Raw genomic sequence first — 132,838 nt, forward strand, 5'->3', positions numbered from 1 at the left:
TAATACATTGCGATGAAAAAAACCTTTGCATGTAAAGAAAATGGAGATCTATAATTAGTACTAAAATAATTTTTTAGTATCATCGTGATTCTCAAGAATCTAACTCAATAGGTACTCATGGTTCTAGGGACAAGGAAAAACTAGAAAAGTATGATGGTTTTAGGAGTGATTTTTTGCTCACAGCCCAACAATCAGTTGGCATATATGACATACATAATGTAAGCAATAGAGAAAATTTATATCTTGTGCCCTACATCCTCTATCCCAAATTTTAATTTTAAGATTTCAAATTTAAAAAAAGATTGTGGGGCCCTCATGAATTATCATATTTGCAATCGAACATCACTACCTTCTACAATTCATCAAAATAAACTTATGTCAAAGTATTAAAAATGGATGACTAATGAGCAGCTAAATGTAAAATTAAAATTCAAAGGTGAAAAAAAAAACAAAATTGTCGTGGAATTTCATTACCTATAACATCTTGGTATTGGATAATGTTTTTGAATGCCACAAAATGATCTAATCAAGAAATATCATTTTTTGATGGCAGCATTGGTTACATCATTTGCAGTTATGCCCCATATGTCAACCGATTGTTAGGCGATGAACCGGGTTTGTATTAGAGTAGGGAACCGAGACCTTAATTTCAATCAGGCTAACTGACATCCCTTATTCTCATCTACTTTTCAAAAATCCGTTAAAACATGGAAGAACAACCGCCCCGCAACGTCATTATTCTCCCACAACACCTTCATTTATGGCACCATGATCAAAGCTTTAAGTTCAAACTTCAAACTCATAAGCTGATTCCCGCCATTTTCCGTTATAATTGACATGTTGAATTTTGGTCTAAGTACAAAGAACTACACATTCCTTCCATTAATCAAAGCCAAAACTCTCCTCCTCCTCCCCCATTCGAAGCTAATTGGTCTTTTGGTTCATACACATGCAGTGGAATTTCGATTTCGCGATGACCCCATTTGTCTCGAGTGATCTAAAAGGGATGTGGTTTCGTGGATATCGATGATTGATGGGTATAGGAAGGTGGGAAAGGTACGCTCTAACACTATTCGAGGAAATGTTTGAAAGTAAATTCCCAATTATACTTTGTTGCGGCTCTCAATGACTGTCGAACGTGTCACGTATTCAAAGGCGTGCCCATGATTTCTTTGGGATGGTCAGTTGGTCGCAATTTCAATGATAAAAGTTATAAGGGTAAGACCAGTCATTTCCCAATCATTTTCTTAGAACAATGTTGTGGACATTAATCAAATATTCAAGTTATACCTTCTCTTGGGTTTATTCTTTTGGACAAACTCTATATACTATTTTTGCAATCTTGTCATTTTTCACAATAGAAGACGAAAACATGAATCTCTTGGTTTTTATTGGTTATACCGAACAATTTCCAAACATATAAACAAATTAATAGCATCCACATTCCATAAATCTCTTGAAAACCCATTGATCATCTCCTCTATAATAACGTCGTACCAAAGTTAGACACACAAATACAAACTGAAGTTCAAACGAAAACGAACCCATTAACACCTCTGCTAATATAAACAAGAAACTGTGCTAAATGTTCTTCCATTCGTCAACAACAACCATGTTTATGCTTCTAATCCTCTCCTCATTTCTTAACCAAACTTCTTTAAGTTACGAAGATAGACACATAAATACAAACTGAAGTTCAAACGGTAGCTAACCTGTTAACACCTCTATTAATATAAACAAAAAACCGTGCTAAATGTTCTTCCATTCATCAACAACCACCATGTTTATGCTTCTAATCCTCTCTTCATTTCTTAACCTAGCTTCTTCGAGTTCTGTTGATCCTATTAACTTTGCTTTCCCTTCTTTTAATCCTGAGAGTTGTAGCGAAGCTGGAGACCTTATATGTTTGGGTTCTGCTGTAGCTAGTAATGGGTATCTGGATGTCACTCCTGTACCTCAAGAACCCAATAGCACCACCACACCTTTGTCGTCGGTGAATAATGTTGGTCGGGTTCTTTATAAGCGCCCCGTGCTTGCATGGCCTGCAACGATCTCTACATCCTTTACTGTTAGGATATCTAAGAGTCCCAATTCAATGGGTTCTGGTGAAGGAATGGCTTTTGTTATGGCTCAAGATAATGGTCCTTCTCCTGCTAACAGCTCTGGCGCGTTCTTGGGTCTCCTCAATCGCACCACTGAAGGTAAAAAAGAATATATATATATATTCAACGTGTTTTGTCCTATAAGAGTTAGAAGTTTTGGAATGAGCACATTTTTTGTGAGGATGATCTTTATAGTGAGGAGATCATCCTCACAAAAAAATCAGTCAATTCCGAAACTTCTATCCCCATCAAAAGGGGTTTACAAAAAATGAATGGTCCACGATTTTTCAACTTGTAAACTAGGGTTAAAAGTTTCAGAATGGACTGATCTTTGTGAGGATGATCTCATCACCATAGAGATCATCCTCACAAAAAAGCAGCTCATTCTGAAACTTCTAACCCATGTATGACAAAACACGTTGGCTATTTACTTGACTATTGATCTTGCCGCTGGGTGAGGGGTTCAAGGGACATAAGTAAAAACAATCATTTTTCAAAATATGGGTTATAAATTTTGAATTAAGCTGATTTTTTGTAAGGATGATCTCTATGATGAGAAGCTCATCCTCACAAAAAATCAGCCCAATCTGAAACTTCTAAATCCATCAAAAGTGGTTTAATGGGGTTAGAAGGTTCAGACTCATCATAGAGATCATCCTCACAAAAAATCAGCTCAATCCGAAACTACTAACCCATATTTTGAAACATGTTACTTACATATGTTGTTACTTATGTCCCTTGAATGCTCCCTATATATATATATATATATAATTCTTCTTGGTTTTTAATTTTTAATGTGTAATCATTTGATATATTGGGAGATCTAAAAGCCCAACTCCAAGTTGTACTTTGGTGGGGATACCCTTTCTTTATGCTTAAAATATTGCAAGGTATAAAACTTCATGAATTTAGGTCTTTGGATACGTTTTGAAAATTTTATGTGTAAAAGAATAATTTATCTATTTTGTTAATATTTTTATTTACGAGAAAGAATAATTTATTTGTATGTATTTACAGATTTAAATTTAAATTTACCTTTATAACCCTACACAAAATAAATAGAACCACAAACATACATAATTTTATATGAAATTACCAAAATACCCTTATGATAACCTTTGAAAATTAATTATTATCTTGTTAAGCCGTCATGAGAATGCCATTGCAAATGTCAATTTTCTTCTTCTTTGTAATTTAAAGTAAAACAGTGATCATTTACACTATTTAAATCAAAGAGGTTTACAAGTAAATTTATACTCTTTTTATTTCCTGACAACCTACATCTTTTCATCAAAAAATTATTCACAAAAATGGAAATTCTGCATTCTTTAAATGTAATATTTAAAAAAATAAAAAATACATCCATTTGTGTAAAACACACATTTTTCAATGTAGGTAGCATCATCCATCAACTAGGTGTGGAGCTAGACACTTTCTACAATAACGAGTTCGACCCTGATGATAACCATATTGGAATTGACACAAAGAGCATCAAATCTGTTGCTACTGTTAGCCTTAACAGCATCGGTGTCGACCTCAAATTTGGAAAAGAAATCAAGGTTAGGATCGATTACGATGGCTGGGGAAAGAAACTCCAAATCTCTGCATCATATGTTGGAGACCCTTTAGTGAGTGTTCTCAACCATTCACTCAAAATGTCAAAAACAGTTCCAAGCTTAGTTTACGTGGGATTCACGGGCTCAACAGGATTCGTCTCAGAGACCCACCAAATCCTTAATTGGGTTTTCACTTCGGTCCCATTGCCGGGTTACACTCTTAAAGATGGCCATGGAAAAAGTTACCAAATTAAGAAGATTTTGACCTTAATTTTCCCGATAGTCATCGGGGTATCAGTGTTGGTAGTATGCATTTATCTTCTAGTAAAAGCGCGTAGGCAGAAAAGTTTGAAGAACTTGAAGAAGGATGGTATAGAAAGTCGGTCTAGGACTGCTGCCAATGCTCCCAAATTATTTACTTTGAAGGCACTTTCAAAGGCTACAAACGGATTCAGCAAAGAAAACTTGTTGGGGACGGGAGGATTTGGGAGTGTTTATCGAGGCATCATTGTTGCTGATCCTCCCTTGACTATAGCTGTCAAAAAGATATCGGCAACTTCACAACAAGGTTTGTTCAATAACTTGACTTTTGTTTCATATTATGAAAAAATATTTTATACTCTCATGTGGTAATAAATATTTTGCTTATAAATGTTTACTAGGTGAACGGGAATACTTGGCAGAAATATGCACCATAGGGCGTCTAAGGCACAGGAACATCGTACAACTTCAAGGTTGGTGCCATGAGCACAACCATCTCCTCCTTGTCTATGAATTCATGCCCAATGGTAGCCTTGATCGCTTCATCGGCAAGGATGCTTTGGATTGGAAAACTAGGTATAAGATCTTAACAGGGTTGGCTTCAGCATTATTGTACCTCCATGAAGAGTGTGGTAGCACTGTTGTTCATCGTGATGTGAAGCCAAACAATGTGATGTTGGATTCTGACTATAATGCTCATCTTGGTGACTTTGGGCTTGCTAGGCTACTTCAAAATGAAGCTTCGGTGACGACAATGCTAGCCGGTACACCTGGGTACCTAGCCCCGGAGTGTAGTTATACTGGGAAGGCGACACCAGAGTCTGATGCCTTTAGCTTTGGAATTGTTGTACTCGAAGTTATATGTGGGAGAAGAGCTATGTGTGGTTTCGAAAACAATTTAGTTGATTTTGTATGGGGCTTATATGGGAAGGGTGAGTTGTTAAAGGGCGTAGATGAAAAGCTCAAGCTTAACTTCGACGAGGAAGAAGTGAAGCGTGCTTTGGCCATTGGGCTTGCGTGTTCGCATCCAGACCCGATGTTTAGGCCAAGGATGCGAAAGGTGGTTCAAGTGTTTAGGAACCCAAATGAGCCTTTATTGGATTTACCTGATTCTCGACCTAGTGCAATTTATATACCTATGCACTCTTCTTCTTCACTTACAAGTGGGTTAGGCTCGAGTGATGCTTCTGGCTCACGCTCGTCCAGTACATTGCCAGATGAAGCGAGCATTCACTATGAGGGGTGATCATTATCACTTGCTAATGGTTTAAGGGATCTCACCATGATATCGAACCTTCTTTGGTGGTAAAGTGTTTTCTTTCTTTCTTTCATTTCTTCTCGAATGTATCATATTAATGCGATATTATAGTTGTAAATGAGGGTTATCATTAGAGGGGGATGTTTATGACCTCCAATGCACGAATTGCATGTTTGTAACCTCCAAAACTGTGATTTTTTCCCCATAAATAATCTTAGAAACAAATCTGTTGTGATTTTAGTAGCAAAAAAAGTATGGATTCTGTTGTCATTATCATTGTATAATGATATTTTTGGAAATATTACAAAAATTCAAAAAGCTATTTACAAATAATCATTGTTTAATGATACTTTCATTGGACGGTGATTTACATATGAATTGGGGTATTGCTAGCAAAAGTTGATGTGGCAATAGATTCTTCAATAATTATCTTTATTAATTTATTATCTATTTAAAGTATATTTTTGAAACTAAGTATCTACTAATCCACATTGTATTAAGAAATAAATTATTTACATATAGATAAATTGAGATGAACTAACTTATGAGTCAACTCTGTATCACTGGGGGACCTGTTTATAAAAGTGATTTTATATTAACACACCAATATTTACTTATAACACCCCATTCTATATGTAAACGATGCCTGGAATTGGATCACCAGACTTCTTTCTTTTGTCAACCCACTGTATGTTTCAAAAAACCGTTAAAACATTGAAGAACTACAACCCTCGTAACGGCATTATTCTCCAACTGAAGAAATGCAAGAATCTAAACCAATTCAAACAAATCCATGCTCACCTCCTCAAATCCCAACTTCTTCAATCCCCCGTTTCTGTTGGCCACCTCTTATCGCTCGCCACAATCTCCCGCGATGCCAATCTCTTCGCCCACGCCCTCTTAATCTTTCGACATCTCCCTCACCGCAATACCTTCATATACAACAACATGATCAGAGGTCACGTTCAAACCCATTCACCGATTCCCGCCATTTTTTGTTATCTTGACATGTTAAATTTTGGTCTAACTGCAAATAACTACACTTTCCCTCCATTAATCAAAGCCTGCACTCTTCTCTTCCTTCCTTATTCGAAGCTAATTGGTCGTTTGGTTCATACCCATATCGTGAAATTTGGATTTCGTGATGACCCATTTGTCCTAAGTGCTCTAATTGAATTCTACTCTTCAATTCTTGATATGGGAACTGCAAGGAGACTGTTTGATGGAATTTTTAGAAGGGATGTGGTTTTGTGGACAGCGATGATAGATGGGTATGGGAAGGTGGGAGACGTTGTGAACGCTCGAATATTGTTTGATGAAATGCTTGAAAGAAATGTGATCTCATGGAGTGCAATGATGGCTGCCTACTCACGGGTTAGCGACTTTAAGGAGGTCCTCTGCCTCTTTAGACAGATGCAAGAGGAAGGAATAAAACCTAATGAGTCGGTTCTCGTGAGCACCCTCACTGCTTGCGCACATCTTGGAGCACTCGCGCAAGGGTTGTGGGTCCATTCTTATGCGAAACAACACAATCTTGACTCAAATCCAATCTTAGCCACTGCGATAGCGGATATGTATGCCAAATGTGGTTGCATAGAAGCATCATTATCAGTTTTTGAGGGGATTCCAAACAAGGATGCCGGTGCATGGAATGTTATAATCTCCGGTGTCGCAATGAATGGTGACGCAAGGAAATCACTTGCGCTCTTCAATAGGATGGGCGTGCATGGGACACAACCCAATGAGGCCACCTTTGTTGCCATTTTGACCGCGTGCACCCATGCGGGATTGGTTGATGAGGGCTTTAAATTGTTCGATCAAATGGGTTCAGTTTATCAAATTAAGCCTCGACTGGAGCATTATGCATGTGTGGTCGATCTCTTGGCTCGAGCGGGTATGTTAGAGGAAGCTGAGAAGTTTATAGAGGAAAAGATGGGAGGATTTGGTGAAGGGGATGCTAACGTGTGGGGGGCTCTATTGGGTGCTTGTAGAACTTATGGAAATGTTAAAGTAGGGAACAGAGTTTGGAAAAAGCTTTCTAATTTGAGAGTAACTGATTGTGGAACTTATGTGATCCTATATAACATCTACAAAGAAGCTGGTTGGGAATCTGAAGCCAAGAGAGTTAGAAGCTCGCTCAAAGAGTTGGGGTTGAAGAAGAAACCTGGTTGTAGTTCGATAGAGGTCGATGGCGTGGTCGTTGAATTCATTGCAGGTGATCTTTCTAGTCCACAAACGATAGAAATAATTGACATTCTTAATTCTTTGTCTAAGGTTGTGAATTTGGAGGGTTTTTTATGCTAATGGGTCTTGTTGAATAATATTATTGAATTATTTCTGCCAAAAGATGAAGAGATAAGTTCAACCTATGCATGTAAGAAGCCAGTTTTGATTGTTTATTAGACCCATTACAGTAATGAAGATACTTGACATGGAATGAAGTTCAAATTCTTTTTCTTTGATCGAGAGTTGTATTAATAATAAAAAATATATATATTAGCCATTTAAACCTGGGATCGTTTTTGTTCAAATGTTCGATACTAGTATATTTGTATGGAGAAACACTAAGAACTCATTTGGACCTCTAACACCACCTTTTTCTTTTGTACACACATTATAACAGAGAGAAGTAGGACAGTGAAACAAATTAAACACATGAAGATACTCAAAATCAATACTAATTTGAAGTTCAACTTCATTTTTTTTCCCTTAAAAAAAGAAAAAAAGAAAAAAGAGAGAGAGAGAGAAGAAGAAGAAGAAGAAGCTATATTGGACACAACTTCATGTCACTTGGTTTAAACCCGAGATTGTTATTTTATGGTCTTGGTATATTTGTATTGAGAAACTCTAAGAAGCTATATTGGACACAACTTCATGTCACTTGGTTTAAACCCGAGATCGTTATTTTACGATCTTGGTATATTTGTATTGAGAAACTCTAAGAACTCTCATTTGCACCTCTTACTGTTTTTGAAACAAGTTACACTAATGAAGAGTCTTGAGAAGAATACTGGTATGAAGTTCAGCTTCTTTTTCTCTAACCAAAAGTTATATTGGAGATATGCCTCAATGTTTTGGTGAATATTTGAAATAACCTCATCTTTTCCTGCTGGCGTCAGTCTTCTCTTATAGACTAAATAAAAATGACCTAAATATCATCTTATTAAATTTGTAACCAAAAACCCCACCCATCATTTTTCTTCCAAAGAGCTTCAACCTCTATGGTAGATTATTTTTAATCTATTAACCTTATCTTCAATCCATCATTTCAACCTTGTAGAAATTAAACCCTTGATATTTCTATTCAAAATTTCATAATCTTCTACTTAAAAAAAATCCTATCTTGTTCTTAAGGTTTCTAAAGCCAATGTATATGGAATCTTAAGGTAACATTGTTTTTTTTTTCTAGGTTGAAGAGTAGGATTATAGACTTTATCCAAGAGGTTGAAGATGACTTATTTTGGGGGAAAAAAAATTTGAAGCTTTTTTAAACTTATAAGTTGAATACGAGGACATTTAACTAAGTCATTTTTCATTAGTCTATAAGAAAAGACCGAGGTCAAGGGAGGTATGTTATCAGTTTGAAAGCTTAGGTAATTCAAATATTCACCAAAACGTGGAAGTTACTTGTAAATCACCCGCGTCTTCTTGTTCACGTTGTCGTAAAAGTAGAATTTGCAAGTGCACTTGGTGTCAATGGTATTCGAGTAGCTATCTCTAATTGAACAGTTTTGCCCTTGAGAAAGCAACACTCATAGCTTAAAGTTCGCAATAAACTCGATAGTACTTAAAAGATTTTCAAACATATATAGATTTATTGTAAGATAACACAAATTAGAGTAAATCAAGGAAAGATGAAGTAAATTTTACGTTCTTATTGGCATGAGTGATCACCAATTATTAAAAAGAAAAGGTTTCAGGTTAATAGTTGATCCACTTAGAAAAGAAAAAGGCACTAAAGGAAGAGTTGCAATTATTCTAACATCAAAAAAAAAAAAAAAAAAACCTTTAGAATTTCTGGTCAAAGTTTTAGTCTATTTCACTGTCATTGAATTGAAAAATGGGTATGGGTTTGCTGTCCTACCACTTGACCAGGGAAATCAGGACCAATTGAATTATTTTATCATACAAGTCATCGTCATTTTCTGCATCTTATCACAATTGGTATGGTTTGTAAAGAGTATTATAATGTTTGTGCCTTGTATGATGTTGGTTGTATTGTATTGGCACATTAATGGATTGTGAACCAGGAATGATTTTGCGTATTCTCTATTTCTTTGGTATTTTTTTTCTTTCAATCTCACGACTTTTGTCGTAAGGGTAATATTGTCTTTTGAATGGACTATAATTTTACAACTAACTTGAAATTGTATTTTTATGAAAATGACTTTTTGTTTTGCGAGAGAAAGATTGTAACTCTGATTTTATGAAAATAGGAGAAGCATCATTGTTGCCCATGGATGTAGGTAACTTGTTGAATACAATATCCTATGATTGGGATTTATGAGTATCTTGATAATATTATATTATATATATATATATAAGGGGCATGTTTGGCACCCTATTATTCACCTTGTGTTTTGTCCTACGTGGGCTAGAAGTTTTGAAATGGGCTGATTTTTTGTGAGGAGATCATTCTCACCAAAAATCAGCCCTCTTTGAAACTTAACTTTATCAAAAGTGATTTACAAAAATCGAACGATCCGTGATTCTTCAATTTGTAAACTAGGGTTAGAAGCTTCGGAATGAATTGATTTTTGATGAGAATGATCTTTTCATAATAGAGACCATCCTCACAAAAAATCAGCTCATTTGAAACTTCCAACGCATGTTTTGAAAAATGTTTGGCTCTCTTTAAGGCCTCTGAATGCTCTTATATATATATAGGGTCAGGATCAAAGGGCCATATGAAAAAATATATGTAAAAACAATGTAACATTAATAAATTTTCAAAATATGGGTTAGAAGTTTCAGATTGAACTCATTTTTTGTGAGGATGATCTCTATGATGGAAGATCATCTGAAAAAAAAACAGTCCAATCTGAAACTTCTTACCCCATTAAAAATGATTTAGAATGGGGACCGTCGATTTTTTTCTAATTTTTATCAATAATTTGTAAGTCACTTTTGATGGATTTAGAAATTTCGAATTAAGCTGATTTTTTGTGGGGATGATCTTCTCATCATAGTGACCATCCTCGCAAAAAATCACTCACGCCAAAACCTCTAACCCATATTTTGAAAAACCATTGTTTTTCTCTTTCCCTTGAACCGCACCCATATATATATATATATATATATATATATATATATATATATATATAAAATGTTCGCACCCTACTATTTGCCTTATGTTTTTGTCCTACATGGTTAGAAGTTTTGGAATGGATTGATTTCTATGGTGAGAAGATTATCCTCACCAAAAATCAATCCATTCCAAAACTTTTAACCCATGTAGGACAAAACACATAAGGCAAAACGTATATATATATTTTAAGAGTACTTATTTGGGGATAAATCTCAACTGTTGAATATTAAGTTTTACGTCTCAACTGTTGAATATTAAGTTTACATGATCAGGATCATGTGTTTTTACAAGAGTCATCCTAGCTTTGACCCATTATATATAACAAAAAAAAAAAATTCATCAAATTTTCAATCAGATTGAATTCTTCTTCGAGTTGAATTGACTAAGTTGATGAGTTCACTTGATAATTTTTCGTATTAAATGATGAGTTGGTTCCATCAAGTTTGGTGGCCGAGTCAACTTAAGTTACGCCATAATTTTAATACACGAAATAAGAGGGAGCGTCTAGCCTTAAGTTGACTTTTCTACCTTCCCAACCGCGTCGAAGTACTAAACCTGTGCCAAGTATCTCGCAAAAGATTTTCCTTTTTGTTTTTTTTTTTTCCGTAGATGGACACAAAATGTTCACCACCACTAAACATACATGTATCCGAACAAAAATAAAAAAATATTTGGAGAAAATAACTACTTGACCATATATGTCTTCCCACGTTTCAGTGTATTATTGGTCGTTGGACAAAAAAAATCCCAACTGGACCCTAGAGGATCCCTTTACCTAGTCTCCCCATGTTAATAAAACAAAATTGGTTTAATTTTCCAACACTCTGCCCACTTCCCACTTAATTGGTATTTTTGAAAATCTCCACCACCAACTTCAATGAAAACTACCCTTTTTGCCCTTTATGCATCATTATATAATTTTTATTTTTATTTTCATTCTTTTAGAAGGTTTATTTGTAGTTTAAAGGCATTTTCTCGTTAAGCATAAGAAATTAATTTATAGAATAAAGCACAAAATACAAGCACGGAGAAATTGGAATTCTTGAGAAATTGATTCTCATCATGAAATTTCTTATTATTTGGAGAATTGTACTATTTAAATAGTTATATTTTTCTTAGTAAAAAAAAATGATTAGTAGATTCTCTATCATAATATCTTATTTTTCATAAATAACAAAATTTAAACCCCTACAAAGAATAATTAATTTACGTCAAAAATAAAAAATCCGATTGACTTGGCCAACATTTTCAAATTATTGTATGAATCGTCTCGGATATTAGACCAATTAATGCAATTAAAGGACGATTCACATTGATTCTCTCGACCATCGATCTCCTAGACCAGGAAGATGTGACTGAGTCATCTTGGTCTTTTAAAACAAATACAAGGGGCATACTAGGAATAATAAGTCGTATTGTGGAAAACTATGTTTAGTTTTGCTAATTAAGCAGCGTAAGTATCAAGAAGATTCACGTTATACTGATGGTCAACCGTACACATGCAGCCCATGTGAACATCATCTTCAAACATCAATTTCCGCCCGGACTTCAACTTATGGTCCAACTAACTTCGCTATATACATCTCTCTCTCAATTTATAGGATATCTAAAAACACAGCCAAAGATACTAAAACTTTAGGCTTTGTTTGGATCTGACAGGATTTGTGCTTTTTTAAAAATCGTAAGAGCAAAAGCAGTGGAAGTGCAGTTGAAATTTACCATTTTAGTAAGATTTTTATTTTTTATTTTTTATTTTTGTGTGTGTGTGTGTGTGTTGAAAATAGCTTTTTGAACATATTGTCAATTATATTATATATTTTTTCATTAATTTATATTTTAAGGTATTTTAGTCATTAAACAAATAAATAAGAGCAACTCCAACTCGCGTCTTTAAATTTTTGCTCATAATTGATATTCTCTAAATTTAGAGAAGATGCTCTCCTCCAAACCAATTTGAACTCCGATTGATTTTTTCTCTTAAACACTATTCATTCTTTAAAATACCATTTATTCACTTGAAAAAGTTGAAAACAAAAAGGGATAAAAATGGATTTTAAAAAATATTTCACGAAAAGAGAAGGTTAAAATTTATTTATGAGAAAAATGGATAAAATTGGTATTTGAAAAATATTAATAATATATGAATAGTGATTTAAAAACAGAGTCTCTAAATTTAAAATCATGAATAGTAATTTAGAGGGACTATCAGAGATTTTAGAGACCGACTGGAGTTAGGTTTGAACGTCACTCTCTCTAAATTAGAGATTTAGAGACCAGTTGTAGTTGCTTTGAGGCATAAATATTTGAAAATCAAGAAACTTTAAATTTTCATCAATCCTCTACAATTGCCAAAAGTGGGGAAGTGGATACGAGTCATTTTTTGTTTCTAACCATTCTCAGTTTTCTATAAAAGTGGAAAGTGTTTCTCAAGTTTTCACCAACAATTAAAAAATTGCTTCTCAATTCTAAAATTACGAAAATATACTTTTCAAATGCAAGTCCAATTAGGTACTTAAACATTAATTGTTGACTCATTAACTAAACATAAACCTTTTCTTTGTGTATAAATTTTCCAATGGAATGAGCCTAATTTGTTTGACTACTAGACCTTTTCATCGACGAATTAGCTTTAACTTCTTCACAAATGAACGATTATTTCTAATGTTTAGGCATGCTTGATTGATGGATTTTTTTTCTTACGATGTTGACCATTCTAAACTAGGTCCACATACACGATGGTACATCATACAAACACCCTCACATGATATAATGGTATTGGACAAACATGGGGACCTTCACTAGTTGTGACAATGGATGCCCACCAACCTAATATTCCAGATGAATTAGAAATTGTGGATCGTCAATTTTTTTATCAAAAATTTGTAAACTACTTTTGATGGATTTACAAATTTTAGATTAAGATAATTTTTTGTAAAGATGATCTCCTCATCATAGAGATCATCCTTAAAAAAAAAAATTCAATTCAATCCGAAACTTTTAAGTCATATAGGACAACATTGGTTGTTGAACACCACCTAATAATATACATAATAGTTCTAAAGATGCTAAATCTAAGTATGAATCTCCTATAATCTCGATAAGAACATAGTTCTTTTAGAGATTGATATTTTTTAATCTGTATGGTTCTTCTCCATTTCCACCGTATGTTTAAGACATTGTTTGAAATTAGTAATTTTCAATAAAATAATTACTAAAACAAGATGAGTTTTTGAGGATTTCTATCAAACAAAGGACTAAGATGATAAGATATTCCTTATAGATTTTTTTCAAATAGTTTGAATGTTTAATCATCTACATTTTCCACCCATCTTAACCATTGCACTATTGCAACAAAATTCTTCGATCTTTTTTTTTTCAAAATTAGGAAAAAATTTTACAACAAGGAAATTAATCAAAGAATCACTGAATTATAATTATTTTCTTATCAACTAAATCAACCCTAACCTTCCCCTATCTCCATCTCTCAAAACCCTAATTTCGACTTTCATTTTTATGATTCTTTCTCCAATTATACCGAACTCATGATCTTTTAGATTGCAAAATTCCAAAAAACAAAAATGGTTTTTCTTTCCTAAAGTCAAGTAAACCTAACTTTCTAGGAGCCCCAACTTGAGAAAAAAACTATGGATTTATTCTATTTGGACAATTCCATTTTAGCTTACCTAACCTTCAAGACAATTTATTAGAGTCGTAGATGCTATTTTCTCGCGACACGAGTAAAAATATCTACGGTTATGTGCGCTTCTCCACGTAAGAAATGTAAAAAACGCAGTAAATCCAATGTCACTCCAGCATTGGTGAATTTATTACCCACACGTTTCAACTCCCCTTCCGCTTTCCCCAACAACTCGTCTTCCCTCTCTCTCTCTCTCTCTCTATTTCAGACACAAAAGAAACTGAAAACTCTTCTTCTCAGAAAGAAATAAAACCTTATCGTTATCCTTCGCCCTCCATCGCCTTAACCTACGCACACCATCCTCTTCTTCTACATCTCTTTCTCTGAATTAGGGTTAGGGTTTAGAATAATGGGGAAGGAGGGTTCACAGAGCGAGAGCGTTGTGAAGAAGATCCTGCTATCGTACGCCTATGTTGGAATATGGATCTTCTTAAGCTTCACTGTTATCGTTTACAACAAGTTCATTTTAGACAAAAAGATGTACAATTGGCCTTTCCCCATATCCCTCACTATGATCCACATGTCCTTCTGTTCTTCCTTAGCTTTCCTCCTTGTTCGAGTCTTCCATATTGTAGAACCAGTCACCATGTCACGTGATCTCTACATCTCATCTGTCCTCCCCATCGGAGCACTCTACTCCCTAAGTCTCTGGTTCTCAAACTCCGCCTACATCTACCTCTCTGTCTCCTTCATTCAAATGCTTAAAGCCCTAATGCCCGTAGCCGTCTACTCGATTGGAATTCTCTTCAAGAAAGAAACTTTCAAGACGAATTCGATGCTTAATATGTTATCGATCACTTTCGGAGTCGCGATCGCTGCTTATGGTGAAGCTCGATTTGATTCTTGGGGTGTAATTCTTCAACTTGGGGCTGTTGCCTTCGAAGCGACCCGATTGGTTTTGATTCAGATCTTGCTTACTTCGAAAGGTATAACGCTTAATCCGATTACATCGTTGTATTATGTGGCACCATGTTGTTTGGCATTCTTGTTTGTTCCATGGATTATTGTCGAATTCCCTGTGTTGAAGGCGTCTTCAAGTTTTAATTTTGATTGGTTAATTTTCGGATCGAATTCGTTCTGTGCTTTTGCGTTGAATCTCGCGGTATTTTTATTGGTGGGGAAGACATCGGCTTTGACTATGAATGTTGCTGGAGTTGTTAAGGATTGGTTGTTGATCGCCTTCTCGTGGAAGGTGATTAGGGATACAGTGACTTTGATCAATTTGATTGGGTACGGGCTCGCGTTCTTGGGCGTCACGTATTATAATTACTTGAAGTATCAAGCACTTATGGCTAAAGAGGCACAGAAGAAGGTCCAGCAGGCCGACGAGGAGACGGGGAAGCTGTTGGAGGAGAGAGAAGGGACAGGGTCTGTGAAGAAGTTGGATTCGCCAGCGTAATTTCAGAGTTGATTTAGAAAAAAATAGAATTTTAATTTAGGGAAATTGATAAAAGGGAAAAAGGAGAGAATAAGGAGTTTGAATTGTAAGCGTTTCGAATGGATTTACAGGCAGAATTTCAATTTGGGTAATGCCATTATAGTTTGTTAATCCATCGTTGGAAATCGGATTATAGTTATTTTGCTTATATCAGTTATATTTATGTTGAGTAAGAGAAAGAATCTTGGAGATCCCATGTTTTTTTTTTTTTACTATTTTGATTATTATTATGCACTTGTAGGAACCCTTCCTTTTATGTGAAATTAATACTTAATTGTATCGAGCTGTGGTTTGTTCTACTTGAATAAATTATCTTCTCTTCTTACATTGTAAATGTGATAAGCTTGGAGGAAAGAATACCCCTTTCGTCAAATCTAATCAAAGCAATGGTAGATTTTTTTTCTCTGGTCTTGGATGTGCTTGGGCTTGTTCTTTGGTGTCTCTTCTTCACTTTGCCATGTGTTGGGACATTTGGAAAGAAAGAAATCAGCAGGTTTTCAAAGGAATTTCGGCTTCTTTTGAGAACATCATTGTGTCTATTAAAGGCTTTTGTTTTTCTGAAGTAAAGCCTTAGAGGAGTTTTCTTTGACGACTTTATGGGGAGATGGGATTGGGTTTATAGATTGCAATAGTAGGGGCTGGGTTCTCTATTTTTGGTTGGTTGTCCTTCCTCTTGTACTATTTGTTGGTCACCTGACCACTTTTAATACAAGTTGCTTTTACCGATTAAAAAAATGGTAGATTTTTTATTTCTGATGGCTTTGTGAAATTCATCTTCTATATATGATTGGATTTTTTTACTTGAAGTGTATATTAGGTTAATTTTGGGTTGTTTTGGATTATACTTAGTTCTCATTTTCTTTTCCATATAAAATGACTTTGAATACCATCATATCCTTCCTTTAGAGTGCGTTTCATGTGTCTTTTGCTTATAGAATTAGTTGGTGAGATGGCCAATAGAGTCCTAACTGTTCTACTAGCTTTTGGATCTTTTTTAACCCAATTGGTATGCAAATTTGACTTTCAGAGAATTAGAAAGTCATCTTCTTTTTTATGCCTTTAACCTAACTTTTGAATCTTTTTTTTTTCTTTTTTCCAACGACTTTATGAAATTCTTCTTTTGTGTATGAATTGATTTTTTCCCTTAAGTGTCTATTAGGTTGATTTGCATTAGTTATCATCCTCTTTTCCGTATAGAATGACTTTGAATACCTTCAGATCCTTTATGTCTCTTTGCTTATAGTACTAGTTGGTGACATACATGCCCAATAAAGTCCTAATTGTTCTACTAGCATTTGAATATTTTTTAACCTAATTTGTGTGCAAATTTGACTTTCAGAGAATCTTTAAGAACCCATTTGGATACACATAAAAAGTAACTTTTTTAACTTTAGAAAGTTATAATGTTAAAAAGTTTGTTTGGGTTCATTTTAGAAAACTGTTTTTAAAAGTAAAAAAATCACAACTTTTTAAAAAGCAAAAAGAAATTACTTTCCACTTTCTAAAAGTAACTTTCTATCCAAACAAGACCTAAAGGGTTACAATTTGGCTTTCAAGGAACGCGAAAAAAAAGGTTAAGTAATGGCTTTGAAGTGAATGATCAAAAATTGAGTGACAGAGCTTTTGTTAAAATGACCATTTACACAGCAAACTCTGGAAAAAGATCTTGTTGCTTATATTTGATGATGATGAAAATTATACATTCATCTTAGCCTCTTGTGCTAGGGAAAGGCAATGAAGTTAAACTAGGACACAACTTAGATGCATTTTGTTTTCATCTTAAGTGCTATCTACTGCAAGCTTAGGCACATAAACCCAACATACAAGGGAAGGAAATTCACTCTAAAAGAGATGAATCAATTGAGTTTCTGCAGATACATCCATAAGAAGTCCAAGTTCAACAATCTTTTACAAGGAAAAGAAAATTCAGGATAGTACTTATCCAATTTAACCAAATTAAGAAATTGACATAAAATTTGGTTCACGAACAAGTTTGATGGTTCATCTCCCAAGTACACCAGTTTGGTGCTAGTCATTGCCATTGAACAAGATATCGTAGGTATGATCCTTGCCCCCTGCTAGTCTCATGAACATCAATCACACAAGCAACCTTGTCCTAGGCTACTCTTTGATTCGGAAATTTTGTAGTAATATGTCCTGTTGATTAGCATATGGACTAACACCATGGCTCTTTAATAACTTCTAAACATTGAAAATCCAATAGATGCACTTCAGAGATTCTTGACTATTTTATATGCCCAATCTTCTTCTTCAGCTTGTCGTCGGTGCCATCCGGATTTTTTTTTCTCTCAATATATGCAAATAAATGATAACATAATCATCAACCAGTGGTACCCCTCAACTTTGATGTTTGTTCACAGAATTATGCTATTTCTTGTTGTTTTCTTTTATATTTGTGCCTTACATGATCATGGATTTCGTCGATTCATTTGATAAAGCCTCATCATCATTGTCACTGTGATGAACATATTAACATTGTTAACTTAATAATGCTCAATTAGTTTCACAAAGAGCACTAAAAGTGGAGTCATGAATTTAACATCTTGGTCATAACTGATTAAGTGCGCACTATGAGAAGCATCTTTCTTTTTGTTGGTGGGAATGAGAATAAAGCAACACATCTTGGAATATCGATTTACAACAATAAAAATGAAATCCACGAATCTAAGTTTTGTGTTGAAAACTAAAGACGAAATCTTCAGAATATTTTTTCGGTGTGTTTGATAGCATGGAAAATGGGAAAATGGAACCATGAAAAACGTGATTCCATTTTGGTTGCACTTGGAAAAATGATAGGTGGGGACGGTGGCTGCGGAGGTGGTGGTGGTGGAGAGAGAGAGAGAGAGGGTAATCGGGGTCTACATCGACACTGATGGTGATGGTAGACAGTGCCAGTGGTCGTGGTGGAGAAGAAGAAGAAGAAGAAAGAGTTAAGGTTTTGATTTAGGATTGAGATTTTGGGGGATAAATTTTATTTTTCCATGGGTATCGAAAAAAGTGAAATCCTCACTTACTTGATTTTTGGAAGATGGTGAAAATTCATAATCATTTTCCATGGGAAAGTCCAATCAAGCACACGGAAAATGACTTTCCCACCTATATTTCATGTGCAATCGAACATATCCTTAAATCTCTCAAGGTTGAGAATAGCCAAAAGATTGAAGATGAGGGCTTCATGTTCGTTTTACATTAGTCTATACTAGAAAATTGAGGTCAAGAGTTATGTCATCAATTTAAAAACATAGGTATCTCAAATATTCACCAAATCTAAATTCACTTTAAATAAAGTGGATTTGATCCGTGACCTCAAAATTGCGATGTTACATGTCAACCAAATGGGGCATGAGTCCAAACCCTACCAAAATGTTTTTCAATCATGCTTTTAAATCGTTTGACGTTGATATGACTCGCTCAAGTCATCTTGATATTGTTTCTCGTAGGCATTTTTCTTCGTCTTTACAAATCTTTAAAAAAGAATTGTCCCATCCGAGATGACTTTGACTGATAAGGTGGGGGATTAGAATCTTCAAAACCGTGCTTCGAAATTTGTCTGAATGCAATTATGCAAGCACCTCTTACCATAGAAAAAAAAAAATCAAATAACCTCGGACGGACGTAAAAGAAGATAATCAACTGAAAATCAATGGGTTTTGACTTGAGGTTGAAGATGAGATCATTTCTTATTAGTCTCTCATAGAAGGTCATGGTTAAGAGATATCTCGTTAGGTTGAAAATGCACGTGGCATTTCAAATATTCAACAAAACTTGGAGGTGTCTAATTCTTTGGTGTATATTTCATATGAATTGGGGTGCTCTTGAAAAAAGGTTACATGGTAATAGAATCTCTAAAATAACACTAATAAATGGTTTTTTAAAATGATAAAAAACCAATATTTTAAAAATTGGACTGGTCATTGATCCATATGATCGATTGGGTTGTTCAAAGCGGTTCAACTGGTTGGATACAAAAATAAAATATTAAGTAAGTATTTATTTATTTTTTAAATTGGGTAACTTCAACTTCAAAAACATAATACAATGCCACGAGATGTCGATTAGAAGATTTTAAAAACTTTTATCAAAAAATGAAAATAAAATTGTAAAGAAAAATCTTCACCATTAAATTTAGATTTGAAATTGAAATTTAAGAGTTTAATAGTGGTCCAATTTCAAAGCATGAATCAAGTCAAAAAAACAATATTTTATTTTATTTATTTTAAACCAGGTCTAAGCATGAATTTTAGAGGGTTATAGTATATCTTTTCTTACTGAATAATCCATTTGGGCCCACTAATTAAAATCTTACTCAGTTTATCATTTTCCATTAGTTTATATGATAAGACCTTAGATTAAGGGGGCATAAAATGAATTTCAAAACACAAGGGGCATTCCAAATATTCACCAAATTGTGAAGGGGTACTTAAAAAACACCAAAAAATTGAACCGGTCGGGTCACTGGTTAAACCGATAGACTCAAGTGGGCCAATTGGGGTTTTTGAAAATGGGTTTTTTCGGTTGACTCAACTGGTATAAGTTAACAGGTCTGGTTCAACCCAGTCCAGTTCGGTTTTTAAAACACTGATAAAACCACTCCAAATAACAAAGGGAACCTCTATTAACACACCAAGTTTTACTTATAATTTAATTTTCAAAGGATTGGTGTGTTATTCGTAAAAGTTGGTGTGCCGATAGAACCTATAGGCGCATCAATTTCCCTTTTTAATTACAATACACCAATCCTTTTGAAATTAAATGATTTTCTACATATAGGTTAATGTGTTATAAGTAAAATTTGGTGTCCTAAAGAAGCTCTCGTAACTTATCAATTTACATTATGTGTGTGTGTGTTTTTTTTTTCTCTTCTAAAGATTGCTTAAATTCTTGTAAAATTACTCTTGTGTGAATTTGATACACTATTTAGGTTTGCTGACCGAAGAACATTGGCTCACCTCTCTCTCCCATCGCTTGGATTTTTTGAAAATCTGTTTTAGAAGTCTCCTCATGTTTACCCGCCAACATAGATTTCAAATCCTTTATAGCGGAACAAAGCAACGGTCGATTAATCTTATAAGCTACTACTTCTCATCCAAACACGAGCTCCACTCGCTCGACAAAATTCCTCACTCAAACATTGTCTCAATAAACCGTTCCATTCTCTCCTGTTTGCACAAAAACCTTGCTCTCGAATCCCTTGAAATCCTCAAAAAACAGATTCTATGGGGTGGTACCAACGCCATTGATGAAGTCACCGTCGCCCTCGCTCTCAAAGCTTGCCGTGGAGAGATAAAACCTGGTTCCCAAATCCATGCCTTCGCAATCTTTTCTGGGTTCGATTCGTATCTCACTGTTTCGAATTCTCTCATGAGCTTATATTGTAAATCTGGAAAATTCAATTGTGCATTTGAAATCTTTGAAAATTTAATTAACCCAGACATCGTTTCTTGGAACACCATCCTTTCAGGATTCCAAAGAAGCAAAGATGCGGTAGAATTCTCTATTCGAATGCATCTTAATGAGGTTGTCTTTGATGCCGTCACATATACTACTGTTCTCACCTTTTGTTCGGACGTTCAAGGGCTTCTTCGCCTTGGAATTCAACTTCACTCTCTCATACTAAAATCTGGATTTGATTTGGAAACTTATGTCGGGAATGCACTCATAACAATGTATTCGAGGTGGGGTCGATTAGAAGACTCTATGAAAGTGTTTGCTCAAATGCCTAATAAAGATTTGGTCTCTTGGAATTCGATGCTTTCGGGCTACACCCAAGATGGGAATTATGGATTAGAAGCGATTCGGGTATTTGTGGAAATGGTGAGAGAAGGAGTGAAGCTTGATCATGTATCGTTCGCAAGTGTGGTTGCAGCTTGTGGCCACGAAAGAACCTTGGAACTTGGGAGACAAATACACAGTTTAATTTTAAGATTGGGGTATGGGACCCATGTCTCGGTTTGTAATGTTTTGATTTCAATGTACTCGAAGTGTGAGATCACCGACCATGCAAATATGGTCTTTGAGAGTATGATTGAATGTAACGTGATCTCATGGACGACCATGATATCTATAAATGAAGAAAATGCAATTTCTCTCTTTAATGAGATGAGACTTGATGGAGTTCACCCAAATGAAGTCACGTTCATTGGATTAATTCGTGCTATATCGACGAACAATTTGGTGAAAGAAGGCCACGTGATTCATGGGTTTTGTACAAAATCTGGGTTTTTATCTGAATTGAATGTTTCTAATAGTTTTATCACCATGTATGGTAAGTTTGAGTCCATGAAAGAGTCAAAGAAGGTCTTTGATGAGATAAATTACAGAGAGATTATTTCATGGAATGCTTTAATTTCTGGTTATGCCCAAAATGGTTTATGTCAAGAAGCTCTCCAGACATTTTGGTCAGCAATACTGGAATCTCAGCCAAACCAATTCACCTTCGGCAGCATTTTGAGTGCAGTGGGATCTGCCGAACCCATTTCATTGAAGCACGGCCAACGGTGCCACTCTTGCATTATCAAGCTTGGTTTAAACACTGACCCGATCGTCTCGGGTGCCTTGCTTGACATGTATGCAAAGCGAGGAAGCATTGATGAGTCTCGATGGGTGTTTGAAGAGACACCTTATAAAAGCCTAGTTGCATGGACAGCAATAATTTCGGCCCATTCAAGACACGGGGATTATGAATCCGTGATGGGTTTGTTTAATAAGATGGTAAAAGAAGGTATAAAGCCAGATTCGATTACATTCCTTGCGGTACTAACGGCTTGCAGCCGAAAGGGAATGGTAGACATGGGTCTCATGGTTTTTAACTTGATGATTAAGGACCACAAAATTGAACCATCACAAGAGCATTACTCGTGTTTGGTCGATATATTGGGGAGAGCGGGACGGCTTGAAGAAGCGGAGGAGATTATGGGTGGTATGGTGGCGAAACCAGGTTTGTCTATGATGCAAAGCTTGCTTGGGGCATGTAAGATGTATGGGAATGTGGAGATGGGGATGAGAGTGGGTGAGGCATTGATGGAGTTGGAGCCAATGGAGTCAGGATCGTATGTGTTGATGTCTAACATGTATGCAGAGAAGGGGGAGTGGGATAAGGTTGCAAAGATAAGGAAAGAGATGAGAGAGAAGGGAGTCAAAAAGGAGATTGGGTTTAGTTGGGTTGATGTGGGTGATGTTGATGGTTCCATGTATATGTATGGTTTCTCCTCAGGTGATAAGTCTCATCCACAATCTGAGAAAATATATTGTATGGTACATTATTTAAGGTCAGAAATGAGATTTTTGGAGAGAGAGAGAGAGAGAGGGAGAGCATAATCTCTTAAAGATACAAATTCATTGAGGGTTGTGTTATTATTATTTTTCATTAATTAAATTAGAAAAGAAAAATAATTAAATTGCAACAATAGGAAGTTCTGTTCTTTAAAATGGTAAAGGGTGTGGCGTGGGCGGCAGGATTCGAACCTGCGCGGGCAAAGCCCACATGATTTCTAGTCATGCCCGATAACCACTCCGGCACGCCCACTACATGTACATGGGCAGCCAAAAGTATGTATTTACTATTATGAGACCAAGTTTTCTGGATCAACCATTCCGATTCAAATCAGACAAGTCAAAGGCTTTCTTTCGATAAGCTGGAGAGCTGGCTTCGATGCCACGACCTCAAAGTTGCATTGCAAGGGTCAACCAACAGTGCAATGGGTCCAAGGCAGAACAAGTCAAAGACTTACTTTCAAATTATTTGTATCATGGTTTCAAAACTCATCCGAGACGTATCACCTAAGTCGTCTCGGTATCAAGCATGGACGAGATGGGTGGACAAGTCAATATATCATTTTTCTCATTATTGAATGTGATGTCTCAAACATATCAGAAAACTCGTCCGAGATTACTCAATCTCGTTCACGGACGAGACGTTAAAACGAGTTTTTAAACCATGAATTTTATACATTTAAAAAGTATTTGGTAAGGGTGTCAACGGGTACCCAATTACTCGATGTACCCAAAACCGATTAATCAGTTTTGGGTCCACTATGAGAGATCCAATTAATTTTGGGGTCGGTTGAGTAGTCATTTATGGATTCATTAAGAATCAGGTCTCCATCAGATGTTCATTGGGTAAACGGGTAAATATGATATATATTTTTTAATCATTTAAGAGAATGTTTATATTTATTATTTAGTAGTGTAATTAATTAATAGTAATGATTAATTATGTTGAGATGTTCAATATTCTTTTTGTTTCAGAGAAATGTTCAATATTCAATACAATCTCAAACAAGTAACTTAATTCTTAAATCTCAATTCTTTCTATTTTCTAAACTTCTGTTCATATTTCCTTCTCTCATTCTCATGTTTCAAATTAATAACAAAACTGCACTCATAGACTTACAGGTTGGATTTTTCTCATATTTAATCATTTTAATGATTAACACAAGTAATTCAAAGTTCAAACATTACAAAAACGAATAGAAGAGTATGACTAGCCTTTCTAATGTCCTTCGGCTCACCTTGCGACATCAAAGAACATGATCTGACGATTCAAAGTTGTAGACGACAAAATTTCTATGAACTTTGAAGAAGAAAAAAACATTCAAATTTGTTTATTTTTCACTGTTGAATTTTTAAAAAGTTAGGTGGAAGTTCAGCAACCGTCCATTCACAAAATATTGGATATGAGTTTTTGGATGAAATTTAGACGATTGTGGTGTTGGATCGCTAATGTGGCTATCCATTTGAGTAAAACGACCCTTAGAAATTAAGCAAATTATTATTATTTTTATCTTAATGGGTACTGAATGAGTATCGAGTATTTGTTGGGTCAGTTCTGGTCCTAGGATCTCATACCCAAAATCGAAATGGATGTTTCAATTCCACTTCTATGTAAACATGGAACTGATCCAAATCTGACCCATTGACACCCCTAGTATTTAGTGGTGCCAGCACACAATTATTTTTTGATTAACACATAATTCTATCCAATTGATCTGGGATTTTTAATGTTAGCTAAACCTCATAAATGTATGAAATTTACCCATTATTTTGAAGAGTATTTACCTACCCTAGTATCATGTGCATCTAACTACCCTTCCCTTGTACAAAAGGTATCATTAAAAAGTTCCCATTTGCATTTTTTAAAATTTTAAACTTATAAATATTTTTTCCTCAACGCCAAATTAAATTAGATGGGCTCAACAAGGGGTTGCCCCAACTTCCTATCATCGGTAAAATAGCTTATCGTATCGGGTACAGATCTCATCCTATTTTCACATTTGTAAAAGCCATGCAGGCAATAAGAAGGTGCTAACTGGGTGAGTTGGTAGAGTCGCTTAGAGCAACTTCAACGCAAATAGCAATAATGGCCAGGAAGAATTGATAGGCATTGGAGAAGCATTTTGCCTATTCAAGGGATTTGCATTCTAACCCTACTAATCAAAACAGCTCTCTACAAATCATCTATAGTAGTAAAATGATTCTAACCTGTCATCATTTTTTTTTATCACCAATAGGTAGAGAGAGAATCTCAGTCCCTTCTTTTGCCTCTTCCCTTTTTTCTCTCTCCAAAAAATTTCAAAATAACTCTCTGGACATGGAGTGCGTTGGAGTTCCTTCTTTGGACTCTGACTAAGCAAAACAGCAACTGGAAGGGAATGCCTAGCCCGGATTCTATTGAGGCTCTCTCAACCAGAGCTTTCTTTTCTCATATCTAGGCGTGGTTTGAGCTTCCTGTAGTGAGGTCATCGATTGTAAGGTGGATAACGTATAAGGGCTGGAATAAAAACCAGAGAGCGGACCATTTTGGATAGACAATCCAAGTCAAGAGTGGAGTTACGGGAACAAACATCTGATGGAAAGCAACTTTCACGTTCTGTTCAGAGAGCACTTTTTTCATTGAGAATTCCTCATTCCCTTTCGTGTTAATTCGCCAGCGACGAATTTACAACTTGTGGGGCTCTATCTATTCCATCTCTCGAGCCCCAAAGAAACCCCCCCTCCCTCGAGTGCGTTGGAGTGAGTTGCTCTAAATGGCGAACCTCAGACCAAATCAACACTTTCACAAGGAAAAAAAAAATTAAATTAAAAGCCATAGAGGCAATAAAGAGGACCAATGAAGGCCTGATTTAACATATCAATCCCTCAACAAGCACCTTAATAAACAATAATCATTGAGAGTTCCTTCTAAATTCCTTCTTCTAAATTGTGAAACGGCAGGTTTTAGAGTGAAATTGACTGAGATTTTAAATAGTAGTGCAACTTGGACAGGCCTAAACTTAGATGGGTATGCTCAATCTCAACCAAACATTGGGTCTGGGTGGCTTTCTTGTATGGAGAAAAACTATCGACGAACTACTAAGAAACAAATGGAGCAGTCTCAAATCTCAACCCTCCTACATTTCTCTAGTGATTGCCAAAACAAAAATTCCTTCCCCAGTCCTCACAGACACGGCAAGGTCAACCAAAAACTCTGTATCACTCACGAAAGTTTTTCCAACTTCAACAAAACCAAATCCAACCATAGATCAGCTTCTACCGTCTACTCTACAAAGGCACCAATCAACATGCTAAAAGAAAATCTATGAGCTAGGTCAGGTGACAAGTTAGACAAACCACAGATGAGTATTCAATTATTTCATGAAAAAGGTAGGAATTTCTCAAGGAACAAGAGAGGAAAGCATATAAAGGGGCATATTCAAAGATGCGCATTGAAACAAATTGCAGTCCCAAATCAGGTGATTACATCTATAGTCTGATGATATCTGTAGAGAAATTTACAAAGAGAGTACTCTAGTGGTAAACCTTTGCAGAAGCTAATGCTCACTTGAAGGATAGCCCCTTAACCGGAGCATCCCTATGAACACCTATTAACCACAGATAACCCTGAGTACTCTTTAGTTCACCAAAAGACTGTCAGACTAGAGAAAGGCCCTATACATAAAAGACCAATATTATCAGCCCATTTTATGGAGATAGCAGATTGACCAAACGATCTAACCTATTGATCAACCAAGAAACATAATTTAAACAATCTAAACATCCAAGTATGCTGGATCATACACCAAAGAAAACGAGAACATATGTTACCATATATATGGGGAATGAATACTGATTTTTTTTGAACAAATTAGCAGTCAACCAAAATGAAAAGGGATTGCAATATAAAATTTACACAGACAATTATAACCTTTAGAGACTTGTTGCACATGTATAAACCAGCAGATACTTTTTGTCTCCAAAAGCATTGACCGGATTTGAAAATAAACCACTTCTAAAATAGGAAATTGGCCGTTTCTTGATAATCTCTTCAATCTAAACAACAGATTCCACAGCAGGGTATCTTAAAAGAGAAAAGTTGAAACAATGATATTGCTTGAAACAATCTGCAAAAAAGTGAAACCATGAACACTCAAAACACACAAATGTTGGTGATATATTTATGTATTTGGACAAACTAAGTGTTAGAAAGAATGTTTCACAATTGGCAGCTAAGAAAGCCCATTGCAAAGATTAAGTTTTCCAATAAGTTAAATAGAAAGGAAAAAAAATACAGCATATAAGAAACTTTCTTAAGATGTGAAATAAGTAATATATTTTGTTTGATTGATAATGAAAGAATTAATTTGTCAAAAACTATTTGGATGCCATCCACAGAATTTGAAAAGACACCAAATCTTCGTGCACCATGACGGAAAAAAAAAAACAAGATTTAGTGAGAAATTAACAATGTTAACCTTTATAATTCTAGAAATATACAAGTCAAACTGCATATACCTTGAAGGAAAAAAATCAAGACATTCGTTACCAACCCTAGTAAATAAATACAAGTGCATGAATGCATCATATGATAGCATGCAGAAAACTACCTATTTAATTATATTATTGTTTCTCACACACATTTCTAGTCCCAAGTAGAGATTAATGAGGTCATGAAGGTTGACAGTCGATATTAAAACTTTTCCATATCTTATCAAGACTTGATCCTTTGTTTCATTTTTTAATGGAGTGACGTGATTCAACAGCCGATCCCAAACTGCTGGGGCAAAGCTTTGACTAGAGGATGATGACGACGAAAATGATGATCTATATTCTTTTATTACCTATTAAAAAAAGAGTCATCTTTTATTGTTAAACTTCATACGTAGATTTTTCATCTTCACATATTATCATACCAAATCCCACTGATTCAATAAATGTTCAGCCCACACCATCATTATTGTCCTGCACAAGCCAAAAGAGGCATTCTCTTCTCCTTCTCCATGCTGTAATGGAGGAAAGTTCCATACTTGTAGATTTTCATTTTCAATGATGCTTAGAAGTTAGAACAACTTCTAGACCTCCTTTAAAAGTGTATTTTTACGGGCCTGGTAGATGTCTCAGTGACATCAACTCAAGGAAATTTTGAGGGGGCCTTCATGTTGCACCCTAACACTAAATTGAGCTTTATGTACATGAGTTAAGTCTTTAAATTAGATCCAGTAGAAGTCTGGAAATCAACAAGTCCATCAATAACTTACAAGGTTCCAAATAACCATTTCGAGATTATTATACATATAAATCTACAAGAATTTGAACCAAAATGCACAAACATGCTTCAATAGGAAGTCTATAGACCCTTGATAGGAAATATAATAATATTTGAAAGATATGGAGAAATAAGAAGTTAGACCAAACCTTGAGTTGAAACGTCAAGCCCGTGCCTTGAATTGCTTTAGCATGTCACAATGTGGTGTCTCATGTATGAAACCCCATTGGTATCGCTGCAATTCGACGCGGCAATTTTGTGCTAGAATTGATGAGTAATCTCTCTCAACTTCTTGTTCGAGCGCCACACGCTGCGAGCTATTAGGAGGGTACTCTTGCTCAAATTTCATTGTCTTAACATAATAGTTGACACCTCTCTGAGTAGAGAACTCGTGCTCGTATGCATAAGATCTCGAAAGAGCATAAATGGGTTCCGACGATGGTAGAAAATTCAACAGGATCACGAGAATAACAGGTATTAACTGAATAATAGTTCGGAGATTATAATTATTTGATCCATGATCACCAGTTCGAACACTCGGTCCCATACCTGTTCCAAAATTAAACCCGCGAAACTGGGTAGTCGTTCCAGGACTGCCTCCAAAGAAAAAATTCCTGAAAATCTCCTCTGCATTGATATCGGCCTCATAGAAACCTTGTGGAGCTCTCCTCTCTGCACGTCTTTCATAAACAACTTCCTCTGATCCAACAAGATCGTACCTTTTCTTGCTCTCTTCATCACTCAGGCACTGAAATGCTTTTGAAACAGCCTTAAATGCTTCCTCTGAACCAGGCGCCTTGTTTTTATCAGGATGAACTTTCAAAGACAGCTTTCGATATGCCTTTCTGACTTCTTCGACACAGCAACTTTTTTCCAATCCCAAAATCTCATAATAATCCTTTTGCCTCCTAATCTGTCTAACAATTGAGATCTGCTCTTCGGTGTAATTTGGAGTAGACGAAGAAGAAGATCCACTTGAAGCAGCTCTGTGTCTAACGGAAGGATTACTAGCCGGTTTTGGTGAGGCAGAATCTGGAGGAGGACCAACGGATTCTCTTTCTAGGGTTTGTAAGAGATCTTCGATTGGGAGAGTTGGATCAAGGCGACGCGCTTTCGTGATAAATTTTAGGGCACGAATGCGATCGCCGATTTCTATGGCTTCTCGTCCGATTTTCAAGCATTTTAAAGCGTCATCTTTGTTTCCTTCCATCTCTAGAGGATTCGAACACTAACAGCAACTGATGAACGGAAGGAAACCCTAGCAGAACTAGGTATTGGAGGTGAAAAAGGGAAATTCGAAATATAGCTAGATTTTGTTCATCGAATCGTTCAAAATTTGACCTAAAATCGCTAACAAACCAATATTTCGAGAGAATTAGGAGGAGAAAAAAAAATTAACCTAAATTTCAGGATACTTTAAATCAATATCGCTCGATCGATTTAGATTAAATTAATTAAGGAAAAAAAAAAAAGAGTACAGATCATGAAGAAAAATCTTACAGGAAAAAAGATCGAACTTGAGAGGTTAGGTGAGATTCCTTCTATGAATTTCTTCCTCTCTTCACGAATCGCAATCGATCTATTTATGATCTGTTTTGTTTCTTCTTCGAAGAGTTTCTGTGTCATATCTGCTCATGCCTCACGGTTCTGGTGGTTTGGATCGGTACTCGCAAACTACTGAGTCAACACGATCCCGACTAGCACGACATTCAACGGTTAGGATTTTATGCGTATCTACGTATGTATCCTAATCAAATCTGTCTCTGGGATAATTGCAAGATCAAGACCGGCTCCCGCTCATGGTCATAAAATTCTCCGAATTTTTATAATATTTTGTATGATCTTCAAAATTTTATTGATTTTTATATAATTTTTTTTTTGAATTAATCGAATTGAACCCCAACCGAATCTGAACTTTGTTACTATGGTCCCCACTTCAAATTTTTAGTAGAACCCTACCGTTTAGATAATACGTGGTATCTTCATGGAAGTTCACAAAATATTAACAAAAAAGAAGGGGTGTTGAATAAACATAAAAACCTACTTGGGTTGATGTCGCGTCTTCGAGTTGGACTCAATTGTCTTGCCTATTAATGGGAAAAGAACATCGGAGATACTTGAATTCAAACCCCTTGACCACCCACGGGGATTTGTCTCGACTGGCATGTTATGTGTGATTTGTGAGAGTATAATATGTACCCAAGGGATATAGGCGAGATATGGTGCTTTAAGAGGTCAGTTGTCTTCTTTTTTATAGTTGGGTCTATGGGTCTGGATACCCTGTCATCAAATATAAACATATACTACACACACATTTTGAGTATTTGGTGAATTTGTCGCTTTAGAAAACAACAAGTGACATGCTCGTTGCTTGAAGATTATGTTGTTAATCGTTCGTCATTTATTGTCACAAATTTTAAGAATAAATCAAAATTATATTTAAAATTTTAAAATTATAAGTATATCTTTTTTTTTAAAAAGGTTAATGGGGTTACGGCAAACCCAAACTAGCTACACTCATAGGTATAACCGACCGCTTCTATTTCGATCAAGGATATTATAAAAAGGTTCAGGGATGGTACTATTATCTGATTTCTTCCTTCTCAAACTAGTGAGGTAGGAAGCAAGAAAATCCATAGTACTATTAGTTTCTTTCAAGACATGACTGAAGGAGACCTCTTGGAGCTCTCTAACTAACCTTGGGATTTTGTGGGCGATGTACTCTTTTATCTCCAACGGGTACTCCAACTACCTAGAAGAATCTGGATTGCAAATCGTTTGAATGAATTGCAATCGTCGTTGATTTAAAAAGAAAAAGAAAAAGAAGTTAAAAGAGGTGAGAAACGGTATATATTAAGTACTTGAGAACTTTTTCTCAAAGAGATGGCGCATTTAGAAAAAAGAACAAAATGGGTTTACTTGTTTGGAGTGTTATGCTATTGTCCAAGTATTGGAACCCCTATGTCAATGGATAGTCAATTCCCTAAATCCAATTATTTATAATAATTTATTTTAAATGTAATGTAATACATATAGGGTGTGTTCGGGTCACGTATAAGTGACAATTATTTTTACATTTCTCGAATGCCATCAATTTTACAAGATATGGGTAGTTGTGCAAAAATAAATGCCTGTTTTAGATATCCCCCAGACACATCCCATATATATATAAACCCCATATTTAATCCATTAAAATTTTTTCCTAATATTTTAACAACAAAACATAGATCAATGTTATTTTAGGTGAAATTCCCAAAAAGAAATAAAAATATTTTGAAATCCCCACTTCAGCACACTAGTGATTTAATACTTAATCTAACATGTATATTAAATTAAAATACCCCATGTCAAGATTTGGAATTTTTTTGAGAACTCTAATCATGATTCACTTTTAATTATGATTTTTTTCATGAATGGATTTTCATCATTTAACTCTTCCAAGTCGAACCAAAACTACAAAATATAATAGGTGAAAAATTCACAAGTACCCCACTCCCCACAGCTAAATGGGAAAATTTGGTATCCTCTTCTTTTGTTTTTTTTTTTTTATGACAAGGATTCTAAACCTGTATGCTTGACTAGTAGGGGCGAGACAACTGACCTCTTAGAGCATCATATCTTTGATTAAATCTCTCGAGTACATGCAATACCCACAAATAACACATACAAAGTAAGCACGGATAACTCAAGTCAAAGGGGGAGCCAGAAATTTTTTGTAGTGGAGGCAAACTATAGTTGATGGTAGAATGGAAGGGTTTGAAGAGGAATAGTTTTGGGGAGAAATTGAGTGATTTTTTGTTAGAAGTTGTGGAAAAAGATATTTAGGTCATTTTCAATTAGTCCTATGAGAGAAGGCTTAGTTAAGAAGTGATTTCATCTTCAAAAAATTGAAGGGGAAGAAGCAAAAAATTGGAAGGAGGTGAGGGCATAGGGGCAAATGGGGAGGGAGTGGGGGAAAATAAAGCATGTAATTAGTTGAAAATAAGGGGTATCTAAAAGTTTTGTGAGGGAAAGTGTCCCTACAACTTCCTAACTAGCTTCGCTCCTGACTCAAGTCCCTTATGGGTGGCTAATGAGAAGGTTTGAACTCAAGACTTCTTCCTTTTTAGAGGGATGCATTGACTACTGCGTCCAACGTTCATTGGTTAAAATTTGGGTATCCTAACATTGTCTAATGATACGATGACTAAACAGGCTAAGCGGGCTTATATCCCTAGGCACAACCTTTTCAATAATCAAGTTAAATGGGTCAACACGATTCTTACCCAAACACAATTAAGTTTAATCCAATTGTGTCGTATTTGACTCATATTCGTGGGGTCATGTTAAGACTAATTGCCACCTCTACTACATATCCAACTAATCAATTGGATATACGCCCTCCACATTTTGGTGAATATCTGAGTTATCCCTGTATTTTAAAACTGATGAAATGCCCTTTTGACTTCGGTCTTTTCTATTGCCTAATAAAATGATCTAAATGCCCTTTTCTTTAAACTGTATGAGATCCAATTGTACATGCCATCTAGCTTAGTTGACAGTCTATAGGAGATGATAACATCGACCTAGATCCGATTCTCACCAGCACTATTAGGTTATTAATCTAATTTAAACAGGCTAGCCCACGAAAAAGTTAGGAAGGAAAAAAAAAAAAAGCTTTCAAATGACTAGTTTTTTACTGATTTTTTTAAGAAAACATTTTCTCTTAAACATAAACATCCTTTTTTTAAAAGATTACTATTTTTTTTTTTGATAATCATGTATCCCTTAAACAGCAGACTGTATCTGGATTTTGTCCAGTCCATAAACCATGGTCTTGTCCAAAGACTAATCTCGGGGTACGTGCAACACTCACGCATCACACGCACTGGATAAGTGAGGCTGCACCCTTCTAGGTGGCCCTTGAGGAATTAATGCTCATTGTTAATTATGAAGATTCTTCAAATCAAGAAATATTTTGTTTCCCTTTATTCCAATATCACAAATACTGTGACATAAAATGCTAGTTATTCCCATTTATAATAATCATTTTATTTTCATGATTAAAATTATAAAATTAAAGATACAAAGCATCATATTAAACAGAAATGGGAACCTCAATCTTCATTCCATGGTCACAGGTTTCAGGTATATAGTGCAAATGAAATAGCTAGTTCCTGTCAACCCAATATGATCAAGTCCAGTGTCGTAGATCTTCCCCCACCCCACCCCACCCCACGCGGATGTATTGCAATTGTCATAGTCTTCTTGGCTCACTTCCACCACGTTGTAGAAGGTCGGATCGTAATTGAATACTAAAAACCAAGAAAATATATGAATTAGCTTAATTTATCGAATAATAATGATGATTAAAATAGTAATTCGTATCAACGGACTGTATTTTATCGAGATTGATATAAATTGTGACCTGGTGTTACTTTTAACATATTTTTACCTACACTCTTTGAATGGACCTACAAATATTTACAAGGGAAAAAAAATAAAATAGTTATTATTTTATCAAAAGTGCCAAGAGTCGTGTTGGAGTAACATTAAAATTGACATCGATTCTCGCATTGCTGATGTGGGGGTGCACACATAACAATAGATGCTTTTTACTTGTATCTTGATGAAAAATATCTATGGTTCTATGCATACATTCACGTCAGTAATGTGAGAATTGATATCGATTTTAATGTTACTTCAGCATTTTCCTAATCAAAATTATTAATCAATCATATTTTCTTAACATTATTAAAAAAACTTCATATTTTTCATAAAAAAACCTAATAATTGTTTTAAAAGTCGTAAATACCTCTCTTTCTTATTATATTTGTATCTCCTATTATAAGACAAAAGAAGGGGATTTATGTCATTCAAAACAGATACATTTGCGGAGACGTAGAAAAGTTTTACTAAGGAAAATGCTAGCCTCACAACCGGATGAGGTTCCCCATCAACATGACCACTGGATGGTAGGGTTTCCCAAGAAAAATACATCCCTAGGAAAAAGTTTCTAATCCTAAGAAAATTGGAACTAATCTCGAGGAACTCTATTTTTCTTCAAATCCAAACAGTGAAGTTGATGGTTGAGACTAGAAAATTCCTTTTATAAATGAGTCGTGATTTTTTGACTCGAGTATTTTCACAGGGTCTAACAAGGAAAGGGTATAAAACCGTTGATCGATTTTTTTCCGGATACACAAGAAACCAATCAATGGTTCTGTGCCCTTGCCAATGCTCGAGTCAAAAAGTCATTAGCCTTTATCGCTGTGTTTGGATTGAGGAAAATGGAAAGAAAAGAAACTCATTAAAAAAAAGAAAAGAAACTCTACATCTCTCCATCTTGTTTGGTTTAACAATAGAAAAACTTAAGTTTAGAGAGAAAAAAAAGGGTAAGAGTTGTAATCATAGTTTCAAAACTCGTCTAAGATCGAGACGTATCGTCTAAGTTAACTTAGTATCAGGGTTGAACAATACAAATGCATAAATCACTTTTTTGACCGAGATTTAATATCTCATGTTCAATTTTTTTATTTTTTGAAAGAGACGTCTCAAACGTATCAAAAAAGCTCGTCTAAGACGACTCGATATTTGGCTTGGATGAGACGAGATGCGAAACTGAGTTTTAAATCCATGGCTGTAATTTCTAATGCTTTTTTTAGTCACGAGCATTTCATTTCCCTCGATTTCTTTTTGAGAAAAAAGAGAAAGGAAAAATTGTCATGTTTTTCTCTTTATTACTTTTCTTTTCTCCTCACTTGACACTACTAACATGAGACATGGAGAGAAACTCACAATTTTTCTTTTTCTTTTCTTTCCTTTCCATTTCCCCCAATCCAAACACAAGGTATAAATTGAAAAATGCTAACCCAAACAGACGAGTAGAGCCCATCAACATGACCGTTGTAATGTTATGGATTCCAAAGAGAAACGTATCCCTAGGATCAATATCTAGGAAATCTGCTTTTTTATTATTTATTTATTTATTCCTCTAATCACAAAGGTCGTATTATTGGAGAGAAAAAAATATAATAAACTCTCCAAACCTAAATTGCTTTCCCTTTGTCCAAGACTTAATCGCAACGTTCCATCCTTGAGCACCACCAACCACGAACTCGGTTGCTTGAGATATCTCAAATTGGAAACTAAAGCAGTGGATGAGAAGGAGTACGGTAACAGTAGGGACGACAACACTGAATCTTTCCCGAGCCATCTGTCTCTCAAGAAAAACCAACGATGAAGAAGAAGTAATACAGATAAGAAGGAGGATTTGGTTTTTGATTTTTGTTTTTGTAAAGTTTTGGTATTACACAGGCTTTTAAAGTGAGATATTAAGATAAAGTTTATAGCAAAGAATTTGGTAAGTTGGTGATAACATGCAGGCCGCGTTGCCTTGATATCTGTGTCAAGATCTCTATAGCCGGTTCACAACGTAAATTTATTTCCTTTTTAACAACATTTTAGGGTATTTTAGAAACACCCTTCGGTAAAATTGGTGATATTAGGTATTTTCTTGCAAAATGCAAGATTAGACTTACCCCTTTAAATGTAAGTCAATATTACGATATCTTGATGATTTAATAGTGAAATTTTTATTTTTTTTCAAAATACTCTTTAAATATTTAAGTTATTAAATCAAAATTTTACTATCAAATCATCAGGAAAAAACAATGTTGACTTACGATTAGTAGGGTAAATCCAATATTACCAATTTTATAAGGGGTCTTTCTAAAATGCCAACAAATTTATATTGTTTATGATAGGGGTGCAACTCCATTTGATTTGTAGCTAAATTAAAACTAAACCAACATAAGTCAGTTCCACTAAATAAAATCGAGAACTGAACATAAATGCCAATAGAACCAAACCAAACTTCAGTTTAGTTCCATGGGTTGCCAATATTCTATGAACTTGGTTGGAAATGACATATTTTTAATTAAAAATAATATATATATATATATATATATATATATATATATATATATATATAAAATAAATCATTAATTTATTCCTAAAGAAGTCGTTAATCTATGTCCTAACTCCTAAAATAATTCACATAACTGAATAAATTTATTTATTTTATTTTATAAGGTTTGGTTCTATACAAGCCTTAATTCAAAATCAAACCAAAATGATCGATTCTCCATTTTTTAAATCCAAAATCAAATCACAACTTATTCCAAATCAAACCGAACAACCGAACCAACCCAAAGCTATCGGTTTGGTTCGATTCTTGATTTGAACCATACCAAGATGCACCACAAGTTTATGTATCTAAAAGAATAGCTGATGTATTTTTGTAATCGTGGGCAGGTAAACTAGGATGGAGTGAGGGCTATAGTCCCACTAACTTTTGGAAAAAAATTATTAGGCCCTACACACTTTGATCATTATCCACAATTTTTTATTTTTTTTAAAGATAAACCCCCTACACTTTGATGGTTAGCACTATCCATAGATCGGGTCAAATACAAAATACGACCCCTTTCAAATCAGCAACTCTGAATATGGATTAAGGATTTGGATTCCAATAAGGACTTGATTTGATAACTTATCCATTTGATTTTTGGATCAAGCATATATATCCGATCCGACATGAACTCGCTCCAGTAATGTTTTTATAAAAGATGTATATTTGTATTATATATTTTATTTATATGAATAATTTATATTATATTTGTATACTTTTATCAAATTAAGTAATTTGATTAGGAACAATGGAAAAATATAGATCGGGCTGGAAACAACATGTATTATATCGGATTGGGTCTAATGCTTAAAATGACAAATTCAATCAAGTTTAGACGAGTTTACCATTGGATAGATCTTTCTAAAATACCTGTAAATATACAACCTGGGTTGCCGACATTTGTGACTATCTTTGTAGATTATGGCCCACGTTAGAGAATTATTTATTTATTTTTTAAAGAAATTTTTACTATCTAACACAATAAACAATATGAATTATAGATATGATCCTAGGGATTTGGCTAGAAAACTGATAGATTTTGGTCATGAGGAATTTTTTATTTATCTCTCCATCTCAGCTGTCGCTTAGAGATTAGAAAAATGTTCTTAATAGTGGGTAGCGTGGACTAGGGCTATCAATTTATCGGATCAGATTCATAATCTGATGACTTTAATTCGATCTAGTAACTTCTAGTAAGGATGAAGGATTTGGGTTCTGATGAGAAATCAATTTGTTAACTTATCAGTTCAATGTTAGTTCCACTATATCCCGATTCGATCTGGAGTTGATCTGATAATATGTTTGAAAATATATAAAAGATGCATATTTGTATTATATATTTTATTTAGACATATAATGTATATTATACTGTGCATACTTCTATCAAAATTGAATTGGATTAGGAATGATCAAAAAATATTGATAAAATTTGGAATAACATGTAATACTTAAAATGATAAAATTCATTTGTGTTTGGACGAGCCCACCACTTGATAGATCTTCATCAAATACTTGAAATACTTACATAACAATAGGAAAATATAATCTTAATGAAAACATTACTCTTGATTCAAGCATTTGTTTCATGCATTTCAAGTATTCCATGAAGATCTATTCCGTGACAAGTTCATCGCCTTGAAAATTAGTAAGCTACAAGCTTGTTGCTTATAAAAAATCTTCAAGTGTTGAGTTCGTGAAAAACCCAAAATGAATGTATGATAATAACAAAACTGACATTCAAATCAAAAGTTATTTTCTAATTAAGATTATCCTACTCCAATCTTAATCAAAATATAATTTTTTATTCGAGTGTTTGTTTCACAATTATTATGTATGCACTCGTTTGCCCATGCCTGTAGCACAAGCATTCTCTTTGAAGTGAATGGAGGTAAAAGTAAAAAAATAATAAAGTTGGAGAGATATTATTAAAATTATTTAAGGTTAAGGGGGGTACAAGAGAAAAAATAATAAAGTTTGAGATGTATTATCAAGAAAGGAGGAGAAGGAAAGACAATAAAATAAGTTAAAGAGGTAAAAGAAAGGTAGTAAGTAAGAGGTATATTATTGAAACATGAGTAAAAGAGAAAGTATACTAATTAGAAAGATATTATTAAAATGAAAGAGGAGATAAAAGACAATAAAATTTAAGGGGTGAAGATGAAACATAATAAAGTGGACTCCACTCTAAAATTATAATTGGAGGAGACATTTATCCCCCACAAATTTTTAGTTAGAGTGGTGACCACAATTATGTTTTATTATACAAATGAAAATTTATATTGTATCAAGTCTTTTTATTTTAAAAAAGAAGCACGTAATTCTTGATTTTTAAATCAACAAGAAAATAAGTACCACGTATGTACATTTCACTCTCAAATATACTAGTAGGACTTATGCATGATCAATTTTTATTATAATTATTTAAAAAATTTATTTCATGTTTATCATTTAATATACACTACAGGAAAAATTAGCTATAGGGACGACTTTTAGTTACGGTCATATTTTGACCGTCGTTGTAGAGTCATCTAAAACCCAACCCAGTCAGTCACTCTCGTCTCAGATGGAAGCACTGGCTCTCACCCTTGACATCAACACTGATCTCTCCGTCTCACTCTCACCCTCAAAAATCAACGCTGATGTCTTCGACTCTCATCCTCAAACTCGACATTGACGCTGATCTCTCGATCTCTCTCGACATCGACGCTGATCTCTCGATCTCTCTCGACATCGACGCTGATCTCTTGATCTCTCTCTCATCCTCAAACTTGACATCGATGCTGATCTCTCGATCTCTCTCTCATCCTCAAACTCGACATCGACGTTGATCTCTCTGTGACGCTGATCTCTCGATCTCTCTCTCATCTCAAACTCGACATCGATGCTGATTTCTCGATCTCTCTCTCATCTCAAACTCCTCACTGATCTCTATAGGTTGAGCTCTCTCTCTCTCTCTCTCTGTACAATCATAATTTTTATAGTGTTGATTCAAATTTTGGTTCGATTGCAAACCAAAATCCCAATTTCCATACTTTTAATTTAATTTTTGATTCAGTTTCAAACCAAAACCCTAATTTCTCATTTTTATAGCTAAGATTTTAATCATAGAAAGTGGTACTTTTGATTATGGTGTAGCAATCTAACCTTAAACTCTTGATTTCATTTTCTAGGTTTTTAACATGGAGAGGGGATCAACTCAGTTGAGTTTCAGCACCGAAATACAGGTTTTTAAAGATTTTATTCATTGTACTTCAGATCTGATTTCAATCGCTTTTGGGACGAAATCAGATTTCAGTTGAGTTTATGGTTAAATTTTTTTTTTCTTTCCCGAAATGCAATGTGCAGCTGCTTTTTATTATTTTTTGTTTATGGTAAATCTATTTACTTGAATTTGTTAGATCATTGTCATTTCTCGAAATAGTAGATTCACCTTTCTAGCTTGTAGACCAATGTAAAGCATTATAATTCTAATATCTGTTATTTCTGATGCTTTTGATTTCAATTCTACTGAAACTTATTTATGTCTGTTTTGCTTTTTAGTGTAAGAATTTTCTAAGTTCTTGAAGTAATTTAAGAGTTGAAAATTTATTTTTCACATCTTTCGAATAAGTTCCTGATTGTAAGGCATGTGTGTTCATAAATTTTCTTACTATCGCCATCCACATCATTCTCAGCCTTCCTTTAGAGAATTTTTTGCACCAAAGGGCTTCTCATTGATGTTATTATTAGTCTTCTTTGCATATGATCAGACCTATCTTAACTGACTCTATTAGGTTTTATTCTAATTTTTCCCTGGTTTAACCACTCATCCAGCTCAACTTTTTTCATGTAAGTTGGTTTTTGAATTTTTTCAATGAGATGGACAACAACAATGTGTCTGGGTTGCAAGGTATGTTACTTGATGATGGTCAACTGTTTATTCAGTTTCAAGTTCACAACTAATTAAAATCAGAACTCATAATGTGCTAATAGTTACTAATGGATTAATGCAGAGCAAGATACTATTGATATTGAAAAACCAAACAAACCTTCAGAAGCATCAGTCACCTCGACTAATGCAGACAACATAGAAGCTGAAAACGAACCAATTTCTTCACCCAAAGAGGAGAATTTTCATGGAAAGCATGAAGGTCAGTAATTTATTTTGTTGAAAATTGCAATTAGTTTCTATTTTAAATCAATTAGAAATCTAATTTCAGTTCTAGAGTAAACTTGTTTGTATGTCTCTCTATTTTGTTTATCTATTTATAAATGGGCTCCAAAATTATACCACATGGCAAAAAGAGAACAAGGAGTTGGATAAAATTACCAACTCCAGGAATTGAGGTTTCCCACTCTGTCTATAAAAAAAGAAAAGGCTTGTCTTCCAAAAAATATCAATTTCCTGTGTAAATGTAATGGCTCTTCTCCTCCTAATTCCACAAGTAATTGCTGGTGTTCTTATTGCCCTAATCTTTTTCTACAATATATGGAGAAAGAGTACTAAGCGTCCTAAACCTAAGGGTATTGAAGCCCCAGAACTGGCTGGTGCTTGGCCATTTATAGGTCACCTTCATTTGTTACAAGGTTAAGACTCATTTGCCTGAGCACTAGGAGCCATGGCTAATAAATATGGTCCAGCCTTCACCTCGGGCTTGGCGTTCATTGCATTGTCATTGTGAGTAATTCGGAGCTCATTAAGGAATGCTTTACCACCAATGATCGCATTCGAATAATGTCATGGAAAGGTAAATAGCTTCAATTATGCAGTAATTGGAACATCACCTTTGGTCCATATTGGCTTGAGATATGCAAACTTGTCACACTAGAACTTTTATACAGCTGACGCCTTGAGATGTTCAAGCATGTGCCGGCCACGTAGGTTGACACAAGCATTAAAGAATTGTACTCACAATGGGTGAAGAACGAGGGTCAACCGATCAAGGTTGAGATGAAGAAGTGGTTCGAGGATTTTACTTTGAATGTGATCACCATGTTGATGGCTGGGAAGAAATGTTTAGGTAGTGCAGAAGCCCGAGATGGTGTACAAAGGGCTATTACAGAATGTATGTACCTCTCGGGGGGTGTTTGTTGTGTCAGATGCAGTTCCATGTGTCCAATGGCTGGACTTTCAAGAGTATATAAGAACAATGAAGCGTGTCGCCAAGGAAATGGATAATCTTCTTGGAAGTTGGTTAGAAGAACACCAACACTTCCAAATCCCCTTTAGACCTTGAAAAATGCACATGGAATCCAGTTCAATCAATATAGCTTTCCTATGAAGTAGAATTTCACTTTTAACTGCATCGATCGATGGAGATCTTGAACTTTAATCTGATCGATCTGGATCCGTAGAAATTCAACAGATTTTACTTCATTTAATCGAATCAGCATAACTTCAACTAATTTTTCTCTCTTTTTAGCATTTCTGTCTAACATTCTGCTTCTTTTGCAGTAATTGCACAGGGAATCAATGCTGGCGATATCAAGAAACTTCAAGATGCTGGGATCTACACCTGCAATGGCTTGATGATGCACACGAAAAAGGTGAAAAAGAGTTCTGAGTTTGATGTCGGAATTTCAGTGAAAATTTTAGCCAGATTTTTAAGCATTAAGATCTTTCTGCAGAACTTAACTGGTATAAAGGGATTATCGGAGGCGAAGGTCGATAAGATCTGTGAAGCGGCCTAAAAAATAGTGGTTAGAGCTCAAAACTCTCCAAAACTATAAGCTAAATTTGCGATTCTTTTCAGTTCTGTATGCATCTGCATTACTGTCTTAACTAATTTTCATTTTCCCCCAGAATTTTGGTTACATAACTGGAAGCGATGCCCTGCTCAGAGTAAGATCAAAATCTCTGTAGGTTTTGAAATTGAAAAATACTAACATGTGCGTTGAGGCGAAACTGGAGCCAGACGAGTTGAGCCGATGTATGAGATTTGAACATTTATCTTCTTTTTCATGCCGCGCTTTTATGTAGATGGACGCGTCATCCATGATTTTGACGATGCATCGCTCCTCTGAATCCAGTTTTGTTCTTGAAATAAAGGAGCAATTTAGCAAAATTAATATAACTATAAAAATTCATGTCCTGAAGGATCAAAAGCTAAAGTGTGGTTTTGACTATAGAGAAAGTCGGTGGTTCGAAGAACAACAGGAAGCCAGGCCCTTGATGAACTCTTAGGTGGTAATTTTTAAATGAACTTTATAATTTGAGGAAAATTTTCTGTCATTGTTAGGGTTGAATCATCTTTTATATTTTTTGTTGATTTATTTCTTTGTAATGCGGCTGTATTTTTGAAGGTGGGATCGAGACTATGTCGATTACAGAAGCTTTTGGGGAATTCCGGTAAGAAACATTGAAGTTTTATTTTCCCGCCAAATGTTGTTTATGACCCTTAATTTGATCTTGTTCATAACTTAAACCTTTTTCAAATTATTTGTCGTTTTCACACGTCAGATCGGGGAAAACTCAGCTCGCGCATACTTTATGCATCTCCACACAGGTTCCATACTGGCCCAACTCGTACTATATTTCACATGGTGTTGTTTTTAAAATTATTTATAATTTTATATTTATAATTGCAATCTGTTTTAAAATAACTATTAATAGTAATAATAATAATAATCAGATCCTTTCATATCCAATAAACATAGATGGAGATTTGGATGCCAATAAGATTGCAATCCAATGGATTATTGGATCGGTCATGGATCAACCATGTCTTGATCTGATTGAGTCTCGATCGGATAAAATGCAAGAAATATATCAATTCCATAAATGAAACTTTATTTAAAGTTTGTATCCCAAATGGAGTTTGACCTGTTCTAGAAGTGGTCCAATTTCTATAGGATTTGGTTTGGATCTTAATATTAAGATCCAATAAAAACCCTATCAACAAGAGTCTGGATCCAATGCTTATCAGATCGGCTGCAGGTCAGATCTGATTCTCATTGACTTGGTCCCAAATCTAGCTCTACTTGCTTTCACCCACCTTGTCATTCCAATTTCTCTATGAAAACTTCTATGATTTGAAATGATACTAATACTCTTGTGCATTTTAACAGTACATTATCCTCGATTTACCAATTAGTTACAGTAGATTTTTAGGAGCAGTGTTGATCCACCTCTACGTGAAACATTAAACATAAACTGCTCCAATTGTTTTTTCCAATATTGTATGATGGTAGTTTACCTTTCTTCTCAAAACATATTGCAGCTTCCCAATAGCATGCGCGGAGGGAACGGAAAAGTGGCTTATATTGACACCGAAGGAACTTTGTATCCTTTTTTCTCTATATCTATTGTTAATTTTTTATCCGGGCAGGTCTCATTGGCGCGGTGCATGCTGAGCTGAAAAACTAAAAATTACTCGGTCAAAATTTAAAATTGAACTCCATTTTCGGATGCGGTCCACAAAGATTGTGTTTTTTTACTATTATTATATGCTTTGGAAGTCTTTAACCATGCAACTTACAGTCGACCAGATCGCATTGTGCCAATTGCTGAGAGGTTTGGCATGGACGCTGGAGCTGTCCTGGACAATGTAAGGAAGACAGCACTTTTCCTGTTTTCTATATTCTTTATATTAAGAAATACATTTAAGGGATCAGAACCATTCAATTACTGGGCTTCCTTAGATATCTTAGTTGAGAATCCCATTGTACGATATAATCACATTGTCTGTAGGATCAACTATATAATGATAATGACATTGTTTTACAACTATTCATTTGATGAGATTGCGAAAAAACAATTGATCATGATCCACTCATCGTGTTCGAACTCCTAAGAATTTAAAGTCACAAATCTTTGCACACACACCACAAAGATGTACGTAATATGGATGTAAAACCATTAACGATGTTTGTTGCTTGTGAATGCTTAAAGATCATCTATGCTCGTGCTTACACTTACGAGCACCAGTACAACCTGCTCCTTGGACTGGCTGCCAAAATGTCTGAAGGACCTTTCAGACTACTGGTGAGTCACTACTTGTATTATTTTCGTAAGAGGCCTCCATCTAACATTTAAAAAAAAATACAGATTTCCTAGAGACATGTATCTTTGCATCTGCAGATTGTTGATTCAGTCATCGCCCTCTTTCGAGTGGATTTCCCTGGACGAGGCGAACTTGCAGAGCGCCAAGTTAGTTCATCAATATATTTTTCTGAATTTTATGAAATTCATGACATGTCTTGTCTATTTGCTGACTCGCACACAAATTTGCAGCAAAAGCTGGCGCAGATGCTCTCTCGTCTAACAAAGATAGCTGAGGAGTTCAATGTTGCAGTCTACATGACCAACCAAGGTAACTAACATTCGCCACCCTGAACAATCTTCTTAAATTTCAAGTTGGAACTTGGAAGTTGATCCTAATGCTTAAGAAGATCTGTTTGTAGTTGTACACCAATCTAACCAAGATTAACATATAGAATTTACAGTTAACCCATTATGACTCTGATGTATAATTCATACTAGAAGAATTAGGATACCCATTTGTAGAATCTGAAAGTATGAGGATGGCCCGGTTTGTATTTATACAAATCCCATTTCTACCTTCATTGTGGTGCCATAACTACTTTCCCACCTTGAAGATCATACTATTAAACATTGCAAACTTGGTTAACTGATGGAGATGTTTGATGGCAAAAACTGTTAAGGTATATGCTATTAAACATTGCAAACTTTCTTCCTTCACTTTGATTTTTCCATGTTTTTTTAATCTCTCTTTGGGAGATTTCTAGAAAAAAAAAAAAAGAAGAGTAAGAGAGAGAAAGAATGGGGAGAGGTAAGGTTTAGTTGAAGCGGATCGAAAACAAGATCAATCGACAAGTTACGTTTTCAAAACGAAAGCTCATGAGACCTCAGTTCTTTGCGTGCTGATGTTTCTTTGATTGTCTTTTCAAGTAAAGGAAAGCTCTATGACTACTCCACTGATTCCGGGTAACAACTTCTCAAGTTCTTTCAATTTTTTCTTATTTGTATCTTATAAGCAGTCTGTGAGAATTTCTGGACTTCATTTGAGCTAAATTTATTAATATTTGAAAGTTTCATGTATCTTCATCTTTAACTCTATGTATCTCTCTCTTTTTTGTACTATTTTTTAGGGATTTATTGATAAATAAATGTTTCTACAGAAAAGAACAATATTTTATGTGTGTGTGTGCGTTCGTGTTTGTGTGTTTGTGCGCATGTGTGTATGTGTGCTCGTGTTTGTGTGTTTGTGCGCATGTGTGTATGTGTGCGCACTTGTGTGTGTGTGAGTTGGAGTGTATGTGTATGTGTGCGCCCGTGTGTGTATGTTTGTGCGTGTGTGTATGTGTGTGTGCACGTGAGTTGGATTCTGTGAGAATTTATATTAGTCTGCAAGAGTAACCCTATGAGCTCTAGTAGAGTGGGTATTTGAGTCTTTTTATATTGATAGTTGGGGTCGAGGTCATCTATTTCAAAACATAGGGGCATCTCCAATATTCAGCAATACATGAGGGGGTTGGTATAAAATTAAATTTTTTTTTTTCAAAAGCTTCTATAGCGACGGCCAGGCCAAAACCGTAGCTGAAGGATAAATATTTTTTTTAAAAAAAGACTACCCTGTAGCGACGGCCAATAGCGGCTGTCGCTATAAGTCATATATCTAACGACGTTTCTGTGTTCGCCGTCGATATAACATTTAGCGATGGGACTATTAGCGACGACTACCGACGGCCCCATTGGCTGTTGCTAGATGCTTTTGCGACGGTATTTTGGACCTATAGAGACGGTCGCGACCGTCGCTATAGCCCTATTTTACTGTAGTGATATTATCAACTATTTTTTTTATTATTAATATTAACTAATATGACCTTGGTGATAGTAAGGTTCAATGTAGAAGTGGTAACATTTTTGGCCTTCCAAAGTTTGGAGGAGTATAGGTAAAGATGTTGCCAAAATTGGTTATAGATTTTTTTTTTAAACTTTAGGCTTTGCACTTGCATGATTAAGTGGGGAAATCTTTAAGAATGTAGTTGCCAATGAAAACGCAATTTCTAGGTGTACGATCAGAAAAAAAGAAGGGTATTTATGTCTTTTAAAGATACATTTGTGAGAAAACGATTTTCCCATCTTAACAGAAATAAATAATAAAAAATCCAAGAAATTGATTTTTTTTAAATTAATTTTCTTTTCGAGCAGTCAAACCCTTTCAAATAGTTTTTAAGAAACATATATTTCGTAATCAATTTTCAAAGAAATTGATTTTCTTATGAAACATTTTATCCAAAATCATATAAATTCTCATGGTTGAATCATGAATGTGTAACTAGTACTTATTTTTGAGATCTACAACTTGGAAGATTACTAATTATTGCTCATTTTTAGAATTTGAAGAAAGACATGCTTGGCTTTCTCTTTATTCCCTTATCCAATATGATGACATCTGAAAACTAATTTTCACAACAAGAGCCCTTTTATTTGCTTATTGAAAATTAAATATATTTATCTAGAACAAATGATCATCATATTAAGCACTCGCATAAGCCGCATAAGCCTCAATCTTCATTCCACGATCACAGTGTCCGGGTATACCACAAAGGAAATAGCTAAGACCCTCAATCAATACAAAACGATCATTTCCACTAGTGTAGGTCTTGGACCCCTTCGACGCCTTGCAACTATCGTAATCAACTTTGTTCACCTTTATCACGTTGTGGAATGTCGAATTGTATTTGAATACTGAGATCAAATAGTATATACGAATTAGAATAAAATCAAATAATAATTATAATAAATATCAAGACATGTGTAAATCTTAGAAATTGGATTTCGTGCTTTCATTGTCGGGATTGTATTTTATCTCATTAATCATCATCAAAATAATCGGGCTACCCCAAGTGGCACACTCAATCGACTCTCTTGACATGGCAAATTCGAAGATTTTCTCGGGATACACATTTTTATGGGGAAATTCAATTTTGTATCTCGAGATGTATACATCTACGATTCTTGAATTTCTCATATCAAAATAATCGATTGAGTGTGCCACGTGAAATAGTAGATTATCATGATTCTAATAAGAGTTATGATAATCTGACTAGCTCACGTGACATACTCAATCAATTACCTGACGTGACAAGTTTGAAAATCGAGATATGTGCTCTTTGGAATACTCGGTTCCCTCAAATATGAGTATCAATTATAAAAAAAAATACTCTCTAAAGGACATAAATACCCTTCCATCTTTCAATATTTTTTTATCTATTATTATCAATAAAGAAGGGTATTTTTATCTTTAAAGATACAAACTACGTACCAAGCACATCCCCAGCCGCAAATTCCCTTCCATTGGACCAAGTATCAACTCCAAAGCTCCAACCTTTATCGTCCCCAACAACAAACTCGGTTGCCTCAGAAATCTCAAAATGGAAACTGAAGCTGAGGAGGAGAAGGAGGACTGTAACAGTAGGGACGACCGCACCGCCTCTTACCTGAGCCATATCTCTCTAGAAACACTAACAATAAATTTAAAAAAAAGAAAAGAAATGAAGAGTAGAGAGATGATACAAAGATGATGGGAAGCTTCGGTATTTATAGAGAGGCTTTTGAGGTGATTGGTAGGTTTGGTAAAAACATGTAGTAGGTGAGCCTTCAAATCTGTGTAAATCCATAAACTGCATGCTTGACATTTTTTTTTTGAAAATCCTAAACTGACTTGTTTTTGGATAATGCATTCAACACTTTCTGACGTGGCAGTGGGTACAAAATCATAGATGCTTTTCCTCGAGATACAGTTGAAAAGATATATGGTTCTGTGTACACCACCACATCAGCACTGTGATATAACACAGTGTCGTATGAAGTCAGTGTAGAACAGCTTAGATTTTATGCGTTTTTAGGAAACTTTTAGTATCTTAAAGAACGGCCAAGATTTGAAAACATTCCCTAGGGATTGATCACAATAACCCATTTTTGGTAATGGATTATCACTTGGATTGATTTGGAAAGTTCATGAAAATTGGTAAAATAAAATTGATTTGTTTTTGGGATTATACAAATGATGTTTTCGAGGTGGTTCAAATCCATCATCTTCAACCTCACTAAAAATTCCATCTTGTTCTTAATATTTAAAAGTTAATAAAGATCTTTGAAATTTTTTCTTTAATTTCAAGAGTTTGCCCTTACGACTGCATATTCAAAATAATAACGAGTCCAAAGTATTTGACATTTATTTTTAAGCTTTGTGCTCTAATTCACTACTTTATACTCGGGGGTGAAACTTTGTCTAGTTCAAATGGAAAATCAAACTAAATCGATGGCTTTGGTGCTTTGTTCGGTTCAAATCAAAAGTTATGTTTCAATTAATAGATCTTCAAGTGTCGTGATCGTGAAATACCCCAAATGAACGTATAACAATAACAAAACAGACATTCAAATCAAAAGTTTTGTTCTAGTGAAGATCATCCTACTCCAATCTTAATCAGAACATAATTTTTTATTTGAGTGTTTGTTTTGTGACTATTATATATGCACTAGAGTTTGCTCATACCTATGACACGAGTATTTTCTTTGAGGTTAAGAGGGTAAAAAATGAAAAAAAGGAATAAAGCTGAAGAGGCATTATTAAAAATCTTTGAGGTTAAAAGGGTAAAAAATGAAAAAAGGAATAAAGTTGGAAAGACATTATTAAAAATCTTTGAGGTTAAGAGGGTAAAAGAGGAAAAATAATAAAATTGAATATGTATTAATAAGAAAGGGAGAGAAAATGAAAGACATTAAGGAGGATTAAAGAGGTAAAAAAGGAAAGATAGTAAAATTAGAGGTATATTATTGGAAAAAAAGGTAAAAGCGGAAAGATAATAATTGAAAAGATTAGGGCTGTCAACGGATAGATATCCGATCGGATAGTGCTATATTCGAATTCGAATCCGAAAAAAAATAATACTATCCGAATTCGAATTGGAATCCGAAAAATATATCTGATATCCGATCCGATAAAAAATCCTACAAAAGTTCGTCTTCTTCAATTTGTCGGAGTACACACAGTCGAAACCCACAAATTTTATCCGAAAAATCACTCTGACTCGTTCAGATCGGAGAGAGAGAGAGAGAGAGAGAGAGAGAATGTACATGGATGCTCGTCGGGAGGAGAAGACGTGTCGGAGTTCGCACAGTCGAAACCCACAATTTCTTCGAAAAAACACTCCGATTGATTCAGATCGGAGAGAGAGAGAGAGAGATGGCCGTTGGCCGGAGAAGACAGTGGTTTCGATTGTAACAACTGTTTATCTGGTTCTTCACAACTGTTCGTCTGGTTTTTCATGTTTGAAGGTTTGAGATAAGATAAAGTTAAAAAAATAAAATTTTGTTGTAAAACACGAATACATAACACAATATATATACATATATAAGTTTTGTTGTAAAACATAAATACATAATATATATATTTTTATCGGAGTGGATATCATCGAATCAGATATCGCATTATCCGAATTCGTATTTGAAACTTATTTGAATGTTAAACTGACATCTGAATCCGAATCCGAATCCGATATCCGAAAATTTCGAATTCGAATTCGGATTTCGGCCATCCATTGACACCCCTAGAAAAGATATTATTAAAAGGGAGTACGCATTTGGTATTAAAAGGGAGTACACATTTGCTAATGAACAGATGATATGACACCCTGTGTATTGAAAATTACCTAAAATGGAAACTTAAACAGTTCAAAAAATTTCTCCCTAAATTTTCTCTCCACCAATCAATCACACTTGTGTTCGCAATACATATGGCGTCGTGCCATTGATTCATCATCTTAGCACAAAAATTTGTTAACCACAAATGTGTACTCATTAAAAAGGGATAGAAGATAAAAAACAATAAAATTGAAGACGTGCAAATAAAAGATAATAAAGTGGACTCTATTCCAAAATTATAGTTGGAGAGGACATTTATACCCCACAAATTTTTAGTTGGAGTGGTACCCACAATTATATTTTATTATACAAATGAAAATTCATATTGTATCAAGTCTTTTTATTTTGAAAAAAGAAGCATGTAACTCGTGATTTTTAAATCAACAAGAAAATAGGTACCACGTATGTGCAATGCACTCTCAATTATACTAGTAGGATTTTTGCATGATTAATTTTTATTATAATTATTTAAAAAATTATATCATATTTATCATTTAATATATTATCAGCTATTTTTTATTATTTATATTAACTAATATAACCTTGGTAATAGTAAGGTTAAATGTAGAAGTCGTAACATTTTTGGCCTTCTAAAGTTTGAAGGAGTATAGGTAAAGATGTTGCCAAAATTGGATATATATATATATATATATATATATGGGTCCATTCAGCACCCACTCATTTACCCAACATGTTTTGTCCTACATGGGTTAGAAGTTTTGGAATGGCTGATTTTTGGTGAGGATGATCTCTATGGTGAGAAGATCATCCTCACCCAAAAATCAGCCCATTCCAAAATTTCTAACCCCATGTTTACAAGTTGAAAAATAATGGACCATCCATTTTTTATAAATCATTTTTGATGGGGTTAGAAGTTTTGGAATGGGCTGATTTTTGGTGAGGATGATCTCCTCACCATAGTGATCATTCTCACCAAAACTCAGCCAATTCCTAAATTTCTAACCCATGAAGGACAAAACATGTTGGACAAATTGTTGGGTAAATGGTTGGGTGCTGAACATTTCCCTATATATATATATGGGGACGGTTCGAGGGACGTTTGTAAAACAGTGTTAGAAAACAATGTTTTCAAGTCGTTGGATTTAGCGTCACAAATAGCTTAGATTTCATCAGTCAAACAGCTGGAACCTAAATACTCTTTTGTAAAAGAGTTTATATATTTTCACAAAGTTCTCTCCATTTTTCATCTTATTAAAATTAAGGTTCTCTCTTCAGAACTAACACACACAAACGGCTTGATAAATGCTTCGAACACCTTTGAAGCATTTGTCCAGAAAACAGTGGCCCTCCTGGTGTCCCCGACATCACAGGTGCCGACATGTTCGGCGTTCTGTTCTCAAGTTCCAGCATCCTTAATTTCTCCTTTCAACGATAAAAAAATAGTTTTTTTTTTTTGTTTTTTTTTCAAATAATTTTTTTTTTCATTTTTGAGAGATAGAGAGAAGGAGAGGAGAGGAGAGCAGGAAAAGTTAAAAAAGGAGGATTACAATTACATGATGTGTTGGTTTTTGAAAAGGTGGTTCTATGTCTGAATCTCAGCCAGAGCTCTCTTTAGATTAGAAATACAAGAGAATTAAACAAAACAAAACAAAAATTTGGTGGATTTTTTCTAAGAGAAGAGTGGAACAAAAATAGGTAAATTTACATGATTGGAAGGTTTTTATAAATGTTTTGCTAAGGAATATGAATAAAGAACCAAGCCAGTTTAATCACTCAATTATCCTTGAAAATGCCTTTAAAAGAAAAGATTTTTTATTTTTATTTTTCTTGGGATATAGAAAATGTGCTCAAAGGATAGAAAAAATTGGGTTATTTAATTTCATAAAAATATGTAAAACAAAGTGGGGATTTTAAGAGAATAAAAATTAGATATAGAGATTATAAAATCACTCCTTGAATGAAGATATGAGTTGGAGAATTGAGAAAACCATGAAGGAGAAAAGGTGAAGAGATGTTCGAAGGTGTTCGAAGCATTTGTCAAGCCGTTTGCGTGTGTTAGTTTTGAAGAGAGAACAGCTGGACTTAATTTTAATAAGGTGAAAAATGGAGAGAGCTTTGTGAAAATATATAAACTCTTTTACAAAAGAGTGTTTGGGTCCAGCTGTTTGACAGATGAAATCTAAGCCGTTTTTGACGTTAAATCCAACGACTTGGAAACATTGTTTTCTAACACTGTTTTACAAATATATATATATATATATTTTAAACTTTTGGGTTTGCAATTGCATGATTAAGTGGGAAAATCTTCAAGAATGTAGTTGCCAATGAAACACAATTTCCAAGTGCACGATCAGAAAAAAATAAGGGTATTTATGTCTTTTAAAGAGACATTTGTGAAGAAATAATTTTCCCATCTTGACATAAATAAAAAATAAAATACCCAAGAAATTGATTTTTTGAATTAATTTTCTTTTCGAGCAGTCAAATCCTTTCAATTTTTTTTTTTTTTTTTAAATTTAAGAAGACATATATTTCGTAATCAATTTTCAAAGAAATTGATTTTCTTATGAAACATTTTATCCAAAATCATATAAATTCTTATGGTTGAATCATGAATGTGTAACTAGTACTCATTTTTGAGATCTACAACTTAGAAGATTACTAATTATTGCTCATTTTTAGAATTCGAAGAAAGACATGCTTGGCTTTCTCTTTATTCCCTTATCCAATGTGATGACATCTGAAAACTAATTTTCACAATAAGAGCCATTTTATTTGCTTATTGAAAATTAAATATATTTATTGAGAACAAATGATCATCATATTAAGCACTCGCATAAGGCGCATAAGCTGCAATCTTCATTCCACGATCACAATGTCCAGGTATACCACAAAGGAAATAGCTAGTTCCCTCACCCAATACAATATGATCAATTCCACTAGTGTAGGTCTTGGACCCCTTCGACGCCTTGCAACCATTGTAATCATCTTCGCTCACCTTTATCACGTTGTGGAACGTCGAATTGTATTTGAATACTGAGTTCAAATAGTATATATGAATTAGAATAAAATCAAATAATAATTATAATAAATATCCAGATATGTGTAAATCCCAATAATTGGATTTCGTGTTTTCATTGTGGGGATCCTATTTTATCTCATTAATCATAGTCAAAACATGACCCTAATAATAAGAGTCAGTGATAATCGGACTACCCCAAGTGGACTACCCCAAGTGGCACACTCAAATCAACTCTCTTGACATGACAAGTTCAAGGATTTCCTCGGGATACACATTTTCATGGGAAAATGCAATTTTTTTATCTCGAAATGTATAGATCTACGATTCTTGAACTTGTCACGTGACAAGTTGAGGAAGCGAGATCTATGCTCCACTCGGTTCCCTCAAGTATGAGTATCAATTATCAAAGAAAATGCTCTCTAAAGGACATAAATACCCTTCCATCTTTCTCTATTTTTTTTTATCTATTATTATTAATAAAGAAGGGTATTTTTATCTTTTAAAGATACAAACTACGTACCAAGCACATCCCCAGCCAAAAATTCCTTTCCATTGGTCCAAGTAGTAACTCCAAAGCTCCAACCTTTATCGTCCCCAACAACAAACTCGGTTGCCTCAGAAATCTCAAAATGGAAACTGAAGCTGAGGAGGAGAAGGAGGACTGTAACAGTAGGGACGACCGCACCGCCTCTTACCTGAGCCATATCTCTCTAGAAACACTAACAATAAATATAAAAAAAGAAAAGAATTGAAGAGTAGAGAGATGATACAGAGATGATGGGAAGCTTCGGTATTTATAGAGAGGCTTTTGAGGTGATTGGTAGGTTTGGTAAAAACATGGAGTAGCTGTGCCTTGAAATCTGTGTAAATCTGTGTAACTCTATAAAATGCATGCACACTTGAGATTTTTGTTTTGAAAATCCTAAACTGACTTCTTCGTGGACAATGCATTCAACACTAGCTGACGTGGTAGTGGGTACAAACCATAGATGTTTTTCCTCGAGATACACTTGAAAGATTCATGGTTATGGAGTGCGATTTTGTTGATGGATGCTTCGATGACCAACTATGACCACAAAATCCTATTGGAGGATTTTGCGTGATTTTTTATTCAACACACTTTTTTATATTTTCTACTAAAGTACTTTATTTATTAACTAATTACACAGACCTCCAAAGAATTCAATACGTAGTGATTTTATATTGAAATATCAAGATTTTAGGGAAACACTTCCCTTATAAACATAGTAAGATTTAATGCTTACTAAGGGTCGTTTAGCTAAGATGGATTACCACATCAACAGTCTAACACCACAGCCCTCTAAGCTTCGTCCAAAAACTTGTCATAATAATAATAATAATAATAATAATAAAATTATTTTGAGTTTGATCTAAGGTTTTGAAAATCACCATATGTATCAAAATTCCTCATAACTCCCAAATTTAAAATTGAAATTCAAAGGTGAAAAATGATTTTTTATTTTTATTTTAAAATTTTGTCCTCTACAATGTTTACTAAGGGTCGTTTGATTAAAATGGATTACCACAGCAGAAGTCCAACACCACAACTCTCTAAGCTTCATCCAAAAACTCATAATAATAATAATAAGAAATTGTTTTGAGCTTAATCTTAAGTTTTGAAAATCATCGTGTGGATCAAAATTCCTCATAACTCTCAAACTTAAAATTGAAATTCAAAGGTGAAAAATGATTTTTTATTTTAGAAAATTTTTTTTTTTTTTTCAAAATTCATAGAATTTTGTTCTCTACAACAATAAAGAATCAGATCATGATTTTGAAAGTCACAGAGTGAGCCCAAGGACCCTTGGTTTCTCCCATTAAAGGAACACCATTAGTACTTAAGCATCACCTGACATTTTCCTAGTATACATCCCTTAGGGAGAATCATTCGTACAAGAAACCCGAATTGCTAGATAGTCCCTAATCTTCGAGTGAGGAAAGCAGTTGGGGAATCACATGGTTGGAAGGTTGTGAAAGTATCTCGACATCAATGTTAATTGTTGAGGACAAAATTCTAAAATAAAATAAAAAAATCATTTTTCACCTTTGAATTTCAATTTTAAGTTTGAGAGTTGTGAGGAATTTTAATACACACGATGATTTTCAAACCTTAGATCAGGCTCAAAACAATTTTATTATAATAATAATAATAATAATAATAATAAATTTTAATTATTTTATTATTATTATTATTATTACAAGTTTTTAGACGAAGCTTAGAGGCTGTGGTGTTGGACTGCTGATGTGGAAATCCATTTTAGCCAAACGACCTTTAGTAAGCATTAAATCTTACTATGTTTGTAAGGAAAGTGTTTCCCTTAAAATCTTGATATTTCAACACAAAATCACCGTGTATTGAGTTCTTTGGAGGTCTATGTAATTAGTTAATAAATGGAATGTTTTTGTATAAATTATAAAAAAGTGTGTTGAATAAAAAGTCGCACAAAATCCTCCAATAGGATTTTGTGGTCATAGTTGGTCACCGAAGCGTCTGTCAACAAAATCCCACTCCATGGTTATGTGTACACCACCGCATCAGCATAGTATATAACACAGTGTCGTATGAAGTCAGTGTAGAACGGCTTAGATTTTATGCGTTTTTAGGAAACTTTTACTATCTTAAAGAACGGCCAAGATTTGAAAACATTCCCTAGGGATTGATCAAAATAACCCATTTTTGGTAATGGATTATCAGTAGGATTGATTTGCACAAGTTCATGAAAATTGGTAAAATAAAATTGATTTGTTTTTGGGATTATACAAATGATGTTTTCAAGGTTATTCAAATCCATCATCTTCAACCTCTCTAAAAATTCTATCTTGTTCTTAATATTTAAAAGTTCATTAAGATCTTTTGAAATTTTTTCTTTAATATCAAGAGTTTGCTTTTACGACTGCATATTCAAAATAATAATGAGTCCAAAGTGTTTAACATTTATTTTTAAGCTTTGTGCTCTAATTCACTACTTTATACTCGGGGTGAAACTTTGTCTAGTTCAAATGGAAAATCAAACTAAACCGATGGCTTTGGTGCTTTGTTTGGCTCAAATCAAAAGTTATGTTTCAATTAATAGATCTTCAAGTGTCGTGTTTGTGAAATACTCAAAATGAACGTATAATAATAACAAAACAAACATTCAAGTCAAAAGTTTTGTTTTAGTTAAGATTATCTTACTCTAATCTTAATCAGAACATAATTTTTTATTTAAGTGTTTGTTTCGTAACTATTATATATGCACTAGAGTTTGCTTGTACTTTGACACAAACATTTTTTTTGAGGTTAAGAGGGTAAAAATAAAAAAAATAATAAAGTTGAAAAAGCATTATTAAAATCTTTGAGGTTAAAGGGGTAAAAGAGGAAAAATAATAAAGTTGAATATGTATTAATAAGAAAGGGGGAGAAAAAGAAAGACATTAAGGAGAATCAAAGAGGTAAAAGAGGAAAGATTGTAAAGTTACATGTGTATTATTAAAAAAAATGGGTTAAAAAAAGAAAGAAAATGATTGAAAAGATATTATTAAAAGGGAATACAAATTTGCTATTAACAAATTTCTATTCTAAGATGATGAACCAATGACATGAGATCACTTGTATTGAAAATTACCTAAAATGGAAATTTTAACTGTTAAAAAATTTCTCCTTAAATTTTCTCTCCACCAACCAATCACACTTGCGTTCGCAATACACATGGTGTCGTGCCATTGATTCATTAGCTTAACACAAAAATTTGTTAACAACAAATATGTACTCATTAAAATTGGATAGAAGATAAATGACAATAAAATTGAAGACGTGAAGATAAAAGATAATAAAGTGGGACCCTACTCCAAAACTATAGTTGGGAGAGGACATTTATCGTCCACCAATTTTTTGTTAGAATGGAACTTACAATTGTGTTTTATTATATAGAATATTCAAGTACTTGAAAATCTATATGGTATCTAGCTTTTGGCTATAAAAAAGAAGCAAGTAGCTTGTGGTTTTTAAATAAACAGAAAATGGGTATCACATATGCACATTCACTCTCAAATTTGCTAGAAGGATTTATGCATGATTAATTTTCATTAAAATTATTTTAAAATTTTATATCATATTATCAGCTATTTTTTTTTTTTAATTTATATTAACTAAAATGACCTTGGTGATAGTAAGGTTCAATGTAGATATGGTAACATTTTTGGCCTTCCAAAGTTTGGAGGAGTATAGGTAAAGATGTAACCAAAAATTGGATACAGATTTTTTCTAAAACTTTTGGGTTTGCAATGCTTGATTAAGTGGGAAAATATTTAAGAATATGTATATAAACCCCATATTAATCCATTGAAAAATTTTCCTAATATTTTTAACAAAACATAGTCATAGATTGAAAGTATTTTAGGTGAAATTCCCAAAAAGATAGAAAAGTATTTTGAAATTCCCAATTCAGGACACTAGTGATTTGATCACTTAATCTAATATTTATATTAAATTAAAATACCCCTTGTGACGATTTGGAATTTTCTTTTGAGAACTCTAATCATGATTCACTTTTAATTATCATTTTTTTCATGAATGGATTTTCATCATTTAACCCTTTCAAGCCAAAACAAAACCACAATATACAATTGGTGGAAAATTCAAAAGTACTCCACTCCCTCACAACAAAATAGGAAAATTTGGTATCCCCCCCCCCCCCCCCTCTCTTTTTTTTTATTTTACCAGGGTTCTAACCCATATGTTCGACTGGCAAGGGGGAGGCAACGGGTCTCTTAGAGCACCATATATCTGTCCAAATCCTCTAGGTACAAGCAATACCCACAAACCATACATACTAGGTACATAAGGACAACTCAAAGCCCTTTGTGGGTGGTCAAAGAGGGGGCTTGAACTCAAGACCTCTCCTTTTTTGGAGAGATGTGCTGGCTATTACGTCCAACGTTTGCTAGTTAAAATTTTGATATCTTAACATTGTCTAATAATACGAAGACTAAATGAGTTAAACAAACTTCCCTAGGCAATAATTGAGTTAGACAGGTCGACACGATTATTACCCAAACAAAATTAAGCTTAATTCAAACCGATTAAATCTATTTCGTATTTGACTCGTATTTATGGGTCATGTTAAGATTAATTGCCACCTCTATTGGATATCCAACTAATCGATGAGATATATACCCCTCCACATTTTGCTGAATATCTAAGTTACCCCTGTATTTTAAAACTGATGGAATGCCCCTTTGACCTCGGTCTTTCCTATTGCCTAAGAAAATGATCTAAATGCCCTTATCTTTATCCTGTATGAGATCCAATTGTACATGCCAGCTAGCTTAGTTAATAGTCTATGGGTGGTGATAACATTGACCTAGATCACTAGTAGGTGATTAATCTCATTTAAACAGGCTAGCCAATAAAAAAGTGAAAAAAAAAAAAACAAAACAAAACAAATTATCAATACAGATTGAAGAGCTTTAAAATGACTTATTTTTTAAAGGTTTTTTTTAGAAAACATTTTCTCTTAAACATAAACACATTTTTTTAACATATTACTAATTATTTATTTTGATAATCGAGTATCCTTGCAGATAGTAGACCAGGCTCGTTTCTGGGTTTTTCCCAATCCATAGACCATAACCATAGTCTAGTCCAAGGACTAGTCTCAGGGCACATGCAACACCTGCACATCACACTCACTAGGTAAGTGAGTGTGTGCCCTCGCAGGTGGCCTTTGAGAAATTAATGTTCATTGTTAATTATGAGATTCTTCAAATCAAGAAATGCTTTGTTTCCCTTCATTCCAATATTACTAATAATGTGACATAAAATGCAACTTATTCCCATTTATGGAATTATTTTCTTTGCATGACTAAGATTATAAAATTAAAAATACAAAGCATCATATTAAACAAACACAGGAACCTCAATCTTCATTCCTTGCTCACAGGTTCCAGGTACACTGCAAATGAAATAGCTAGTTCCCTTCAACACAATACGATCAAGTCCAGTGTTGTAGATCTTGGACTCACTCGACGCTTTGCATTTGTCATAGTCTTCTTGGCTCACTTTCGCCACGTTGTAGAAGGTGGGGTCGTACTTGAATTCTAAGAACCAAGAAAATATATGAGGTTGCTGAATTTATCAAATAATAATGACGATTAAAATAGTAATTCATATCAACAGACTGTATTTTATATTTATCGAGATTGATATAAATCGTGACCTAATGGTACTTTTAACATAGTTTTACCTACACCCTTCGAATGGACCAACAAATATTTATGACAAAATAAAAATAAAATAGCTATATATTTTATCACAATTATTAAATCAACCATATTTTCTTAATATTTACAAAAATAAATAATCATATTTTTCACTTAAAAAACCTGAAGATTTGTTTTAAAAGACGTAAATACCCCTCTTTCTTATTATATTTTTATCACCTATTATAAAAAGAAATAAGGGGATTTATGTCATTTAAAACAGATACATTTGTCTTGGCACTTGGTGTGGAAAAGTTTTATAAAGGAAAATGCTAGCCTCACAACGGGTTGAGGTTCTCCGTCAACATGGCCACGGAATGATGGGGTTTGAAAAGAAAAATGTATCCCTGGCCCAAGGGCGGAGTAGGGATTTTTCCCATGTGAGGCAACTAAGAGTAGAAAACTTTTTGTGGGGGCAACGTAGAGAGAAAAAAATATTTTGTGGGGGCAACGTAGATTGCAAATACGCGTGTCCCTAGGAAAAAGTTTTCAATCCTAAAAAAATTTGAAACTAATCTCGAGAAAATCTGTGCTTTTCTTCCAATCCTAACGGTGATGTTGATGATTGAAGCTAGAAAGGTCCGGAGAATGCAAACCCAACCTATGATAGAGACCATCAACATGACCGTTGTGATGTTAGGGATTCCAAATAAAAACGTATCCCTAGGATCAATCTCTAGGAAACCTGCTCTTTTTTCCTCTAATCACAAAGGTCATTTTGATGGTGAGAGAAAAGATAATAAAATACGTACCAAGAACATCTCCAACCCTAAATTTCTTTCCCTTTGGCCAAGAATGAATCGCAACGTTCCATCCTTGATCACCCCCAACCACGAACTTGGTTGCTTGAGATATCTCAAATTGGATACTAAATAAGAGGATGAGAAGGAGGAGTATGGTAACAGTAGGGACGACGACTCTTTCCTGAGCCATCTCTCTCTCTCTCTCTCAAGAAAAATCAACAACGTAGAAGATAAAGTTGTGGTATTCTAGAGGCTTTTAAAGTGAGATATTAAGATAAAATTTCTATCAGAGATTTGTCGCTGGCAAATTTGGTAAGTTGGTAATAACGTACATGTCGCGTTGCCTTGATATCTGTGTAGCCAGCCACAATAGAAATTTATTTCTCTTTTAAGAACATTTTAGTTGGGGGTGTCAATGGATAGCCAAAATTCGAATTTGAATTTGAATTTGAAAAATTGGATATTATCCAAAAATTTTGGATATCGAATTCGAATCCAGATGTCATTTTAACATTCGAATGAGTTTCGGATACGAATTCGGATACTGTGATATCCGATTCGATAATATCCACTCCGATATATATATATATATGTATTTATGTTTTACAATAAAATTTATATATCTGTATATATATGTGCTATGTATTCGTTTCATACAACAAAATTTTATTTTTAAAACTTCATCTTCTCTAACCCACCTTAATGGCTAAAACCGTAAAGAACCAGACGACGTAATGGTGGATTTCAATGAACTTCATAACCACTATCTTCTCCAGTCGGCGAGCATCATGTAAATTCTCTCTCTCTCTCTCTTTCTCTGATCTGAATCAGTCGGAGTGATTTTTCGGAGGAAATATGTGGGTTTCAACTTTCGACTGTACGAACTCCGACACGTCTTCTCCAACCGGCGAGCATCAGGTACATATTCTCTCTCTCTCTCTCTCTCTCTCTCTCCTCTCTCTCTCTCTCTCTCTCTCTGATCCGATCTGATCTGAACCGGTCGGAGTGATTTTTCGAACGAAATCTGTGGATTTTGTCGTTTCGACTGTGCGAACTCCTACAAATTGATGATGATGGTATTTGTAGGATTTTTATCAGATCGGATATTATCAGATATCTGATATATTTTTCGAATTCGAATTCGAATTCGAATGTTTGTTAGGGATATCCGATCGGATTCGAATTCGGATAGTATTATTTATTTTCGGATCCGAATTCAGATATAACACTATTCGATCGGATTGCTATCCGTTGACAACCCTACATTTTAGGATATTTTAGAAACATCTCCTTTAAAATTGGTGATATTAGGTGTACACACTTGAAAAATGCAAGAAGGCTTACCCTTAGAAATTAAGTTAATGTTACAAATTCGTAATGATTTAATGGTGAAATTTTGATTTAAATGTTTAAGTTACCAAATCAAAATTTAAAAAATATCAAAATTCCATTGTTAAATCATAAAGAAAAAATAATGTTAACTTAAATTAAGGGGGATAAACACCTAATCTTGCATTTTGCAAAGAGGTAAACCTAATATCACCAATTTTACAAGGGATCTTTCTAAAATGCCCAAAATATATATATATATATATATATATATATATATATATATATATATATATATATATATATATATAAGGGAATGCTAGAAGTTAGCATTGTCCAACACCTTTTTTTTCAATAATACATTTTCTCATTTTGGTTTTCAGTGAATAAGACAGGACATGTTAATCTTTTATACAATAAATACATTTATTATATCATTAATAAATACATTTATTGTCAAAGTATTTATTTCACAAAAAAAAAAAATTATTTAATTGAAAATACTTAAATGATCATAACATTTATATCCTTACCCATTTTATATTTTAGTAAAGAAGACAATGGTATATTAGTTTTTTTCATAATAAATACTTATTTATATAATAAATGTTAAGAGTATTTAATTTTTAGAATTAAATATCTTGTTGCAAGAAATGATTTAGCAATTAATACAAATAAATTTTTTGTGAAAAAGACTAACATACCCCTATTTATTTTTTTGTTAAAAGACAAAATATATAGGGGTATTATTGAAAAAAAAAAAAAAGTGTTGGATAATGCTAACTGGCCCATAAGATCTTGGGCGTTAGCGTTTCCCTTATATGTAGTATATGTATCTAAAAGAATGGCTGATATAGTAATGTTAAATATGGATCAAGGATTTGGATTCTAATAAAGACTTGATTTGATAACTTATCCATTTGATTTTTGGATCAAGCATATCTGACGTGAACTCGCTCTAGTAATGTGTTTATAAAAGATGTATATTTGTATTATATATTTTATTTAGATGTATAATTTATGTTATATTTGCATACTTTTATCAAAGTAATTGGATTATGAACAATCAAAAAATATTGATCGAACTTGGAACAACATGGATTATATAAGATTGGGTGCAAGGCTTAAAAGGACAAATTTAATCAAGTTTAGACGAGCTTACCATTGTATAGATCTTTATGAAATACGCGAAATGTACAAACCCCCGTTGCCTCAACATTTGTGACTATCTGTGTGGACTATGGCCACGCTAAAGATTTTTTTTCATTTTAAGAAATTTTTACTATCTAACACAACAACCAATACGGATGATAGAGATGATCCTAGGGATTTAATGAACAGAAAACCGGTAGATTTTGATCATGAGGAATATTTTACTTATCTTCCCTTCTCAGTTGTCGCTTAGAGATTAGAAAATTCTTCTTAATTTTGCGTAGCGTGGACTAGGCCTATCAATATATTGGATTAGTTTCATAATATGATGACTTTCGATCTAGTAACTTCTAGTATGGATGAAGGATTTGGGTTCCGATAAGAAATTGATTTGTTAGCTTCAATTCAATTTTGGATCCTCTATAATCCGATCTGATATGAAGTCGATTTGATAATATGTTTGAAAATGTATAAAAGATGCATGTTTGTATTATATATTTTATTTAGGCATATAATGTATATTATATTGTGCATACTTCTATCAAAACTAAATTGGATTTCTAACGATCGAAAAATATAGATAAGATTTGGAACAACATGTATTATATCGGATTGGGTCCGAGCTAGGCTTAAAATGATAAAATTCTTTTGAGTTTGGACGTGTTCACCACTTGATAGATCTTCATCAAATACTTGAGCATTTATTTCATGCATTTCGAGTATTTCATGAGATTTATCCAGTGGCAAGTTTGTGACTTTCAAAATTAGTAAGCTACAAGCTTGTTGCTTGCTAATAGATCTTCAAGTGTTGAATTCGTGAAAAAACCCAAAATGAATGTATAATGATAGCAAAATGGACATTCAAATCAAAAGTTATTTTCCAATTAAGATTATCCTTCTCCAATCTTAATCAAAATATAAATTATTAGTCGAGTGTTTGTTTCACGACTATTATACATGCACTCGTTTGACCGTGCCGATGGCACAAGCATCCTCTTTGAGGTGAATAGGGTAAAATTGAAAAAATAATAAAGTTGAAGATATATTATTAAGAAAGGGGGAGAAAAGGAAAGACGATAAGTTATTTAAAGAGATAAAAAATGCAAGATAGTAAATTAGACATATATTAATGAAAAATGAGTAAAAAAAGGAAAGAAAATAATTAGAAATATATTATTAAAATGGTAGAGGAGATAAAAGACAATAAGATTGGATTGGTGAAGATGGAAGATAACAAAGTGGATCCCATTTGGACATTTAAACTCTCACAAATTTTTAGTTAGAGTGGAACCCACAATTATATTTTATTATATAGATGAATATTTATATAGTATGGACCATTTAATTTTAAAAAAGAAGCACATAACTTGTGAGTTTTGAATCTACAAGGACATAGGTACCACGTATGTACATTTCACTCTCAAACATACTAGTAGGATTTATGCACGATTAATTTTCATTATAATTATTTTAAAATTTTATATCATATTTATCATTTAATATAGATTTAAGAAAATCTATATTTCGTAATTAATTTTAAAGAAATTGACTTTCCTATAAAAGATTTTATCTAAAATCATATAAATTCTTATATGGTTGAATGTGTAACTCGTACTCATTTTTTCGATCTACAACTTAAAAGATTACTAATTATTGCTCATTGTTAGGAACATACTTTGAATTTGAAGAAAGACATGCTTTGGCTTTCTCTTTATTCCCTTATCCAATATAATTACATCTGAAAACTAGTTTTCACAATAAGAGCCATTTTATTTGCTTAGTGAAAATTACATATATTTATTGAGAACAAATGGTGGTCATATTAAGCACAAGCAGTAGCCGCAATCTTCATTCCACCATCACAGTGTCCAGGTTTACCACAAAGGAAATAGCTAATTTCCTCAACCAATGCAATATGATCAACTCCACTAGTGTAGGTCTTGGACTCCTTTGACGCCTTGCAACCATCGTAATCATCTTTGCTCACCTCTATCACATTGTGGAACGTCGAATTGTATTTGAATACTGAGATCAAAGAGTATACATGAATTAGAATAAAATCAAATAATAATTATAATAAATATCAAGATATGTGTAAATCTCAATAATTGGATTTCGTGCATGCATTCATGGTTGGGATTGGATTTTATTTCATTAATCATCATCAAAACATGACACTAATAATAAGAGTCGTTATAATATGACTATACCACATGGCACACTCAATCGACTCTCTGGACATGACAAGTTCGGGAACTACTGAGAGATCTATATGCCTTGGGATACACATTTTTATGGGAAACTGTAAATTTGTATCCCGAGATGTACAGATCTACGTTCCTAAACTTGTCTTGTAAGGAGAGTCAATTGAATGTGGGAGAAGGGTATTTTTGTCTCTTAAAGATACAAATTACGTACCAAGTACATCCCCAACCTTAAAATGCTTTCCATTGGTCCAAGAAGTAACACCAAAGCTCCAACCTTTATCGTCCCCAACAACAAATGCGGTTGCCTCAGAAATCTCAAAATGGACACTGAAGCTGAGGAGGAGAAGGAGGACTGTAACAATAGGGACGACTGCACTGCCTCTTACCTGAGAGCCATATCTCTCTAGAAACACTAACAATAAAGAAAAAAAAGAAAAGAAATGAAGAGTAGAGAGTTTATACAAAGATGATGGGAAGCTTCGGCATTTATAGAGAGGCTTTTGAGGTCATTGGTAGGTTTGGTAAAAACATGTAGTAGGTGAGCCTTCAAATCTGTGTAAAAAATCTATAAAATGCAGGCTTGAGATTTTTATTTTTATTTTGGAAAATCCTAATCAGACTTCTTAGGATACTGCATTGGACACTGATGATGTGGCAGTGGATACCAAATCATAGTTGCTTTTCCTCGACTTACATGTGAAAAGAACTACGGTTCTGTGTACACCACCACATCAGTGCAGTGTAGAATACAGTGTCGTACAAAGTCAGTCTAGAACGGCTCAGATTTTATTCCTTTTTAGGAAACTTTTATGGAAAAGAACGAACAATCCGCCCCTGAATCAATTACCAATGGTTCTACAAACGCCGTTAAAGGATATCCATTAGAGGCGATTTTTAAAGACGGCCGCTATAAACTTTTAGCGACGCCACATTTTTGGGTCATTTACTTACAAAAGATTTAAAGAATCTCTATTCAATGGTTGATATAGAAAGATAATCAAAAGATTTCTCGAGATCAATACAAATCAATTTTTAGACATCAAATTCCAAGGAAATATCTCTATTATTTTAACTAAAATTTTTATTAAAAGGAAATAAATCTTCATCGTGGGCGATACTGATTTGATCACACAGATATCAAGGCAACTCGGCTTCATACGCTATTACAAACTTACTAAATTTGGGAGAGAAAAATCTGTCATAGAAATATCTAATTAATATCTCACCACAAATGCCTCTATAAATACCAAAGCTTGGCAAAAAAATATATACATCCTACTTATCTGTATTATTTCTTCTTCATTGTTTCTAATCCGAGAGAGATGGCTCAGGAAAGAGGCAGTGCTATCGTCACTACTGTTACCGTACTCCTTCTCCTACTCAGCTTTAGTGATATTTCTCAAGCAAAAAAGTTCAGGGTTGGGGACAATCTAGGATGGAGGCTCGATTATATTACTCCTTGGACCGCCGGAAAGAAATTTAAGGCTGGAGATGTGCTTGGTACGTAATTTATGGTATTAAAGGACATAAAGGTCCCTCTTTCTTGGATATAATGAGAGAAATATCGAAAAAAGAAAGGGGTAGTTAAATCATTTTAAGTAATTATTTAGTGTTTTATGAAAATGATCGAATATCTTATAAAAAATGAACGGCTGAGGATTCTTTAACTTGTAAACATGGTTTTACATCCTTCCCAAAACTCAGCCTATTCCGAAACTTCTAACCCATAACTAGACAAAACACTTTAACTCTTGAACTAATGCTGCCCTATATATATATATATATATATATATATATATATATATATATGGGTCCCGTTCGCCACCCTTAGTTTTACCACACACTTTAACAAACGCGTTTTATCTTACATGGGTTAGAAGTTTCGGAATGAGCTGATTTTTGGTGAAGATGATCTCTATGGTGAGGAGATCATCCTCACCAAAAATCAGCTCATTCCAAAACTTCTAACCCCATCAAAATTGATTTACAAAAAATGGACGGTCCACGATTTTTCAACGTGTAAACATGGGGCTAAACATTTCGGAATGGGCTGATTTTTGGGGAGGATGATCTTCTAATCATAGAGATCATCCTCACCAAAAATCAGCTCATTCCAAAACTTCTAACCCATGTAGGACAAAAAACGTTTGTTAAAGTGTGTGGTAAAACTTAGGGTGCTGAACATTTCCCTATATATATATATGGGAAATGTTCAGCACCCTAAGCTTTACCCTACACTTTAACAAACGTGTTTTGTCCTACATGGGTTAGAACTTTTGGAATGGGCTGATTTTTGGTGAGGATGATCTCTATGACTAGAAGATTATCCTCACCAAAAATCAGTCCATTCCAAAAAATTTAGTCTCATGTTTACAAGTTGAAAAATCATGGACCGTCCATTTTTTGTAAATCATTTTTGATGGGTTTGAAGTTTTGGAATGAGCTGATTTTTGGTGGGGATGATCTCCTCACCATAGAGATCATCCTCACCAAAAATCAGCCCATTCTAAAACTTATAACTCATTTAGGACAAAACACGTTTGTTAAAGTGTAGGGTAAAGCTAGGGTGGGGAACGGGACCCTATATATATATATATATATATATATAAACGTAAATTCATCCAACTGTTAGTACAATGGAACGACCTACATCAGATAGTCATGTTTGAATTATTATTATTTCTTATATATAAAATTGGATTTATAATCATTTTATATAAATTCATCCAACTTATCTGTGTTTTTTTTTTCTTTTCCTTCTTACGAAGCTGGACTTGAACCCGCGACATCAAATTTGTTTTATGTCAAACCAACTGAGCTTTGGGTCTAAGGCTATAAGCCCAGTTGATATGTGTTCTTATCATCATCATTTGATAATTTTAGCAAATTAATTCATATATTTTATTGGTTCTCAGAATTCAACTACAATGTTGGGGTACACAATGTGGTGCAAGTGAACAAAGATGACTATGACAATTGCAGAGCGCCGAAGGGGGCCAAGACCTACTCCAGTGGACATGACAGAATTGTGTTGAAAAAGGGAACTAGCTATTTCATTTGCGGTTTTCCTGGACACTGTGATTTAGGAATGCAGATTGAGGTTCATGCGTCTTAATATAATGCTTATAAGATAATTTTAATTTAGCAAATAAAATGACTCAAATATATGAGATCTAGCTTTTATATGTTACAATGTTAACAAAGGACTAAAGGGAAACAAAGCTCATGTCTTGCTTCAATGTATCTTCATGACAATGAGTTACAATTAGTAATCTTCTAAGTAACATCTCTCGGACATAAGTTTGATTTACATACAGTTGCAAGGACTTGTATGATTTAAGACAAAATGTTCTCTCAAATATTTATACACTAGAGTTGCTAGAGCATACGACACAAACATCCTCTTTGGTGGTTAAGTGCATAAAAAGGAAAGATAATAAAATTAGAAATGTATTATTAAAAAGATCTCAAGGTTAAAAGGATAAAATATGGAGAAAGTAAAGTTAGAGGAGCATGTATCACTGAAAATCAGAATGGATGAGATGAAAGATAATAAAGTTGAAGAAGTTCAAGAGGAAAGTCAATAATGTGAGATAGTATGAACTACACTCCATTATAATTGGATATGGTGTTTATCCCTTTTATATACATACTAGAGTTTGCTCGTGCCAATGGATCCTCTTTGGGGGGTAAGAATTTGAAAAAATAAAATTGGAGGGATATTATTAAAAATGTTGAGGTTAAGTGGTAAAAATGATAAATAATAATGTGGGTTAAAGAAGAGATATGATAAAGTTAGAGAGAGTGAAGAGGAAAGATAAAAAGTGAAGTGTAGAGGCATTTGTCCACCCACAAAACTTTAGTTGAGGGGACATTTATCCCCAACTCAAAAAATACAAAATTATAGCAATTTAGTTGTGTTTTATTGTTATTATTTTAGGGATCGATAAGTTGCACACCAACCTTAAAAAATAACATTTTTTTTATAACATCTATTTTTACCTACTAATTGCACTTCATCATCAGTAACATTAAGATTTTGGGTTATTCACATTCTCGTAACTTCGTCTTCTTTGCTAATGTAAATTGTAAATATGCTTGTTATATGGCCAAGTATTTCTTATAAAAATGATTGAACCAACAATTATTTATGTGAACATGGTTAAAGAAGAAGTATAAGAACGGGAAAAAAAAAAGTGTAATATTGTTATTTTAGTTTTGAGTGCAATCATCCATATGAAGTGCAAATGGAAGTTTTAAAGTGATGGAGTGCAATTGGTAGTAGGTGGTGTAAAACTGGTCAATCCCTTATCATATATATATTTACACACTCGAGTTTGTCCACGTCTAATTTGGTGCTAAAGGGTAATAAAATTAGAGGGGTATTATTGAAGAAGGAGAGGATGAGAGAAAATACAATAAACTTGAAGGGAGTGATAAGAAAAGATAATAAAATGTGATATTTTAAAATGACTAAGAAAAGAATTTTCTCTAAAATCTATTTTTTTAATTTGTTCGACCTCTTTTTTTTTCCTTTCTTTTTGAACTATTTGCATATTTTAAATGAAATCAATAATTTAGTGCCTACGGAAATCAAATATAGTTCTATGTTAACATCCAATAAACTACCAAAAAACGTACCTCACATGATTTGAAGATAAGAGCATTTAGGTCATTTTATTTATTAATGGAGAAGATCGAGGTCAAAGGGACATGCCATCAATTTTTAAATACAAGTAACTCAAATACTCATCAAAACGCGGAGGGCTATATCTCACTATTGTTGGAAACAAAGAAAGAAATATTTGATATGATGTAATTCTCTTCCCAAATGTCATTTATCTGATTGATTAATTAGTTGTATACATAGTCATCAAGTTGGAGTACGAGTTTAAAATTACAAACAGAAAAGAAACAAGTAATATATATATATATATGAAAAAGAATATATCAATAATGTAAATATAATACATTAGACTTTTATTCTAAGTTTACAATATATTTTTGAGAAAAAATATTATTAAATATCTATGTAACATATTCCACAAATAATTACATATTTTACAATGATAAAAAAGTCTAATCATATATCAATGTATCTTTTGAACAAAATAACACACTAAAAAAAATATTTATATCATAAAATTCTACATTAAACAATGAACCAAAATGCAAACAATCATATAAGGCCATAAAAATTAAAATGTAAAAGTCATGTTTAAAACATTAAAACTTGTTTTTTTGAAAAAAAAAAAATTTGAAGATTTTTTTTATTGTTTTAATTGCAAGAGGTAGGAAACGTGTTTTAAACAAGATTTAAAAAAAAACAAAAAAACAAAAAAAAACGTGGAGTTTTTTGTTACTATAATTGTATATTAGATGATGTTTGGTTAATTTGGCTTGATCGGAGTGAAATGATGGAAATTGCTCATGAAAAACCATAATTAATAATTGAATCATGATTAGGGTTAGCAAGAGAATATCTCAAATTTCAATTCAATCTGATAAGAATTATATACAAAATACAATAAAAACAAATTATGAGATTGGCTAGATATAACATATAGGGACATACATGCATGGTTGCTCCAAAATTAATAATCCGACAAGTTCTCAAATCAATTGGGTCCTCATCGAAATCCAAATCCTTGATTCAAACTCCGAATTGTTGGACCGAAAGGGAATATAGGACTTTTTATCTTATCCGAAAGAGTCATATTATACCTAAGATTAGAAACATTTTTAGAATCTCTATCCAACGGCTGATATAGAAAGATAATTAAAAGATTTCTCGGGATCCCTAGGAATATCCCTCTTATTTTAACTAATTTTTTTCTTAAAAGTAAAGAAATCTTAATCGTGGGCTATATGATTTGACCAGATATCAAGGCTGCATAAGTTATTACAAACTAACCAAATTTGTGAGCGAAAAATCTATTATAGAAATTTTCTGATAATATCTCAACTCAAAAGCCTCTATAAATACCAAAGCTTCACCAAAAAATCAAACAACTCACCCCTCTTATCTATATTATTTCTTCTTCGTTGTTAGTATTTGTAGAAAGATGGCTTGGGAAAGAGGCACCATTGTCGTCTCTACTGTTACAGTGCTCCTTCTCCTCAGCTTCGGTGAGCTTTCGCAAGCAAAAAAGTACGTGGTTGGGGACAATCCAGGATGGAGGCCTGATATCATTACTCCTTGGACCGATGGAAAGAAATTTAAGGCTGGAGATGTGCTTGGTACGTAATTTGTGGTATTAAAGGACATAAAGGTCCCCTCTTTCTTGGATAATAGGAGAGAAAAATAGAAAAAAAGTAAGAGGGTTGTTTATGTCTATGTATATATATAGGGTCAGGTTAAGTGACATATGAGAAAACATACGTAAAAATAATGTAACATTTATAAATTTTCAAAATATGGGTTAGAAATTTCGGATTGAGCTGAATTTTTGTGAGGATGATCTCTATGAAGGGAAGATCATCCGGAAAAAAAATCAGTCAAATCTGAAACTTCTAACCCCATTAAAAGTGATTTAGAATGTGGACCGTCGGTTTTTTGCCAATTTTTGTTAATAATTTGTAAATCACTTTTGATGGATTTAGAAGTTTTTGATTGAGCTGATTTTTTGTGAGGATGATCTTCTCATCATAGTGACCATCCTTGCAAAAAATCAGCTCAATCCAAAACCTCTAACCCATATTTTGAAAAACCATTGTTTTTTCATATGTTTTTACATACGGCCCTTGAACCGCCCCCATATATATATAGATAAAGGGTCCCGTTCCCCATCCTACGCTTTACCAATGTGTTTTGTCCTACATGAGTTAGAAGTTTTGGAATAGGCTGATTTTTAGTAAGGATGATCTCTATGATAAGGAGATCATCCTCACGAAAAATCAGCCCATTTCAAAACTTCTAACCCATGTAGGACAAAACACGTTTGGTAAAGCGTAGGGTAAAGTGTAGGGTGTTGAACATTTCCCATATATATATGGGAGTGGTTCAGCAACCCTAAAGTTTGCCAAATATTGTGCCAAACATTTTTCAAAAGTAATTTACAAAAAAATTGACGGTCCATGATTCTTCAACTAGTAAACATAAAGATCATTATCACAAAAAATCAGTCCATTCCGAAAATTTTAATCTTATTAAAAGTGGTTTACAAAAACATGTACCTACGTCCACGAGCTCAGGGAGCCATTCTATTATAATAAATCTTCCTTTACATGCTCACATCTCCTCTCCCCCCCCCCCCCCCTCTCGCTCCCCCTTCCCCTCCCCCTCCCTCTACAATGGCCTCTGACCCTTTAAATATAAAAAAATCTAAAACCTAGAATAGAAAACCTAATCCTAATTAAATTATAAATTTTCCATTTATCTATATTCAAATTTAGCATTTATCTAAAAGGGAATAATCATCTTAAATTAGGATTTTTCCTAATTAGATAGAATCATCATCAAACGATGCCACATGCCCACCTCGAGATTTTCATTAATCGGTGTGAAATAAACGATCTAGATGAGAGAGAATTTTATCCCTTCACAATAATTTTCGCTAATTCATATATTTTCTTGGTTCTTAGAATTCAACTACGTTGTCGGGTACTATGACGTGGTGATAGTGAACAAAGACGACTATGACAAGTGCACAGTACCGCTAGGGGCCAAGGTATACACCAGTGGACATGATGAATTTGTGTTGCATGAGGGAACTAGCTATTTCATTGACAGTGGTCCTACAAACTGTGATTTTGGAATGAAGATTGAGGTTCATGTGTCTGCTTAATGTAATGATTTGTACTCAGCATTAGATAATTTTAATTTAGCAAATAAAATGACTCCTACATAGGAGAAACCAGCTTTTTATGTAATAAGGGAGTAAAGGGAAACGAAGCACATGTCTTGTTTCAAAGAATCTTCATGACAATGAGTGCTAATTAGTAATCTTTTAAGTAACATCTCTCAAACACGAGTGTGATTTACATATTCAGCTGCAAGGATGCGTATGATTTAAGAGTAAATATTGTTCTCTCAAATATATATACTAGAGTAGTCTTGTATGGCATAGGCATCCTCTTTGAGAATAAAAGAGAAAAGATAATAATGTCGAAGAAGAAGGTCATTAATGTGAGATAGTGGTGGACTTCACTCCATTGTAATTGGATAATATGTTTATCCTCCAAAAAATTGTAACAACAGTAGATCCTATAGTTGTATTTTATTATATATATATATTTAAATACTAGAATTTGTATGTGTGGCACAGGCATCCTTGGTATTAAAGGGGTAAAAGAGAAAAAGGTATAAAGTTGGAGACCCATCGTTGAAAAAAAGAGATAGAGAGAAAATTATATAATAAAATTAGATAGGTATTATTGAAAATGAAAAAAGGGTATGAGAGAAAATACAATAAAATTGAAGACGATGATAAGGAAAGATAATAAAGTGAGGTATTTTAAAAATGATTGAGAAAACATATTTTCTCCAAAATCTATTTTTTAATTTGTTCGACCTCGTCTTTTTCTTTTCGAATTGTTTGCTCATTAGGTGGGAATCAAACTTAGTTCTATGGTATCATCAGATAGACCACCAACAAAGCTATAGTTGGCACCCACTATTGGACCTCATATGATATGAAGATAAGCACATTTAGGTCATTTTATTAGTTAATGGAGAAGATCATGGTTAAAAAGACATGCCATCAGTTTTAAAATATAGGGTAACTCAAATACTCATCAAAACGTGGAGGTCAATTATGTTGGAATTGAAGAAAGGAATATTTGATATCATGTAATTCTCTTCCCAAATGTCATTTATCGCATTGATTAGTTGTTTATTAGACTATGTTTGGTTAATTTGATTTAAAGGCGGTGAAATGATGAAGTAAGAGTTAGCAAAAGAAAATCTCAAATATTCGCACGAGCTATCTTAAATTTAATATAAAATCAAGACCAAATGATTGGGAATAGTACTGCTTGGGACCTCATAATAGCTAGCTTCGCGGTAAGGGCAAGAGGTTGTGGATGAGGTGCAATGCAAATGTTTTAGAAAAGAAAATGTGATATTTTAATTCAATGATATTTTTGGGTTCAGAATGTTAAAACAATTGATAAGAGAATTGCTCAAGATATACACATGCAAATAAGGGATGATACACTTATGCGGGTGATACGATTGCCGGAGTACTCCTACACCATGCTCAAGAGAAACCTTGATATATCATTGCTCATGAAATATTGTTATATAACCCGAGAGGATGTCTCAATGAAAATTTTGGACTGATAAGTGATTAATGCCCATGGGTCGTGAATTTGATACTCAATATGAACATTAATTCCTCTGGGGCCATCGCAAGGGTGCACCCTCACTTACTTGGTACGTGTGATGTACGTCCATTGTCTACAAGGATACCCGGGTTATCAAAAATGAAAGTGAAACATCGTTATATAGTGATGAAGTATAAACTTCCCCACTATGGAATTGTTTATGTGATGAAGTACTTTAATTCCTAGGTGCAAAGGTGGAGGTGGAGGCAAGCAAGACGCTTCAACAAAAAAAAAAAAATTGTGGGAACAATAGAGATGGACTTTATTTTTCACCCTTATTATACATCTTGTAAATTTTAAAAATTCTTGTGGGGCAACCCCTAATTAGGTGATCTGCAACTAATCGATTCTTTTTGAAAAATCTTAGTTGAGTTAGAGTTTTCATAAATAATTAATTGGATACTTTTTGTCTTTTTTCTTTTTGTGAAAATTTTACATAAAATGATTGATTTGTAATAATTTAAATTTTTATGGTCGATATAAAATAATATTTTATAATTATTTATTTATTATTCAATTTATAATAGCAAAAAATACTTATATATCTTTACCCTTGTAATGCGAGTGGTTGGAGTACAGGGTAGTTCAAGACCAAAATTTTCTTTCAAAAATATTCCCATTATAGATTTAAACTTACTAATATTAAAGTCTTTTTATCAAATGAATAAAATCATCTCTATTAAATCATGAATTAATAATCGTCTAATTTTAAAAAAAAAAAAATTGTTAAAATTTTAACTTACATAAAACTTAATTTTTGTAAGAGCAACTCCAACACATATTCCATCCTAATCGCCATCCCCTCACTAACTCTGGTTTTGGAGTATCAAAATCATTTGAAGGGTCTCCAACGTAGTTGCCATCTTCTTATCCATTTGGGATAATCAAATTTTCAATCGTCAAAATGGAGGTCAAGTTTGGATTCTCCATTTTTTTTTTCCAAAAGATTTTATCACCCCAACCTCTATTTTGGACAATCATATTTTGGATTTTTGGGCCTTCAACACAATCGTCATTTTGAATCGGACTAAAATAATATTAAAATATTAATGGATACTTATTTCGTATAATTCTGTTAGAATGCAAATCCCTTAAATATTCACAATGATTATTCATTATGGAATGACTAGTCATTATGAAATATCAATTATGGAATTTTACCTTGAATTGTTCTATAGTCGTGATAATCTGAATGCCCCACGACAAACTCAATCGATTACCTGACCTGATAAGTTCAATAATTGTAGATCTACGCCGCTCGAGAAATACGATACCCTCGAGAAACATTTTTTTATGGGGGATTGCAGCCATGTATCCCGAGGAGAACAGATCTACGGGTCCTGAAATTGCCACGTCAGGATAGTCGATTGATTTTGCCACGTGGGTATTCGTTACCATAATATAGTGAAACCGGTAAATATGTCTTTGACACGTAACTATAGTTGGAACAAATGAAAAGTGGATGGTGTTAAAGACGCCACGTTGCCTGCTACGTTCGCGGCATTTAAGGTTCGAGCAAGAGAGGGAAATTGCAGAGCTGCAAAGGTCCCGAGTCTTTACGAGACAAGACGAGCGACTATGAGAAGGTTTTCTTCTGTTTCGTCTCTCCTCTCTCCAACCTTCATTCGACAAACCCTAACCAACAGATCCTCCAAGTTTCAGAGAAATCAAATTCTCAGCTATTGCGATCGATCTCAATCTACTTCATCGAAGCGTGCAGGTTGAATTTCTTTTCCAGTTTCTCTAATTCGATTTACATTTTTGTTCATTTGAATTGTCGACTTTTTTCTGTTTTTCAAGTGATCGATCGTTGCTATAATCCTGTAATTTTATCAACTGTTTTTAAAAAATATATATTATTTTAGCTGTTACTTTGGTAGAATTATATGTAATTCTGTTTGATTTGTAACATATTTACGTTATTTTTCCTAAATTTAGGCCATGAATTAGCACACATCTAATGGTTTATGTATTCGAATATGGAATTTGGAGCACTGTTTTGATTTGTTATGTTCACTCGGATTTGCTTGTGTAATTGAATTCGCGTTGGAAACGAGTATTTTTTGCTAAGTAGATATTATAGTTCTTCTGTGAGGTAGAAAACATGGAATAAATGTTAACTAAAAGTGAAAATTTGAGAGCTAGATAAGGAGATAACTTGAATGATACGATGCAAGGGAGATTTGGAGGTAAAGAGCACCAGGAGATGCAGCAATGGCTGTGGACAATCAAGTCATCTGAGGACTTTTGTGGAATGACATGGTGGATTCAGTTCGAAATTAAATTTGATGAAGAGTTGGGGTGAATCTTAAGGTTCAAATCTATTGTGGCCGAAATTTATCAGCCTAAATGACTGAATTGGATTTCTCAAATGACTGAATTGGATTTCATCAATGTAATTAGCTATAATTAAATAAAATAAATAAAATGTCATTTCACTATTGTTTATTAACGAATCTCTTGATGCCACCTTAGATAGGCCTGCTGAATCACAAACCATGTTATCTTCTTCCTCTGAAGAACTCCCATGCTGATGGTTCTCCAAATCTGCTGGGTGGTTTTCATATAGAACTATTATCCCTTCTTGAACAGAAGGAAGTTGACTTGCTAAGATGGTTGCGTAAGATTGTCGATCTCTCGAAGAGAAAGAAACCATGATTGAGTTTCAGAAAGCTTCAAAAATCACCCACTCTGCATCAAGAAATCTACCTGTGGAAATTCTTATTTGTACCTTGTGTGCGAATGTTGGTTGTAGTTTGTTCTGGTAATTTAAAACATTCAAATTTATTTTTTCCTAACCCTTACTTCACAATAATAAGCTACTCTAGATTAATATCATGAGAATTCCAGTTAAAATGAACACTAAAAATACAAAATAATATGATAAATTTGGTAAAAAAGAACATTTATAGATAAACATTGACCTATTTTATATGGGGAAAGAGATATTTATGTTGATGAATGTGCTTTAGGCTATTAGTGCCCTAAACTATGCCCATGTTTAAAAACATTGCTCTAGGGACTAAAGTTCTTAAACTGAGTTAACTAGCAAATTCTTGCCTAAGCCATGTTTTAGGTGCTAGGCTTCTCACGAAGAAGCGGTGGGCAAAGCATTGCCTAGGTGAAGTTTTCAATGTATTAGTTCAATTCAGAAAGATACAAAAGGCTTGCAAAAGAGTTGCAAGGTGTTTATATATACATCCATCATATGCTAGAAATTTGAAAGGTGTGTGTTTTTTATATCTAAAGCAATTCAAAATTTGTTTTATACTTCAAAGTTTGAACATAGTGGCCCAATTATTATATCTATGCTAATCTGAAGCTTAGTCATTCTAATAGATGACTTTCGCATGAATCTCTAAAACCATCTCTCGAATCATTTACACCAGATATGGCATATAATCAGTCCTTGAAAAGTGCACCTTTATTGTTGGTTTTATTATATATTTCTATGTTTCATTTAAACAGGTTGTTTTTCCTCACCAAAGATATATCATAAACTCATTTTTCTCTTGATTATGCTTTCAATGCTTTGTTATTTGCTCACATATTATAATTTAGTTAAGTTGTATTTCTTTTATTTTATGTATTGTTGAAATCTCTCTATTCATTACCTTTATAAAATGTCCTAATATTCATAATCAATGCCATAAAAAGATAGTTAAGATTCAACTTCTCATCATCCTTTTGTTTATCACTTTAGAACCAGTATTCAGATTTAGTCGAGGACGTTTGATTTTTTTTCTTTATAGAATTTTCTTGATTCTTATTCATGAGTGTGCTTGACATTCATGTTGTAATTGTTTCCTATAGGACCACTTACTCTTTATAGAAGTTTGGTTGAACAAGGGAAGCTTCAACATGATCCTCACCAAGAAAGGGTGGCTTCTGAGTTGGAAAACCTACTTGGCAGCTTGGAGCAATATGATAGAGATATGGAGGAATATCATGTGTGCTTTGTGACTGAATAATTCACTAAGTATCTTAATTGATTTGTTTTTTTCAAACTTAGAAGACCCGGGCCATGATTTTCTCAAGACTGCACCTTATTTTCCATCCTTCTTGTAGGTTAAATTAGCCAACTGGGAGAAGGATAGAGAGAATGAACGACTCAAACTTTTGACAGAGGAAGCTGAGCGTAGGCAACAGGATGGTGTATGGACGGCAGTAAACAAGCATCGAAAACATCTTGTTGAAAAATGGATTTTGTGGTAGGTCTATGTTCGAGCATTCCTACTTTCCTACAAACATGGTTCAAAGTATCATACCGTTGCCAAGACTATATATAATATTGTACATCAAGAGTAGCCTAGTGCAAAAAACTAATAAGGGGTAAAATCACCTTATGATATGTGATACAAACAATGAAGTCACTCCGCTTGTTTTCTCTGATCTCCAAGCTAACTTTGGTGGATGCCTACAAATTACACTACTATGCCCAAGTTAATTTAGTTTGTCAGAGTTGAGGCTCAAATCAGGTCATCAACTTTCTGAGTTGTGATCAGGTACTTGTGTCACATGGTTTCTCACTCGTTATATTCAAACACTACTAGGAACACTGTCAAAAATTATTATATGAAAATGGTCAAGGCGTTCAAATTGGTATCATGAAACGGGGACCAGCAATACACTCCTTACTCTTATTCCTAGAGTTCTGTTATAGAAGCATGAAGGAGCTGCAGACCTATTGGTTTGGCGGGCATCTCCTATATGATTCTGGTGAACATTCTAGTCTCTATAATGAAGTATCACACTTGATAATGTCCCAGTTTCAAGAAGCCTACGTTAAGGGCAGACAAATCCTTGGTGGTGCTAGTCTTCTATTTGCATGTTAACCAAATATGAAAACATGGATGTTTGAAGTATTTATACATTTGATAAGACAATATCTGCAAATGTAAATTCCAAATGGGTGTTTGTAGTGATCTTGTGTCTTTACTTCTCTTGTTAGCCTTATTTCGTTTGTTGCTTTATTAACAGACAGTGCTGTGACTCAGGAAAAGAACTGAGAATGTAGAACCAGGAGTAGGGAAGTGGGTTTCATACCTTAATCGGGAGAAGAAGTTGGATTCCCGAGTGGGACGCCGTCCAGTTGCTCCTCCAGCCCCAAAAGGACTATATCTGTATGGAAATGTTGGAAGTGGTATATTGTTAATACTTTACCACATGCTTTATACAAATGCTCGTAATTTGATCCATTTCTCATGATCTCACCTACCCCCTCAAAAATTAGATTTTTATTGCCTTTTATTATTCCTTTCTGTCATCGGTCAGACTTTGGAAAGTCGTTTGTAGAAGCCGTTTGCTGTCTTATTTTCAGATGTGTTCCTGGTTCCATTTCAACTGGCTATTATGACCTACTTACACGGATAATTATAATATTTTTACTGTAGGGAAGACAATGCTAATGGATATGTTTTACAGTGCCACCGAAGGTATTGTGAAACACCGTCGAAGGTTTCACTTTCATGAGGTGAGGTTTGTGTGCTTTTGAGCAAAATTCATTTGTTAAATATGAGATATATACTGGTATCATGAATGTATGTCTCTAAGTAAAATATGTGTAGTGTGTAGCAACTAGTGTCCCTGCTCAGTAAGGTTAGTTTTGGAAGTTAAAAGTTAGAAAACTGGACAACTAAAAGATGTTCAAAAACATTTTTACCATTTTTCAGTTATAAATATCTAATAGATCCAAGGGAATCTTATGGAATAAATTTACAAAATTAAGACTTAACTATACCCTTTAATGTTGCCTTAATATTAGTAAAGATTTCTACATGGCATCTGATTGTATATGTGCTAGGTCTACTATATCATGATCATTTATAATATTATTGGAGAAAAGGGTTATGGAATGTCATTCTAGATATCTTCACTTCATGGACGAGAAACTTTTTTTTTCATGTGGAGGGTTAACATGCTGATGTTATTTTACTGAAAACTCGTTTGTTTTAAATTCTCTTCATACCCTGACTTGCACAGAGATTAAATTTCACTATTGTTTCTTTCAGGCCATGCTTGAAATACATGAGAATATGCATAAGATATGGAAGAATCAAGTACAAGAAAAATCTTTTGAATCGGGTATTTCTAGTTGGATTATGAACCTTCCGTTTGATACAAAGGTCAAAGAATGGTTGGCTGCAGAAGAAAGATACAAGCAAGATGTACAGATGAAAAATATTCTTCCTGCAGTAGCAGATAAGTTCCTTGTTGACCAACAATCAGGTCAAAGAGGAGCAAGCATTCTTTGCTTTGATGAGATACAGGTGCAACAAAGATCGAGATATTATTTTTTTATTTTTATTAAAATTATGTTTTCTGCGCAGTGCTAAAGGTATCTGTGCGTGCCCTTGTGCCATCTCAATAATTTCATTAATATTACTCTTCACTACTTTACTTATATTAGTGACTTTAGTGTTGTACTTATAGCTTGTACCATGTTCAGAAATTTGATTTGTCATTTCTGAAATTTTACTGCACACTATAAATTCTTACAGTTCTTAGGTGAATGTAAGATCTGTTTATTTGTCTGTTTGGCATAATGCCTGACCCTTTGAATAGGCAGAAAACATTATAGTGCACCCTCTACTCTTACTCGAAAGCTTCTCATTTTTTGTGTAACCTGCTTCTTTCATAGCCCCATTTGGTTCTGGCAGACATACACTCATTAGCAAAAAGTCTCTGGAAACTTATATTTTAGTATCGTGAAGAATTGAGTGTTCGAATTTGGGGGGATATTCATCACAAGTTCTATCCTATGTGCCAACATGATTCAACCATCCTCCATCTGTGCTTGGGAATGGCACTTGAAGTTTAATGCTCAGCACTGCAGAGTTAAACTATTCAACAATTGTGGAGACTAAGAAAATGATGTACTAATGGAGGAGTAATTTTCCTTTTATTTCAGAAGTATTGAATTTATTGATGAGAAACAGAAAAAGTATGAAGTGCCAAAGGGGATCAAGAATACACGCCCAAGATAGATAAACAAATCCAAAACCTATTCTTTAACTGTTTACAATGATATCCCATTTAAATACAGAATTCTCAAAAAATCGCCCCTTATTATCTCTAGAGTTAGGACCAGTCGTACATCAAGGCCTAAATATCAGTTGTAATATCATTGTCTTTCTATAAAAAAAACTCTTCAATTTCTTTCCGTTTGAAGGTCTCAAATCAACTGCCCCATGGACAGGAAGTCAGGAGTATGCTAGTTATGAAGAGGCAGTTGGTTTGACACATTACCAAAGTAACTTTGAGGTTGTGGGTTCAAGTCTAGCTTACCTATGAAAAAAAAAGGTTCTAGAACTGACCTTGGTAGAGCCCAACACATCCCATGCATGTAAGAAGACGACCAAACTAATGTCATTAAGAGACAATGGGTCGTCTTGTCTTAGGCCTTTGGTACTTTTTTTTTTAAAATGTGCAAGGAAATCATTTACATTATACCTGTGGAAAAAGATGTCATATAAACATAGAACTTGGTCCATTTTCTCCACCTCACCCTGAATCCCATTCTCCCAACATGCATTCAAGAAATTTTCAGTTCACATAGTTGAATGCCCTATCCGTATCACCCCCTCCTTCATTGCTGCAGTTTTTTTTTCTTCTTCCTTTTATTCCTTGGGATGGAGGTTTGAGCTTGTGATACCATTATTAGGTTGCATGAAAACTGCATTGCAATGTTATTGGAGCAGTTACGCTCATGCGTTTAACTTTCAAACCATTTTATGTACGGTATTCCTCTTTGAGAGAGCAAAATGCCAAGGTCAATTTATATATCAGAAGTCGGAATATTAAAATAGGTTTTAATATTTATGGTTGTGCTAATCAACTTTCTACCTTCTTATATGTTGTGAATTATAACATTAGTAAATCTATGGAACACTGGATTATCAACAAAAAAAAAAAAAAAAGAGAAAAATCTAAGGAATGTTGATGCCATCTGGTTTTTGTGGGAGTATATGATTTTCAGAGCAAGATTATCAGCATTGCAATGGGTTATATAACTTAAAATTTCTCACTTCCTATTTCAGACTGTTGATGTATTTGCTATTGTGGCATTATCTGGAATTGTAAGCAGATTGTTGAGTACTGGAACTGTTCTTGTGGCTACTAGTAATAGAGCACCAGAGGAGTTGAATCAGGTACATATCTTTGTCTTCTAAAATCTTCAACATGTCATGTTTTTGTTTTGCTTCTAACCCATTTGTCTCTGGATTATCATAATTTTTCTTAATTAATTACTATCATTGTCAGCTATAGTCTTATTTAACTTGTTTTAGTGTAAGGATTGATTAAGGTGTTAAATAACTGTTTCATAGATTCATTTTTTTTTTCTGTGTTTTTCATAAAAATCCATCTTCTTTGATTATTATTTAGACTTTTGTCCCCTGGATTTCCTTTTTTCATATGTATAAAGAGGGACCAACACAACTTTCATGTTGTCTTAAGATTGATTCATAGCTAAGATGCCAACTAATAACTGTTTTGCACTGAATTCCATCTTGAAATTTTCTTGCAAATGCAGGATGGTATGCAACGCGAGATTTTCCTGAAATTTCTTGCCAAGTTAGGAAAGCATTGTCGGAATGTTTTGGTTGGAAGTGAGATTGATTACCGTCGGCTTGTAGCAAAAAGTACTACAGGCCATGTAGGAACTGAGGTCAAGTGATTTTTCTTTGATACCTTCTTGCATTGATGTGTGTATTCATCAATGTATATATTTCCCTTCCCTGTCTTTTCATTGATGAGTATTTGTTTGTAGGCTCACTACTTCTCGTCTTTAGATGGCCATGCTCTTAAAGAATTTGAGAAGATGTGGTCTGAAGCTACCAACCGATCTGGTGGAAGGATCATATCCAGTGCTATTCCTGTGATGTTTGGAAGGTATGTATTTAAACATACCATGTCGTAAATTTGATGTTCTGCCAGTGTGTTTATCTTCTCGACCTCCTTTTTGTAGCTTTTTCTTTGGTTCTAATAATTTTTTATACTTGTAAAATGCACTTGTTATTCTTTTTCAAAACAGAATCTTGGAGGTTCCTGAAAGCTGTAATGGGGTAGCACGATTCACATTCGATTATCTATGTGGCCGCCCGGTATGTATACCATTATTTTTTTTTTTTTTAATTTTTGCTTGGTGGGTTAGTGGTTAGCATAAGAAGGGGTTCCATAGGTTTGAACCTAAGACCTTGGGAACAACCTCCACAAGATCTTACCACTTAGCTAAGTGGTCCTTGAAATGTATACCATCATATTTCATCTGGTTACTAGTATATAACATCATAGTAATCATCCAGTTACATGTTGTGAACATTTAAAATAAATTTTTGGGGGTTCTGTGATACTTCAGGGTACCTGTGGGCACACTTTTAGGTGGGACCTGGTGATTTTGAAATTTTTTTTTTTTTTATCTCACATGTTGTATTAAAATGCGTGCTCTTTTTTTTTCGTATTTAGATAGATTTTATGACATAAGAGTGGATGAAAAAGTCCTCCTAAGCACCTGTCCATGCAAAAGTATTTGCATGTCTCCAAGTAAACACCTGTTGGTCCCTGAAGTCATTATAAATGATGTATCAATACTACCCTGTATGCCTTTTTGTAAGCATACAAAGATCCAAACCCAATCCAAACTGTGGATCGGGTCAGATCCTATTCAAATCTGGTTGGATGACACCAAATTGACCAAAACCTATTTAGTCTAAAATGGTGAATGGTCTTTTGCTTATGCACATCTTTGTGTTGGTGTGAGGTACTAAATGTGGATTCGGTGTCTATTTCAGTTAGCTTCAAAATAAAAAAACTGGAAATTTATACAATTTTCATGGAAATGATGTGAAAATATTAACGAAATTTTATGAAACTGTGAGAAATGATGAAACATATACTAAAACAGACTTGAAAGTCATCAAAATAGAACCAAAGGGTGGTCGTAGATCAGATAGAGAGATGCCGTTCTTTTGTGCCCTAGCGTAGAGCTCCTGTTACTCGAGTCACGGAACCCGAGGGTCAATGTAATATGAGGGTGGGCTGGCTTAAAAGAAGCCCCCAATTGCTGTAGGAGTTGCTACCGACCAACAGTCATTAACCTTCAAAGTAGAAGTAGGTTCACATTAATGAATACTTTCCGATCAATTTTTGCAGTTGAGTAGTCTCACGTGACTGTTGTTTGTTACTACCTTTATCACCAACATAATGTTTTTCTTCTTGTTATTTTTTTTCCTTTATTGGGACCAAATTGAAACAATTTTAGCTGGATTTTACCATGCTATAACATTTCCTCCTTCATCTGAGCATTCAATCCCATCATGTATCAGTCCTTGTTTTCTTCTGTTCAAAGATGTTGGTTACCATGTCTTAAAGAACTCTCAAGTAATATTAGGAACAAGGACTGGCCCAGATCACTCGGTTGTTTATTGAGTGCAGTTGAATATATTAGTTTGTTTGCCCTATTAGAAAGATTTGGTCTTATGTTCTACATATAACACGCTATAATACTTCTATTTATTGTGTCTACTACTTACGTGCTCATCTTAATGTTCTTCAGCTTGGTGCAGCAGATTATATTGCGATAGCAAGAAACTATCACACTGTCTTTATATCAGACATTCCTGTGATGAGTAGGCGTATTAGTGACAAGGTGCTCTATTCATTTGTAGCGTCAGTCCTGTTTCCAAGCCTGCAATTAGTCCCATTACTGATTCTAAAATGAAATTACCATTCGGAATATATTTTCCTTTTAGAAATTATAAGATCTGCCTGAGGTGGACTGAACTTCATCCATCTGAAATAGGCTCATGGTGCACCATGGTTGGCTCTCAAGATATTCACATGCACGTAGATTGTTGTGTCCACAATGCTGGACCAACATCTTTTCGATGCCGAGCCTGAGATCCAATAACTGTCTTCCATCTGGGAACCTGGTTTGAATGGTGCACAACCATATTAGGGAAATAAACCATTGGCACAGAAGCTGGGATCCACAAAGAGATAAATGGTCGACGTGCCTCAGATGGATGGAATTTAATCTGCCTCAGGCGGATCTTATATTTCTCTTTTTTAAATTTCCTTTCCCCCTTCTGTTTATATCCTATAGTCTTGAAGTCCTTCAAATCCATTTGATCAATTAATATCGAATCCATCTGATCAATTACTTTTTGTGTTTGTATTTGAAGTCTTTTTTATATTATTCATATCAATGTCTTTTCTCTCTTCAGGCACGAAGATTCATCACCCTTATCGACGAGTTATACAATCATCACTGTTGCCTTTGCTGTACAGCAGCGGCTTCTATTGATGATCTATTTCAGGGAACAGATGAGGGAACACTGTTTGATCTGGAAAGGTAAGTGCTCTTGATTTTATTTTCAATTTTGATTGAACCTTTGTTGTTCAGGCCCCATAATATTAGGGCTTTTGACACCTCCTGAAACATGCTAAAGTAGGGTGTGCCCATGCTTCTGTTTTCTTTTTTTGGCAATACCTCATATTTCAAGCAGTTGCTAAGTTTTAATCGTGAGACAAGTTTGCCTCCTTTTCCAGAATTTTATTTGTGAGAACTTTAAAGGAAAACTTAATGCATTTTCATTGAAAATACTTTCTTGGTTCTCTAATAGAGACTCATGCCTAATTTCTCGAACCAGCAGTTTATTAACTATCTGAAACCAAATCTTGTATATTCCAGCCATGTCTCTCATGGCCTTTGACATATTAAGTCATCACCGTTATGAACATTATCGAAGCCTTCTCCCAAGGATTTTGGTTTGGTAAATGGATCCTGATATTCCTTTCAGTTCTGTCCATTCCAAAGACGTGTCTTCTATTATTGATCTCTTGCCAGCCCCAATACTCTTTTTCTTTTTCTTTTTTTAAATCTCTTGTCGAGACTCTCATCTTCACTTTTAAAGTAACGAACTAAAATCAAATTCCGCATCTTGATGGAACCTTATTCCATTATACTCTGTTGTCCAAACTAAATAACCAGAGATCTGCTTCTAGTCTCACATCTATAGTTTCTGGTTTAGTATTTTGCACAGGGAAAGACCAGCTCCTAAAACAAATCTAGTCCATTTGTAGCTTCTAAGTAGTTGCAATCATTGGAGTGTAATGTTGAAATCATGATTACAGTTTGGTATTTGAGTTTGCAATTTCTGCTTACGACATATTAAACAGAACAGATCTTGATGTGACACAACAATTTGCAACCACAGAAGAGACAATGACAATAAAAGGTATAACATACCTGCAGACTGGGTGACCAACAACTAAAAGTGATGACTTAAGTCAATAGAGGGAGCACCATCACACCGTGGATGGTCACTGAGCCTGTCGTGCCCTCAAAAAGGAGGGAGGGTTTAACATTGTGGTCTGTCAAGTTTCTAGTATTTAATCATTCTTTTCTCTATTAGATGTTCTGAACTTTCACTTACTATGATCTAAGTAGAATTTATTGAATAGCTTCCTTGAGAAACATGATGTTCACAGAAGTAGTGAAGGAAAATTGACAACAATGATTTTAGATAAACTCCGAAGAATATTACCATCTCCGCATTTGTTTTTCAATGCATAGAAGCTTGTACCAGCTTTTTATTTCTTGGTAATGGTGAGTTTGCCCTTTTTTTCTTTTCCAGTTTCCAATTTGAATCCGAGACGGAAGGAGGAAAACTTCGTCGAGATGTTTTAGCACAAGGCAGTGTCAGTTCAAGTGGTGCACCATCTGGCATTGTGTCCCTATTGTCCGGTCAAGAGGAAATGTTTGCCTTCCGCCGTGCAGTAAGTAACCTAATAGATGCCATCATGTCGTTTTTTTGTGTTCTTGTTTATTTTTTATTTCTAGAGGCATGAAAAAATAAAAATAAAAAAACATAATCATTACCTAAGACGTCTTGAAACATTCAGAATTTTTCTATAGATTGCCGAACCATTTAATGACATTCTGAAACATTCAACTAAACCATTACTTTAGTGATAAATATGGTTAAATTTTTATGTTATAAAATTAATCTTACAACAATTTACGATTAAATAAAGCTGTTGTGGGATTGATTTTCTGGTGGTTGTGTAGGTTTCGCGCTTGATTGAAATGCAGACACCTTGGTACTTGGATGGTATTTCTTTTCTTCATCCCTATTTCCAAAGGCAGCAACAAGTAGTGAGTGATCATGCAAGAATCTCACAACCTCGACCATCATCTGGACAAGAGATTTTATCGTAGTTTCCATCCATTCCCTCCCAATATATTTATATTTAAGTTAATCCATCTTACGTATGCCATTGCTATTACCCAAACTTGAAAACATTTGGCTTTGGAATAAAACTGAAAATTGGACTTGGAAGAGTTTGCACAATGATAGAAATTAGTTAGTGAGAGACTAGAGTACTATCCTCGATCAAGACATTGATTTTTCTTTTTTCACCCTAAAAAGTGAATCTTCCTGCAATCATCCATCACCCAGACCCAGGCTAAAAATGTTATTTACCTTCTTTTTGTGTTTTGGGTTATAGATTGAAAACAGGTAGTTCTGGTCATTTTCTGTAGATCATCGTTAGAAAGAACGGGAATATAAATTTATTTCTCCCCCCTTCCCTATCATGCTCGAGCCAAAATATAATTTTGTGGGTAAATGGTAAAAATGTCACCATATTTTAGGATTAGACAGTAGTTATTCAAGTAATTCGGAAACACAGTTCATGATTTCGTGCTCACCTGGTTTGAGGGTTGGGCACAGACTTCGTATGCTTATAACAATGTCCTTTACAATTGTAAGTTATTCAAATTAAGGAACAATATCTTAAATAATTTTCTTGGCCTCATCCTTATACATGCATGAGATTTTATTTTTATTATTAAAAAAACAAAAAAACAGAGGAATAGTAGGAACAAAACCGGAAGGATGTCTCGTATACCTTGAATTTTATTATCCCATGTTAACTTCTTATTTTTCAATTTTCAAATCCTCCCATAATAATTATTTTTACCAAAATCAACCAGTGTTTCACATCAAGTAGGGATGATAATATAAAAATACCTCAACCACCACCATTTGTTGCTCAACACTACGGTCTGCTTTTTCTTTACATAAAATTCCAGAGTGCCCTCCTACTACTAGTAGTAGTAGTAGTAGTAGTCCTCCTGCTTCTGTTCCCACACATCCTTCTGGGCTCTGGAATATATTTGATATCAGATTTTCTTAAAATTCCTGCTGTCCTTTTCTCCATCTGTGATAATAATTATGTAATGGCAGATATATCAACAACCTTACAACCATTAACCCCAAATTACTTTTTTAAATGTGTTTCCCTAATGCATCCCCCTCCTCCATCCGCCACATTCCCAATCCAATAATTACAACCCCAACAATAAAGAACTCTAGCACCCTCCTCCTTTATCCGGGCTTGGGACCGGCAATCTAGTGTTATAAAAACACTACATAGGCGAAGTTACACTAGACCCTAGACTGTACACCCCCAACTCAACATCATCCCTAACTTATAACCAATCTACAAATCCAAACTCAAGCCCCAAACAATAAACCCTAACCCAAACTTAACATTACAACCCTAACCCTGACTCTTACAAAACCCAAAACTAAACCTCAAGAATAAAAAACCCTAGCACCCCTCCTTTATCCAGGCTTGGGACTGGCAATGCGTTGTGAAAGTAACACCACACGATAAGTTACACTAGACCGTAATACCCCCAACCCCTAACTCCAACTCAACCTCATCCCTATCTTCAAACAAACTACAATCCCACCCTAACTCTTATGACCCAAACACAAACCCTAGCACCAAGAAGTAAAAACCCCTTTTAACCCTAACTGAATTATTTTACAGAATAGATGGTAACACATTGAGTAATGAACAAATCAATAGCTAAAAAACCAACTGACGAAAGGCTATATAAATCTTGCCACAGAGGTCCTAATGCGGTAGGAAAGAAAGCAAGAAAAAAAAAAAAAGCAAAGTATAGGAGAGCAGCTATTTCATGCAAGCAAAAGTTGACACAATAAAAAAAAGCTTCTCTTGCAAGCAAAAAATTGAAAGAGAATCGCCATCACAAGAGTCTCGTATCATATTGAAAAATCTCATTTACAAAAACTAAAGATCAGTAATTTGTACAAAAAAATCTAAAATAATATTTAAAAAATCACTTGTTTGAATCCTTCAAAAATAAAAATAAAAAATAAATACAATGGAAATTTATCAGCAAAAGCATGAAATGGCAACTATTGAAGACATTCAAAAATAATTTCAAATATTGGAACCACAAAAACCACAATCTCATACAAGCAAACACAATTATATAACCTTCTCTAGCAAGTTAAAAACTGACCATAGGCTGATTATTCCTGGTAACACTTGCAAGAAGCTCTAAGTCATCTAAATCATCTATGTTTCCTTTTTAGGTATAAACATTTTTTCTACTATGATATTTATTCCTAGTGAGCATAGTATTAAAATTCAACATATTCCCACAAAATATACCAAATATTTCCATTTCCACAAAAAGAAATCAAAATTTAACCAACAGCTTCCTTTTGTATATATTTCAGCAGAAAACACTTTCTTTTCGATGAATAGTGAATTTTGACCAAAATTGCTAAAGTATAAAAATGCAATTTTCAATGATGACCAAAATATTATTTTTTGAAAAAGACTTGTAATTACTTTTAGAAGAACTTTGTAAATTATACATGGTATTTACTAATAAAAAAATTGCACATAACATTCATCCGTCAGAATAACATCTATATCATCCTATTTTAATGTATTCTAAGCATATTAGTACATTTACATAAGCACGCATACAATCAGCCTTGTTTCCATTAGTTAGATACGTTATCAAATTATTCTTCTTATACAAAAAAATATAATAACACATGAATGCAATACTAAATAATTTCTTCATTTTAATGTCTTAGATATTAAGTTATATGTAGTTAATGCAACATTATTAATCTCATTTTCAATGTCAGCCTCTCAATACATGTGCATATGCGTAGCAAAACGTCGTTGATATTCAATTTCACACTCCATATGGTAGCATTTTAATGACTTAAATGAGTGTTTTAATGCCTATTTTATCAGTTCCGAATAGGGTCAACGAAAATTTCTTCAATATTTCTGTCATTTCCAAAAATTATATTCATTTCCACACTGATTGAAATATTTCCATTTTTAGACTAACCGACCTTGCTAGTGAGAAATACTTTCCCTCTGAAAATATGATCACAAAAATATTTGATGCAAATTCACATATCAATATTGGATTCATAGCTAGGTTTGTATGATGTAGCTCGATCATAAACATAAAAAAGAACCAAGAAACTTGCCAACTTATCAATAACAATTTCAACTTACAAAAGATGACCTTAGCAACAAATCAAGTAAAACAATAACTAACTAAAAACCATCTACAGGAGCAATTAACAGAAACTCATTTATTACCTCAGTCCAAATCAATGCCAGCTCAACTTCTTGTTATGGCCCTAAAAACAAAAGAGATGGAATAGATACTTGTAGCAGAGACCAATTGCAAATATAGAATTAATCAATAAGAAACTTTGTTGCAGTCCTTGGGTGGACACTTATCAGGAAGGAAATTCAATGCATTAAGATGAATTGTTTTGTTAACCACGATACGTTCAGATATGAGTACATAATTTTTAGGCATAAATTAAAAAAAATTCCTTCAACATTTCATGCCTGCCTAAAGGAAAATCTAATTTTAGGCATCAATAAAAATAAAAAATTCCTTCAACATTTCATGTCTGCCTAGGGGAAAATCTCCACCTGATGTTCTCCTGATCTTTTTTTAATATTAGTAATTCAATAAAAAAAAAATATTAAGTAATTAAATTCAGAAAAAATCAGTTCGTTATGTCAGGTCATACCTCATTGTTAAGAGCTCAATCATGAACATGTGAAAGAACAAAAACATACATCAGAATTAGAACTACTACTACATAACCTCAACTAAATCAAGAAGGGAAGTCTACCAATTCACGAAATCACCAAACAGAAACTCGGGAAATTAGCACAAACTAAATCCATTCTAGTCCAAACAAGCTTTTAAGGACCTAAAAAACAAAAAGGAACAGTAAACGCATGAAATTGACCTATATAATTATCGAGAAAAATCACAACATTATTTTTTAAACAAATACAAGATCAAATAAACCTCGCAGATGTGGCCCATTATCACTTTGTCAATTCAAATAAGAAAACACCTGAAAAATACAAAGACATAAATTCCTCTTAATTAAAAAGTACAATTTCATGTTACTAAAAGAACTACAACCATTGATTGAACTTTGAATGAACCCCCCCTTTGGCAGAAGCTATGAGCAACCAAGCCACTTTCAATATCCCATGAACTACTTCATTCCTGAAAATCTAACACCAAGTCCAATAAAAGATCCAACTTTGCAACTTGAATACATGAAAAACATGGGAATAAAGGAACAAAATAGAACTTCATATCCTAGATTAGCCACTAGTGATTGCTCATAATCAGACGCCTTTCTGGATCAATCAAATGAATTGAAGAGTCAACACTTGAATAACATCTGAAAAACAATAGAAAAGAAGAAACCAATAAAAGACACAAGTTAATCCTATCTTAAAATTAAATAAATAGAAGGTAAAATTTATTGGACCGATACAGATCTTATGGCTATATCTAAAGTAAGAAAAACAGAAGGGACGCTGCATATCTGCAGCAGGCTCTCATGTAACCATTAGAAATTCCAGGGAACTGCATGAGAATTCGAACATTGAAAATGAAACTACCAGAATCAAAAAATATACAAAAACTTGAATTACTAGTCAAATTAATCATCATGAATAACAAATGCCTTGAACATTCCAATAATTGGGACCAAGATCCACCTTGCATAACTATCAATACAAAATGATGACTTTAATTAGTACAATCTAAAATTGAAAAATAAACCTAAAAGAAGAAAAGATCAAACAAGGGCTTGGAGGATGAAAACCAGTAGAGTATCAAGAGGGAATAATGAGTCGTACTTGGAAAAATGTAAGGATTACACTGACCTACTACCATTGGAGAGATCTGGAAAGGAAAATTTTCCTTGCACCAAAAGCTAACAGGAGAAACTATGAAAAGTTTGCATAGTACTTAAATCCATTTTTTGATACCTAACACTGGACCATGACAATTTTTAAAAGATCCAATCATACAATTACTAAAAAACAAAAAATTGAGCAAGGGCAACTTATACTTCTTCGTAATCTTGTAATCTTGTACTTGTTGTAGAAATGCAAATGCCTTCCCTAAACAATTAATAAATTTAGAAAAAATTCAGAAAATCGAAATATGCATAACATGCTTTAAGAAATCAAAATAGTTAACAGGAAGAGAGTCTCAATCGCAAGTTAAAAACCATTCAGGTTATTGTGTGATCCAAAATGTGAAATCCAAGATCAGCAAACACTCCACGCATCCCAGAATTGATAAAAGAAAGTTAATAAAATCCAATCGCCGCAAACATGAGGCACCGTATAGAAACAAAACATCCTAAAAAATTCAAGTTAGTACTTAGGATTGGGGAATTAACACTCAAAGATGCAACGAAGGATAAATAGAAGGGGATCAAACCCTACAAAAACCAGTCGAATGTGGGTACACATGGATTAATAAATAATAATTCATACTGCCAAGAGTTACCAGATTGGAAACTAGCAAATCTAGGATGCTAAAATTTGCATATTATGTATCATACAAAAATAGTAGACGAAGTAGTAATTCATAGCTTAATGAACATGTGAAAGAATGAAATGATTCATAAAACTTTTAACTAAAAACTTAACCTCAGGAAGCAAATAGAGAGGGGAAGTCCTAACAATTACCACAAACCAAATCCAGGTCACTCCAAGCAAGCTTTCAGGGTCCTAAAACAACTAAAGGGAAAAATGTAGACTCATAAAATTGCCATTGAGAAAAATCACACAACAATTATTTTAATCAAATACAACTTGATCAAATAACCCTCTGTAGATGTGCTACATAATCAATTCCACATGAAAAATCAACCATACAAAACCAGAATTCCTCTTAATGAAAAGATACAATTTCATACACTAAAATAACTACTGAATTAAACTTTAGCGTGCATCCCCTTTGGCAGAAGTTATACAGACAACCAAGCCAGTTTCCATCTCACAAACTACTTTTATCCCTCCCGACAATCTCCACCAAGTCTTACAAAAGATACAACTTTGCAACTTGAATGCAAAAAAACCAAGGGAAAGCAGAATTAAACTACAACTCCATAACCTATTTTTGCCAGTCGTTTTTGGTCATTATCAGGTGCCTTCCTGGATCAATCAGAGGAATTGGAAGAGTTGAAAATTATCTCCACAAATCAATAAATAAAAAGAAAATTGTAACAAGACTCAAGGTGACGCCCCATTTTAAATAAATTGAAGGAAAAATATTTCACTATCTAAATCATCTATCATCTAAATAACAAAATAGAAAAACTCCAGATCTACAACAGGCTCTCATGCAAACACCTACTCAAAACACTGAAACTGAAAAACTACCAAATCCAAAGAGTGTCTCCAAATACCAATCAGGAACTACAAATGCTTTGCAGGTTCTAACCATTGCAGCCATGCACCACCTCGCAAAACTAACATAATCAAGTTAAAAGAGTAATTTCACTTGAAAATAACAGAAGAAAAAACAAGGGCTCTGGGATGATAAAAGACAATACGCGAGTATTCAAGAGAGCTTAACAAGTATTAATGAGAAAAATTCCAAGAATATTAGCCCTATGAAGGACTGACAACATTTAGGTCACAAAGAAGTCACTGGCCTCTACGATTTAGAAAAGGGATGGAGAGAAGAATTTTCCTCACTAAAAGCTGGAAGTCCGCACCATCAAAGCTTTGCATCACACTTCACCCAATCCAAAAATCTCTGAGGTTAAAAACAGATTTTATAGCCCCAAGAGTAATACGTCTTACCTCAACAACTATCATATGTTTCTTGAAACCAATTTCTTGTCAATTACTTGATACCTAGAATTAGAGCATGTCCATTGAAAGATCCAGCCATACTACTCAAAAAAATACATAAATAAATAAAAGTAAAAAACTAGGGAACATGGGAAACTTATCCTTCATAATATTGTATTCTTCCTAATGATTTGTACGAAAGTAATTGCCTTCCCTAAGGAATCAATAAATTGATACAATTATAAACAACATCTAAATATCACTTGCACAAAATTATTAAATAATAGTAAAAGAAGAACCGTGCAATAAAAAAACCAAATGTTTTGAATTCATCTAACAACTCGAGCTCTGTTTAAAAACATAAGGAACATGTGAACCCACAAAGCACCTTATGCGACCATTAAAATTTTCAACATACACTACAAAATCTAATACCCTTTGAAAAGTTAAAAATCCTATATAAATTATTATATAAGATTGGGAAATCAACACTCAAAAGGAACAACAAAGAATTAAAAGGTTGGAATAAATAAGATAAAAATTGGTCATAAGAAGACGACTCACAGAACTGTCGGTAAACAGAAATTCATAGACTGCCACGTGAGTTATCATCTTGGACCCCAAAAAATCCAGAAGGCTTAAAGATTTGAATTTTGTGCATTCAATCAAAAAGTTTACCAAGTTTCAACTATCAATTTTGGAGAACATTGACCCGATGATAAAAGAAAATACATGAGTTAAAGATGTGTTTGATCATATGCCATTAATTCATGCAATTATCAGGAAGGAAATTTGAGGCTTTAGGACAAACTGTTTCGTTAATAATGATGAGTTCAAATATTGGTTATTTAGGCATACATTGTATTTTCTTTCATCGTTTCATATGATCCTAAAATGAAATCTTTACCCACTATTCTGTTGTTCATTTTTAAAAAAAATTGGATTTTATAAATAAAAAATATAAAAATTAAGAAAATAATGGTTTATCAATATCGGCATCATAATTCATTTTTAGAGCCCAATCATGAACATGTACAAAAGAACACTAAAAGATCAATTAGAATTTGAACTAATACAACATAACCTCCACAAGCAAAAGGAGAGGAAGTATACCGACATAGGAAATCATCAAATACAAACCAAATCCATCTCAGCAAACCAAGCCTCTAAGGCCCTAAAAGAACAAAGAAAAATGTAAACCAATTACTATTTAGAAAAATCACGTAAAAATTATGAATCAAATACAACTTAAGTCCCCTTAGGCAGATCTGTGCAACCAAGCCAGTTTCAACATCTCACGAACTACTTTATTCCTGAAAAACTCAGCACCAAGTCCAATAAAGGAACCAACTTGCAACTTGAATATATTAAAAAAGGGAATAACTGAATAAAATTAAACTCCATAACTTCACCCGTGGTCATGGCCCATAATCAGATGCCTTCCTAGATCAATAAAATGACTTGGAAGAGTTGATACTCAATTCACATATAATTGTCAATAAATAACCTTTTTTTTAAATTATATGAAGAGACGAATAGCCCTTTATTTTTCTCATCAATTTGAAGCAAAATACCTCGGATCAATCTCTCACAACCATATCTGATCTAAAAAGTACTACTACATATATGCAACAAGCTCTTACGCACATATCAGATGATTTAAAATATACATATATATATAAAGAGACGTGATAAGCTCTATTTTTCTTATCAATTTAAAGCAAAATACCTTGGATTAATCTCTCACGACCATATCTGATCTAAAAAACCTACAACATATATGCAAAAAGCTCTGACACCCATATTAGAAATTCCAAGGAATTGCATGCATTCAAAAAGTATAACTACCAAAATCAACGACAAAAACCTTTAAATACCCCATCAGATGTTCATGAATTACAAATGCCTTGCACATTCCAATCATTGCAGCCATGTAACACCTTGCAGAACAAACATAATCAATCTAGTAAGTAACATCTAAATTGAAAACCAACTCGAAAAGAGAGAGAAATGAGGGCTTGGAGATGATAAAAGCCAATAGGAGAGGACTCAAGGGATTAATGAATTGATGTGACAAAAGCTAAGTCGATGCTAGTAAATCTTCTCCCCAATCCAAAAGTCAATGTTATGTAAAGAAGCCTTTTACAAACCTAAGAAACAAAACAAAACAAAACAAAAAAAAAAAACCCCAATCCACCTAATCAATGAATGGGATCTCAATGATACCAAAGTAAATAAACAAAATAATTCCATACAGAAAATAGAAAATAAATTCCTAAAATCAGTTGAGGTAATAATGAAAATACTTTGATCGTGAATCCACCTGAAAATCCATCAATAGAACAACTGAAAATAGAAAATAAATTAGGATGAGCACGCCTTTCTATTATTTGTTTCCTGCAACCAAATTTAAAAATCTAGTAAATTACTCTATACCTAAAGCTGGACCATAGCCAATGAAAAACACAGTAATACCACAAGAAAAAGTAGAAATAATGAACCAAAGGAAACTTATCCTTTGTAATCTCGTATTGTTCGGCTTTCCTTTCCAAATGATTGTAGAAAACAATTTCCTTCACTAAACAATTAGTAAATTGAAAACATTTATATCAAAATATCAATAAGGTACTCAAAAATTCAAAACAACAGTAAAAAAATCCCCCTTCAAAATAAAAACCGAATGTTTCAAATCCATTGAAGATCTCAAGCCATTTGACAAGAAGCAAAAGAGGAACGTCAATCTACAGAAGCATCCTATGAAACCATAAAGAAATTTGAGATAGTTGGAATAAGGAACCCACAATCAACAAAGGTTCAGAGGCAAAAATAATAGGTGAATTGAGCTTTGAATGAACAGTCCCCCTTTAGAAGATATGCGCAACCAAGACAGTTTCAACATCTCACAAAATACTTTATTCCTAAAGAACTCTCACCAAGTCCAATAAATGATCCGACTTTGCAACTTGAATGTGCATTAAAACAAGGGAATTACAAATGCCTTGCAAACTCGAATAATAACAGCCATGCCCCACCTCACAGAACCAACAACATAATCATTTTAATGAATAATATCTAAAACTGAAAAAACAAAAATAAAAAAAAATGACGGCTTGAAGATGGTAAAGGCCAATAGGAGAGTAGTAGAGGGATAACAAATTAATGTGAAAAATACAAGAAGAAAGAACAAATGATAGATTATCAAAAAAATTAGATCACAAAAAAGCCATTGAACCATTACTAAGAGTGGGAAAGAAAAGAAATCTCTCCAAGCTAAAAGCTGAGTCAAGTGCTAGTAAACCTTCGCCGCAATCCAAAAGTCATGTTATGTAAAGAAGCTTTTTACAGACCTAAGAAACAAAAAATAGAAAATAAGTAGACCCGTGAGAAAGTCCTAAATAATTAATAAAAAAATTGCAATATTATTTTAATAAAATAAACAAGATCAAATCAACCATGCAGATGTGGTCCATAATCAATTTGTCAACTCAAATCAGAAAACACCTGAATAATGGGCCATACAAAGACATGAATTCCTTTTAATTAAAAGATACAATTTCATACACTATCGATTGAACTTCGAATGAAAACCCCGTTTGGCAGAAGCTAAATGCGCAACCAAGCCAGTTTCAACGTCTCGCAAACTATTTTATTACTGACAAGCTCACACCAGAGTCCAATAAAAGATCCAACTATGCAACTTGAATGCATGATAAGGGAATAAAGGAATAAAATAGAACTTCATATCCTGGTATCTCCACTAGTGATCGCTTGTAATTAGACAGATGCCTTCCTGGATCAATCAAATGAGTTCAAAGAGCTGATACTTAATTGTGTCGGAAATCAATAAATAACAACAACTAGAAGGCAAAATATATTGGAACACTATGGATCAATCAAATGAGTTCAAAGAGTTGATAATTATGTCTGAAAGCAATAATAAAACACGAGGTGATGCCCATATTAAAATAAATAGAAGGAAAAATATATTGGAACAATATGGATCTTACTGCTATATCTAATCTAAAAAAACAAGAGAAATGCTGCACATCTGCAAAACAGGCTTGCACACAACCATTAGAAATTCCAAGAACTGCATGTGAATCAAACATTGAAAGTGAAAAACTACCAAAATAAAAAATAAAAAGTAGACAAGAGCTTGAATAACAAGTCAAATCAATCATACAAGACATCCCTTGAACACTCCAATAATCACGACCACAATTCACCTCGCATAACTATCAATACAAAAAAATTAATTTAATTAGTAATACCTGAAATCCAAAATTAAACCTAAAAGAGGAAAAGAACAAATTAGGGCTCAAAGATGATGACAACCGGTAGAGCACTCAATATATATATATATGTAAGATTGAGAAAAACTACACCGCACGTCACTGACTTCCAATAATTATGGGAGCTGGAAAGGAAATTGTCCTCGTACCAAAAGCCAACAACCGAGACTATTAAAAGCTTGTATCATACTTTACCCAATTCATAAACCAGTGTAAGGTTATAGAAGCTTTTACAAGCTGAAGAAACTGAAACAAAAAAGCAGCTTATTTCCCAATCCACCTAATTGATTATTGAGATCCTAATGACACCGCTAAAATAAATATAAATCTAGCATGCAAACCTCATGAGATCTAAAATGAGTTGAGGTAATAATTAAATCAGTTAATTCCCTGCAACCCACCTGAAAATGACCCACATAGGTTGTTCTCAAAAAACAACAAAAATGGTGATAAATATGGAATATCCCAAAAATAGAACTAAAAAAAAAAAAACAGAAGTACGGTTAATCCGCAGCAGACTTTTATGCAACCATTGTTAATTCCAAAGATCTACACTATTAGAATCAAGGATATAAGCTTGAAATATCCATCAAATCAACCATGAATTAAATTGTCTTACATCTCCCAATCATGTTGGCCATTGCTCCACTGTCCACACAACCAACAACATAACAAATTAGTAATATCTTAACCTAAAAGAGGAAAAGAAAAAAAAATGAGGGCTCAGAGATGACGAGCCGATACAGAAAAGAGGGAGTAATGAGTATTAGCAAGATAAATACAAAAATATAGAACGACGACCTTATGGGAAACCATGAGAAAAAGTATACAACCTATAAGAAAAATTCTATCACACAAAAGTCGTAGACCTACTATTTTCATTTTTCTTTTTTTACATTTTTTTTTTTTTTTGAGAGAGAGAGAGAGATTGTCCTGGCCCAAATAGCAGTTGATGCACGCTATTGAAGGTTTGCTTTCTACTTCATCCAATCCATAAATCAGGTCAGTCCAACCATGCTTTTAAGGTCCTAAAACAATAAAAGGAAAAAATGTAACGCATAAAATTGTCCCTAAAAATTATTAGGAAAAATCACGCAACAAGTATTTTAATCAAATACAACTTGATTGGATAACTACTGAATTGAACTGTGAACAGACACCCCCTTTAGCAGAAGTTGTACAGGCAACCAAGCAAGTTTCCATCTCACGAACTACTTTTTATCACTCCTGACAATTTCCCACCAAATCCAATAAAAGGTCCAACTTTGCAACTTACACAAATGAGAACAAAGGAATACCAGAATAAAACAAGAACTCCATTAACCTACATAACTTGGCTTCATGTATCAATCTGAGGAAAAGAGTCAAATTACAACAGCTAAGAATCAATAAATAATAAGAAATCTATAAGAAGGCGTGAGGTGAGCCCCCATTTTGGATCAATCCAAGGAAAAAAATCTCACGACTATCTAATCAATCTAGATAACAAAAGAAATTTAGAAAATTACTCCAGACCCTCATGCAGCACACCAACTCAAACCTTGAAAGGGAAAAGGTTACAAATCCAAAGAGAGAAAATCAAATACCAATCAAATCAATCATGAAATAGAAATAGAAATGCTTTGCAGATTCTTACCATCGCAGCCATGCACCACCTTGCAAAACCAACATAATCGATTTAAAAAATAATCTAGAAATTGAACATAAAACTACAAAAACAGAAGAACAAATGATGGCTCTGGGTAGATAAAAGATGATACGAGAGTATTAAAGGGAGGTTAACGAGCCTATGGAGGGACTGAAAAAATTAGATCAAAAGGTCACTGTACACCCATGATTGAGAGAAGAATAGAGAGAATTTTCATTATATTAAAAGCTGAAAGTAAAACTGGGCCACGCTAATCATAAGATCCAGCCATACAACTTGAAAATAATAAAAATCAAAGAGTAAAAATTTATTCGTAGTCCTTCCTAAGGGTTGTAGAACTGTAAATGGCCTTCCCTCAACAATAAATCTAAAACAACTATAAATATTAAAGATCACTAAGCTAATATAAACCCCCCCTGGAACCCAAACTATTCATCAAACAACTCGAGCCATCAGTTGAAAACGAACCAAAGAATAGATCAATCTACAAAAGCACGTGCATGATTGGTGACCATTAAAGAAACACAAGATGGTTGAACATGTGACATCCAAAATGTGAAATTCAAGACCAACAAAAGCTCCACGCGTCCCAGAATCAATAAAAGAATATAATTGTATTTACAAAATCCAATCGCTCAAACCACAAGAAACTGTATAGGAATTTAATCAAAATATAAGATCAGGGAATTCACTTAAAAGATGTAACAAAGGATAAATAAAAGGGATAAAACACAACCAAATCCGGTTGAGAAAGAGGGTACACAAGGATTAACAAGTAATTATTCACACTGCCACGAGTTGACATATTGGACACAAGCAAATCTAGAAGGCTAAAATTTCATCGTGTGTCCAAAAAATAAAAAAGGTTGAATAGTAATTAATAGCTCAATTTCAGTGTCAATAATGAGCATGTGAAAAAATGAAAAGATTCATAGCACTTTTAATTGCTTGATTGACCAACCAAATATTTGTCGAGCATTATGCTCTCTTGTTGCCTCGAATCCATGGAGAGAAACATTGTTTTCTCAATAAGATAAATTTTGTCGATTGCATGATGGACTCCCCTGGAGAAAAAAAACACCATAATTGATTCCACTTGAAAAAAATCAACCATACAAATACCAGAATTCCTCTTAATTAAATATACAATTTCATAAACTAGAATTACAACTGAATGATCAATTTAAATGTCCACTTTAGCAGAAGTTATACGGGCAACCAAGCCAGTTTCTTTCTCACAAACTACTTTAACCCTCCTGACGATCTCCAAACAAGTCCAGTAAAAGATCAACCTATTCAAGCACGAAAACAAAGTATAACAGAATAAAATTTAGACAAAAGAGAAAATTCCAGATCTACAACAAGCTCTCATGCAAAACACGAACACAAAACCTTAAAACTGAAAAACCACTGAATCCAAAGAGAGGAACAGCTTCAAATACCCAAAGAATCAATCGTGAACTACAAATGCTTTGCAGATAGATTCTAACCATCGCAGCCATACCACCCGCATCACTAACAAGATATCACTCTAATGATAAAAATCGATAGGAGGGAAATTCAAGAGAGATTAATGAGTACTGACTTGAAAAATTCAAGAAGAATAACATTATGGAGGGCTCTGACGAAAACTACAGCACAAAAAAGTCACTGACCTCCAATGATTTAGATAAGGGACGGAAGAATTTTCCTCGCACTAAAAGCTAGGAGTCTATTTAAACTTTGCATCGAACTTATAACCCAATCCAAAAAATGATGTTAGGTTACAAAGCTCAAATCATGATCATGTCAACAAACTAAAAGATTCATTAAAATTTGAACTATTACAATTTAACCACAATAAGCAATCATCAAATAGAAACTTGGATAATTACCACAAACCCAATCCATTTGTTTCCAACCAGGCTCTAAGAAAACAAAAGGAGAAAATATTACTAGTGAATTGACCGTACGAAAAAACAATTTCCTTTTATTTAAAAGAAGCAATTCCATTCACAAAATAACAAGTGAATTGAACTTTTAATTAACATGCTCATTTTGGCAGATATGGGGACCAAGCCAGTTTCAACATCTCACGAACTACTTCATTCCTGAAAAACCCACACCAAGTCAAATAAATGATTCAACTTTGCAACTTGAATGGGTCAAAACAAGGGAATAACAAAATAAAAATTCAAAGCTTAATTCCACCCATGGTTGTCCCTCATAATCAGATGCCTTCCCTGGATCAATAAAATGAATTGGTGAAGTTGATGTTTATTCACATCTAATGATCAATAAATAATAGAGAAATTCAAGATAGGACTTGACGTAACTCAGTTTTTTATCTGTTTAAGCCAAAGTATCTTGGACCAACATGAATCTCACGACCATATCTAATCTAATCTATAAAAACAAAAGAGAAATGCTACATATCTGCAATAAACTCTTACACAACCAAGCTCTCTTACGCAAATAATAAAAATTCCAAGGAACTGCACACATTCAAAAAGTAAAACCACCAAAACCAAAGTTAGACAAAAGCTTCAAGTTCACATCAGATCATAATGTTACAAATGCCTTGCACATTCCAATCATCGCGGCCGTAGACAACCTCGCAGAACTAACAACATAATCAGTTTAATGATTATATATCTAAAATAGAAAACTAACTCAAATGAGGGAAAGAATAATTGATGACTTGGAGATGATAAAAGCCGATAGGGGAGGACTCCAGGGATTAATAAGTTGATGTGAAAAACACAGGTAAAAAGAACACATCAATCTAACAAGTCTAAAATGTGAAGAATCACTAACGCATTCATGAAAAAGTTTGGAGGACCCAATGTTCAATTCTGAATGCCATTAACCACACAATGAAAAGAAAACACAGGAGTTATGAGTTTGTTTCCATAGGCCATTACAAGGGGGGAAATCCGACGTCATAGGGAAAAACACTTCGTCAATTACTCTATTAAGTTGAAATATAGGTAGATAACTAGAATAAGCTCGAATACGAGTAGATAACTTTTACACATATAGATTACATCGGACCTGTTTTTTCCAACATTTCAAATAATCCTACAAAGAAATCTCTACCCATCATTAACGTTCTATTTTTATAATTATGTACACATTAAAATATATGGAAAATATACATTAAGAAAAAGATCAGTCTTATTTCATTTTATTTTTTTGATATTTAAGATCAGCCTATTTATTATGATTCATCTTTTACCCCTTTAACCCAGTTTCTTGTTTTTAATCTTTTATCCCCTAACCTCAAAAATTTTAATAATACCCCTAACTCTTTTTATTTCTGCTTTTACTCCATTAACACCAACGAGGATCCCCGTGCTGCAGGCACAGGTGAACTCCAGTATATAGACAAAAAACCAGTGCAGATGTAGTCTTTAATCGATTTATCAAGTTGCTGAGAAACCACCTGAATAATCGACCATGCAAAGGCCTAAAAGTATAATAAACCAATTAATAATTATTAAAAAAATCACACGAAACTTATTAACCAAGAACCAAATATAAAAATACAAATCAATTAAACCGAAAACCTCACACCAGGTGTGATCCATAATCGAATTACCATCATATAGAAAACCGATGACCACAAACCAGGCTCACGTCAATCAACCAATATCTTTTATGACCCTACAAAAATCAAGTTGGACAGGTAGAAACGTGTAAAGGCTTCCTCATTGATTTCCTAAGACGAATTATAGAACCACTCTAATAAAAATATAAATAAAACCCAAAAGCAACTTCATCAAAGAAAACCCTCGTAAGATCTTAAAGCAGATACGGTGCACAATCAATTCATCAACCCACCTGAACCACATAAAAAATTAAGTTCAATGATCTTATTTTATACAACAAAATAACTACTAAATGAAATTTCAACTAAAACCCCTTTTGCAGCTGTTATACTAGCAACCAAGCCCAACACTTCATCCACTACTTGATTCCTGAATAATCACACAACAAATCAAATAAAAGTTCCAACCACACAGCTAGAAAGTATCTAGGAAACATATATATATACAAGACAAAAGAAAAAACTTTGATTCGCTCGAGACTGTTGCATGAAATCAAATGCATTCCTTGACTGATCAAATTAATTAGAAGTGTTAATACCAATTTACACGTACTTGTAATAATACATAAAAAATTATCAATAAGCAATAAACAAATCTATAACAAGACCTAAGTAATCTGTACAAGATCCATTTGAATATGTGATGGCTATTTGTATTTCTACAAAAACAAAGGAGAAAACATCAGTTCTGCAACCGGCTCTTGAGAAACCATTAGAAAATCCAAAGACTTGTACTTATACCATCCTTAAAACCGTGAAAATCAAAACGAAATATCATCAAGAACTCCTAATAGTCATCAAATCAATCACATAAAAGCCTCGCACAATCCAATCACCAATGCTCACCACCTCGCACAACCAAAAAACATATACTCAACATCCTTGCACTGCCAAGGGAAGAATATCAACGATTAAATACAACGATTAATAATAATCATTGATTCTTGCAAGGATAAAGATCAGCTTGATTGATGATTTTGAGACTAACCACACCAAACTGAAATTAATTGAAAGCAACTCCGGCGTAGAAACCCTATCATGATCTGTAATCATTCAGCAACGGAATCCCACGTAAAACCCAAATATAATAAACATAAATCCTCTAAAGAAACCAGAGATTGGAATTTGGAAGATCATATGAAAACCTCTTCATGCAGTAATAATTATCAGCTATGCCAAGCCCAATTCAAATCACTCCAAGTCTACAGATATTTTACAAATACCCAAATAGAACTCGTCAAAATTGAGAATAAGGAAGGATTCTTCGCAACTTAAATTATTAAGTTGAAGTTGCCAGATAACTATCACCTTCCCTTAATATCAATCAAATAAGTTGAATGATTCCCCACGAACTTACAAGATCAACCGATCAATAACAAGAACCCCAAGAAAGCATCATAGAAATCCTGCTTTTGTTGATCTTTCCCTAAATATCAACAGATTATTGGATCAAATCTTGGAACCAGATCGTAAGAAAGTTTGAATCGAAGCTCTAAAACCGTAAAATCAAGCGAAATCATAGAAGAAAAAAAATAAACGACAAGTTCTTACTAATCCAATAGTCTCCGAATCAAGCCAAATCACATAAACTTACAAACCTCGTCTGCGTCTTGAACCAAATCACATAAACTAACAAACCTGCATCATCGATTCAACATATAAAAGAATTGAAGTCGAGAAAGAATCAAATCAAAGAAAAAATAAATAGAACCATAATAGAGATTAGGAATAGAGCGCTGGAAATCGAAAACCCAATATGAGGGTTATTCGAAACTGGAAAGGATAAAGAGATATGGATCCCTATTTATAGATTATAGAAAGTTTCCGCGTAATTTTAAGGCGGTGTTTACCAACCACGTGTCAATAGATAATTGGACACTATCGGCCGATTGGAGCCGTGTCCATTAAAGATTCCGCGCATTCTAAGGCGGTGTGTTTACCAATCCGAGTCAATGTATAATTGGATTCTGCATTATAAAAATTGGACACGTGTCAATTATGCTGTGTGACTAGTTGCACACTACCCATTACTAATAGCACTCCATCGTTAGTAGTTTCAAAACGTAGGTCCATAGACCGATTTATCTTACATGGGTTAGAGTTTTGGAATAGCTATTTTTTTTTCCTCACCATCAATATTCCCAAACTCTAATAGAAAAAAAAACGTAGAAATAGGGTTAGTAGGGTTCATGATATTTAATTTTTCTTTTTTTTTTATAAAAAATAACCTGTAGGAATTTTTTATCTTGACATAAATACCTTTTCTTTAAAACAAATTCATCATATCTGAGCCTTTATGCCTCCAACTTCTTTGCAAATCCATAATTCTTCAAACGAATTAAAAGACTTCTTTGATCATCAAATGAGAAAAAGACCCCAGTTATTAACTTTTTTGCTTCATCATCTATGATGGTCCTAATGATTTAAGGTTTTTAGATTATTTCGTTTGATTTTCAAATTGGTTTCTTTGTTTGCTTATAGAGTCATGCTAGAGTAACACTGTGGGGGACATTTATAACGTATGAATGTGTGTCATAATCATAAATGTTTTTCTTTGAGATTTCACTCATATCTCGATGAAAACACTTATGGTTATGAGACACATCCAAGTCAGAAAATGTCTCCCATAATGTTACTTCAGCATCGACTAATTACACAAGACTTAACTTTGGATAGAGTGAAATGGAGGAACAAGAACCCCACGGTTGAATTAAGGCTTTAATGACGATGATGCGGTGGTGGTGATGACGATGGCGATGGCAATGGTGGCTGTGATTGTCGAGGGTTTTAAGATTATTTAGACATTCTGCCATTTTCAAATTGGTGGTGTACTTTGATTTAGCATTAGTGGGTAAACAAAAACAAGAGCCTCACACCAACATTAGAACTCATTGGGAAAGATTTAACCACCAAAGTAACAACCCTTTCCTAAAGTAACAGCTTGTACCATCTTCACTTACTTCTGGTAAAGAATTTTAACCACCAAATATATAAATATAAATCGAAAAACATTTTATTAGAAACATAAATTCAACAATCATTCATTTATTTAATAGAACAATATTTTACTATATAAGAATTTTCAGGCAATGAAATAGTACATAAAATTATCTTTTGAATATGTACTTTAGTGTAAATTGATCAAAATTTGTCCAGGTATAGTAGTTAAATAACTTCTATCTTATTGCATTAAATAAAAAGTGTGACAAAACTCTTCATGATATATTATACCGATTATTTTAAAAGCTTGTATGGTGGAGTAATTCCAACGCATTTGGCTTTTGGAGAGCTAGAAGGCTTTGAAGGGATTCCAACGCACCCTACATTTGATGCTCTATTTTTCAATATTTTGGAGAAGCTTTTTTAGTAGGCAAAAGAAGATGATAGTTGATTTTAGATTTATAAATAACCATTTTGAATAGTCTGATTGGAATCCATATCCCTTAAATATCTAAAATGACTCTCTATACTGAAACGCCTAATAATTATGAAGAGACCGATTGGAGTTGCTCTTACACAACATTATAATAATAATAAATTTTTTATCAAATGCTCTTGAAACAACATAAATTCTTTCCAGAGATAAGGTCAATGAATTACTTCTTAACCCTTCCAGGTATTTCCTGTACATCTCTCACTTTAGTAAGATTTTATCATTATCATCCAAAATAATGTAAAATTAATAATTGCACAATGCATTGTAAATATTAGCCGTAAGTAAACTCAGATGAGGTTACATCTAAAACCAGAAAGGCTACAATTTGGACTCACAAAAGCAATTAGGCAAAGCAGACCCTATTCCCATAACAAAATCATCTCTGTGAGACTTCCAAAGGGCTTCTGCCAATTCCTCCCCTTTCAACCCCTGAGAAGTAAACTTAGCAAATGCCCTCCTACTCAAGAAAAGAGTTTTGAACAACCCCTTAAATGCTCTCATTGCAGACACCATCTTATCCATGTTCCCAAAATATGTTGCGACATATGATTCACTGTTGATTGACACATAATAATCCAGCGCAGCTTTTGTGTTCCCATGCATTCTTGTGAAATCCTCACCACTGAGAAGGCTTGACTTGGTATATACGTTGGTGTAAATGGATGTTAACCCTTCGATTTCCATCAGGCCATCACCAGCTGCCAGATAAATAGTTGTGTTTGTCGGGATAGCAAGTGCTTTGAGTATGAAAGCCGTCTCATTTGGGGTGAGGGGGCACTTCCCACGGTTTCTCCAAATGCGAGCTGTATCTCCAGTCCAGGGTTTTCGATCCTCCCCACGTGCAGCCTCAATGGCTTCCATGGAGGCCACAGAAAGACCTGAATACTGACACTGACTGTAAGCTACCATGTCAGGTTCAAACCGAAGGTGAAGGGACACGAAGGGTTTTGGTATGGCATCCAAAAGTTCAGAACCTTTCTTCTCCAAGGCTCTGGTAAGATGTAGAGCATTGTAACAAGCTTGGCAGAGGGCAGCGTTGGCATACAAAGGATACCTACAAACACATGACAGAGAATTACATTATTTGTAAATATCTACAGCAAATTGATTGTGCTTTGGACTGTCCAGGAAAAAATTCAATGGTTCACAACAGAGTTTGCTAATCACCAATTTCACTGAGGTCCTCATTGGTTGCCACTTCAAACAATGTTCCCTTAGGATAAAAGTTGTGCCTTGTCTCTTTTTTTTTTTAAACAATGAAGGGTGAGTATATGTTTAAGAAGAATCTTAAAGTTGCAAAATCCATTGGGTTCTGCCCTATTTCAATATTAGCAGCAACAGAATTTTCTTGGAAAGAAAGCATTCTTTGGCTTATGGTTCCATTAGCCATATATTGGTGCTCATGAAAGGAGCGAAACAGCCAAGCATTCGCTGACACTAACAGGACTTTGAGCATTTCATCATCACCATTTTGGAGTCTTTGGTGCAAACAATTCGAAGATTTTAAGACTTTTCTTTAAGGATTTTGTCTTTATTGGGGCAGGATTTGTGACGAGATCTGTTTCATATGTTTATTTTCCTTTCTGTTCTTCTGTAACTCTCGTAATACTTGGGATCTTTGTAGGTAGGTGACCTCGACCTCACCTTTTTTATAATACATCACACTAGTTTATTTTTTTTTAAAAGTTCTAGGTGCCCAAAGTACACATACAAATCTCTAATAACCTATGATCAAGAATAAAGCTCAAATGGATTGTTTCCGTTTCCGCCACTAAAGAAAAGAAGTTGCTAGGAAATGTACATCTATAACCTGTTGGATATTCTAACCAGGGAAATTGAAGAAAAAAGGGTTCTAGATTGATGGTCTACTTGTCTTTCCTTACACCACCATGATTTTGTAGCACCTGCTAGACATACTCGTCAATTCAACCATAAATATTGAGCCAGCCCTTGAACCAATGTTATAGGTAAGCAGGGCTAGAACCCATGTCCTCAAGGTTGAGTTGTAATATGTAACCAACTGAACTATGGGTCTATGGGTGCAAGCCCGCTGTTCTGACAATCTTAACCATCTGATTGGCAACTGAAATTGGCCAGTCAAGACCTTAACAAATTAACAATGTCCACAATTGAAGAAATAGCAGTTTAAATGTAATTTAGGGGTACTAATAGTTGAATCACAGAACATTACCTGTCCCTTCTTTGGCTCATTGCTGGTGTAATTGAAATATAACGATGTTTTAAGAGTGAAGGAAGAACACTCTCAATGTAATCAAAATGGCCTTTGCGTTTGCTACAATCCACTCGAACTGGTTCTCTTGATGCTATCTCTATTGGCAAATCTTTCACAAGTGTGATAAAACCCTTCATCTGTTTTATGAAGTAGTCAACATCAAATACATCTGCAAAACCACTGGGTTGAAGCTTAAAGAAGTTATGTCTCCACAATGCTAATATGAAACAAGAAAAGATTACACTTCTTCGTAGATTCATAGCAAAAGTGCAGTATACTCTCGAGGAAAAATGTTTTAGAAGCCAAAAACATCATAAAGTCAATCAAATTAAAAAATATAGGTAGTTAATAATTTAAATTCCATAACATGTTAGAATATCCAATTAATAACCAAATTATACTATTTTATCCCAGTATTAGCTACAACAGTCTTTATTAGGTCTCGCTTACGGCCATTTTTTTGTGTTTTTGTTTTTGATGGGTAAGCTGGACTTAACCCCCACAACCTCGAGGTTGCTTTGCAATGTGTCAAACCAACTAAACCATGGGTCTAAATCCTAAATAGAGGATTGCTTAAGACCATAACACGATAACATCACTATTGCTCAACTGAACGCAGTCATCAGGTTTCAAAAACAGGTGTCTGCCAACATTTGAAGAGAGGGGGGGGAAGTTGACTTTGGAAGAACAATACCTATTCTTCAAAGAAGCTTATATTCAAGTTCCATCTCTTTCTAGTTAAGTTTAGTCTTCCTTTCTTAGTCTTAAGTTTTGTCAATACATCATGTTCAACAAAATGTGGATTGAGATAGTGATAGTGGATATGAACACACTATCAATAACAAAAGATTTGGCTCTGGACAGAATTGAATGGAGGAAAAAAAATCACTTAGCCAACCCCAAATCTTTGAGGTGAGGCTTTGAAGCTAATGATGAGATTCAACATATCTACAAAATTCTAGATCATTATGATATTTTCCTGCATTTTTCTATTTAAATTTTCACAGTTTTATTTCATTTTAAAGAAGATAGCAAGAAGTCTGAACAAAACGCTTTCCTCTCAAAAGCTACAAAGAAAGCAGAAATTAATTGCAACAGATTACACTGTAATTCTAAACATATTAAGCATAGAAATGACACCACGTAGTACCTCGATTCATTCCAATACGCAGCAACTTCAAATTTTGGCAAAACTAAGGTAGCATTCAACAAACGAGCGACACCCACTCCATCACACAACTGCAATCACATTAAATACCATACAACATTAAAGACTAAAAAACCCTATCCCTAATCGTTACTAGAAATTTATGAAAGATGTAAGGGAAACAAGTGGTAAAAAAGTATGGTTCAAAGAGATCCGAGTAAAAACCTACGTCGCGTCTCATCTGATTGAGCCCTCCATAGCAATCCACTCTGATGTATCCATTACTCTCATCTGGAAGAGCTGCAGTAATTTCAACAAAAACCAATGCAATTGTCTGCAATGAACCCAATTAACAATGATTCCGGTTAAACAAGGAAACTAAAAAACCCTAATTGTTACCAAAAACCGTTTCACTGACCTGTTAGATGTCCTTCTAACCACCATTTGCAAGGTCTCCACTCTACGATCCTGCGCAAACTCCATATTTCCTCTTTTCTGAGACACAAATTGAAATCAGATTTGTTTCAAATCGCAAATCCACCAAAAAAATACAGAATTTTGCTAAGAGATCTGTTAACGTACGTAGAAGAACTTGGTGCGATGAAATTTTCGGAAAATGGCGTTGATGGAGATAACAGAAGCACCACAAGGAGCAGAGAGAGGAAGACGATGAGAATGCTGAAGAGGGGTTTTACAGAGAACACTACCATTGATCTCTTCTCTTAAAATCGATAAAATTTGCTTCAATTGAGTTGGGATCAATTATATGGAGGAGATCACGATAGATGTGAATTAGGGTTAGGGTTTTGCAACAAGAGAACAAGGAGTGAAAATTAATGCCAGGGTTTCGTTCGATCGGATCTTGGAGAGGTGTTGTCTGTGGAACGCGTAGGTTTTTAATATAATACTATTATCTATCTATCGGGGACGGTTCATGGGATATGAGTAGAAACATATGTAAAAAAAAAATGGTTTTTCAAATTATGGGTTAAAAGTTTCGATTGAGCCTGTTTTTTTTTTTGTGAGGGTAATTTTTATGATGAGAACAAAATCAGTTAAGGCCGAATCTTCTAACCTTATTAAAAGTAATTTAAAATGTGGATCATCAATTTTTGTTATCAATAATTAGTAATTACTTTTGATGAATTTGGAAAACTTTTTACAATTCAATTTAAACTTCTATTAATTAGTAAAGGGAATCAGTTCAATCTAAAACTTTTAACCCATATTATGAAAAATGATTATTTTTTACATATGGTTTTACTCCCTCTGTGTATATATATATAATTACTCCCTACTTCTTTCATTTCCTTTACAAGTACGTTCACCCATTCCGTCAGATACAAATACACCCCCATCAGCATTGGCAATGTTGTTGATCAATTCCTACCAAAAAAGTTTGGGCAGAACTAGATCTAAGTGTCGACTAGGTAAGCATCCTGTTGTAAGAGAAGTAGTTTTGAACCTTGTAGACTATCCTCATGGGGGTGGTGAAGGGGGGAAGGTTTCAATTGGTAGAAAAAAAAAACCCACAATCCCTTGGGGTTTCTACATCTAAGATCCGACTTGTATCATTGATAATAATATGAACTGAACCATTTTAGCAAGGAAAAGTTTGATTCAAAAGGAGAAGAAGAGGCTGAGATTGGAATAGAAATATCATTTGGACGAAATGATAAAGGAATACCCGGAGACACTTATACAAAAGCTTGGTATAGGAATCTACACATAAATTATAGAATTAGTCAAGATGCATAATGAAGGTCATATCCATACCATTTTGCACTTCTCAACAAATATAATCGATACGTGAGCTAGGTTTAGAACATCATGAGACAATTCGATCCATATCCAGTGTGAGCGTTAGAGCATTGAGAGGACCTTTCCCTAGTATGAGAGGACCGGGAAGGACCTAACTAAAATAATGAAAGTTTAGAGAATTTAACCCCCTTTCTCCGAAGTAAGTCGACCTTAGGTAAGTGGTTTGACCAAGATTGTTCTCCCATTGATGTATCATAAATGGGTCGGCAGGGTGCCCATAAATCTCATGATAGGTACCCAAAGATTCATATTGAACTTCAATAGGAACTTCTCTTGATACAATAACGCGTTGACCTAATCGCCACCGGAGCCACAAAAGACTATCTAAATTGATTTGTTGTGAATGAACAAGATATTGAGGAATTATCCATACGCAGGATCATAATTATTGATACGGGCCTTTTCCACGGAAAAAGGGAATCTTTTGTTACAATGGAGCTATAAGTGATGTGGATTATTCAATAATTGAAGTCGATTTGCTTTATAAAAATAAGATATCAATGAACTTCTATGAAATGGAACGGGTGACTCATTATTTCGATGAATCATTTCTTCAGATAAAATAAGATTATGTAAACACTTACTCAAAATCTCACTTATCAAATTCCATTGTGGAAGAATCGCCCACAATTATATATATAAGGATTCACTTCACTGCCAAAATCCTAGACAAAGATCCAGACAAATCATCCCAACCATCGTATGATTTGAGATCTAACAACACATATATATTATAAATCCATGTACACAATTGATTCATTTCAAATTTGAAAAAATTGCAACCTCTTCCCAATGTTTTCAAAATCAATTGATTCACTTAATTTTTTTCAATAATTATATCTACCTCCCCGCATCTTCAAATCCCCAAATCACATTATGCCGTTGATTTGCTACTAAACATACCTTGGAGAGGATTCTTACTGATTCAATTTGTGGCATCCAAAAACATGATATGGTGTCAAAGGGTTATAAAGGACAAAATTCTAAGAACTTTAAAAAAATAAAATCGAAAAAAAGAAGAAGTAAATTTTGAATTTTAAATTTAAACTCGGGAGTTTGGTAGCCATCCATTTCAACACCTGTGATCAAATTCAAAATGGATTTTAGTTTTTGAATTTTAGCTGCTCAATATGAGTTTTTCATGAAACCTAGAAGTATGTGTTGTTGGATTACTAGTTTCATAATATGTGAGCCCAAAAACCCTTAGTATGATTTTAGAGTTTAGTAAGTTAGTTATGGTAGCATGATTCATAAAGTAAGATTTGCTCATGTAACAAACTTGATAAAGTACGATATTTTGTAATAAAATTGCAACAAATAGGTTTGTTCAGTAAATCTCTCTTAAAAATAAGAATAATAATTTAATGACTCTCCTATATGGCATACTCCCATCTCATACACCCCCTCATGTGGTTGTGCATAGAAACACAATTTTTCTTTCCTCTGATACACAATTGCAATTTTTTAGGGATGTGCAATTGTGTATCTCGAGGAAATAAATCTATAGTTCTATACACAATCGCGTAGGGGGTGTTAGAGTATCACGACTCTAAAAATAAATTGAGTAATGATTTTCTTGCCCCCCCATGTGACATACTCAAAATACTCTCCTGATGTGGCATATGCCAAAACCATAGATCTTTACTCATCGGAGTACACGATTGCACATATTTATGGGGATGCGTAGATGTGCATCCCTAAGCACAAAATCTATGGTTCTAGTACATGCTACGTTAGGAGAGTATTTTGAGTATGCCAAGTGAGGGAGTTAGATTATCACAACTCAAATAATTTTCCTCTATATTATGGGAGTTGGTATCGGTGCCCAAAATTTTGCTATTACAATCCAATTTCTTGAACTATTCATCACTTTCTGATCAAAGATTGACATGTCATTCAAACATTTTAAAATTTGATTCAAGTTATTACCTCAACATTACAAAGGATCATAAACATGTTAAAACAACTTCAAAGGTTGTTTACAACTAGGAATGTGATCGTATAAAATCCTAAAACTAATAAATCGAAATCTAAATAAGAGACAAAGAGAGTTTGCATTGACATTCCAACTTTTTTTTATTCTCAATCTCAACAGGGGTGAATCTCCACTTTGTGCATTGAACATGACACAATTATGGAATTGGCATGCATTCTTCATTTTTTATAACCTATGAATTCGTAGATATACAAGTGAATTCGTAGATATAAAAGTGAATTCATTGATTATAAAAGTAATGATTCACTCAAAATAAAGTCTCGACATTCTTCTTAGGTGATCTCCGAGGAGAATCGCCACAATCGTCTAGGTAAGTAACCTTCTTCCACCTCCCATATCTCTCTCTCTCTCAATTGAAAACATAGATCTTTCTCTTAATGTCCATCGTCTTCACCTCTTCATCCATTCAACATCCATGGTGGTAACCCTTTTCATAATTCCAGGTAACATCTTTTCCTCTCAATCTCTCTCAAAACTTCAAGGATCGAAATCAAGGGTTTTCTTTTTTATGTATAAGTTTCCAATATATACAAGTGTGTGTTCGGTAACACTTTTGAAGTTTGAATGGAGGAGGGTCCACGTTTGAAATTTAGATTTTAAAAGTTTTATTTCCATTTGTTTTTGTTCATATTTTAGACTTTAGAATCAAAATTCATAAATTTTGAACCACTGATGGAAGGATGTTGGATGAAACTTCTGCAATATGATTTTTTTTTATATTCTTAAAATATCCTCCTCAAAATCATAATTTCTATCACTTATAATTTTTTAATACGAACCCTAAAACCCTTATTTTTAACTTTTCTACCTCTCCTTCCTCTACAACTGTGTTGTTAAGGTCTCTCCCCTTTATCTCGTTTTGTGTTTGAAAATCCAATATTTTTCAACTAAAAAATAAATGATTATTTGTTATTGAGTATAATCTTGTTGAAATATAATTTTTCAAGTATGAATTTAAATTGAAAATAATACTTTTGAGATGTTTGATTTATTATAAATCGAAATTAAATGTGTGAATGGTTCATTATGCATGACATGTTATGTTTTTCGATTAACAATTTATTAGAATTACAAAAGATAATATTGTCAAAATGACTATGTTTTAAAATTCTACTTGTAATCAGAATTTTTATAAAATGATAAATAAACAACTTTTCTATAATAAGAGTTCAGATTTCAAAAAATAGACTTCAGACTTCAAAAGTATTACCAAACATACCCTAAGTTTCAACTTTTCCTTAAACGTTTGCAAAAAATATTAATTATTCTACTCAAAATTACATCGTTACCTGCTTTTCAAAAACCTCAATCCATCACTCTCAACCTTGATTGGTAGAAAATCTATTATTTTTCTACTCAAAGTGCTTTATGCATCCCAAAAGTCTAATCTGTCCTCGAGGTTTAAATCTTGATATAGATAGGATATTAGATCGATTTTTGATGATGATGATTGATTTTATAATAACAAAAATGGAAGGGTTGAATATGATTGATTTTGAGGAAATAAAATCAAGTTATTTATTTATTTTTGTTATAATCCGAAGATGAGGGCACTTTCACATCAGCAATGCGAGTATCGATGTCAATTTTAACGTTGCTTCAGTATTTTCCCATTCCATCTGATGAAATTGGGTTGGCAGTTCTAACCCAATCACGTGATACCAAAATTGTTTGATATCATCTAAAGATATTTTTTAATTGCCACGTGTCACAATCTAGGAATTTCGTGCTTCAGAGTAGAAGATGAAAGGATACATCGTGAGTGGTTAAAGACGAAAACACCCAAGTTCATGCAAAAGGCATTTCCGTTGTTTATGCAGAACACAGGGATATTTAGGTAAATAAAAAATTAAATTAATAAAATATTGTTGTACGTTGCGCCGCATCTGAAGACGTAGTGTGTAAGCCAATAGAGAGAGAGAGAGAGAGAGAGAGAGAATCCGCATTTTTCCCATAAAGCCGCCTTCTTCCATTTGGCGTTGTAATTTCGGAAGAAATCTCGCCAACTCCCTCTCTCTCTCTCGGAAACTCTCTTCAGTCTGTCTCGAGACGAGAAGGGTTTTTCTAGGGTTTACGATCTTCATGGAGAAAGAACAACACACATTCTAAGAGTTTCTGCATTTCCCGATACCATAATCATCTCTAGGGTTTATAGTTTCGGAGAAGACCATTTTAGGGTTTCAACTTGGAGAAAGTTGAGGGTTTAGGGTTTTATGAAGATTACAGAGAAGTAATTGTTGTTTTTGAACTTCTATAGGGTTTTGGATCTAGTAACCTACTCACAGAAAGCTGGTTATCAGTTTTTCTTCGCTAAATTTGATTCTCTCTTCACACACAAACACAAACAATGACGATCTCTTGGTCTGATTCTGTTGCTGATGCAACATCTGTATCTTCTCGCCCCACCCTACCTTCCTATGTTCCTCCCCATCTCAGAAACAAAAGTTTATTCACTCCTGATGTTAATTTCAACAATTCTAGAGGTCGAGATTCTGGAAGGGCGAGTCGTGGAGGCCGATGGGGTGATCGCAAGAGAGCAGTGGCTCGTGAGCCAAATCCATTTGATGTAACAGAGAAATTTGTAGAATTGGAGCTGAAGGAAGAAGAAGATGGTAGTGTGGGTGGTGGTGATGGCATCAATTTTGATGCGTACGACGATATTCCTGTTGAAACTAGTGGATCAAACGTGCCTCCACCTGTTAATTCCTTCGCAGAGATCGATTTGGGAGACGCATTGAACCGGAACATTAAGAGGTGCAAGTATGTGAAGCCAACACCTGTCCAACGTTACGCGATTCCCATTTCTGTTGCTGGTCGGGATCTAATGGCTTGTGCGCAAACAGGGTCGGGAAAGACTGCAGCTTTCTGTTTTCCCATTATTAGTGGTGTCATGAGGAGGCAGATGAAGGTACCGCCGCCACGTGGTGCAAGGGCTGCTTGCCCATTTGCCCTGATTCTCTCTCCCACTAGAGAGTTGTCTTGCCAGGTACATTGTTGGAATTCTGAAAAATGTAGTTTGTTTTGGAATGTGGGTTTGATTCGGAAAGTTTTTGTTGTAAGCCCTTCTTTGGATTTTGTGATTCTGTAGATACACGAGGAGGTGAAGAAGTTTTCTTACCAGACAGGTGTGAAGGTGGTTGTTGCTTACGGAGGAGCTCCAATGCATAAGCAGGTCTGTATCTTAGTTACTATTTTTTTTTCTTTTAATGATCTTTATGGTTTACATATCTACTTATACTATTGTATGTTGAACTGGGCTAGATTTATGACATTGACTTGTATATGTGACTATGAATTGTAATTTTTTCCTCTCTAGCTCTCTTCTAGCTTCTTTAATGATTGGGAAAATAGAAAAGTAGAGGGAAATACCCGGTGATTGAATTCCCTTAATATTTAAGTTAATGTAATTTAAAATGTGTTCAATTTTTTTTTTCCTTTATGGTGATTAATTTGGGATTGAGCGGTAAATTGCTGCAATACTTGCTTTGGAAATTCTTGGGTACATTGTTTTTAAAGCTGTTTGATTCTTGCTTTTCTAAGTGCCTCTTGTCTAGGGATGTGCCCCTCTTGTACATGATGGGGTTTTGGTCATTTTAGGTTGTATCTTATTTCGAGATTCTTTTAATTTCCTTTTTTTTTTTTTTTCCTGGTTTTGACTCACCTAATTTCTCTATTAGAAAAAAAAAATGGTCTCACCTGATTACATTATCCATCCTAAAATTTTGGAGTCTTCTGAATGAGTTTTGTTCCTCCATTCAATACATTTTATTTCCATCAAATAAGAAACCATTGCAATCCTTAATGATCAACGATTACTTGAAGACCAAATCTTAGATTTTCATAACCATCATTCTAATCACTCCTGTCCTTCAAAGCATATCCTTTACCTCTCTCTCCAAATTCCGCAATATATCAATCGCAAAGGGAAGGTCCAAATAACATTTCCATGAGTGGAGAGGATGTGAAACCTCCAGCTCCTAAAATCTTCCGTAGCTCTCCTAGGCATGACCCAACAAATGTCAAAGAGCTCAAAAAATAGCTTCAAACCTCTCTTGCTACTGGACAATGAAGAATCAAATGATTTTTCAGCTTACCATTTCTTTTGCACATAATACAATATTGAACAACGATCTTGTGAGCAATTGATACATACATTGTCAAAATCTTCCATAGCCAAGTGATGGCAGCTGAGTGAAAAGACCTGGCTGAAAAGTACTTGTTCTTCTCCAGCCTCCACACTTTCTATCGATGTCATAGGATAGAGCTTGTTGATTTTCATTATATTCAGATTTGATCCAGCATGTTAATTTTGGCCAACTTTGTTTTTCTGCAGTTGCGTGATTTGGAAAGGGGTGTTGACATTCTTGTTGCTACTCCTGGACGATTAGTTGATTTGATCGAACGAGCAAGAGTTTCACTTGGAATGATAAAATATTTGGCTTTGGATGAAGCAGACCGGATGTTGGATATGGGATTTGAGCCACAGATTCGAAAGATTGTTGAGCAGATGGACATGCCACCACCAGGTGTAAGGCAGACGATGCTTTTCAGTGCCACCTTTCCGACTGAGATACAGGTTGGATCTCTATCCCTCAACCCAACATATTAATTGTGGAAAAAATCATAGAGACCATATGATTTCCATGATGTAAAATGGGTTTGCATTTTTGAGGAATTTTTTTTACCAACAGGAAATATCCATAAAAAAACAGGTCTTTGATTGTAAAATGTGTGTTTATTTATATTTATGAACTTTTTGTTGTCTTTGTTTGCCTTTTAGTGGAGTATCACCCATAGAACTTCTTGAATAAAATATAAGATCTATGAAATTGTTGTACACATGGCTTATGTGGGTGTCCTGCACAGTAGATCTCCTTTGCCCAACTTGACCCTTGGGGATGACTACTGTATTGTTTTGACTGTTTTTCTGATCCTTTTGTTTCATAGGTTTTTTATTTTTTTCTCAATTCAATTCAAGATGGTCTGTTAATTTGATTGGATCTGTTTTTTTTGGTTTGCAAGATCTCAAAGCAGTGATATATCAATCAGTGGGACCCATTGGTAGGTGGTCCTACTGCACCTATGAGTACTGCTTTGGTCTATTGAACAAGTTTCTTAGCTGGAAGTGGATTCATTGATGTCATAGCTCCCAGTGGTAATTTGAGTTTAATGCTCCTTGTTTTTCAGCAATTTGATATGAGAATAATGGCATCACAAATTTGTATGATGTTATTATTCCTCAACCCAAAGGCTGACATTCAGTTGGTATATAAGCTTACCACTATGTTACAATGTTACAAAGGCCCATGATTTCAGTACTCATGTGTGAGGTGAGGCATTCTGCTGGTTGGCACTTTGAGTGTAAGCCTCAAGCATATGACTTAAGCTTAACATGCATGTAATTTTTAAACAAATAATATAACATATATAATAATTATTAGTATACCTTCAAGGGGTTATTTCAGTGGTAAAACTAATGGTAGAGGTTTGCTCCTTTTAGTAGTGTGTTTGAAACTGGGTGGACTTTTGACTTATCCTGTTACACATTGGGAAACTTCCATGGGGTCGTGACGTGCAATCGTAGGGATTAGTCCATATCTTGTAAGAGATGTGGGATACCCTATGTTATTAAAAAAAAATGATAAATATTATTATAGAAAAATAGGGTAGCCACCACATATTTCCAATTTTCAAGTTTCAAACCTGCATGATCGAAGGTGTCATCTTGCCGACGTGGTAAAGTTTGTGTGGTAGTGCCATAGACCTGGGATCTCAATGCCACCCTCAAAATTAAACCTATAAAAAAAATCAGTATAATCGAATATCTTATTTTAACCTCTCTCTCTTATAATTTTTTTTTGGTGTCAGCTGGACTTGAACACACAACATCAAATTTTAGTTTCTTACATTAATAATATTACAATATTATTTATTTTATATTTTGGGAGAAAGAAATGTTTTATATTCAACTAATTGAAAAGTTTTATAGGAAACAACTACTTTATACTTCTTGCAAAAATGTAACTAAATATTATTATTCTTGAACTTTCTCTCCATTCTATTCAATACCACAAAAGGTTATTTATGGATCAAATCAATTCAACAATTTTCTCTGTATATATTACTATCTTATATTTAAATTTATTTCCAAATGTTCCAATTATATTTGAGGCCAGCAGCAACAAAGAAATAAAATAATTAAATAAAGGACAAACAAGAATATGAAGAAGAATAGCACAAAAAAAATGCTGTTAATATATAATTTAAAAAGAGGAAATAAAAAATAGAGGAAATTTAATGTGCGAGGTGCACACCTTGGACAAAAAGCGTTTGGCTTAGCCGTTTTTTTCACTTTTGTTATGCTTCATGGGGTTTTAAATGAGTTTTGCCTGAGGCATTCCTCAAGGCATCCGCCTCACATGCCTAGACAAAACTGATTGGTACTGTCTTAATTCTTATTGTACCCATAATTTTCTTTTACTAGTAAATTGACATTTCTCTTTGATTATGCTTGTTTTTGCAGAGATTGGCTTCTGATTTTCTTTCAAACTACATTTTCCTGACTGTTGGGCGGGTAGGCTCAAGCACCGACTTAATTCAACAAAGAGTTGAGTTTGTCCAGGACATGGACAAAAGGAGCCACCTGATGGATCTTCTTCATGCCCAGAAAGAGAATGGGACACACGGAAAGGTATGTTGGTGGTAGCTTTCTCAATTTTAATCGCTTTGAATTGACACAATTTATTACTTTTCATGGATACATATTAGTGAGACATTTTAACCAAGTTAACCAGGTTCTGTGTATCTTAGCTGATTAACTGACTGGACTTGCACTAATTGTGCTGCAGCAAGCTTTGACTTTAGTTTTTGTTGAGACGAAGAGGGGAGCTGATGCATTAGAGCACTGGCTATCAATGAAAGGTTTTCCTGCTACAGCAATACATGGTGACAAAATTCAAATGGTTAGTATAAATGTTTCATATATTTTTTTTTTCCTTCCTCTTTTTGGTATTTCTTGCATCTATTTTATTGGTAATTAAGCATCAAGTTTTTGCCTGCGACTTTAGCTTCTTGGAGAAACTTTCTTTTTTGAGGAACTTATTAACAAATGCAACCAATTAATGTTCAGCAGTACTGCATTAGCTCTTGCTTCTTACAGTTATGATATTTTTTACAAAACTTCGATCTCCAAAATCTCGATTGAACTAATGTTGTTTTTAGAAGTGAGGTGCTACCCATTGCTTGAATTGCTTCTAAATGTTGGATGGTTTACCCTTGCCTGTAATATTGCAACCAATTCTTTTCCACTTACGCAACCATTCTTTTTTGGGTAAGCAGCACCCTAAATAGCAAAACCTACTGATGATTGATTTAGAGATCAGATCATTTAGTTTGCTTACCCTGTTTATATATTTATTGTTGTGAAAGTTGCACACTAAGAAGATAGTCTCACATGGATATACCAATCTTGTTATGAAGCATACACTTGTAAATCATGTGCAGATTTGATTATCAGCTTCAGCATCATCTCTTTTGTTCATATTATTTGACCTTCCCATTGTTTGGCCTATTATGCTGTTTGTTTGTTCTATGCGCATTTACTTTCCCCCTTTAATTTTTTTCTTTCTTTTTCACTCTTCACTTTATTTGTTGTCAAGGAGCGAGAAAATGCATTGAGATCCTTCAAAAGTGGAAACACTCCAATTTTGGTCGCAACAGATGTTGCTGCACGAGGCCTAGACATCCCACATGTTTCGCATGTCATCAATTTCGATCTGCCGAAAGACATAGATGACTATGTTCACCGTATAGGACGTACGGGCCGAGCTGGTAAGTCCGGACTAGCTACTGCTTTTTTCAGCGAAGGGAATCATCCCCTTGCGAAGGCACTTTCTGAACTCATGCAAGAAGCAAACCAAGAGGTCCCTCCTTGGCTTTGTCGATATGCCGAAAAACCCTCTTACGTTGGAGGGAGGAGCCGGAGATATGGTGGTGGAAGGTATGGGGGTCGTGACTATCGCCGGGATGCCCCTACTTACTCAAGCCCTTACGAGGGTGGGGTAGCTAGTGCCTCTCAAGGATATGATTTTGGACACGAGCCCCCTTCTACAGGAGGGAACTATTACTCGAGCCCATACGAGGGTGGTGTAGCTAGTACACCAACTTATGTTCCTGCTTACGAAGGCTACGATTATGGACATGGGCCCATTGTTGCTACTGGTTGGGATTAAACAACCATCTATATTTTACTCTTCAATGGTTGTCGCTTCCTTTTATCAAAGCTCCCAAAAGACGGTATTTCACTATGTGGTACATATTATACTCCTAGTTATAAATGACTAACGACAAGATGAAAATAGAACTGACAATTTGATCCCATGCCCCCCCTACTTTTGATAAGTTTCATAACTTAAGTGTTTTGGTTGGCTAAACCAGGTTTTTTTTGTTGAGGGGAAGAATTTGACACCTCTCCCCCTCCTTTTGACCTGATTAAAGCTGTTGATAGTAGTGGAGATACATAGTAACAGTTGTACTTCAATTTTGATTCTTTTTTGAAGTTGGGAAATGTGGTATGCGTTGTCTTTTCTGTTTATTTCTTTGGGATTAGCTACTTGTAATGGGCACTTTGTTTTGAATATTTGTATCTATTTCTCAGTGTCAAGAGCCATCTCTATCTTTGAATTTTTTTGTGTTCATGCATGAAGACTATAATGTTTTTTGAAATCTTCTGTTAATAACTGTCAATTCATTTTGTGTGTATCATTTGATGACTCGTGAGTCTACATGGATGAGTCAAATAAAAATATATCAAATTTATATGGAGTTTTTGGAGTTCAAAATTATTTATAATATTTAGTCCTAGTTCTCCACAATATTTATAGGTATTCTAAGGTTGAGTTTCTCATCTAGCTTAGTGCTTTTTTGAGCTGTCTTGATTGACTTGAGTTGGTTCCATCGAGTTCCGAGTCTTCTTGAAATCTAATTGAGTCAAGTCAATTTGATGAGTTCAATATTATAAAGAAACCCTGGTTTGTGTTTTGGCCACCTCATATTTCATGAAAGAGTCTAGTCATCTACTTTTAAAGTTAATAATTGGAATACTGCTAACAAAATTATGGTTTTATTATCAACATAATAACGGTTGTTTGGTTGCAGTGGCCTTTTTATTGTTGAAATGTTCTTCATTTGTGAATGCTAAATGTGTATTACAAGGTAAATTAAGAAAAAGCCTTTCAAAGATATTTTTGAAAAGGAAAATGCTGAAATGATGAAAAGAATTTACTGCGATTCTCACAAGTCTGAAGTGGGATGTGCACATAACCATAGATGTGTTTCCTCGCGATACGAGTAAAAACCATCTACCGTTATATATGCATGTCCACGTCAAAATTGCGAGAATCACAGTAAATCCTGTGTCACCCAGCACGACTCGTTTGAAAAATTGAAGTTGTTTTAATGCTAATATCCTTATGAAACATTGGACGTAAGTATTTCATTATGAATCTTAAACTAATTAAAAAATACATTATCGAACGATTATTTTTGTGTTTTAGAATTTAAAATGGGTGGTGTAGGTCGGATCTGAGTATATCCATATCTAGATATGAATATTTTAATTCAAATCTAGTTTTGACTACCAATTTGACTCAGATCTTATTAATTAAAATTATATCCAAACCATATTACTTTCACTATATCCAGATTCTACTTGTTATACTGTTCTTTTTCACCGTAATAATTATTTTATTTTATAAGAATACATTTTATATTAAAGAAGTCAGAAAAAGATATTTTGCAAACATAAAAGTATAATTTTCAAAGTAATATATCATTTGGACTTTGGCAGATATAGGGATAGATTAGTATCCAACCCGGATGAAGGACATCAACTATAATTTTCAAAGTAATATATCATTTGAACTTTGGCAGATATAGGGATAGATTAGTATCCAACCCGGATGAAGGACATCAACTCATATTCAACCCATTTTTACTTGGGTAGGTCCAAACTAGCTAAATTCGGATTTGAATCTCTCGGATTTCGAATAAAATCCTACCATCTATTTACAATTTTACGCCAAAGTTGGCATCCATAGGCTCATGAAAAACGCTTGGGCTCAGAATTTTTCGTTGATGCATTTGTCGAAGCCCAAGCAGTCCATAACGGCCCAAACTTGGCTTATGTCTGTTGGGCCCAAGAAAATTGCATTCCGAGTCTCAGAGAGAGAGAGAGAGAGATAGGTTCCCGCTATTTAAGACAAGGCAGGAAGAAGAGCATTGGAGAGGGTTAAAGAGTTTTTTGCTTTTTTCTCTGTTCTCATATATGATTTGGGTTCTCTCTCTCGTAATTTCTTACCTCGAATTTTCATCTGAGTGAACTAGGGTTAGGGTTAGGTTTTCGTTTCTCTTTTTTTGTTTTTTCGTTTTTTCTACAATGGAAGAGATTACCGATGCAGTTAACAACATGAACATATCCGATTCACATAAGAAGAATCGGATTCAGGTCTCCAACACTAAGAAACCCCTCTTCTTCTACGTTAATCTCGCTAAGGTAACACCCTAATCTCACTTTCTCTCTCTCTCTCTCTTCCTTCGATGCGTAATCGTTCATTCAGGTTTTTCTCTAGGGTTCCTGTCCAAATCTTTGTTAGGTTCATCTCTGTTTATTTTAGATTCAGCTGCACTTAAGATACTACATTTTGGTGTCTGGGTTTGAATTTTTATTTATTTATTTTTATTTTGGCTTCAATGTAGGGTATCTAATTTACCATGAAACGGGATCTTTTTGTTTGTTTTTAAGGTTAGGATTTTCCTTTTGAGTTTTAGGATTTCATGTCTTTAAACATGAAGGTTCGAATGTCATTTTCTTATTGGAATCTGTATAACTATGTTAAAGGTTTAGTTCATAATTGAATTGTATTTGCAGAGGTACATGCAACAACATAACGAGGTTGAACTTTCTGCTCTTGGAATGGGTACTGTCTCTCTCTACTTAAATAATCTGCATCTGATATCTCTATATTTCCTTTTATAATCCTTATTATTATAGATTACAGATCAGTTCAATTATTTGCATAAATATATTATAATACAAACTGATATTCATCTGTATGTCTTTCCGGGACTAAGAAATGTCTGGAAATTTAAATGTTACTATTTTCTTTCATACCCATGTTTGTGTCAAATTATATTGGAATCTATGTAAGAAATCCAACCCTAGTACAAGGAGGCTTTATTCTTTTTACACCCCCCAAATGCGTGCTTTAATTGATACAGGGAAATCCTTTTGTAATGTTTTTCAGTAGAAACTGTTTTTTTTTTTTTTACTCCTGTTTTCTCACACAATACAAAGTAAGGTAGATATCATCATCAACAACAAATTGTGCCGAATGTGTTCAATTCCTATTTATAGCACTGTCTTCTATTTATCCGTGGCTTCAAATCTTCTTTTATAATCTCAATTCATGTGCTCAATTTGTTAGAACCTTAAGAGGCACATTTATTCTCACTAGATCACTAGATGCAATTTTTTATTTGAAGCAATTATATTAGATTTTTTTTTTGTGTGTGCTTATTTTTCGTGAATTATGTTTATGCTGAGGAGTAAGGACAAGTCTCTTATATATTTATGTCAGCATTTTTAACTTCTTTAACTTGCCTTTGATCTCACCTAACAATCTTTAATTTCACTATCTAAAATTTGTTCCTAGTTGTTAGGCTGGTGGAATCCTATTTACTGTTCATCTACTACAGATTTATAAATAAAATGGTCTAGATTAATGAGACTGTTGGTGGTGGGTATGTGGTCTATGGTCCCTGACAGTATCAATTATGATGGTTGATTATCATACAACATTTAAGTTTTCAGCATTATGATCAAGCTTTCAAATCTTGGGGAACTAGTATCATCAAGATTAACTCACATTCGATCACCTTTAATACCTTTCTGTTGCCTTGGGCTTATATGTTAAATGCCAAGTGATTCATTTGTTTTTTTTTTTCCCCGATATATCTGCAGCAATTGCCACGGTTGTCACTATTGCGGAGATTCTGAAAAACAACCAACTCGCAGTTGAGAAGAGTGAGATTCTTATTACTCGTCGGCATTTATCTTTCAGATTTCAAGCAATTTGTGAACTTTTCTTGACTATGAATGCTAATCCGCAGAGATCATGACATCAACTGTTGATATGAAGGATGAATCAAGAGGAAGACCCATTCAAAAAGCAAAAGTAAGTTTTCCCTTCTAAATATGTTAGATGAATTTTAGGTTCGCATTTGCTAGAGATTTGGTACATGTGGTACACCAGTGCAATGGCCGAACACACCCCCCCCAAACACACACAAAATAAAATAAAAAATGGAATGCAATGGACTTATCCAATAAAGAATATGCTTTTACCTCCCATAGATGGAATTTCCACTTGAGAATCTCTCTCATATATGTTTGCCATATAATCCAGTGCTGACAATATTTATGGTCAATTGTAAAAAAAAAAATTATGGTTTATTAACAGGCTTTTCAGATTCCTTGTGAGTCAGAGAGTGATTTCCCCTCTATGCAGGTTTTTGACATTTGGTGGTTCTTTTGTTTTTAGATTGAGATATTGCTGGGGAAGACTGAGAACTTCGACGAACTGATGGCTGCTGCAGCAGAGGAGAGAGAAGTTGGAGACAATGGGGAGTAGGGAACTGAAGTGTGAGAGGGAATGTAGGAAGTTTTCCAGGCATCTAGTCTGTGTTACGTCTTAATTTGATAATACTGACAAATGAACTTTAGCAGTCTGTCTCCTTTATTGTGGATGGATGTTCGAGTGATGATGGTAGTGGTTCTAAGAATTATTTGGTAGATTAGTAGTAGATAATGTCTTGTTAGGAGCTTCTGTAGAAACAAATACAGCCTGCAATTCAAAATTTGATTTTGTTATTATTTATTTATTTCCATGTGTTGAAAGAGTGGATATTGGTGATAATTTGCCATAATTAGGAAGTGATCCCAGCAGAAGCTGAACCTTGAACCTTTGTGAAAGAGAAGCCTTCTCTTTCGAGGGTATCGATAGGCTTTGATTAAGGTCTCAAGCAATCTAATTCAATATTAGCGTAACCACTATAGTAGAAATTTAGATGTCTTTCGAGTAATGTGTTTTTTAGCAAGCTGGGTTTAAAGCCTTTGTTAAATATGGTCTAAGAACATGTGTAATTACAAATAGCTTCGTAATTTTACAGAGATCTGGAGCTATAAACAATTAGGGCCCAAGCATAACACCCAGAAGATTGAAATTTGCCGATCTATTAGCTTCCATCCAATAAAACTCAAAATGGCAAACAGTGAAGAGCCCTCAAAGATCCAGAATTTGTCAACTAACCAATCTGACCAATTTTTTTTGTTTTCTCTGAGAAATTTGGAGCTCTATTAGCTTCTCTCTACTAAAACTCAAATTGGAGATCATTGAAGAACCTCAAAGATCCTGAATCTGGCTAACCTAACACAAGCATTGAGTTTGATTGGGGAACATTGTGTGCAAACTTGGGTTTGTTTGGACTTGGTTGAAATTATCTGAAGCATGGGCGAGGCTTGGTTGATTGAAAACTTGATGGCTACCTAGACCAGGTTGCACCCCTGGTCCAGGATTCTGCAATCTACTATGCAAAGCGGGGCAAAATAATCAGGCTAGTACTAACAAAAGTGATCTTTGTGATTTGATGAGAATAAACCGATCTGGTTGAATAAACTGTTCTTTGATTCCAACCCATCAACCAAGATCAATGAAGTGGTTGTCCAACCCTATGTTATCAGGATACTTCAAAATGGGTGCCATTTATAATGGTTATCTTGTTACACACACAAAAATACCTTAAATGAAGCAAGCAAAGAGTATAAGGTGGACTTAAGGCAACATTTGTTGGAAATAGGTTCTAGGAGAAAGAATACAAGGTTAGAAACCACCAACAAGAGAAACCAAGTACACATTCAGTCAGCCCCACCTAGTAGTAGGAAGCATCAGTCCATGCTTCTCCTGTACTAGAATCTCCTTCCTGCTTCCTCGATTACAATCATAAAATAGTTTAATTTCTAGTTTTTAGTATCTGCCCCTTTATTTTATGGCCAAACAAATTGATATATATGCTCTTGGGGCAGTGTTTCAACTCTCAAGCATATTTTGTTAGATAGACCTTTTTGGTTCCTTCAACGAAGAGAGCTTCCCATGTTGTTGCACTCAAAGCTTGGCAACATCTCAATATTGTGATTTGTGAGTTGGTCCCAGCTCATCAACCAGGAGACGAGGAAATACAACGAAAACAGATTCCTTTGCCTAAATTGCCAGATAAACAAATCAACTCATTTGTAAAATGTATGGATCCCAAGATGATAATTCTTTTGAATAACGGAGTGGATACATAAGAAAACAAGGATGAAGCACAACATATTTTTATCCTAAAACCTCAACATTCCTATAGAACTAAAACACATGGAACAAATACAAAACTGGCTTCACCTCAATAGTGATATTACTTCTGGCTATATTAGAAGAAACCCAAGAACATACCTCCAGAAGTGTATTCAGTGAGCTAAGGTCATCAACCTTTCTCTTGAATTGGCAAGATCGGCATCATCAACATCATCAAGGAAAGCCAAGAATCAAGACATAGATAGAGAAGAAAGTTTCAACCCTATCATGAATGCCACCACACATCAGTATTGGGAATACAACAAACTCCCTCCAGATGATTTTTCTCCACTAACACTCATGGAAGCCTAATCTGTCCGAAGCACATCGGTTGGTGCTCTAAATGTCCCGATCATCAAGTAAGGAGATATAACCATGCAAGCCATAAACAGTGTAAACTGCAATAATGGGACCAAAAATAATAAAGAGTCCATTATTTCTTAATACTCATAGCTACAATGTATGATCAAGCGAAAAAATGTGGGCCATACCAGAAGAGGAAGGGTCAAGAAGCTCCAAATTGGCCACAAAGCAAGGGAGAACCTACAAAAAAGAGTCGTTCAGCAAAATAAGAATAGTAGTTATATATATATGGGACAGGATCACCACCCAATATGTTTTGTACACTGAGGTTAGAAGTTTAGGAATGGGCTGATTTTTTGTGAGAATGATCTCTATGGTGAGGAGATCATCCTCACCAAAAATCCACCCATTCCCAAACTTCTAACTCCAGTTTACAAAACACGTTGAATAAAACATTGGATGGTGATCCCGTCACTCTCTATATATAGGGATGTGTTCGGGGGACATCTAAAACTTACAACTATTTCTACATGATCACCAGGATGCTATCCAATTTTTCAATGGTTTCAACAACACCGCCAGATATCGTTGGATCTTGTACAATGGATGGCATCCGAGCAATGTAAAAAATAGTTGTCACTAGTACATGTCCCCCGAACGCGAAGCTGATGAATTTGGGGAAGACGGTGCTTCAGGGACCTAATGGTTATAAAAATAAGGTTTGCAATCTCAGGTTCATATTTTTATCTGCATAACACCCAAAGAAAATGACAAATATGAAAATAATGCTTCTTCTTACAAGCCAAATGAGGAGAGCCCAATCAGGGTAACAAGTGGAGCAACTGATGGAGTTAACACTTCCCATTTCTCATCCGATTTCCTGAGACCCCATGCAACAAGACTCGTATAAAAGAAGACGCCAGCATTTAAAACAATACCCACCATCCCAAGGTATAGAGGTGTCCTACAAGATAAAACAAAAAGGATGAGCAAATATGAGCTGGAAAAAACATGCAGCAAAATATGTCGTAACCAAGTTCAACATTTTTCTACGTGTACTTGCTATTTCATATATAGTGTTTTTTTTCCAGTTACGGTAATTTTTTTGTGTTGTGTTTTTGAAAAAAAGAAGAAGTCATCTTACTGTTCAATCTTTTGGACTACACCAGCTACACTAATATAAACTATATGTTTCTTATAACCTTAATGCTTCCATTTCAACAACTTAAGTTGATAGAAAGCAACTCCCAGTGCTTCAAAAGTATGAAAAACAACAGTTCGACGTGAAAGCTCATTAATAAGGGGATATCATCCATGCTAATTTGTTTCCAAGTACGAAATATATTAAATGTTGCTTGTATAACATGAGGCAAAAATCCAATCAGACACAAAACTCTCCTTTCTCCCAATAATAATTTGAACAAGAAATAATAAAACTCCATATTCACTGGAAATAAAATTGAGAGAACATTCTAAGGAAAGAAAAAAAATTGTGTTCACTAAACTAGAGTACCAAACCACTACCAAAATTCTTCCTATACCATTTGTAATCCCATTAAGACATTCTGACCATCTAACCATCAAAAGTGCGAAATATGGTACACACATTCCATCTATCTGAGGAAAAATCATATAAGTAACTTGACAGTGAATCTCTATAACTAACATTAAAAGACAGTAAAAAATTAAGAAAAGATAAAAAACAAAAACCAGCATCAAGATGTAGAATTCTTCGACCTTCTGATCCGATCGTCATGCCATAAAAGATATATAAGATTGGAGCGTCGATCACCAAAGTATATAATGAAGGTGGCGGAGCCAATCCAAAGTACATTCTCCACAACTTCAATCCATGTTCGTGCCCGGGGAATAGGAGCCGTTGGAGGTGCCATTCTTGAGCATGCATCATCCTCAAGGTCATCCCCACTAGAGGCATATCCCTGACTGTGTCTCTGCCTCATCAAACCACCCCCTTTCGGTGTTCCACTCGACATTATATCAGAACTAACTAAACCAATAACATGTAGAAAAAAAATTCTCACTTGAAGTTTGAAAACCCACTTTGGGAAATTCAATTCTCAATCAATCTTCTCTATTTGAATTTCCCTATAGATCCAGCTCAGACTCATGAAACAAAGAACAATGTCATCTACCAATGAAAACTCTAAAAGCAGTAAAATTTCTAAAAATTTGACTTCCCAAATCAATATTTTGTATTCTATATAAAATCTATATCGAAATTTTAACCAATTAATCGAATCCAAAAGCCCAAATGTGAAAGCCTCTATCGACCCATCCGAGACAAAAACAAACCTCTCAAACTCAACAAAACCTCAGAAACTACAAAACCCACATAGAAAATCAAATTCTCACAAAACCCATACCTTGATTTTCTCCATTAAAAATGAATCAGAGATCAAAACCAAAGATTTCTCATCAAACCCCACCTTCCGAGAAGAAAGATGTATGCAACTCCAATACCTCCGCCAATGCAAACCCACCTCCCGATTGAAATTCTCTCCAATACCCACATCTCAATTTCCTCTGTTTCTTCGATTCCTATCCTCAATCGAAGCAATCTCAACAGACCCGCCTATGAAAAAGAATCACTTCGAAACCGCTGGAATCCCAAAAAGGGTTTTTGATCCAGTTGTAATTGAGAATTTGTTTTTATTGTCAGTGAAGGAGAGAGATCGATTTAACGGCAGTAGGATGATATCATCGAGAGATTTGCAGAAGAAAGAGAGGATTCGTTTCGTGTTCCTTCGATTGGAATCTTCGATGCGAATTTTATAACTCCAGAGAGAATTTGTTGCGTAAAAGGAAAGAAGTATGATTCAATGGTCTTGGACATATTGAATTTCAATGGTTCTTCAAATTAAAATCGCCACGTGTCAAACATTTTTAAGGCCCACTAGTTTTATCAAAATTTTCTCACTTTTTGATGATCTACAATAGAAAGTCGGAAATAATTTGAGTGTTTTTTCCATGGGCCTGCCCTATATTTGTGCCACGTGTCCGCTTATGATACCATATGAAATTATTTGAAGTAGGAAATCTTACTTTCTAATTAAATTAATTAATGAAACGAGACAAGAGTAACAAAAAGAGGCAAAAAGTGCCAGCTTAGCTTTAATCGTAGTATGGGACAAGTTTAGGAAAGTTGTATATAGTTGATATAGAAAGAAAAATAATGATATTAACAAAGGCTAATTCATTTAGGATATTTTAGTAATTTGATATTATGCTTAGGATTGTTATATTGGATCAGGTTGATCTAGGACGTATTTTATACAGATTGGATTAAGCATGATATGAATTGGATCGGACCTGTATCAGATCGGGATTTTATAAAATCTCAGTTTGAATCGAAATCTATTACGACAATAATTGGATCTTAAACATAAATAAATTTCCTACATGTAAATGTAGATAAAGGGGAGGATCAAGATTTAATGTTTTATACAATGTGTTTTGTAAATTAGGGTTAGAAGTTTCGAAATGGGTTGATTTTTTGTTGTTGTTGTGAGGATGATCTCTATGACTTCTAAGCCCGTGAAAAGTGATTTACAAAAAATGGATAGTCCATCGTTCTTCAATTTGTAAATTGGGGTTTAGAAGTTTCAGAATAGATTAATTTTTTGTGAGGATGTAAAAAAAATCAGCTCATTCCAAAATTTCTGTTCATATTGGATAAAGATCTTCCTCGTAGATAAAATATATAATATAATTTACAAATGTTCACATATTTTTCCCTATGAATAATGATTTTCTGACGCCTCTCTCTGACACACACCCCTTGACATGACATGTGCTAGAACATATATTCTTTTCTCGAGATACACAACTGCACAAATTTATGGAGTTGTATAATTGTGTATCCTGAGGGAAAAAATCTATGGTCCTAACTCATGCCACGTCGGGGGGGGGGGGGGGGTGTCTCAGGGGACGTTAGAAAACCACGACTCTATTCGAATAGAGATATTGTTGATCTAGAGTTGATCCAATAAATTATCAAACTATATCCTTATCTAAACCCAAATCCAAAATGGGATGAATATGCTTATCCTAATACTGCATTAATTTGATTACTTTTTAATTTACCTTTTCTTAAATCATCGTAAACCACTTTATTAGGTGGGAAGATATTCCTTAGAGAT

The 132,838-nt window shown here is 34.2% G+C and overlaps 11 protein-coding genes, 1 long non-coding RNA gene, 1 other non-coding gene and 6 pseudogenes across 20 annotated transcripts; 10 read left to right on the forward strand and 9 right to left on the reverse strand.

Annotated features, from left to right (window-relative positions):
- Nucleotides 1-617: 617 nt before the first annotated feature.
- Nucleotides 618-5,377, forward strand: LOC147411890 (putative L-type lectin-domain containing receptor kinase S.5). The gene is made up of 3 exons (XM_086456622.1): nt 618-2,201; nt 3,498-4,226; nt 4,321-5,377. The coding sequence occupies exons 1-3, from the start codon at nt 1,754-1,756 to the stop codon at nt 5,163-5,165; spliced, it is 2,022 nt and encodes a 673-aa protein (XP_086312748.1). The 5' UTR covers nt 618-1,753; the 3' UTR covers nt 5,166-5,377.
- A 385-nt stretch (nt 5,378-5,762) lies between these two features.
- Nucleotides 5,763-7,574, forward strand: LOC147411891 (pentatricopeptide repeat-containing protein At5g06540 pseudogene; annotated as a pseudogene).
- A 6,780-nt stretch (nt 7,575-14,354) lies between these two features.
- LOC147411892 (putative sugar phosphate/phosphate translocator At5g25400 pseudogene) lies at nt 14,355-15,993 on the forward strand (annotated as a pseudogene).
- Nucleotides 15,994-20,798: 4,805 nt separating this feature from the next.
- Nucleotides 20,799-23,069, forward strand: LOC147411893 (Pentatricopeptide repeat (PPR) superfamily protein). The gene is made up of 2 exons (XM_086453533.1): nt 20,799-20,968; nt 21,103-23,069. Exons 1-2 carry the CDS (start codon nt 20,947-20,949, stop codon nt 22,956-22,958), a joined length of 1,878 nt encoding a protein of 625 aa, XP_086309659.1. The 5' UTR covers nt 20,799-20,946; the 3' UTR covers nt 22,959-23,069.
- A 15-nt stretch (nt 23,070-23,084) lies between these two features.
- Nucleotides 23,085-23,166, reverse strand: TRNAS-AGA (transfer RNA serine (anticodon AGA)). The gene has a single exon. It is a non-coding gene; the product is annotated as a tRNA-Ser (tRNA).
- Nucleotides 23,167-26,693: 3,527 nt separating this feature from the next.
- LOC147411895 (chaperone protein dnaJ 49 pseudogene) lies at nt 26,694-29,945 on the reverse strand (annotated as a pseudogene). The gene is made up of 3 exons (XR_015181378.1): nt 29,662-29,945; nt 28,311-29,511; nt 26,694-27,019 (listed from the first exon to the last, which is right to left on the reverse strand). The product of XR_015181378.1 is annotated as a chaperone protein dnaJ 49 pseudogene (transcript).
- Nucleotides 29,946-38,571: 8,626 nt separating this feature from the next.
- On the forward strand, nt 38,572-45,152 carry LOC147411896 (meiotic recombination protein DMC1 homolog; annotated as a pseudogene). The gene is made up of 14 exons (XR_015181381.1): nt 38,572-39,046; nt 39,283-40,001; nt 40,105-40,242; nt 41,547-41,638; nt 41,720-41,791; nt 41,895-41,933; nt 42,221-42,278; nt 42,395-42,440; nt 42,552-42,597; nt 43,312-43,373; nt 43,572-43,638; nt 43,983-44,075; nt 44,172-44,240; nt 44,325-45,152. The product of XR_015181381.1 is annotated as a meiotic recombination protein DMC1 homolog (transcript).
- A 1,353-nt stretch (nt 45,153-46,505) lies between these two features.
- Nucleotides 46,506-48,167, reverse strand: LOC147411897 (basic blue protein-like). The gene is made up of 2 exons (XM_086456729.1): nt 47,383-48,167; nt 46,506-46,805 (listed from the first exon to the last, which is right to left on the reverse strand). Exons 1-2 carry the CDS (start codon nt 47,564-47,566, stop codon nt 46,594-46,596), a joined length of 396 nt encoding a protein of 131 aa, XP_086312855.1. The 5' UTR covers nt 47,567-48,167; the 3' UTR covers nt 46,506-46,593.
- Nucleotides 48,168-52,447: 4,280 nt separating this feature from the next.
- On the reverse strand, nt 52,448-53,504 carry LOC147411898 (basic blue protein-like). The gene is made up of 2 exons (XM_086456827.1): nt 53,267-53,504; nt 52,448-52,760 (listed from the first exon to the last, which is right to left on the reverse strand). Exons 1-2 carry the CDS (start codon nt 53,448-53,450, stop codon nt 52,549-52,551), a joined length of 396 nt encoding a protein of 131 aa, XP_086312953.1. The 5' UTR covers nt 53,451-53,504; the 3' UTR covers nt 52,448-52,548.
- Nucleotides 53,505-58,645: 5,141 nt separating this feature from the next.
- Nucleotides 58,646-59,940, reverse strand: LOC147411899 (basic blue protein pseudogene; annotated as a pseudogene).
- Nucleotides 59,941-63,918: 3,978 nt separating this feature from the next.
- Nucleotides 63,919-65,170, reverse strand: LOC147411900 (basic blue protein pseudogene; annotated as a pseudogene).
- A 564-nt stretch (nt 65,171-65,734) lies between these two features.
- LOC147411901 (basic blue protein-like) lies at nt 65,735-67,665 on the forward strand. The gene is made up of 2 exons (XM_086456939.1): nt 65,735-65,938; nt 67,354-67,665. The coding sequence occupies exons 1-2, from the start codon at nt 65,761-65,763 to the stop codon at nt 67,551-67,553; spliced, it is 378 nt and encodes a 125-aa protein (XP_086313065.1). The 5' UTR covers nt 65,735-65,760; the 3' UTR covers nt 67,554-67,665.
- A 2,809-nt stretch (nt 67,666-70,474) lies between these two features.
- LOC147411902 (basic blue protein-like) lies at nt 70,475-72,383 on the forward strand. Its single transcript, XM_086457042.1, has 2 exons — nt 70,475-70,678; nt 72,023-72,383. The coding sequence occupies exons 1-2, from the start codon at nt 70,504-70,506 to the stop codon at nt 72,223-72,225; spliced, it is 378 nt and encodes a 125-aa protein (XP_086313168.1). The 5' UTR covers nt 70,475-70,503; the 3' UTR covers nt 72,226-72,383.
- Nucleotides 72,384-75,261: 2,878 nt separating this feature from the next.
- LOC147411903 (AFG1-like ATPase family protein) lies at nt 75,262-87,108 on the forward strand. 3 transcript variants are annotated; one of them, XM_086453567.1, is made up of 14 exons: nt 75,263-75,485; nt 77,579-77,715; nt 77,834-77,976; nt 78,763-78,908; nt 79,159-79,238; nt 79,777-80,034; nt 81,805-81,915; nt 82,299-82,433; nt 82,536-82,657; nt 82,800-82,869; nt 84,321-84,413; nt 84,991-85,118; nt 86,404-86,545; nt 86,838-87,108. In XM_086453567.1, the coding sequence occupies exons 1-14, from the start codon at nt 75,344-75,346 to the stop codon at nt 86,985-86,987; spliced, it is 1,857 nt and encodes a 618-aa protein (XP_086309693.1). In that variant the 5' UTR covers nt 75,263-75,343; the 3' UTR covers nt 86,988-87,108. The 3 variants fall into 3 exon arrangements, with proteins under 3 accessions (XP_086309708.1, XP_086309693.1, XP_086309701.1); XM_086453575.1 differs by having other exon boundaries at nt 75,264-75,485; nt 82,299-82,421; XM_086453582.1 differs by lacking the exon at nt 84,321-84,413 and having other exon boundaries at nt 75,262-75,485.
- Nucleotides 87,109-91,006: 3,898 nt separating this feature from the next.
- Nucleotides 91,007-105,200, reverse strand: LOC147411904 (uncharacterized). The gene is made up of 2 exons (XR_015181385.1): nt 97,216-105,200; nt 91,007-97,110 (listed from the first exon to the last, which is right to left on the reverse strand). It is a non-coding gene; the product is annotated as an uncharacterized LOC147411904 (long non-coding RNA).
- A 1,761-nt stretch (nt 105,201-106,961) lies between these two features.
- Nucleotides 106,962-111,048, reverse strand: LOC147411905 (O-fucosyltransferase family protein). 2 transcript variants are annotated; one of them, XM_086453599.1, is made up of 6 exons: nt 110,691-111,048; nt 110,527-110,603; nt 110,338-110,408; nt 110,112-110,200; nt 108,920-109,141; nt 106,962-107,782 (listed from the first exon to the last, which is right to left on the reverse strand). In XM_086453599.1, the coding sequence occupies exons 1-6, from the start codon at nt 110,816-110,818 to the stop codon at nt 107,047-107,049; spliced, it is 1,323 nt and encodes a 440-aa protein (XP_086309725.1). In that variant the 5' UTR covers nt 110,819-111,048; the 3' UTR covers nt 106,962-107,046. The 2 variants fall into 2 exon arrangements, with proteins under 2 accessions (XP_086309725.1, XP_086309735.1); XM_086453609.1 differs by lacking the exon at nt 110,691-111,048 and having other exon boundaries at nt 110,338-110,442.
- A 4,782-nt stretch (nt 111,049-115,830) lies between these two features.
- LOC147411906 (DEAD-box ATP-dependent RNA helicase 37-like) lies at nt 115,831-122,607 on the forward strand. The gene is made up of 6 exons (XM_086453625.1): nt 115,831-116,911; nt 117,014-117,097; nt 118,259-118,501; nt 120,449-120,616; nt 120,774-120,887; nt 121,584-122,607. Exons 1-6 carry the CDS (start codon nt 116,273-116,275, stop codon nt 122,154-122,156), a joined length of 1,821 nt encoding a protein of 606 aa, XP_086309751.1. The 5' UTR covers nt 115,831-116,272; the 3' UTR covers nt 122,157-122,607.
- A 1,561-nt stretch (nt 122,608-124,168) lies between these two features.
- Nucleotides 124,169-126,856, forward strand: LOC147411907 (uncharacterized protein At2g34160-like). The gene is made up of 5 exons (XM_086453657.1): nt 124,169-124,477; nt 124,853-124,901; nt 125,945-126,007; nt 126,094-126,158; nt 126,525-126,856. The coding sequence occupies exons 1-5, from the start codon at nt 124,361-124,363 to the stop codon at nt 126,612-126,614; spliced, it is 384 nt and encodes a 127-aa protein (XP_086309783.1). The 5' UTR covers nt 124,169-124,360; the 3' UTR covers nt 126,615-126,856.
- A 948-nt stretch (nt 126,857-127,804) lies between these two features.
- Nucleotides 127,805-131,498, reverse strand: LOC147411908 (testis- and ovary-specific PAZ domain protein). Of its 3 annotated transcripts, none has more exons than XR_015181389.1 (5): nt 130,416-131,482; nt 129,478-129,642; nt 128,867-128,918; nt 128,475-128,773; nt 127,805-128,240 (listed from the first exon to the last, which is right to left on the reverse strand). XR_015181389.1 is itself a non-coding variant. In XM_086453637.1 (4 exons), the coding sequence occupies exons 1-4, from the start codon at nt 130,670-130,672 to the stop codon at nt 128,684-128,686; spliced, it is 564 nt and encodes a 187-aa protein (XP_086309763.1). In that variant the 5' UTR covers nt 130,673-131,482; the 3' UTR covers nt 128,246-128,683. The 3 variants fall into 3 exon arrangements, 1 of the variants encoding a protein (XP_086309763.1); XR_015181391.1 differs by lacking the exon at nt 127,805-128,240 and adding an exon at nt 129,197-129,377 and having other exon boundaries at nt 128,684-128,773; nt 130,416-131,498; XM_086453637.1 differs by lacking the exon at nt 127,805-128,240 and having other exon boundaries at nt 128,246-128,773.
- Between the last annotated feature and the right edge of the window lie 1,340 nt (nt 131,499-132,838).

Source organism: Akebia trifoliata, chromosome 1 (assembly GCF_017979445.1).
Source record: "Akebia trifoliata isolate Shusen 1 chromosome 1, ASM1797944v1, whole genome shotgun sequence".
NCBI classification, from domain to species: domain Eukaryota; kingdom Viridiplantae; phylum Streptophyta; class Magnoliopsida; order Ranunculales; family Lardizabalaceae; genus Akebia; species Akebia trifoliata.

Coding starts and splice junctions, on each gene's coding strand:
- LOC147411890 (XM_086456622.1), top strand. CDS start 1,754: ATGTTCTTCCATTCATCAACAACCACCATGTTTATGCTTCTAATCCTC. Junction 2,202..3,497: donor CCTCAATCGCACCACTGAAG/GTAAAAAAGAAT, acceptor TTTTCAATGTAG/GTAGCATCATCCATCAACTA. Junction 4,227..4,320: donor ATCGGCAACTTCACAACAAG/GTTTGTTCAATA, acceptor AATGTTTACTAG/GTGAACGGGAATACTTGGCA.
- LOC147411893 (XM_086453533.1), top strand. CDS start 20,947: ATGCCTTCGCAATCTTTTCTGG. Junction 20,969..21,102: donor GCCTTCGCAATCTTTTCTGG/GTTCGATTCGTA, acceptor CCATCCTTTCAG/GATTCCAAAGAAGCAAAGAT.
- LOC147411897 (XM_086456729.1), bottom strand. CDS start 47,566: ATGGCTCAGGTAAGAGGCGGTGCGGTCGTCCCTACTGTTACAGTCCTC. Junction 46,806..47,382: donor TGCGGCTGGGGATGTGCTTG/GTACGTAGTTTG, acceptor ATTTGATCTCAG/TATTCAAATACAATTCGACA.
- LOC147411898 (XM_086456827.1), bottom strand. CDS start 53,450: ATGGCTCAGGTAAGAGGCGGTGCGGTCGTCCCTACTGTTACAGTCCTC. Junction 52,761..53,266: donor TTTGGCTGGGGATGTGCTTG/GTACGTAGTTTG, acceptor ATTTGAACTCAG/TATTCAAATACAATTCGACG.
- LOC147411901 (XM_086456939.1), top strand. CDS start 65,761: ATGGCTCAGGAAAGAGGCAGTGCTATCGTCACTACTGTTACCGTACTC. Junction 65,939..67,353: donor TAAGGCTGGAGATGTGCTTG/GTACGTAATTTA, acceptor ATTGGTTCTCAG/AATTCAACTACAATGTTGGG.
- LOC147411902 (XM_086457042.1), top strand. CDS start 70,504: ATGGCTTGGGAAAGAGGCACCATTGTCGTCTCTACTGTTACAGTGCTC. Junction 70,679..72,022: donor TAAGGCTGGAGATGTGCTTG/GTACGTAATTTG, acceptor CTTGGTTCTTAG/AATTCAACTACGTTGTCGGG.
- LOC147411903 (XM_086453567.1), top strand. CDS start 75,344: ATGAGAAGGTTTTCTTCTGTTTCGTCTCTCCTCTCTCCAACCTTCATT. Junction 82,658..82,799: donor ATTCCTGTGATGTTTGGAAG/GTATGTATTTAA, acceptor TTTTCAAAACAG/AATCTTGGAGGTTCCTGAAA. Junction 85,119..86,403: donor ACACTGTTTGATCTGGAAAG/GTAAGTGCTCTT, acceptor TTTCTTTTCCAG/TTTCCAATTTGAATCCGAGA.
- LOC147411905 (XM_086453599.1), bottom strand. CDS start 110,818: ATGGTAGTGTTCTCTGTAAAACCCCTCTTCAGCATTCTCATCGTCTTC. Junction 110,604..110,690: donor ATCGCACCAAGTTCTTCTAC/GTACGTTAACAG, acceptor TTTGTGTCTCAG/AAAAGAGGAAATATGGAGTT. Junction 107,783..108,919: donor ATGAGCCAAAGAAGGGACAG/GTAATGTTCTGT, acceptor ATGTGTTTGTAG/GTATCCTTTGTATGCCAACG.
- LOC147411906 (XM_086453625.1), top strand. CDS start 116,273: ATGACGATCTCTTGGTCTGATTCTGTTGCTGATGCAACATCTGTATCT. Junction 117,098..118,258: donor GAGCTCCAATGCATAAGCAG/GTCTGTATCTTA, acceptor GTTTTTCTGCAG/TTGCGTGATTTGGAAAGGGG. Junction 120,888..121,583: donor ATGGTGACAAAATTCAAATG/GTTAGTATAAAT, acceptor TTTGTTGTCAAG/GAGCGAGAAAATGCATTGAG.
- LOC147411907 (XM_086453657.1), top strand. CDS start 124,361: ATGGAAGAGATTACCGATGCAGTTAACAACATGAACATATCCGATTCA. Junction 124,478..124,852: donor TCTACGTTAATCTCGCTAAG/GTAACACCCTAA, acceptor TTGTATTTGCAG/AGGTACATGCAACAACATAA. Junction 124,902..125,944: donor ACTTTCTGCTCTTGGAATGG/GTACTGTCTCTC, acceptor ATATATCTGCAG/CAATTGCCACGGTTGTCACT.
- LOC147411908 (XM_086453637.1), bottom strand. CDS start 130,672: ATGTCGAGTGGAACACCGAAAGGGGGTGGTTTGATGAGGCAGAGACAC. Junction 129,643..130,415: donor CATGACGATCGGATCAGAAG/GTCGAAGAATTC, acceptor TTTATCTTGTAG/GACACCTCTATACCTTGGGA. Junction 128,919..129,477: donor GGGCTCTCCTCATTTGGCTT/GTAAGAAGAAGC, acceptor TCTTTTTTGTAG/GTTCTCCCTTGCTTTGTGGC.